The sequence below is a fragment of the Gobio gobio genome (genome assembly GCF_949357685.1).
Source record: "Gobio gobio genome assembly, chromosome: 24".
Lineage (NCBI taxonomy): Eukaryota > Metazoa > Chordata > Actinopteri > Cypriniformes > Gobionidae > Gobio > Gobio gobio.
The window spans coordinates 14,525,664-14,666,898 of record NC_137120.1 but is presented as its reverse complement, the minus strand read 5'-3'; the positions used below and the strand labels follow the sequence as shown (position 1 = coordinate 14,666,898).

Sequence of the window (141,235 nt, the reverse complement as noted above, 5' to 3'; positions counted from 1 at the left end):
GATACATGTGGTGGTGAACGAATATTGAATCTGTTCACGTCTTTCACGTTTTATCATTAAAGCTTTTTTTGCATTTGTCAAAATATATTATTTGTCTTAATATTAAATAATTATTAATTAATAAAACATTAATTTTGTTTTCAGGGATGAAAAAACTTTCATCTTTTCACGTCTTTCACGTTTTATCATTAAAACTTTTTTGCATTTGTCAAAAGATATTATTTGTCTTAATATTAAATAATTATTCATTAATAAAATGTATACATTTAGTTTTCAGAGATGAAAACACTTTCATCTTTTCAAGTATTTCTGCAGAAATGCCATGATATGGGCTTAAGAGTCACAAGTTTTTGTGTTTTAAGTTTTTTTGCATGTTTTTATTTTTTATTATGTGCCGTTTAAATTCGTTTTAAACCTATTATTTTAGAAATATTTTATATATGTCCTATTTGTTTTCATTCAGAGAAACACATGTTTCACTTTAAGGCCTTGTATTAAATGGTTATTTTTATTTGACATTTGAAAAATAGAAAGGTCACATTCTCTGCCTATTATTTTCAATCGAAATAATACGATTGAATATAGAGTCAAATGGGAAACACTTTATAACATGTTACAAATGTATTAGGCCTAATATATTTTTTAAATAAAAATAAAAAGTTGTAGTATTGTTAACCCTCAAATGGTCTTCATTTACTGTTTACAAATGTTGTCTTTGGGGTCAGTATGACCCCAAAATTGAAAGCTTAATTGTAAAAAATATATACGTTTTCAATAATACAAATAATATATCATTTTTTTTGTTTACTCCTCATCTATACATTAATGCTGTGTTTTGGGAGATTTGAAGTACTTTTGTACCAATTTACCACAAAAATATGCAACTACACCATTAGCTTGCATGAGAAATATAAATTTTTTATGAAAAAATCACTTAAATGATGATCTAAATTTAATTTAAATTGTTTCTGGATATTGATCTAGGTGTTGGGTGTAGAATTCTGCCATCTGGTGGTTGGATTTATTCCTATGGGTATAACAGTTTAAGCAATAACTTGTTTTGACCACCAGAGGGCCATTGAAACCCATTCATTTTACTGGATGTGGCCACCTTGTTTATAAAGGCCACAAAAGCCACACCTAAAGGTCAAAAGACTCAGAGTCAGATTATAGTTGCATATTATTGATTTTAAAAATAATAATTTAACTTTAGAATGTAGATAAAATAAATAATGTGTAAATAAAACCAACAGCATTATCCAGAAATAAACGGGCAAAAGGGATAGCAATCCTCTGGCTCAGAGTCCCCGGTCTTCCAGTTTTCAGCACATTTTTTGGAATTCAGCACATAGTCCAGGGTCTCAAGAAGTGTGTAGGCCTACCTCTTTGCCATACTGCCAGCACAGAATGATCCACGTGCAGGACACCAAAGGCACTCTTTTATTTATTTTGCGTGGGAACAACTATGTTTTCAAAACACATATGCAACTCTTACATCTCAACATAAACTTTCTCAAAGTGGAAAAGGTCAGTTGTTTTCATCTCCATTTGATCTCTCTCTTGCTCTCTCTGAGTGTGTGTGTGTGTGTGCGTGCGTGCACACGCTTGTGTGTGTGTGTGTGTGTGAGTGAGAGAGGGAGAGCAAGCAAGCGAGCATGTGTGCATGTGTCTCTGTGCGTGTGTGTCTGTGCGTGTGCGTGTGTGTGTGTGTGTGAACGTGCATGCGTGTGTGTGTGTGTGTGTGTGAGAGAGTGAGTGTATTTGTCTCAATGTTTCTTTATCATTTTTTACAGTCTATGGTCTTTATGCGTGTGTGTGTGTGTGTGTGTGTGTGAGAGAGAGAGAGTGTTTGCGTGTGTGTGTGTGTGTGTGTGCATGTTTGGGCATTAGGCCTCACCCTTTTATATCTTTTTTCTACATTTGTGGCTGATTTTATTTGCCAAATTCTATACAAATGCTCTCTGTGGCAGTCCTACATGTGTGTGTTTGTGTGTGCGCACGTGTGTGTGTGTGTGTGTGTGTGTGTGAGCATGTAATTTCTGCATTGCATTTGTGCTCAAGTACCAATCCTTCATTTCGGTGTAAAAATTTTCAGATTTATGCTGGGTTTATTTATTTATTTTTTTGGACAAATGGAAAAAAAAGTCTTTTTTTTGCATTTCCCATTCATTTTCAATTGGGGTCATATTGACCCCAAAGACAACATACCTTTTTTTACATACCTTCAGAACAACCGAATCAAGCCCAGTTTTTTTGTGTATGTATATATAGATAAAGTAGGAAAAGTCACAAAGTTTTATTCCTCAGAGATGAAGGGAACCATTTTTTTTAACTAATGAAAAGTCGATTGGGGTCATATTGACCCCAAGGACAGATTGAGGGTTAAAGTAACAATAAACTACAGTGTTTGTGCCCATTAACATTAAATCTTATAGGCTATTTTCTGTCAGTATTATTTGGAACAACATGAATGTGAACAAAATAATACTAATATATCTATAGTCAAATGAGAAACACTTTACAACATGTTATACATGTATTAATATTTTTAAAATAAAAACTGTGTATAGTTTTAGCCTGTTTTCATGAAGTATAAACTACTGTCTTTGTATTCATTGATTTAAGCATGATCAATAAGCTATGTTTTAAAATGTTGATCATTGTACATCATGACATGCATATTATATGAACAGAAAAGTTACTTTATTTAAAAGTATTGTTGTTAAATATTGTAGACATCGATCTGATCAAAATCCATGTGAAAACAGCTTATATTTATCAAAAGAAAATTACATATATGGATAGCGCAACTATGACTGTTTAAGCCCCGTCCCTCACTTCCGGTTCTGTGGATGGTGTTCTGAAACTGGTGTTCTGAAACTGGTGTTCTGAAACTGGTGTTCTGAAACTGGTGTGCTGCGGGGCTGCAGCTGGATACTATTGGGTGGGTTAGCAAAGAGAAGATGAGAGAAAATAAAGGCTTTTGCTTTTGTCAGCTACTTTGTACGTTTTTTTTTTTTTTTTACTTTTCAGGAGCAATGATCCCCATATACCCACCTACCCAGCTTCTGTGCGTTTGTACAATGTACACAACCATAACATCTTTGTTGCGGAGGCACTAAGGCACAGGGATGTGGGGGTCAAGGCAATTGAAACCCTGACTCAGTTGTTTGAGACTGGGCACAGCCCTACAACAGCTCTGGTAGTACTGAAAAGTGACCTGTTGGCTGAGCATGGCAACAAATATGTTTATGCCTCAGCTAACCGTGCCCTTTGCCCAGACCTTCAGTTTTGCTACAGGTATGTGAAAATGTACTTGGTCTAAATCAGTAGCTTTGACAGTCGTATGTAGTCAGAACAATCAATTCCATTTGCAGACTGTATCAGAAGGTGAATAAGCAGGAGTTTGGAGAGCAAAGTGGAGAGGGAATGCTAGCAGCTTTGGAAAGGCAGAAAGGTAGAATCCTACAATGCAGGATGTGATGACAGCTGTGCCAAGCTTAAAATGTCCTCAGCAGAAACACCACTTGTAGCCATTTGTTCCCCAATGATGAAACGAACACACAGTCTTTCCAATAGTGGAGAAATGTGTTTTATGGATTCATCTGGTAACATGGACCGGGAGAACTGCAGGGTGTTTCTTCTTCTCACACACACTTGTGCTGGTGGTCTTCCTCTTGGAATAGTGATAACCCAGTCGGAGGATGAGAGGACAATTAGTGAGGGATTGGAGCTCCTGAAGTCCTTATTGACGAAGGATGCCTTTGGAGTGCGAGGTGAGGCAGGCCCTTGTGTATTTCTTACAGATGACTCCAAGGCAGAAAAGGGAGCTATAGCCGAGGTCTTTCCTGAAGCCACACAGCTGCTCTGCATATTTCATCTTCTGCAAGCTGTGTGGAGGTGGTTGTGGAACAAAGAACACAACATTGAGATGAAGGACAGGCAGACACTGTTCAGCATAGTAAAATACATGCTTTATGCCAGGGAGATGAGTAGGCTACAGTTGCATTGCTTTACCAGCAAGCCCTGGACAACCCTTTGACCAACAGGTAGAGGAAATAGTAGACCGTTAGAGGTAGCATAAAGATTTTATTAGTACTTTTGGTATGTTCACCCTCCAGAGGCTTATTTTGATGGATTTATTTATTTTTATTTATTATTATTTTAACTCACTACAGATACAAGAAGTTCCTGACCTATTTACAGGGTCTTTACAGTCGACGTGAGAGTTGGGCTCTCAGTTATAGGAGAGACTTGCCAACACGGGGCAATCAAACAAACAACTACGTGGAGGCTGCAATGCGTGTTTTGAAAGACAAAATACTTCAAAGGACAAAAGTGTTCAACCTCCCTCAATTATTCAACATTTTTATCTCCCGACTAGAGATGTACTATGAGGCACGTGTGACATTGTGCTCCCTTGGTCATTGGGAGGCATTCCAGCGGTCAAGATTCCTTGCTACAGAAAGTGATAAAGCGTCTGATATTTCTCAGGTAAAGTATAATTTTTAAATAATCATTATACAATTCATTATAAGATCTTTATGCTGTCTGTATGTCACATCTTCATTGTTATTGTGTCATTGTTAGGTTGAGGAGAAGAAGTTTCAGGTGAAATCCTCCACATAAGGGCATACCTATACAGTGGACATGGAGTTGGAGCTCTGCACATGTCCAGTTGGCCATAGTGGGGCACCATGCAAACACCAGGCAGCAGTGGCGCAAAATTACAACATGACCTTCATCAACTTTCTGCCCACAACAGCTGAAATGAGGGCTGAGCTGCTGAAATTAACGAAAGGTAATTATTTCTTTGCAGCATCGGTTGTCACACATGTTCCGACACTGTTTTTAAATACCTTCTTTAGATATTTGAACATATATGTCCATTTCATATTCTTCACAGCCTCAGTTTCTCTTGACTTCCTGAATTTCATATTCTTCACAGCCTCATTTTCTCTTGACTTCCTGAACCCTTTACGGTCAAATTTGCCTAATCCGAGCACATTAGCACCAGGTAAGAAAACTCAAGTGGAACATAGAACATTCATTATACAAGCTTATTCTAAACTAGTCAGCAGGTTGACATTCATATAAACTTTTTGTAGACATGCCTCCAGGGCAAGAAACCTGCAATACTGGTGATCAGTACAATTTCAGTGCTCAAGATGATGGTCAGTATAAATGAAGGGTTGGTGCTGTTTTGTTTTTCATTTAATTCTTTTTTTCTTGTTTGTAATGGTGGCATAATGAACAGAAATTATCTTGCAAAATTTATATTCATTTTGTATATGTGCATATTATGAACAGTGGACATTCATCAGCTGGACCGGTGTTCTCCCAGCTCACCTACTCCAGAGGCCTCATACTCCAACCAACCCCGTATGCAGAGTAACTCAGAGGGTGGTGAGTTCATGAAGCTTAGAAGATTTAAAGTTATAGTTCACCCAAAAATGAAAATTATTCCATAATTATTTATTTAATAATTTACAAATTTACCCTCAAGTCATCCTAGGTGTATCTGCCGTTCTTCTTTCAGCCAAGCACAATCAGAGTTATAAATAATATCCTGGCTCTTCCCAGCTTTGTAATGGCATTGAAAAGTGCTTGAGTTTTTGAAGCTCCAAAAAGCACATGTATCCATCATAAAAGTAATCAAAACGACTCCAGTGGGTTAATAAAGGCCTTCTGAAGAAAAGCGATGTTTGTGTAAGACAAATATCCGGTTACACTTAGGGTCTAAATGTTTATTAGGGACAATTTATTTCTGTATAAAAAATAAAGCTATTAGAAAACACATTGTATCCCATTTCTCAAATGGTCAGAGCAGAAGCATTTAATAGAAAGAAGCAGATTAGTTTTGTTTCCTGGTCAAGTGTTTGTAGCTATTTCATTTTTATTGGTTGTTGCAATTTAATTGTTTTTATTGTTGTCTTGTTAATCAGAATCTCTACCTCAATCTCCTGTGAGGAGGATGCTTGGACTACTCTGTGAACTAGCTGAGAACTCCAACTACAGTGATGCTATGATGTCAAAGCAGCTTGAAAAGATTCAGCACAACCCGACCCAACTGATCTCTGCATTTTACTGTTTTGGTAAAGGGATGTTGGTGTCAAAACGTGCAGCAGCGTTAAGGCGAGCTGCTAGACGACCATGTCCCATTATTGGCTGTCAGCCAACAGCAGTGGCCCGAAGATCAACTAAGACTGGGTCCAGGCGGCGTCTGACAGCTGGACGTCCCAGAAAAAGTAGTTCTGGTTTAGAGCATGACTACAGTAAAAGGGGAAAGGGGGGTAAAAGGGTTGTCAGGGTACGACACAGATTGTCAGAATCTGTGGCAAGGAATTATTCACATCAACCTTAAAATGGCAGACGTTTGTATGATGTGTGTATGTGTTTGGGGGGTAGGGGGTGAGTCAATGCTGCCGGGCGTGGTTTTGGGTGTAAGGGGGTGTAAGGCGTGGTTTGCGCTTAACTGATTTGGGGGGAAAAATAGAAAAAAATCCCGCGAATCATTCACTCAACAGATTCGTTCCGGAAAGGGAGTATCCCTTCAATAGGTCTTTTTATGGAATCCCAAAGCTGCCAAAATGAAAATTAAATAAATACATAAATAAATATACAAAGAAATGTAAAAAAGCAAAAATAAATAAATATATAATTACATATACATAGAAAAGCAAAAAAAAAAATATATATATTATTTATACATTTATTTCCTTATTTATGTATATATTTATTTTTCCCATGTTTATTTATTTATTCTTTTATTTATTTATACATTTATTCATGTCTATTTTTTTATTTCCAAATTTATACATTTATTTATTTATTTATACATTTATTCATGTCTATTTTTTTATTTCCAAATTTATACATTTATTTATTTTGACATTTATGTATTTATCCATTTATGCATTTCTACATTTATTTATTTCTACATTTCTTTGTGCATAGGTTAATGAGAAGGGCGTGGTTTACCTCAGACATAGCAATCGAGCCCAGTGTAGGCAAGAGCGAATTGTTGAGGCCACAGTGACATCTTGTGGTGTGGTTGAAATACAATTAGTATAGCCTACTGATGTTGGTACTGTCTTGTGATGAATGACTTGGATAGGTATATGGCCAAAATCTTCAAAATCATGGCACGGGGTTAAAGGTAGGGTAGGTAAGATTTGGTTAAAAAACTTTTTTTCCAAATTTGTTTAAACTTTCTTTATATATCAATACATAATTAAAATGTAAGTACTCTGAAAAAGAAAGTATAAAAATTTAGTGTCTGTAGACCTCTCAAGACTGTTTTAAAGACAACTCATTATTTCCATTCACTCCACCTTCTCCCTTCTGGGCTCTTTCCAAAGCCATGCCCCCAAAACACATGAACGCGCTACGCCAACCGCAATCAGCTCAGCTGAAAGACGCATTATTTACCTGAGACGAGTGGAGAAGAAGTGCATGTAGTGACATCATGTCAGAATCACATGTAATAAAAAAATCTAACTTTATCATTATGAATATAAACAAATAAGATGTCTTTTAGTACTCACTATCAAGCTAGAATAACGATACTGGTAAAGTTTAAAATACACACACAACACAGTGTCTACGACACACACAGATACAAGATAAAAACATCAGTAAACATTGTTAGAGTATATAAAAACAAACCAGGGGCCGAAATAAACGTGCAGGTAAAGTTCCCGGTGAACATGGTAAAAGAGTTTAGACAGAGGGTAGTAGCTAAAGCTAACTTAGTTCTAAAAAAAGTTCCTGGATGCGGTGTACAAGCTTTTACACATGCATTTTGTACGGTGGCCGAGAGAGCTCAACGCGCTGCAAATGAAGAAAACACGCAAATAGAAAAAACACCAGCAAATAAAGAAAACATCTTCATCAGTTTTACAACACATGCGCTGCAAAAGTTCACAACATGCAAATAGAGAAACGCGCAGCAAGAAGTCCACAACACATGCAAATAGAGAAACGCGCTGCAAAAGTTCACAACACATGCAAATAGAGAAACGCGCTGCAAAAGTTCACAACACATGCAAATAGAGAAACGCGCTGCAAAAGTTCACAACACATGCAAATAGAGAAACGCGCTGCAAAAGTTCACAACACATGCAAATAGAGAAACGCGCTGCAAAAAGTCCACAACACATGCAAATAGAGAAACGCGCAGCAAGAAGTCCACAACACATGCAAATAGAGAAACGCTGCAAAAGTTCACAACACATGCAAATAGAGAAACGCTGCAAAAGTTCACAACACATGCAAATAGAGAAACGCTGCAAAAGTTCACAACACATGCAAATAGAGAAACGCGCTGCAAAAGTCCACAACACATGCAAATAGAGAAACGCGCTGCAAGAAGTCCACAACACATGCAAATAGAGAAACGCGCTGCAAGAAGTCCACAACACATGCAAATAGAGAAACGCGCTGCAAGAAGTCCACAACACATGCAAATAGAGAAACGCGCTGCAAGAAGTCCACAACACATGCAAATAGAGAAACGCGCTGCAAGAAGTCCACAACACATGCAAATAGAGAAACGCGCTGCAAAAGTCCACAACACATGCAAATAGAGAAACGCGCTGCAAAAGTTCACAACACATGCAAATAGAGAAACGCGCTGCAAAAAGTCCACAACACATGCAAATAGAGAAACGCTGCAAAAGTTCACAACACATGCAAATAGAGAAACGCGCAGCAAGAAGTCCACAACACATGCAAATAGAGAAACGCGCTGCAAAAGTTCACAACACATGCAAATAGAGAAACGCGCTGCAAAAGTTCACAACACATGCAAATGGAGAAACGCGCTGCAAAAGTTCACAACATGCAAATACAAAAACGCAGCTGCAAATAGGCCTGCTCATATAATGCACATACGATCAGAATGTTAAAATAAACAAACAAACACCTTTCAGGTGCATACCCCACCGAAGAGGTTCTTCAATTGTTGGTGTTCCCTTAACACTTTCGTTTTGGTATGCCAGTCCCGGCGCCAGGACAAACGATTTGGGGTATTATTTTGTGTTAAAAAATATTATTAATAAATTATTATTTATTAATAATATATATTTTTTATAATTTACTTGATTTTATGACTCAAATCCCAATTAATTATTCACTGCAGAAAGTGAAACTAAGTCAGCGATGCAAGCTCTTCTTCAACATGTTCTGATAACACTATTTAACCTAAATGTATTAATATTTCCCTTGTGGCCCGTAGTTAAAAGAAATGAGAACAGATAGGTGTTATACAAGTTTTTTTTTAATGAGGAGTTAGCTAATCTTATTACAGCACGTCAGTTATGTGATGCACTATAAATTATTGTAGTGCAAATTAAATTATTAATTTAACTCTAAAAGTAGCCTAATCATCATCATCATCATCATCATCATCATCATTCAGATCATTGCAGAAAGGGCCAGTTCGCCGGACCTGGAATGTGTTGCAGCGCGTATTTGCACGTGTTGTGGACTTCTTGCTGCGCGTTTCTCTATTTGCATGTGTTGTGGACTTCTTGCTGCGCGTTTCTCTATTTGCATGTGTTGTGGACTTTTTGCAGCGCGTTTCTCTATTTGCATGTGTTGTGGACTTTTTGCAGCGCGTTTCTCTATTTGCATGTGTTGTGGACTTTTGCAGCGCGTTTTTGTATTTGCATGTGTTGTGGACTTTTTGCAGCGCATTTCTGCAGGAAAGACTCGGGAGAATTATATCGGCAATAGTGCATTTAATAATAGCTCAGCAAGCTAATAATATACAAAGTCAATTTGGCGTAGGCCCCGTCCGTAGGCATAATCCGAGGGTATCGGATCTGCAATTCCTGCCTGAAGACAAGGGCAGGGGCACAGCCAACCCCCAAAAGTAGGTGGAGTATGAATACACCGGGACGGGGCCCGCCAACCCCCAAAAGTTGGTAACTGAGTATACCCACCGGTCTAGAATCCTGGGGTTCCTGAAAAATAGAGAAGAAAATTACTATGTGGTAGAATTAAGATGTGAAGAGATACGGCATGCCTATAGCTTAATGAAAAGAATTTATTTATTTGTCTTATATATATATATATATATATATATATATATATATATATATATATATATATATATATATATATTGCCAGTTCACTCCTAGGAAAACACATTGACAAGGCCTCATTGGACCATACAGGCAGCCGCCTTGGCAAAAATAATAAACAGGCCTCATTGGACCACACGGCCTCATTGGACCACACGGCCTCATTGGACCACACGGCCTCATTGGACCACACGGCCTCATTGGACCACACGGCCTCATTGGACCACACGGCCAGAGCCGCATTGGCTATAATAGAACGGTCACATTGGACCACATATAGCAGGCCACCTAGGGCCGTACATAAACCACACATATTCTGGCCTCATTGGACCACACGGCCTTTATAGACCACAGAGACAAGGCCTTGATGAGCCACCCGGCCTATACAGACCACAGAGACGAGGCTTCTAAGCCACAACGGCCGCTAATGCCACAAAGAGACAAGGTAAGACTGGACTGCACGTGAACGAAGCCACTTGGCTAGATTTTTTTTTTTTTTTTTTTACAAGAGTTATGCCCCAGGGGGCGACTGGCCACTATTGGCATCTTTTAAGGACAAGACCAAGCCACTAGTGCCACACAAATACAAACCACACGAGACTACGGCATCTCAGCCACATTAAACATATGCCCCAGGGGGGCCACTGGCCGATCAGGCATCTTTTTAAAGGACAAGGCAAACATATGCCACAAGGCGCCAAGCCCCACATGAACACAAGGCCCACGTGGCCACAAGGCCACTAATGCCACACATAGACAGACATACTTGAATACAAGGCCACTAGGCCACATTTAACCATGCCATGAAGGCCACAAGACCACGAGACAAGGCCACATTAGGCTACACGGTCACAGTAGACCACACAGAACATAGAATGTTTCCTAAACCATAATCCCACACTTAGACGAGACGTACAGACGATGGCCACTAAGCCACACGAAACGAAGCCATAAAGGCCGCACCCTTGAAGGCCGAACATGGAACAAGGCAACATTGTACCACAGAGACGAGGCCCGCCGGGCCACAAGGCTGCTAAGCCACACTGAACAAAAATATTGCATTAAATAAGACATTCAAGTTTTTTTTTTTATTTTTTTTTAATAATAATATTATTAACTTAAGATTATTTAAATAACGAACATGTAACAAAGGCACAACAGCTGCTACAGCCACATAGAGACGAGGCCACATTGAACAGAGCCGCTAGGCCACACATATTAGATGACTAGAAGTCGTTGAGGAGTGCTGGCTAGAATAATAACTGGATGAGGGAAATATGATTATGACACCACCACCAGTAGTTGCATAGGAATTTACCTTATGGTTACTGTAGAGCTTGCTGGGCTTGAAGAATGGTTTTAGAATCGGGTCTTTTGTATGATTTAAAGGCCGAGGAGACCATCTACCCAAACTTTGATGGCCGGCATGGGGATTACTCGTTCAGCTGCTGTAGTAGCTGCCCCGATTCTGAATGAGTGGCCGGTGTAGAGAGAGGGGGATAGACTGCAGCTTTTAACGACAGTTTAACTGGGTTCTGAACCAGCCTTTTGAAAGAGGTGCACCGTTAGGTAAGATAAAGAGAGGGGCATAATTAGAAGTTTTAGGGTGGTTTTTAAGGAATTTGACCATAGATGAATGGACAAAAATCATTTTTGATTTTAAGAAAGATAAGGTGACAGCGTAGCCTTGAGCGTGTTTTTTTTTTTTTTTTTTTTTTTTTTATGTTTAAGAATTAGAGTGGAGCGATTAGGTGAGAACGAATATCAGAAAAGGAAATACCAAAGGTAGGATCAAATGTATTAGTATCTGAGGAGAATTCGCCTGGACGCATGAACCGTAGAAAGCAACTAGAAACACTGCTTCTAGCAGAATATTGATGTAAAAGGAAAGAGACCGTTGCGGACGGAACTGATGAACCTATGCCGCTACGGGAGAGTAATGAGCAGACGTTTATCTATTTGTTTACTAGAGGATTTAGCGAAGCCTTTAAGGAGTAAACAAATGGAAGTTTCGGAGAAAAGACTTGGAAAATTAGGACTATAGATTTTTGCATAGGATTTGATGCCAGCGAGGAGTCGGCGGATGTAAGAGGTGTTTTTTATTTTTTTATTATAAGATGAGAAGGGAACAAATGGTCGAAATCAAAGTGCGAAATACTGACATTTGAGGCGAAACAGAACATAGAAAAAACTGACCATGCGGACGTGTACGTTTTGAAAGTTGAGGAAGCGACACTTTTAGGAATATATTTTCTAGCCGATATTAGCAGATAGTTTAATATAATATTAATGCTGCTAGGGGAGGACAGGGTGCTGGGTCCGGGTTGGCTTATGGCAGAGCCGTCTGAAAGTCTTGGACGATGTTCGCTCTAAGAGGGAACGCTGTAGCTGCGGATGGAGAGACAAAACGCCTACCGAAAGACTGAGCTGGGATTGCTGAAGAAAACCATCTTGACCATCATGGCATCCCGCATACTTAATAGCGGAGACCTTGGTAGAGGATGCCAACTCCACGCATTGAACTATGTTCGTAGCAACACTGACCTGAAAAAAGTTCCAATGCACGTGCGAGTTGGAGAACGTATTTCTTTCCATCTGCAATTAGGGGGATTCTAAACCCTTGCGTAACTCCCGCTCACGTCTTGATAGAACACCATCTGACCGTCAACCTGCTAAGAGAGCCCCTAAAGAAAATAAACCAGAGAGCATGACAAACATAACATGGGCATGTGATTGAGAACATCAGACGATGCCCTTGCAAAAGGATAAGAATGTTTTATATGTTTAAGCTTTACTAACTAATAAAACCATAGCTAGCTATATAGGAACCGGCACGGCTACTGAACCTATGAAAAAATTCATCATTTGATAACCTAAGCCAGGATAATACTGTGTGATTGTGGCCACATTTGGCAGTATGAGACGAATATCACAATCCTAAAAATTCATTTGACCCTGGAATAACATCTGAAGTCTATAATAGTTAGTTTGACATACTCACCAACGCCATGATAAAATTTTGGCCTGAATAATTTCACTAAGGTGAATGGGTTGATGTAAACTCCGGACAAGTCCTCGTGGATCTGATTAACGTACCTGGCATTAATGCACTGAAATCCCACAGTATGACATCAGATCGCAGTCTGAAAAGCAACGAATCACAAAGATTATAAGCGCACTGTGTGCCAGCTTTAGCGAAGAGAAAAGCTCACTGCGAGAGAGCTCGTCATTTGCGGTGCACCCGGAAATCAACACTTATGTGCAGACTGAGTCAACAGTCAACGCTATATTTACTCCCCTGTATATTGTGTTAGACTCAATAACTGAAAATGTTGCGTTAATGGTGCAGTGTAGCCGATTACAGACATGTCTTCCTGTAGCTCGAACAGTAGAGCGCAGCACCAGCAACGCCAAGCCACGGGAAAGTGGGAAAACAAGGGAAAGCAAGGCCGGACAGAATACCGAAAGTGCACCCCGAATTCAATGCAAGTCGCCCGGACAAAGCGTCTGCCAAATGCATAATGCAATGTAAGGTCTGTTGAGCGCTTGGATGCAGTGACGAATTGGAGGAGTTAACATGACAATACACGCGATCGCATTTGAATGGTTCAGCGCTTGTTCGCTGGCTAATTCTGCCTTCTAGTGCATACATTTGACCAACGAAGAATAGAGCATGCAATAGATCATGATTCGGTGTAGATTGACCGCAGCAGTTTCCACTAGTGTAGGAGTTTATCTGAACTAAAGCACTTCCGACGGTTCCGTGCATTTATAAAGGGAGCACACTCTGCTCGCTTACTGTTTTCATTAAAGATTTGAATAAGTGTTCCCGTGCTGCGATTTAGATGCAATCTTTATGTAATAGGGGTCGATTGAGTACGGAAATATATTAGTGCTGCAATCGAATATCGAAAACTTGTTTAGTATGCAAACCTTACCTGACCAATGGTGCTGTGAGTACAAGCGAGATACACGTTTGTTTTATACTAGTTGCAGCCATGGCGTCCTAGCACGGAAGGACCAAGTGAACCGTAATACTAAATTCTAAAGTTACTAAAATAGAAAGAGGTATACAGATATCAGCTGAATAAAACACAAGTAATTAACTGGAGTTAAGCGAAAACAAAGCATCAATTACTATACATAACGTGTTTATTTCAATTGACGAATATATAATATAGTGCATATTTATTATGCAATAAGACGACACCTTTATGGAACACAGAACGCTACAGTACTTCCTCATCAGAAAGGAAGCCATGTCAGATCACTAAGGGAAACCATTTCAACGCTGGGTGCCCCGTATGATTGAGCAGATGATGTACTCTGCTGGATGACAGCCCAAAAACACTTTTAAGCTTAAAACTTTGTGTCAGTTTTAATTGCATGTTGTATGTGACGAACTCACAGTGCTGCAAGAGAATAACACCATTGAATGAGAACGGATCAAAGCACTGATGTCGGTGCTGTAGCCTACTTAAAAACTATGCTGAGCAAATTAGCATATTTAATTCAATTGTATTGATTAATAACACAGAACCCATTGCGATTCCAGCTTAACTCTGTTAATCATGAGATTAACTGGGTGCATGTTGCTTTAAACTCATGTTGGTTTCCTTGCGTTCATAGGGAGAGTGATAGTATGCTGTGCCATCTGATTTGTTTCAGCTTTTCTAAACAATTTGCCATCAATACAGGCCGTTGTCATGCGAATCATTTACAGCACTATGGATTACGACACAAGTGAGCCCTAACGAGCGCTCACATTGCACGAGCAGACCGGCAGACACCTGTGCGCGTCTCATATGATGCTTGTGTCTGCACTGTACAGACTTGCGACAAAATTGAGAAAGAGTACAATACTACACCCAATCGGCATCGGAATGTATAATCATATACATATCGCTGTGGTGAATGCTGATGTAGAGATGACGCCAGAATGGTGATGAAGATCGCAGCCGTGTCTTTGATAACATGCCCAATAGTCCTCCGTGGAAGTGATTGTTCTGAATCTGAACGCGAGCTGTTGCCGCGACAGCCCGGTGAATAGAATGATGGCTGACATGGACTTAGAACGCCACTGTGTGCATATTATTAACTTATAATAGGACCAGCGATCGACCGCTACGGAACATCCAGAACGTTTACTGAATCGTCGCTTCAGATCTGCGTAATCGTCGCTTCAGATCTGCGTAATCGTCACTTCAGTAGCTGTGTCCCAATTCGGGGGCTGCATCCTTCAAAGGCCGCATTTGAAGGCCGATTGCGTCACCGCAGCGCGACGAAGGCTGTCTCAATTCGAAGGAGCCTTCAAATGCAGCCTGCCGTCCCTGTTGCCAAGTCCCCGTTTTTTCAGCCGAATTAGACCACTTTTAAGTTGTTGCCGCGGGTGAAAAATTATTTCCGCGGGTTTGTTTCTACCCCATAAGTACGATTTCGCCGCTCCAACACCCCCAAACGTACAACTGCAGTGGAGAATTCGGCCGCTCGATGGAGAAAATCGCATTGGGAGTTTTGGACTACTTTTGTTGCAGAGACCTGGCAACCCTACCCACCGTCTTTCTCCCCGGCCGCGAAGGATAGAACCAACCAGAACAAGTGGATCCTTCGCAGTGTATTCCTCTGCCCATCCCGCGGCCGAGGAACACTTATACATGTAAGTAGCCTGTTGTGTTTTAATTTACTAAAATAACCAACGAAACGTTTTAAAAGCCGGTGGTCTTTATTTCTGTGTTACCACGGCACAGCTTTATTCGTTAGGTGATCTGATGTAATATTTCGTTTTGTTATGGATCAAGTTACTTTTAGCAGCTTTATTAAAATGAGGCAGCAAATTAGTATTTATTTACCAGGCCGGAAAAATCGAGAATATAGAATTTGAGTATCTATAAATATGATTTCTGGAGTATTTTGTATGTTTGTAGGCTACTGATGCATCATATTTTTAATTTTTCTTAAGATTGCACCCCTGCCTTGCAGGTAAAAAAAGTAAACTTATTACAACTTAAAAAATAAATAAAAAGTATGCAAGTTAATAGACACATCTTTTCTGAAATGTATTGTGCTGTTGTGTTTGTTGTTGACAGACATGTTTGTTTTCTCTGCCTTAGGATTGAAAGTGTCCTGGGACAGGTGAGGGAGTGGGAAACTTGGCCATGGTTTGTCTTCATGATTGAGGTGTTGGGACAACCCCACTGTCCTCATTGCCTCCATCCCTGAGGACACACCAGGGCCAAGTTCAGCAGTGGATGACCAAGATGAGGAGCAACTCCAGCCAAGAGGAGACGAGACGAGAGGATGAGCTGATGGAGAGACTGAGGGAGGACAGGAAGTTTCAGCGAGAGACAGAGGACAGCAGGGAGAGAATGGACTGATTGTTTTCTCTTCTTGAGAGATTGTTGAGAACTAAAATTTTGGTTTTGTAAATTAAAATGTGTAAATGAAATATTACCGTTCTACACATTATTTTTGTTATGCAAGTTATAATTTGTTAATAAAATAAATAATTCTGTACATTTATTTTTGTCATGTCAATTAATTTGTAAATGAAAAAATAAATTGTTCTATACATTTTTATTTACAGTACTTTTTACAACTATTTACATAAGTTATGTTTAAGATTAGAAAAACTAAATACATTTTAAAATTAACTGTACATAACAGATGGAAGAAAATGTTTTTCTGTAGTCTTTTATTGAGCTGGGCTTTATTGACCCTGGTGAAGCCTCTGTCAGCGGGACATCATCTGGATCAGTGCATTTTCCACTGTCTACCAACAGGTTTGCAGTGCTGACTTATTCGACGGCTGCCATGTCGCTAAGATGTTTTCAGAAAGAGGGAAGAATAAATTAAATTAACTCACATCCTCAAAGCAAACAACAAAATATTTTAACATGCATAACTGTTCTATGAGCTGAACTCTGCAGGACAGCGGCCCTCCAAGACCAACGGTGCCTATCCCTGATCTATAAGACATATTTCTAGTGTATTTTATTTTTAGATTCTTTTTTAAACGATAACTTATATCAAAATGTAATATCCATGTGTTAAAAGTCAGTTTTTCATAAAACCACAATATTTGCCTCTGAGATGAAGTTGAATAAAAATCTGAGGTACTTCACAATTATACTCAAATACAGAGTAAATGTATTTCGTTACATTATTTGTAATATTTAGCAACTGTTGACAGCTGACGTTGAAGAGAACTGAAATGAACATTTATACTGGACTTTAAAGTTATATTCAACTGCCTAAAAACAAAACAGCTAAAGATGTTTACCTCGGCCCATTTATGTGCATAATAAAGAGTATAAACTATATAAAATCATATGTTGGTAACATATTAGTCAACGTTTTATTTTTATCAGTAGATACATTAGATTACTGGAGTAAATTGAAACCCAATACTTGCATTTAAAAGTGTAATCTGGCAATTTCTCTTAAAAAATCTGACGTCGCGGCGCGCAATGAATTCTGGGTTAGGCAAGGCTGCGAAGCATCCATCCAACTATCCTTCATTTCATGGGAAAAGAAGGACGCATTTGTAGGCCATATTTTGAAGGAGCCTTCGAAGGACCTACGAATTGGGACGGCCTTCGTCGCGCTGCGGTGACGCAATCCGCTATACCTTCCACTGTAAACGAGTCTCGGTGCGTCCTTTGAAGGCTGCGTCGGCCGCGCACTTCAAAGGACACGGCCTTCAAAGGACGCAGCCCTTGAATTGGGACACAGCTAGTATCTGCGAACTCAAACATGTGTAAGTACCGGGCTTTTATACGGTGAGCATGAGAATATAATTGGGTTAGAATGAAGGCAATAAGTGACGTAGTAATTGAGTCTCCCCAGCAGAACTTATGCTAGAGCTTTCATTTCTGATCTTTTTTTAAATCCAACGTTTTTTACATACATTTGTAAATATCGGTGTTCATATGGATTTTGTTTTAATGTGCAATAAATGCACAATTTCTGACAGGAAGGCTTTTCTGCTGATGACGAGGGTGATGTTTTTAGCACAGCTGATGAGAACTTTCCACAGACTCATGTGAGAATAAAGTTTAGAATATGTATCTAGTCTATAGCCTCATGTTTTTTTTTTTTTTTAAGCACAAACTTCTTTATGTGTCAGCTTGTAATTAGTGCAATATTTACTTTCTAGATTGTCAGAAACCACAGTGCAGTTTGTGAGGGAAGCACAGAAGAAAGAGAGGAGTGGAGTGCCAGTGAGGAAAAAATATATCCAAATGCCAAAATCACTAATGAAGAATCTCTGCTGAGTATACTTGCCTACAGCCTCAGGCATACAACATTCAAAGTGGCTTTGAGTGACTTGTTAGATCTTATCAATCTCCACTGTCCTGATTCAACCAATGGTGTTCCAGATAGCTTATACAAGTTCATGAAATCCTTTCACTGTGACACTTTTGAAGTCCAGTATATTTGCCCATCCTGCCAACATTTCTTTGGGAATGAAATCCCCACCCATTGTGCTTCATGCAATGATACCTCAGGGAACATGGAAAACCTAATCAAATCTGGCTCTGTCTTTATCAAGATCTATTTCAGATCAATTAAGAGGTAAATTTCAGGATACAGATTTTTGTCAGTCTTTGAATTACAAATGGTCACTGATGCACAGTGGTACAATGGTAGTGATGCACTAAATGACCCAGAATTGGCAAATATTTCAGTGTCATGGAATGTTGATGGTGTTCCAATTTTCAAATCTTCTCCTTTTCATATCTGGCTACTTCAAGTCACAATCAATGAGCTCCCCCCTAATCTGAGGGCAAAGCATGTCATTCTTGGCGGTTTGTGGTTTGGGCCAAGAAAGCCAGAAATGAACTCGTTTCTGCAAGCATTTGTTAATGAATTGCGTAGTCTTGAAAACCAAGGGTTACCTTGTCAGTGGAAAGGTGAAAAATCAGTAGTCCATGTATACAGTTTGCTTTGCATTTGTGATTCAGTGGCTCGTTGTGCTGTACAGAATGTCAAGCAATTTAATGGAGAGCATGGTTGTAACTGGTGTTATCAGAAGGGTGAAGTTGTAGAAAAGGGTAGTGGGTTTACAAGGGTGTATCCTTTGCAGTCAACAGAGCCAGAGCTGAGATCACACAAAAAACACACAAAAGAAGCTCAGCAAGCTGTTGATTCTGGAACATGCATAAATGGTGTAAAAGGTCCATCTCCTCTAATGCTGTTGATGTTTTTTAATATGGTTTCTGGATTTGCATATGATTACATGCATGGCATATTACTTGGTGTTTGTCTCCAGCTGACCACCCTATGGTTTGACTCCAAATACCATACAGAGCCTTGGTACATTGGAAGAGTAATTGAGCAAATTGAAAGAAGGTTACTTGCCATTAAACCACCTACAAGTATAACAAGACCACCCCGTTCAATTTCTTTGCGTAAATATTGGAAAGCTTCGGAATACAGACACTTTCTCTTATTTTACAGCCTTCCCTTTTTGTTCGGCATTTTACCCAGACAATATCTTGACCATTTACTATTTCTAGTACAGGCTACATACATTCTCCTTCAAGATTCAATTTCCCCCCACGACATTGGCAAAGCTGATGGCCTTTTAAAAGCATTTGTGGGCCGTTTTGAGTCTCTGTATGGAAAGTGTCATGTGTCTTATAATGTCCACATACTTGTACATGCAGCAACATCTGTGAAAAATTGGGGTCCTTTATGGAGTCACAGTGCATTCTTATATGAGTCCCAGAATGGACACCTTCAGAAACTCTTTCATGGCACACAAGCTGTACCAGAACAAATTGTTAACATGTTTAACCTTTACCAACATGTTCCACGGCTCATTGCTGCTGTATTCAATGATGAACAAACACAGCAAAGCAAAAGCTTTGTTGAAAAAATGTTGGGAGGCACCAAGATTGTGACAAAGTGTATTGGTAGTTCTAGCGTGATGTTTCTTGGATGCCCACATGTACGACAGCCAACCCCAAGAGAGTCTCATCTCCTTCAAGAGTCAGGTTTTAGTGCAAATAAAGCTTTCAGTTTTTATTCTAGGGCTGTGGTTAATGGCAAGCGAATTCATTCAAAAAGAGCAAAATCTTTATCCAAAAGAATCAACCATGCAGTTCAAACCAAACATGGGTCTATAGCATTAGTACGATCATTTATAGACGTAGGCAATGCGCAAGGAGAGGGTCATGCCTTCATTGATGTTATGAAAACAACAGGTAATGACATCAGCAAAGACAGAGAATCAGGGATAACAGCAACAGGCATTTTAAAAGAAAGAGGGATTGACTCAGTTGAACTTATCAAATGCACAGATATACATTCAACCTGTGTCTACCTCAAGGACCTACCAGGTCTTGCAAATAATCTTTTTTGCATCCAACCAAATAGATGGGAGTTGGATTAAAAACAAAATAGCTGGATTTGCATCTTCATGTTATAAAAGGTAAAAGTGTACATTATACAGACTCATATCTCTTGAATGTTGACATGTCTTGGATATTTTGAAATGATTTAGAGAAATGGTTTTTTTTTTTTTAATATAATTTCCTATCTATTCTAACTCTTAATTTTATTCATTTACTTGTTAAGACTTATTGTTTTTTCTCATTGCTGCCAACAGCCAGAACATGATATTATCAAAAATGGTTTCATGAAATGTACTTGAATCTAATTAAATAAAAAATTGTATGAATAAAACTACAGCAACTATATCAGAGTTTTTTTCTTTAGTCTAGACATTATATAGCCTATCCTGAATCCAAAACCTGTAGGGTTTTTTATATTTATTTTTCATTTTTAATTAATTTATTTTTCATTTACAGGGAAAACTCCTGTAAGCAAACATTGTTTCTGTCTGAGGTGCATGGCAGTCCTGCAGGATTTTTTTTTTTTTTTTAAACTGTACAGCGCAGTATGTGCAGCACTATGTGCAGGACATTCCTACATGTTTTAGAATGAACCCTTCAGTACAACATGCAGGAACATTCAACACAAGTGAAAAATCCTGCAGGATTGTAAAATTCCTGCAGGACTGCTGTGCAGTACAAGTGAAAAACCCTGCAGGATTTTATAATTCCTGCTGGATACCTGCAGAAAAAATGAAAATTGGACTGCTGTGCAGTACAAGTGAAAATCCCTGCAGGATTTTATAATTCCTGCTGGATACCTGCAAAAAAAATGAAAATCCTGCAGGATTCCTGTAGGTTATTTTTGTAAGGGTTATGAGGTCACCTACAGGACAACCGGCAGATTACACCTTTAACTTTATTCAAGTGCATTGTGATAATACTATAAGGTTTTGATTGTACTTTATTGTACACTTTTTTATTATTTATTTTATTTTAATATTCTCATTATTATCAATGTTGATAAAAAAACAGTTCTGCTGCTTAATATTTTTGTGGAAACTGACTTTATGATCACTGGATTTTATGATTAATTTTTTTTTATGAGGGCAGGTAACAAACAAAAAAAATTATAAATACACATCTGAATTAAATGAGGATATTTATTTCGTCTTTTTGAAAGGTATCTTTTCTTGTTTTTGTTTTTTTTGTTCAGCCTTTTGTCAGTGCCTCAGCCTGTAGGTAGTTGCTTTGTATAGACGTGTTTTGATTGCTAATCCACATCAGATGACAATTATTAGGTGAAACGTTCAGAGGAAACGATTCCATATAAGGTTATATTTCAGAACTTCGCAAATGGACAGCGACTCTTAAGTAGCACTTAGAGCGCGTTCTCGCGCGTTCATGTTAAGTACATTTTTGGGAAACGCACGTGGAATTGCTGCGAGCGATCGTAACTTCGCTCGTAGAACACGCTCTTTAGAGCTAAGATAGCCTACATCATTATTGGGAAACCCAGCCCTGACAGGTGGTAATGAATTGTTAATTCGTTATGCAATCATGGAAATCAAATTCTGACCTAATAGTTAATTTACTTTTAAAACTTGTATGTATATTTTTGTTTATATCATTTTTATTTATATTATTAGGCCCATTTATTCGTTTAATTTTACAGGACTTTTTGCGACTAGCCTAATTTGTAATTTGAAATAAAACATTTCTATTTGAAAAATGTTGTTGCTCAGTTCTTTAGGAGGTAAGGCTGTTGTCTAAGCTAAAAGTGATATAAATGTAGATTTTTTCCTTTTTTGGAGCGATTTGAGCGGAGCGCGAAGCAAACTGCGTTGAGCGCTGAGCGATAATGAGCGGAGCGGCCTGATGTAGCTTTGAGCGGGGGAGCGGAGGGGTGAACAGTTCCGTGAGCGATGCGCAGAGATTCTCACCGCTCCACTCCGCTCATATGCTCTGAACACAATATGTATTGGTATTGGTGTATTTCATATAGGCTATGTATTTTGAACATCCAATAGTATACATGTATATGCGAGTAATTTATAGGTGTAGGCCTATGTGTGTTATGTAGGCTATGTATTGATAAGTTTGATTTAAATCCTACGTGGCGCCTCATACATTTCAGTTTATTCTTTATTCAAACTTATGTTGCCTCACGTAACTAACGCTAAAAATATGTTCCCATTAAATATGATAATTGAATAGAATAGCATAGCCTAAGTGTTTATATGCTGATAATTTCAGAAACAATATTTATTTAATACAGCTTGCAAATATATTTATTTGACAAGTAGGCCTATATTTATTTGACAAGCACAACACAGAATGATGGACTGATGCACACAGTGGCACATTGTTTAGGACGGGTTTGTGTGAGCTTCTAGTGATTGAGGGTTTTGAGAGCGATTTCGGATTCCATTTTTCAAGATCTGTAGATCAAGATTTGTAATCGACGCATCGAGAAAACGAGTGAATCATTAAACCCCTACTGCCAACACTTTATTTTAATGCTTCTCACACATTCTACTGACTAGAAGTAACTTTGCAACTACATGCCAACTTATTTTAACCCATCTACTAGCTACAATCTACTACTCTATCAGAGTTAGTTGACATGTAGTTGGAAAGTTACTTATAGTTAATAGAATGTCTAAAGTAGTACAATAGTAATTAATGGCACAAAAAAAAATTTCCCACTGAAAGTTTAATTTTGTCCTACCAATTTTGTTATTTTGACAGTAACAACACACAATGTGAAAAACTACTAAATAAATAACTACTACTAAATAACTGTAATAATAACATTAGCATAGAACAATAATAATATTCAGGTACAAAATTTTAGACAATCATTTGTATAAAATGTTTTACAAATATTGTTATTCGGTGTACAATCTATTTAGATCCCACACACCTTCTACCTAGTTTTAACTTATATTCTCAGGCTAGGTAAAGCAGGTCAAATCCTTAACTAGATCATAAATGTAAATTCATACTCACTCTCTAGAAGAACAGACCCCCTCCGTGTCTGGTTCAGTTCGACTCGTTTTAGAAAGCAGAGACGTGGCAAAAGGTTTTCATAAATCAATTATAAGTAGATTTATTTTTCCATTAACATAAGTTTTACATACAACCAACAGTGGTTACAAAAAAAGAAAAGTTCTAAGTTTCAAAAAGTCGGTTCACAAGAGTCACCAGCAGATGTCAGGCTCGGATCATCAAGCAATGGAGAAGCAGCATGTCGCTCTCAGCTTCTGATTTCCATACAGAGGTCAATGCCTTATATACCTCTTACAACATCACACCTCTTCATTACATATTCATTCACACATGAACAGGTTGTCCAATCCCAGATTTTGGAACATTGTCAACTCCCTAAATTCCTTCAACATTTTAGTATATAATGCCCTGTATTCTTTCATTCTTCTTCTTCTGGCTTGGATCCTTGACTTTTTCCTTCGTCTCGTCTGCAAGACATCATCCTGGGGTAAAACTTGCTTCGTTCAATACTTTTCTACATGCATACATGCTAATACAGAGTACATTTCATTTGTTTGTCTTTTACATGAATAAATGACTTTCGCACATATGGCTCAGTGTCTTTCTTCATCTTTTTAATAAAGCAGATTGCCTAAAACATGTCTCAACGTGTTCATTTCAATTATTCAATAAAACATTTTTACAAAGTCTTTGTCTCTGTGTCTTTACTATAAAACCAAATAAAACATTTTTACCAAACCATGTGTCTGTATTCTTGCTATGAACCAAAGTAAAACATTTTTACAATATCATGTTGTCATGTTTTTCCATGCTTACAAAGTCATTTATGAAAGTTGTATAAGAAAAACCTCCTTTAGGCTTTTCGGCCTTATAAACAGCTTATACATAAAAGTTGTAAAAATAAAAACTTCTTATAAAAGTTTCTCGGCCATATAAACAACTCTTCACTTCACTTTGCTATTTCTATCCTACTGGTGGCTCTTTATAAAGTCAAGCATAAAGGTTCTCTATAAAACCTCCACTACATTTTTCTATAAGACTCTTATAAAGTCAAACATAAAGGTTCTCTATAAAACCTCCACTACATCTTTCTATATAGTTTCAACATCATAAAACCATACATGACATACTTGTGTGATTAACATAGGCCTCTTTACATTTGGCATTCCTCTCGGTTACATACTGGGAGCAAGGCCTCCCTATATTAGGCCTCATCCCTGGTTACATATTGGGAATAAAGGAATGAATTTCATCATTACTCTAACAATATAAAACTGCATAGTCTTCACAGTATGAATGCAATATACATTGATCCTTATTAAAACTACTAAAGTGATTAATTCAGGCAAGAGCAGTGAGTAATTTTCTTGTTTTCTTTTGTTTGATTAAAATAAATGACACAGAAAGCAGTAGGGACTGGTTTATGTCACATTCCCTTAAACATAATGATCTTTACACAAAAAAATGCAATCCAAGGAGCTTTGACTCTCTTCCATCTCACTATACTGTTGTCCTTTCAGCCAGAGCATTTGTCAGGAATGATTTACTGTTTTGATTATTTACATGTAATATATTCTCTTAACCCTAAAGATAACCATTGGCAACCCTCTTGAAAATTTTAACCTATTTTTTTTTTTTTTTCAATATATGTGCCCCTGTATTCTGGGTTTAAATTCAGGTTTCTTGGAAAGAAATACCTTATTTTTCAATGCTGAAGTAAGCTATTTCTGTTTCAATTGCCGTTTCATAAGTAGAAGAATAACACTGCTCAATAAATGGTAAAACTATTTGCACTAAGAATTAAATTTGACGATTGCAATTAGAAACATTTTAATCACTTCATTATGGATGAGTTTAATCCCAACATCATCATAATGTAGGTTTTATACTGAGGACTCAGATATATATTCCTGCTAATCCAGCTCAGCTGAGCTCTGATCAGACTCTTCTCCCATCTTTGTTTCACCTGTAAAAAAAACAAAATAATTTGTATAAATATTAAATCAACAATAACCAGTCAACCTTACTCATGTGTATGTTTCTATTTACGCTGCATTATTTGATTCGAAAGTCTGAATCTCGTCATTCTGTATTAGTAATCATTTTAAATAGTAATACACAAGAGCTAGTATGATGAACGTCTCGGTTACGTATGTAACCCTCGTTCCCTGAGGAGGGAACGGAGACGTACGTTAGTGAATAACGAATGGGGGTTTCGCTTAGAAGCCAATCATCTTCGAGTATTCAACAGCGCCCAATGGCAGTGCCAATGCCATGAGCATGCGGAATTTGCATGCGTAACTCCGCCCCACCTCGTGGGTATATCAGGAAGTATGCTGGCAACATCGCATTATGTTACTGCTGCAGGAGCCAAGACTGAACTCCGAGTTCCAGGCAGCACAGCTGACGTGGCAAAGGAAACGTACGTCTCCGTTCCCTCCTCAGGAGGGACGTTCCCTTTCGTTCAGTCACTACGACGTACGTTAGTGACTAACAAATGGGGGTTCCAATATAACAACGCCACTCAGCTGTCGTCCAGTGCCCTGCGTAAGTGTGAGTACCCTGTCGTAAGACTAGTACGGACGAAGGACTCCCACTTATCACAGGATTACCAAGGTACACTGGGAAGCATATCCCAGTGAGGGAATGCCAAGATGCCTACCGTAGGGAGTAGGGGTGGCACGGTTCACAAAACCCACGGTTCGGTTCGTATCACGGTTTTAGGGTCACGGTTTTCGGTTCTGTACGGTTCTTTTTGTTGTTGTTTTTTATCGTTAACACTCCAGAAATTTACTTCAGCATATGATATATATGGCTTAATCATCCACAATTAGGATACAGTATTAAAAATTGTTATATCAAGTTGTTTTCTAACTGGCTGTCAACCGAGTCCGACACATTGCCGTACATTTTTCATGTTAATCATATCAATTTTGATCAGAACAATGCACTGTGGCTTTAATTCAGCTGACCTGATTAACACATTTCACCAAGTGTCCCGTGTGTTTCACAATCACCATATGACATCCAGCGCTGGGAAAAAATAACATAAAATACACGAAAACACAACACTGCCAGAAGTTTTTGCCCAAACTTCAAAGGCATGTTTAAATTATTAGAACTAGAAGCATATCTTAACTTTTAAATGTTACATTTATCATGTGAACTACTTATATACAGCATGTTATATGAATGTGTGTATGAGACAGAGGGGAACACGGTCGCATTTGCAGCAGATATGTTGCCCTTCATAAATCAAAGCACGAGACAGACAGGGCTCGGAGGAGAACACTGGAAAATGTGACAGACTATATTTGCCTGTCCCACAGATTCACACTCTCACAGACACACACACACACACACACACACACACACACACACACACACACACACACACACACACACACACACACACACACACACACACACACACACACACACACACACACACACACACACACACACACACACACACACACACACACACACACAGACACACACACACACACAATCTCCCACAGACTCACACACACACTCAATCTCCCACAGACTCACACACACACACACACACACATACACACCAGACACACTCTCTCTCACACCAGCCGCGGTTCAGTGCGAGAGCGGGTGCCGCGCCGCGCGTGCCCGCTGCGCATACACACACTGGCAGTTTGTCTCGCGAGTCGCGCAGCACCCGCTCTAGCACTGCATCTTCCCTGCTATACGATGCTAGCGCATCCTCCAACTCCGGCAGCCTTCCTTATCTCTCCCACTTTCATTTCTACATGTGACGTGACCTGCAGCACTCCACTTTTACTTTACTGTATGTCCACACAAACCTCTTATTTCGCGCGAAAAGGACACCAGCTGTCTGAGGTAACATGCGGGCACGAGGATACATTGCGCAGGCGCGAACCGTGCGACACACACACACCGAACCGCCACAAGCGAACCGAACGGTTCGGTTTTTTTCCATGTACCGTGCCACCCCTAGTAGGGAGGGCTTAGAGAATACACATATGACCCGCTGAGGGCTGCATATGGAAGATCACTAGGGTACCAGCCGAAGGTGGATTTTTAACCCTAGGGGTGGCAGGGACTTGCCAAGGGAAAGACACCTGCTCACTGAGGAGGCTTACGGTGGAAATACTCGTGTGGGGGTCGCCGGAGGGAACCATGCACACGGAGCACCTAGCCGGACATGAGGGTCTGGGCTCGAAAGGGCAGACTGAACTGATGTCGGCGTAAGCAGTGCTGGAGGAGCTCAGGGCTCTCGGGGAGCTCACCTGAGGAAAATATCGCACGTATCCAGTCCTTGGAGTGGAATGGCGAGCAAGCGAAGACACCTGAGCCTGGCCCATTACCGGCCACCCGTAGGGGCGAGTACATAGTCGGACACTGGCTCCACTCTGAGATTGTAGAATCTGGCGAATGTGTTGGGTGTCGCCCAGCCTGCAGCTCTGCAGATGTCTGTTAGCGAGGCGCCATGCGCTAGAGCCCAAGAGGAGGCCACACTCCGGCCTCACACCAAGGGGACATGGTCGGCCTTGCTGCTGGTACGCCAAAACAATGGTGTCCACTATCCAGTGAGACAACCTCTGCTTTGAGAGAGCACTTCCCTTCCGCTCTCCACCATAACAGACAAAGAGCTGGTCTGAGGTCCTGAAACACTGCGTCATGTCTACGTAGGCGCGGAGAGCGCGTACTGGACAGAGCAATGCCAAGGCTGGGTCTGCCTCCTCCAAAGGCAGCGCTTGCAGGTTCACCCCCGTGATCTCGGAACGGAGTGGTAGGAACCTTGGGCACATATCCGGGCCGGGGTCTCAGGATCACGTGAGAGTTAGCCGGCCCGAACTCAAGGCACGCTTCGTCAACCGAAAATGCTTGCAGGTCCCCGACCCTCTTAAGCGAGGCCAATGCGGTCAGCAGAGCCGTCTTCATAGACAAGAACTTAATCTCAGCCGACCGCAAAGGCTCAAAGGGAGGCCTCTGCAGAGCACTTAAGACTACTGAGAGGTCCCAAGAGGGAACGAGAGGAGAGCGAGGAGGATTCAGTCTCCTCGCCCCCCTCAGGAACCTGATGATCAGGTCGTGCTGACTTACCTTTTTGTCCCCCAGGAGATCGTGGTAGGCAGATATTGCGGCCACATATACTTTAAGGGTGGAGGGAGACAGCCTTCGCTCCACCCCCTCCTGGAGAAACGATAGCACGGACCCGATCGGGCATTTCCAGGGGTCTTCTTGGCGGGAAGAACACCATGTGACGAAGAGGTTCCACTTCAACGCATAGAGGCGTCGCGTAGACTCAGCTCTAGCGGAAGTGATGGTAGCGACCACCGCAGGTGGAAGGCTACTCAAACCTGCCGCGTCCCGTCCAGAAGCCACACGTGGAGCTTCCAGAGCGCTGGACGCGGGTGCCAAAAGGTGCCTCATCTCTGAGTGAGGAGGTCCGGTCTCAGAGGAATAGGCCAGGGAGGGGCTGTCGCAAGGAGTAAAAGTTCTGAGAACCAGGTCTGGCCGTGCCAATACGGGGCGACCAACATGACCTGCTCCTTGTCCTCCCTGATCTTGCACAGTACCCGTGCAAGAAGGCTCACTGGGGGAAACGCATACTTGCGTAGCCCTGACGGCCAGCTGTGCGCCAGTGCATCCGTGCCAAGGGTGCCCTTGGTCAGGGAATAATACAGGGAGCAATGGGAAGAGTCCTGGGAGGCAAACAGATCTACCTGTGCGTCGCCGAACCGTTCCCATATCAGCTGGACCGTCTGGGGGTGGAGTCTCCACTCTCCGGGGAGAGGCTGAATCCATGAGAGCTCGTCGGCTGCACGGTTCAGGTCTCCCGGGATGTGGACAGCACGAAGGGACCTCAGGCGCTTCTGACTCCACAAAACGAGATGGCGGGCGAGTTGAGACATACGGTGGGAGCGTAGACCGCCCTGGTGGTTGATGTACGCTACTACGGCCGTGTTGTCTGTCCTGACTAGTACATGTTGACCCCTCAGCAACGCTCGGAAGCAGTGCAGGGCGAACCGTACTGCCAGTAACTCGAGGCAATTGACATGCAGAAGGCGCTGGGGTCCTGTCCAGGAGCCCGCGGCTGCTTGTCCATTGCACATGGCACCCCAGCCCGTGGATGATGCATCTGTTGTCACAACAACATGCCTGGAAACTCGTTCTAAGGACACTCCGGTCCGTAGAAAACTGAGGTTCGACCACGGGGTGAGTGTCTGTAAGCAGGCCCGAGTCACTTGTACCCGGAGCGTGCCAGACCGCCATGCCCATCTCAGGACTCGATCGCGTAGCCAGTGCTGAAGCGGTCTCATATGAAGCAATCCGAGCGGCGTTACCGCGGCTGCAGATGCCATATGCCCCAGGAGCCTCTGAAACAGTTTCAGTGGAACCGCACTCTTGCCCTCGATTTGACGAAGGGAAGTCAGCAGAGACTGCGCGCACGCGCTCGAAAGCTGCGCGCACATGGCGACCGAGTCGATATCCATACCGAGAAAAGAGATCCTCTGCGCGGGGCAAAGTTTGCTCTTCTCCCATTTGACCCGAAGGCCCAGACGGGCTAGGTGATGGAGCACCAAATCTCTGTGTCCGCAAACCTGCTCTCGAGAGTGACCCAGTATGAGCCAGTCGTCGAGGTAATTCAGGATGCGGACCCCGTGCTGCCGAAGGGGCGCAAGGGCTGCCTCGGCAATCTTCGTAAAGACGCGAGGGGACAGAGATAGCCCGAATGGTAGAACTGCGTACTGATATGCCCGCCCCTCGAAAGCAAACCGTAGGAACGGTCTGTGTCGAGGTAAAATGGAGACATGGAAGTAGGCGTCCTTCAGGTCGATCGCTGCAAACCAATCGTCTGGACGAACACATTCGAAAAGGCGTTTCGCTGTCAACATCTTGAACGGAAACCGGTGAAGGTAACGGTTCAAGACGCGCAGGTCCAGGATTGGCCGTAGCCCACCGGTCTTTTTGGGTACAATGAAGTACGGGCTGTAGAACCCGTAATTCATCTCGGCTGGAGGGACAGGTTCGATCGCACCCTTCGCCAGTAGGGTGGCAATCTCCGCTCGCATGACGGGGGCGTTGGCCCCGATCATGGTGGAACGGACTCCCCGGAAGCAGGGAGGAACCTGCGCGAACTGAATCGCGTAGCCGTGCCTGACGGTCCGCGCGACCCAGCGGGACAGCCCTGGAAGCTGAAGCCAGACATCCAGAAACTGCACCAGCGGGGTCATACGGAGTACAGACGTACCCGGTGTGGGCTTGCAGCGATGCAGCGTCACCGGCCCGGACATGGGAGGCTGTGGGGCGTCCCGGTGTGGGGGCACGGTTGACAGCTGCGTCCTGACAGAGGAGACCAGGGAAGGACGCACGTTCCACTGGGGTCTGCTCTGCCAGGAGGCTGGCGACAGAGTGGGATGCGAGTGGCGGGACCCGTGGGTGGCGCGCACCGTCATCACCGGACTCTGTGGGCTCAGGGATGGGAGTGTTAATTCTTTCTTTGACCAAAATAGGGTGCTGCTGACCCGGGGGCCAGCAGCTGAACAAAGGATTCTCCCCCGGCCCTCCACCGGGGGAAGGAGTGGTCCTGCTACCATCTCCTCGAAAGAATTTCCCATCCCTGAGCCGTCCGTCTCAGGAGCGCCGCTTGGCCTGGCGTTTAGCGGGGCGCGGGGCGGCCTGAGGGGACTTGGACGCCTTCCTACGGCTTCCTCCGCGACCCGGCCCGGGTGAAGGCTGCTGCTTGGACCGGGTGGGAGGGGCGGGAGCCTTAGGAGGGCGTCCTCGGCGTGGAGCAGACTGAGGCGACTGTGCCGGCGGCTCTGTGCGATTTCGACACCAAGGTTGATGTGAATCGACAGGCTTTGGAGGGGTGCTTAGGATCACCACGCCAGGTTGAAGCGCTCTGAGGACACAGTTGCATCGCAACAGAACGTTCAACTGGAGGGACCCCAGTGTACCCTTTAGTTGCCGCCCCATCGAGGACGGAGAAGGCGGAGGAAGTCGCCGAACGGTCACGGGAAGACAACGGGGACTTCCAGGACCGCGCGAGTTCCTCATGCAGCTCGGGAAAGAAAGGTATTGGGGGCGGGGACTGACTGTTGTCAGCGCGGGCTCCCAAAAACCAATCGTCGAGCCTTGAGCGTTCGGGACAGGGTGGAGGGTTCCACTCTATCCCTAGGCTCGCGGCTGCCCGAGACAACATGGCTGTCAGCTCTGGGTCCGACTCGGGCAATGCTGGCGCGCCCGAAGGCGGCAGCACAGCCGAGTCATCATCCTCAGAGGACTCGAGCCCACCTTGTGATGCGGTGATCGACATCGCATCTTCCTCTGGAGCGCCAAACGAGACACGCGGGGGGGCCGGAGCCGGCCCCGCGATCTGCGTCTGAACGCTCGTGGGTTGCAGTGTGCAAGACGGGGGTGTGGCCCGAAGCATGAGCGTCGGGGCTTTGTTCCACACCGTAACCGTCAGGTCACCCTGACCACCAGCCGAAGTACTGGGCCTCTGGGACTCAGCAGATCGGGGTGTGGTAGAGGGGACTCTCACTTCATTACGAAGGTCATGGAGTCTTGACCGCAACACCGTGATGGTCATGTTCCCGCAGTGGGAACATGACTCATCCACAAACGCTGCCTGGGCATGTTGAAAGCCCAAACATACCAGGCAGTGTGTGTGCCCATCAGAGGGAGATAACGACCGACCACACCCAGAAGTACACGGACGAGACATCCTGAAAAGGACGCGTCACGTGTAAGCTCTTTTAGGAGAGGAAGCCTCGCAGAGAACGCCGAAGCGCCCAGGGACCACACACCAGCTGTCTAGCGGACCACTGCGCAGATCAGCAGGCAGGCAGTATGATGATCACTGGAACGCGCCGTAACACCAACGCCTCTGGAAAGCTGTTCGTCTCGAAAAGCTGTCGAAGACTCAGATCAGGCTTGAAGGAGTGAAGAGATCCTCTTGGCTCCAAAGCAGAAACATAATGCGATGTTGCCAGCGTACTTCCTGATATACCCACGAGGTGGGGCGGAGTTACGCATGCAAATTCCGCATGCCCATGGCATTGGCACTGCCATTGGGCGCTGTTGAATACTCGAAGATGATTGGCTTCTAAGCGAAACCCCCATTCGTTAGTCACTAACGTACGTCGTAGTGACTGAACGAAAGGGAACTGTAGATTTGTTAAAGCAATGCTATTTGAAGTGGTTTAAATTAACTTTAAAATGCATGTGTAAACAAATTGAATTCATAACAGCTGTAGGTTTTGCAGTGTATTTATGAATTGAATAGCAGCATCTCACCAAAATTACTATCACACATATTCATTTGTTACAGTATTATATTGAGAACCTTCTGAGGATCTTTAATCTGATGGTGGCTTTGCTTGTGCTGTTGATTTCACAGGTTCCTCCTGAGCTTTAGATGCAAACCATCCACCAATGTTACTTATGCTACTAATGAGGCTTGCACCAGTGTTCCAGCTAAGCCAGCTGTCTTCCTCTAGGCTGTAAGGAGGAAGTAGAAGAGAACATAATTAGTGTTCAGTGAAACAATTGCAAATTAGTTGCTATATTACAATTACTTTGAGTACAAAAGTGTAATAGATGGTAACCAACATTAAATTCCTCTAATCAGATTAGTTACTGATTTTACATTATTTAATGTACACATTTCTAATAGGGGTGGGTGATATGGCAAAAATATATTTAAAAGCATTTCAGCCAGGATCACAATCCACAACCTTATCACAATTCTTTTCCATGTTTGTTTTTAAGAATATTCTGCTAGTCACTGAGCAGGGCAGCCAAACCTATTTAAAAATGTAGCCGTACAAGGTAACAAAATATAAGAAAAAAGTAGGGGTGGACAATATGACCAAAATCTTATTTCACTTTATTTTATTTTATTATTTTATTTGTTATTGATTTATTTGTTAAAAATAAGATCAAACATTACAAATAATAGGACAAAAACAAAATACAAATTAAATAAACAGTACTTTAATTTTCAGCTAAAGGTGTATTTAACAGTATTCAAGTAAGAAATTGAATAAACAAATGTCAAATTAAAACAGCATATTCACTGTAATTAAATATAGACTGCTTCAAATTAAAGCTACAGAAGTTATTCAGTGAAGAGCATTGAGTGATTTTCTCTTAGTGTTTTGTTGTTTAATTAACATTAATTGCTAAACATGTGATGTGAATGTCCTGTTGTACAGTATATGTTGGGACGGAGGCGCCAGAATTGCAACTGAAATGTGCACTGTAGCATATACCTCCATCTCTCTTCAAAAGCAGATTGTGAAGACACTTTAATCATTCATAATCTAATATTGTGATATCACACACCCCTAATTTATTAACAATATTTTTGTTTTGAATATAATACATCGAAACTAAAAATCATGTTTGTTTGTGTTAGTGTAAATGCAACAGAAGGATGTGTACTCACCTCAGTTTACATTCTGAGTTTTGTAGAACATCAACGAGCTGCTGCTTAGAGGATCTGATTGTATTTTTACTCAGATCAAGCTCTTTTAAAAACTGCAGTGCTTTTGTCTTAGCCAAAGACTGAGCCAAACAAGAAGCATCTGTAATCCCACAGTCATTTAAACTAGAAAAAGACAAACAGACAGAAGAGAAATATTTTTTACTTTCACTCAGAGTGTGATATCAAACCAGAGGGCGCTGTCATGTTTGATATTTCTCAGCAAAATTTGCTTCTCCATGTGATGAGAGGCTTCCAGTGGAAGAGAAATTCGAACGAACCACCCCTAACTGCCAAAGGTCCAGAATTTAAGTCAGTTTTTTTGTAATAAACAGGTGTTATTTTAAGTAATGACGGCCAATAATTTGAATCCGGACCTCTGTATTTCTCCGATGTGTAGGCTATAAATGTTGTGAAATAATTGCCTATAGTATTACTTTAATGCAGCAGATATTGCACAGCACCAGATCTTCTCATCTGAGCAAAACAAAGTAGGCGGGCTTTATGTTCACTAAAGGTGCTGAGCACAAATTCGAGCGCAACGCTTCAGTAAATGCTCATAAAGTGCGAGATAAGATGTAAGTATCTAAACTAAACATTTCATATTTGGCAGCTGTTTTAGGAATGAAATGTTAAACTACAGACAAAAAAATAATCAGGCAAACTAATAAACCTTTTTTAATATTGCCATTTTTAATATAGGTATATAAATACGTATATAATTACGTACATAATTTACGTGATTTAAGGTAATAATTAGCAACTGTCAATGTGAGAGGACAAGAAACATTAACGAATCAATTTTCTTCATATAATGCATATGATTAATAATGAATGTGTACATATTGTGAATTAATTAAAAAAAAATCTTAGAAAGTGATAAATAAAATATATTCTAAATATAAATAGACCCTTTGTTTTGTTGACTGCTTTAGGAGGGGAAGAGAGGGCAAGATAAGGAGAATGAGAGAAAAAGAAAGAGTGATGGAGATGAGGAGAGAGCGGGAATTGTCAAATAATTTTCTGCCCACTGACTTAGTTTTAAAGCTATTTCTCATAATTTTTTTGGCCTTCAAACGTATTAAAATGCACATATGTAGATCAGAGAAATAAAATTTTTCTCGGGGGAGCATACTCCCGAACCCCCCTAACTACCTACAGTGTGTGTGTTTGCAGCAAAGTATAGGCCACATTATTAAAGCACCTTTGTTTCCTGACCAATTATACGTTATGTACAAATGTACATTTAGTGACTTCTTCAACAAATTCTAATTCCATTAAAAAAAAGACATTTCCGCAAATATTTAATGGAAACACAGCTGGTACGGTGACGAATTGCTGCCACAAAGGGCCTAAATATTATTTTTGTTCCACTCAATGATGTCATTATAATGAGATGTTATGTGTTTTAATACAACATAACATCTTTTAATTTAAAACAACATATATTTTCTCCTAATAAGGACAGTGGCGTAACTTTAACCTAGTAATGACAGACCCCAGTGCAGCCACAAATATCATAACTATCTATAGGCCTATTGTTCTGGATCATCTATTTATTGTTTGCTATTGATTCCAATGCCTAGTCATGTAGCTTTCTTTAAAAAACGGTTGCCATAGTAACATTCCAAAACAGTTAAATTCAGTTAATTGCATCAGTTAAAGTTAGTTCAACACAGCAGAAACTTGAAGCAGCCATTCATCTTATGATCCTCTGTAGAAAGCATTGTCTGTAAGGTTATGATTAATTTGTATTCTTTTTACTATTTATAAAGCTGTGTAGTGCAGAATTTTAGACATTTAAGAACTATATCGGCTACAATAAATTTTTAATAGTGTTATGTTGTTGGAGATAACGAAGCAGCTCCATTATTTACATCTCCTTTCTGTAGTTACACTGTTTCAACATATTTGACGTGGTGTGGAATAAAGCTAGACAGGATAAACCCAGCCTGATCTGCCGGTGATTTGATTTTGCCCTGCAACTCAGTCTGGAAACCCGTACATTCATTTCTACTGCTTCTGCCACACTTTTGCGGGAACCAATCACAGACTGGCTTATCCACCTGGCACGCTATTGGTGAGTTTAATACAATGACGGATAGAGGAGCGATGGGTCTTTGGCCATTGATCACACCTCTTGTGGTCTGATTGGTTGAAGGACTATACAATTGCATACAGAGTCATTTAATTTATGCTCGTTTATCATGCCTCTTGTGCAGTAGAAAATACATAGCAGACTCCCCAGACCAACGTTCAATCTTAAATTGAGCTTGGTCTGGTGATAGCCAGACAAGAATAAAGCAGCATTCTCCCACAAGCCTACGTGTTGAAGGAGTTTATCCATCTAACTTTGGGAAGAGAGACGCCAATGTGAGGGCAGAATACCTATTGTAATTAAGACATACAGTATATTCAAGAAATGTATTAAAAACAGAAAGATGCTATAGTTTCAGCCTTTTATATTTTATATTTGAAAATCAACAAACAACAAATAAATTAATTTTATTAATTTTTTAATAATTTTAATCTTTAATCTATTTAATCTAGCACTTTTTAAGCTAGATTCTATTCTGTGGGATTTCCTTCCTTATAATGGCCGTCGTCAATAGCAACGCATAGCGCATAAATAATAATAATTTGGTGTAAATATAATCTCTAATATTATCTCTGTAAATATATTCTCAAACAATATTCTCATCAGTGTTATATCAGCTATGACACATTTAAATCTAGCATATTTTGTGTAATAGCCCAACAGTATCCTAGTGAAATAATGCATATCCATATTTTCATATGACCACGATATAACTAACCGTCAGTACATTTTATTGTGGTTTATCGTGAAACCAGTATTCATTCCATCCCTACTCACAATAACAACAAAGGCCGTGGACTCAGGGAACAGATTATTTTGCATGCACTCCACTCCAAACACTGTCTTCATTTCAAAAATGTATTTTGTTTATTAAACGCAAGGTTTTTAATTTCAAAAGCATTTCTAAATTCAGTTCATATTTCCAACAAACTAAATTCCAAGCCAAAATAACAAAGTGGTAAAAAAACCCTTTGAATTACCACCATCAAATATTGCAAAAGTTTTGCGCAAATCTGTAATGGAAACACGGCTACTGTGTGTTTATCTATTGCGCCGCGCACCGTTACGGACTAGTCCATTTCATTGTGAAAGTAGGGGTGTATGTGTGTAGGCACAGATATCCATGAACTGAACATTTTAACTACTACTTCAACGTTTCAACATATTTCTTAAGAATATTAATAAAATGTACCATGCTTTTAAAGCATTCAAGAGGAAAAGTATTTTTCTTTTCTTTTGGAGGTTGTTTGGGGGCTCCCCTACTACGACCGCTGGTAGGGGGCCCCAAGCAGCCTCCTACCTATGCCTCTATGTTAAGACTGCCATTGAATGTTATAATCCAATTAATTGCCCATTTTTGTAATTTTTTGCGCTCCTTCCTTTGTTTAAACTCTGTCTGGTTTGATGAGTGTGCTTGCAGTTTTTCCGTTGCTGTTTGCTCTGTGGCCGAAAGCATCTTATACTTACACATTTTTACATACTTTACAAATGTTCCTTGTGCCACAGAGCACATATAAAGCTAACTGATTATGAAATGATCCCCCACCAAATGGTCTGTGACACTATGGCCAAAATTGACCTACGCATCAGATGTTAATTTCAGACCCCGCTTTCATCAGATCATAAAACCCATCACTAAGAGGAATTATTTTCCACAAATATTAAGTGAACTCAGGCTTTGTTTAATGTCAAAGTGTTTTTAAGCATTTTGATTCTTGTAGGTAAATGTTCCTCACCTCAATCTCTCCAGTTTACAGCCTGAATCCTTCAGTATGTCACACACAATATCCACTCCTTTGTTTTCTATTTGATTCCTACTCAGCTCCAGCTCTCTTAGGCGTGAAAGATTTAAACACAGTGCTGGAGTCAGGATGAGACACTGTTTCTCTGTAATACTGCATCCACACAGGCTGAAGACAAAGAGAAAGAACAACAGCTCATGAGTGAGTTAAAGGGTTAGTTCACTACAGTGGTTCTACAATAACAAAAACTTTATGAAGCGACGATAATAGTTCCCTTTCGTTCAGTCACTACGACGTACGTTAGTGACTAACGAATGGGGGTTTCGCTTAGAAGCCAATCATCTTCATCGTATTCAACAGCGCCCAATGGCAGTGCCAATGCCATGGGCATGCGGAATTTGCATGCGTAACTCCGCCCCACCTCGTGGGTATATAAGGAAGTACGCTGCGAACATCGCATTATGTTTCTGCTTTGGAGCCAAGAGGATCTCTTCACTCCTACAAGCCTGATCTGAGTCATCGACAGCTTTCGAGACGAGCAGCTTTCCAGAGGCGTTGGTGTTACGGCGCGTTCCAGTGATCATCATACTGCCTGCCTGCTGATCTGCGCAGTGGTCCGCTAGACAGCTGGTGTGTGGTCCCTGGGCGCTTCGGCGTTCTCTGCGAGGCTTTCCTCTCATAAAAGAGCTTACACGTGACGCGTCCTTTTCAGGATGTCTCGTCCGTGTACTTCTGGGTGTGGTCGGTTGCTTTCCTCCTCTGATGGGCACGAACACTGTCTGGTATGTTTGGGCTTTCAGCATGCTCAGACAGCGTTCGCGGATGAGTCATGTTCTCACTGCGGGAACATGACCATCGCAATGTTGCGGTCAAGACTCCATGACCTTCGTACTGAAGTGAGAGTCCCCTCTACCACACCCCGATCTACTGAGTCCCAGAGGCCCAGTACTTCGGCTGGTGGTCAGGGTGACTTGACGGTTACGGTGTGGAACAAAGCCCCGACGCTCATGCCTCGGGCCACACCCCCGTCTTGCACATTGCAACCCGCGAGCGTTCAGATGCAGATCGCGGGGCCGGCTCCGGCCCCCCCGCGCATCTCATTTGGCGCTCCGGAGGAGGATGCAATGTCGATCACCGCATCACAAGGTGGGCTCGAGTCCTCTGGAGATGATGACTCGGCTGTGCTGCCGCCCTCGGGCATGCCAGCATTGCCCGAGTCAGATCCAGAGCTGACAGCCATGTTGTCTCGGGCAGCCGCGAGTTTAGGGATCGAGTGGAACCCTCCACCCTGTCCCGAACGCTCAAGGCTCGATGATTGGTTTTTGGGGGCTCGCGCTGACACCCGTCAGTCCTTGCCCTCAATACCTTTCTTTCCCGAGCTGCATGAGGAACTCACGCGGTCCTGGAAGTCCCCGTTGTCTTCCCGTGACCGTTCGGTGACTTCCTCCGCCTTCTCCGTCCTCGATGGGGCGGCAGCTAAAGGGTACACTGGGGTCCCTCCAGTTGAACGTTCTGTTGCGATGCAACTGTGTCCTCAGAGCGCTTCAACCTGGCGTGGTGATCCTAAGCACCCCTCCAAAGCCTGTCGATTCACATCAACCTTGGTGTCGAAATCGCACAGAGCCGCGGGGCAGGCTGCCGCTTCGCTGCATGCCATGGCGATCCTTCAGGTCTACCAGGCCAGGATCCTCAAGGACATGCACGAGGGTGGAGTTGATCCGGGGCTCTTAAATGAGCTGCGTGCCGCCACCGACCTCGCTCTCCGGGCGACGAAGGTGACCGCACGTTCCCGGGCACAAGTGATGTCCACAAATGTGGTCCAGGAGCGTCACCTGTGGCTGAACCTGGCCGATATGCGGGACACCGAGCGGACCCGGTTCCTCGATGCCCCCATATCCCAGGCCGGCCTCTTCGGCGGGGCGGTTGAGGACTTCGCCCAACAGTTCTCAATCGCCCAGAAGCAGACTGAGGCAATCAAACATGTACTGCCCCGGCGGCCAGCTGCTGCCTCCACCCAGCCGCCGGCACAGTCGCCTCAGTCTGCTCCACGCCGAGGACGCCCTCCTAAGGCTCCCGCCCCTCCCACCCGGTCCAAGCAGCAGCCTTCACCCGGGCCGGGTCGCGGAGGAAGCCGTAGGAAGGCGTCCAAGTCCCCTCAGGCCGCCCCGCGCCCCGCTAAACGCCAGGCCAAGCGGCGCTCCTGAGACGGACGGCTCAGGGATGGGAAATTCTTTCGAGGAGATGGTAGCAGGACCACTCCTTCCCCCGGTGGAGGGCCGGGGGAGAATCCTTTGTTCAGCTGCTGGCCCCCGGGTCAGCAGCACCCTATGTTGGTCAAAGAAAGAATTAACACTCCCATCCCTGAGCCCACAGAGTCCGGTGATGACGGTGCGCGCCACCCACGGGTCCCGCCACTCGCATCCCACTCTGTCGCCAGCCTCCTGGCAGAGCAGACCCCAGTGGAACGCGCGTCCTTCCCTGGTCTCCTCTGTCAGGACGCAGCTGTCAACCGTGCCCCCGCACCGGGACGCCCCACAGCCTCCCATGTCCGGGCCGGTGACGCTGCATCGCTGCAAGCCCACACCGGGTACGTCTGTACACCGTATGACCCCGCTGGTGCAGTTTCTGGATGTCTGGCTTCAGCTTCCAGGGCTGTCCCGCTGGGTCGAGCGGACCGTCAGGCGCGGCTACGCGATTCAGTTCGCGCAGGTTCCTCCCTGCTTCCGGGGAGTCCGTTCCACCATGATCGGGGCCAACGCCCCCGTCATGCGAGCGGAGATTGCCACCCTACTGGCGAAGGGTGCGATCGAACCTGTCCCTCCAGCCGAGATGAATTGCGGGTTTTACAGCCCGTACTTCATTGTACCCAAAAAGACCGGTGGGCTACGGCCAATCCTGGACCTGCGCGTCTTGAACCGTTACCTTCACCGGTTTCCGTTCAAGATGTTGACAGCGAAACGCCTTTTCGAATGCGTTCGTCCACACGATTGGTTTGCAGCGATCGACCTGAAGGACGCCTACTTCCATGTCTCCATTTTGCCTCGACACAGACCGTTCCTACGGTTTGCTTTCGAGGGGCGGGCATATCAGTACGCGGTTCTACCATTCGGGCTATCTCTGTCCCCTCGCGTCTTTACGAAGATTGCCGAGGCAGCCCTTGCGCCCCTTTGGCAGCACGGGGTCCGCATCCTGAACTACCTCGACGACTGGCTCATACTGGGTCCCTCTCGAGAGCAGGTTTGCGGACACAGAGATCTGGTGCTCCATCACCTAGCCCGTCTGGGCCTTCGGGTCAACTGGGAGAAGAGCAAACTTTGCCCCGCGCAGAGGATCTCTTTTCTCGGTATGGATATCGACTCGGTCGCCATGTGCGCGCAGCTTTCGAGCGAGCGCGCGCAGTCTCTGCTGACTTCCCTTCGACAACTCGAGGGCAAGAGTGCGGTTCCACTGAAACACTTTCAGAGGCTCCTGGGGCATATGGCATCTGCAGCCGCGGTAATGCCGCTCGGATTGCTTCATATGAGACCGCTTCAGCACTGGCTACGCGATCGAGTCCCGAGATGGGCATGGCGGTCTGGCACGCTCCGGGTCCCAGTGACCCGGGCCTGCTTACAGACACTCACCCCGTGGTCGAACCTCAAGTTTCTACGGACCGGAGTGTCCTTAGAACGAGCTTCCCGGCATGTTGTTGTGACAACAGATGCATCATCCACGGGCTGGGGTGCCATGTGCAATGGACAAGCAGCCGCGGGCTCCTGGACAGGACCCCAGCGCCTTCTGCATGTCAATTGCCTCGAGTTACTGGCTGTACGGTTCGCCCTGCACCGCTTCCGAGCGTTGCTGAAGGGTCAACATGTGCTAGTCAGGACAGACAACACGGCCGTAGTAGCGTACATCAACCACCAGGGCGGTCTACGCTCCCACCGTATGTCTCAACTCGCCCGCCATCTCGTTTTGTGGAGTCAGAAGCGCCTGAGGTCCCTTCGTGCTGTCCACATCCCTGGAGACCTGAACTGTGCAGCCGACGAGCTCTCACGGTTTCAGCCTCTCCCCGGAGAGTGGAGACTCCACCCCCAGACGATCCAGCTGATATGGGAATGGTTCGGCGACGCACAGGTAGTTCTGTTTGCCTCCCAGGACTCTTCCCATTGCTCCCTGTATTATTCCCTGACCGAGGACACCCTCGGCACGGATGCACTGGCGCACAGCTGGCCGTCAGGGCTACGCAAGTATGCGTTTCCCCCAGTGAGCCTTCTTGCACGGGTACTGTGCAAGATCAGGGAGGACAAGGAGCAGGTCGTCTTGGTCGCCCCGCTTTGGCACGGCCAGACCTGGTTCCCAGAACTCTTACTCCTTGCGACAGCCCCTCCCTGGCCTATTCCTCTGAGACCGGACCTCCTTACTCAGAGACGGGGCACCTTTTGGCACCCGCGTCCAGCGTTCTGGAAGCTCCACGTGTGGCTTCTGGACGGGACACGGTAGGTTTGAGTAGCCTTCCACCTGCGGTGGTCGCTACCATCACTTCCGCTAGAGCTGAGTCTACATGACGTCTCTACGCGTTGAAGTGGAACCTCTTCGTCACATGGTGCTCTTCCCGCCAAGAAGACCCCTGGAAATGCCCGATCGGGTCCGTGCTATCGTTTCTCCAGGAGGGGGTGGAGCGAAGGCTGTCTCCCTCCACCCTTAAAGTGTACGTGGCCGCAATATCTGCCTACCACGATCTCCTGGGAGACAAAAAGGTAAGTCAGCATGACCTGATCATCAGGTTCCTGAGGGGGGCGAGGAGACTGAATCCTCCTCGCTCTCCTCTCGTTCCCTCTTGGGACCTCTCAGTAGTCTTAAGTGCTCTGCAGAGGCCTCCCTTTGAGCCTTTGCGGTCGGCCGAGATTAAGTTCTTGTCTATGAAGACGGCTCTGCTGACCGCATTGGCCTCGCTTAAGAGGGTCGGGGACCTGCAAGCATTTTCGGTTGACGAAGCGTGCCTTGAGTTCGGGCCGGCTAACTCTCACGTGATCCTGAGACCCCGGCCCGGATATGTGCCCAAGGTTCCTACCACTCCGTTCCGAGATCAGGTGGTGAACCTGCAAGCGCTGCCTTTGGAGGAGGCAGACCCAGCCTTGGCATTGCTCTGTCCAGTACGCGCTCTCCGCGCCTACGTAGACATGACGCAGTGTTTCAGGACCTCAGACCAGCTCTTTGTCTGTTATGGTGGAGAGCGGAAGGGAAGCGCTCTCTCAAAGCAGAGGTTGTCTCACTGGATAGTGGACACCATTGTTTTGGCATACCAGCAGCAAGGCCGACCATGTCCCCTTGGTGTGAGGGCACACTCCACCCGGAGTGTGGCCTCCTCTTGGGCTCTAGCGCATGGCGCCTCGCTAACAGACATCTGCAGAGCTGCAGGCTGGGCGACACCCAACACATTCGCCAGATTCTACAATCTCCGAGTGGAGCCAGTGTCCGACTATGTACTCGCCCCTACGGGTGGCCGGTAATGGGCCAGGCTCAGGTGTCTTCGCTTGCTCGCCATTCCACTCCAAGGACTGGATACGTGCGATATTTTCCTCAGGTGAGCTCCCCGAGAGCCCTGAGCTCCTCTAGCACTGCTTACGCCGACATCAGTTCAGTCTGCCCTTTCGAGCCCAGACCCTCATGTCCGGCCAGGTGCTCCGTGTGCATGGTTCCCCTCCGGCGACCCCCACACGAGTATTCCCACCGTAAGCCTCCTCAGTGAGCAGGTGTCTTTCCCTTGGCAAGTCCCTGCCACCCCTAGGGTTAAAAATCCACCTTCGGCTGGTACCCTAGAGATCTTCCATATGCAACCCTCAGCGGGTCATATGTGTATTCTCTAAGTCCTCCCTACGGTAGGCATCTTGGCATTCCCTCACTGGGATATGCTTCCCAGTGTACCTTGGTATTCCTGTGATAAGTGGGAGTCCTAGGGCCTTAAGTGGCGGGATCTCACACTTACGCACGGCACTGGATGACAGCTGAGTGGCGTTGTTGAATAGGATCCCCCATTCGTTAGTCACTAACGTACGTCGTAGTGACTGAACGAAAGGGAACGTCTCGGTTACGTATGTAACCCTCGTTCCCTGAGGAGGGAACGGAGACGTACGTTTCCTTAGCCACGTCAGCTGTGCTGCCTGGAACGCGGAGTTCAGTCTTGGCTCCTGCAGCAGTAACATAATGCGATGTTCGCAGCGTACTTCCTTATATACCCACGAGGTGGGGCGGAGTTACGCATGCAAATTCCGCATGCCCATGGCATTGGCACTGCCATTGGGCGCTGTTGAATACGATGAAGATGATTGGCTTCTAAGCGAAACCCCCATTCGTTAGTCACTAACGTACGTCTCCGTTCCCTCCTCAGGGAACGAGGGTTACATACGTAACCGAGACGTTTTTGTGCGCAAAAAAACCCTAAATAACGACATATATTATGATGAACGATTACAAACCACAGCATCATGAAGCTTCGAAGCGTATTGAATCAGTGAGTTAATTTAGCGGTTTGGGTCGCCAGAGTCACGTGATTTCAGCACTTTGACAAGCGATCCGAATCATGATTCGACTCGCTGATTCATAACGCTTCGAAGCTTCATGATGCTGTGTTTTGAAATCGGTCATCACTATAAGTCGTTATTTAGGTTTTTTTTGTGCACAAAAACTATTCTCGTCGCTTCATAAAGTTATTGTAGAACCACTGTAGTGAGATGGACTTTGTAACGACGTCTTTAGTACCTTTTATGGGTCTTGAGAGTGTACAGTGCATTTCGCCAATGGAGGCCTTTTTGAGCCATCGGATTCTAACTAAAATATCTTCATTTGTGTTCCGAAGATGAACGGAGGTCTTACGGGTGTTGAACGACATGAGGGTAAGTAATGACAGAATTTTCATTTTTGGGTGAACTAACCCTTTAAATGCATCATGAATGCATCAGAACAGTCATACTATATATATATATATATATATATATATATATATATATATATATATATATATATATATATATATATATATTATATATAGTATAGTCATACTAAGTATAATACAAAAAAATACAAAAACTTGGAAACGTAATTATGGAACCATAAACCTAGCATAAATAGGATTGGAGGAAACTATAGTTTAGAGCTGCAACTAACGATTTTTTTTTTCTGTCGACTAATCTAACGATTTTTTTTTTTCGATTAGCCTAATCTAACTAATCTAACAATTATTTTTCCAGATTAATCTGATGATTCTTTTTTACTGATTATTGTATTTCAAAGAGGGTAGTGAATTTGTATATTATTTTAACATGAAATCAATGAATGATGACAATATTAATTGTATTTCAGCAAGGGTAGTGTACTTATACCATTTTATAATGAAATATATGAACACAAGAAGCATTTTAAACATTATGTATAACTAATGATACTATTCATCATAAAATTTATACAGAGTAGGCCTAATTAGGAAATGTTGTTTACTATAATAGTTGACTATGATTTACTTATTGATTTGTGTCAATAGTAAACGAAAATGCACTTGTATTTATCTGCAAAAGTTTAACATACAGGAGCTTTCAGCATAGTGTTAATGTATAACTAGTCATCTATTTTGAAGATATACACTCACCTAAAGGATTATTAGGAACACCATACTAATACTGTGTTTGACCCCTTTCGCCTTCAGAAATGAAAGCTCTAGCATAAGTTCTGCTGGGAAGACTCAACTACTACGTCACTTATTGCCTTCATTCTAACCCAATTATATTCTCATGCTCACCGTATAAAAGCCCGGTACTTACACATGTTTGAGTTTGCAGATACTGAAGTGACGATTACGCAGATCTGAAGCGACGATTACCCCCATCCTCCCCACCACCACCAGGATGGTCCTGTCCATACCTCCCGGGGGGTCGGCTGCGCCCCTGCCCTCGTCTTCAGGCAGGAATTGCAGATCCGATACCCTCGGATTATGCCTACGGACGGGGTCTACGCCAAATTGACTTTATATATTATTAGCTTGCTGAGCTATTATTAAATGCACTATTGTCGATATAATTCTCCCGAGTCTTTCCTGCAGAACTGCCTTAATTCTACGTGGCATTGATTCACCAAGGTGCTGAAAGCATTCTTTCGAAATGTTGACCCATATTGACAGGATAGCATCTTGCAGTTAATGGAGATTTGTGGGATTCACATACATTTACATTTATGCATTTTGACAGACGCTTTTATCCAAAGCGACTTACAGTGCCCTTATTACAGGGACAATCCCCCTGGAGCAACGTGGAGTAAAGTGCCTTGCTCAAGGACACACTGGTGGTGATCGAACTAGCAACCTTCTGCGTATCAGTTCCATGGTTTAACCCACTGGACCACCATCTCACGCCACCATCTCACATCCAGGACACGAAGCTCCCGTTCCACCACATCCCAAAGATGCTCTATTGGGTTGAGATCTGGTGACTGTGGGGGCCATTTTAGTACAGTGAACTCATTGTCATGTTCAAGAAACCAATTTGAAATGATTCGAGCTTTGTGACATGGTACATTATCCTGCTGGAAGTAGCCATCAGAGGATAGGTACATGGTGGTCATAAAGGGATGGACATGGTCAGAAACAATGCTCAGGTAGGCAGTGGCATTTAAACAATGCCCAATTGGCACTAAGGGGCCTAAAGTGTGCCAAGAAATCATCCCCCACACCATTACACCACCACCACCAGTCTGCACAGTGGTTACAAGGCATGATGGATCCATGTTCTCATTCTGTTTACGCCAAATTCTGACTCTACCATCTGAATGTCTCAACAGAAATCAAGACTCATCAGACCAGGCAACATTTTTCCAGTCTTCAACTGTCCAATTTTAGTGAGCTTGTGCAAATTTTAGCCGCTTTTTCCTATTTGTAGTGGAGATGAGTGGTACCTGGTGGGGTCTTCTGCTGTTGTAGCCCATCCGCCTCAAGGGTTGTGTGTGTTGTGGCTTCACAAATGCTTTGCTGCATACCTCGGTTGTAATGAGTGGTTATTTCAGTCAAAGTTGCTCTTTTATCAGCTTGAATCAGTCGGCCCATTCTCCTCTGACCTCTAGCATCAACAAGGCATTTTCGCCCACAGGACTGCCGCAGCATACGGGATGTTTTTCCCTTTTCACACCATTCTTTGTAAACCCTAGAAATGGTTGTGCATGAAAATTCCAGTAACTGAGCAGATTGTGAAATACTCAGACCGGCCCGCCTGGCACCAACAACCATGCCACGCTCAAAATTGCTTAAAATCACCTTTCTTTCCCATTCTGACATTCAGTTTGGAGTTCAGGAGATTGTCTTGACCAGGACCACACCTCTAAATGCATTGAAGCAACTGCCATGTGATTAGTGGATTAGATAATTGCATTAATGAGAAATTGAACAGGTGTAATCCTAATAATCCTTTAGGTGAGTGTACATGTGCATAAACAATGACTAAAGCTGCCAGAAGTTTTTGCCCAAACTTCAAAGACACATTTAAATGATTAAAACTAGAGGCCTATCTTAGCCAGCTGTATTCAAAAACGACACTTCAAGTGAGTATAAATAGAGTAGTACCCCGCTCATTCACATCTCAGTCTCACGGCCCTAACTGAAACCTGGATCAAACCAGAGGCTACTGCCACTCCTGCGGCCCTCTCTACTCATTTCACTTTTTCACACAACCCTCCCCCGATTGGGAGGGGTGGAGGTACTGGTTTGCTCATCTCAAATAATTGGAAATTTGAGCCCATTCCTTCTCTATCTGCCAACAGTTCATTTAAATCACACTCAATCACTATCACTCACCCGGCTAAAATCCATGTTGTAGTTATTTATCGCCCTCCAGGTCAACTAGGTAACTTCTTGGAGGAGTTATGTTACTCTCTCACTTCCCTGGGGATGGCACTTCTCTGGTTATGCTCGGTGACTTCAACATTCACCTTGATAAACCGCAGGCTGCAGACTTCACCACTCTTCTGACCTCATTTGACCTTAAGCGAGTATCTACTACAGTTACTCACAAATCAGGTAACCATCTGGACCTTATCTACACACGCTACTGCTCCACAGACAACACTTTAGTTACTCCATTGCACACCTCAGACCACTTTCTCATCACTCTTAACATCATACTGACTCATGATACAACACACAGATCACCTTTCGGCGTAATCTACGCTCGCTTCTCTCCCTCTCATCTATACACTATGGTTTCATCCTCCCTCCCTCCACCTGCTCAGTTCTCAGCACTAGACACTAACAGTGCTACTGACACTCTTTGCTCCACTCTAACATCTTGCTTAGACAACTTCTGTCCCGTTTCATCCAGACCAGCCCGCACCACCCCCTCTGCCCCCTGGCTGTCTGATGTTCTCCGTGAACATCGTTCTGGACTCCGGGCGGCAGAGAGAAAGTGGGGCAAAAGTAATAATGCTACTGACCTTACCCTTTATCAGTCTCTTCTCGCTTCGTTCTCTGCAAATGTCTCCATTGCTAAAACTACATACTATCATAACAAAATCAACAATTCCTCTGACTCTCGTGCACTTTTCAAAACATTCTCTCTGCTCCTTTGTCCTCCTCCTTCATCAGCTCTTACAGCTGACTACTTTGCATCATTCTTCACAAACAAAACCTCCTCCATCAGCAGCCAATTCTCCACAACACAAACCGTCACGCACATCTCAACAACCATCACACACACGCTACCCTCTTTCTCTCTGCTCTCTGAAGTCTCCAAACTCATCCTCTCCAATCACCCCACTACCTGTCTGCTTGCTCCTATCCCCACACACCTCCTTCAGGCCATTTCTTCTTCAGTTACTCCTGCACTCACTCACATTGTCAACACCTCTCTTCACAACGGGACCTTCCCCAAAGCATTTAAGCAGGCTCGGGTACTTAAGCCACTGCTTAAAGGGATAGTTCACCCAAAAATGAAAATTCTAGGGCTGGTCCGAATACCATTTTTTGAGCTTCGAAGCTTTGGTAGTAATCAACAACGAATATTCGAAGCTTCGGAGGGAAGGAGCTGAATATATCCTTCTCTCTAATAAAGGCTGGAATCTCGAGATGTGGCGCGCCTCGCTTATATGCTCCGCGAACGGGCAATGAACTAGTACAAAACACACAGGTCTGTTATGTCCCAGTTTTGATATATTATAGTAGCTAGTAAAAATAATTCTGTTCAGTTATAGAACAGACTAACTAGAGCCCTACATTTCTGCCCCTGGGGCTGGGCTTCGGGACTATTTTCACGTGATACCTCAAACGCGGGCTTTTTCCTTCATTTTATATTTTAGACATTCATTAATTAAAAGAAACAATGAGGTGTGCTGCGCTGGTGGAAACAACATGAGACCATGACACCACGACTGTCAAGACGGCTCACACAGTGTTTAGAGTATCGCCGCAAATGAGTAAAGCAAGCCAACACGCAAACTGCCGAACGTCTTAGATGCTCAAAAACCCAATCATCTTCATTAAAACGAATGAGACTAAATGCTCTTACAGTGCTTAGGTCACTTGTTCTCTTGAAATGAGCTGATGAATATAATGCAGCTCATATCGTTGACGTGAACTCCGTTAAATGTGCAAATAGCGCAAGAATTGAAGATTGGATTTATATTAATTTTGCGGAGAGGTGTAACTAAGACAACCTGCCTGTTTTTTATTTATTTATTTTTGAACACATTTACTCAAAAAAAGGTTCTATATGGCACTAAAAGTGGTTCAAAAAAGTGATAGTATAGGCTAAACGTTTAAACTAACATTGTAATGCTTGAAGTGTTTTAAATCTATGGATTTTATTATAAGCAAGACAAGTCAAGTGTTGATTTAAGAGGATAAATGGATCAAACATGTGGTTAACTCACTGTCGGCCGCTTGGTCGTTACTTTAAAAAACAAAAAACTTGAATTTAACAAACAAAAAAATGCTTAAACATTTTTCTAAATTAACTTAATAAAGAAACGAAACGAAATATAACTACTTTGACATTAAAAACAAAACTCAACTATTTTAATGGCTGCAACGATGTGTAATAGGGAGGAATGTTTACTAAAAAAAAGGTTCTATATGGCACTAAAAAAATAAAAAATAATAATAAATTAATAAAAAACAAACAAAAAAAAAAACACTTCACTTTATTTGTTTCGTTTGCGTCATTGCAAGCAGCATCAGCCTGCCTCAGCTTGTCAAAAATGCCTTTTTACTGTGGTGGTGGTGGTGGTGGTGGTGGTGATAGGCTAAACATTTAAACTAACATTGTGATACTTGAAGTGTTTTATATCTATATATATTTTGTTATAAGCAAGACAAGTCAAGTGTTGATTTGAGAGGCTAAATTGATCAAATATGCGGTTAAAGGATTAGTTCACTTTCAAATAAACTTTTGCTTATAATTTACTCACCCCCTTGTCATCCAAGATATCCATGTCTTTCTGTCTTCAGTCGAAAAGAAATGAAGATTTTTGATGAAAAATTTCAGGATCTTTGTCCATATAATGGAAGTCAACGGGCTCCATACGGTTCAAGGTCCAAATGAGAGGTTCAGTACAGCTTCAAAAGGGCTTTAAACCACATCAAACGGTACCAGACGATCAATAAGGGTCTTATCTAGCGAAACGATCGGTCATTTTTTTTTAAATAAATAAAGTTTAAGTTTTATAAGCACAAATGCTCGCCTTGCTCTGTTCAGAGATGCGCGCTCGTGACGTCACGTAAAACGCAATTACGTTGAAACGGTCACGCTAGACGCAGGCGGAAGTACAGAGTCAGTGTTTACAAATGAGCGGAAGGAGGACCGTGTAGCGCGGCCACATAATAGGGGAATATTTATACTGCTGTGAATTATTTTCATTATTAATTTAATACATCTGTTTTTGTATATTGTTTTCCCCTTTTGGCCCCGATATGTGTTTGTGTTCCCGTTTTACTCACGCGAGACTTGTGTCGGGAAGATCCAGGGAATCCCTGTGACTTCATGGGGTCAGACAGCTGATTGTCACATCCGATAAAAGTGAGAGAGAGGACGCTCTCAATTCACTGTGGATTACGCGATCGATCGCTTTACAATACCGGTTGTCACCGTCTGTTAAGGATTATCTCGTTGAGGAAATAACAAGTTGGAGTATTTCACCTTTGAGAGACTGAACAGGACAGCGCTGTATTTCATCGTGCTCCCGGACTAAAAGCCTTAACGTTACCGGAGAGGCCGATCCAACACACACACACACACATTGGACTGAAACTATTGGACTATTCCACCGCATTTACCTACATTTTTGTTTCTATATTGTATATACTGTTTTTGGCGTTTCTTATTGTTTAATACACTTTGGGTTATCATTTATTCTGTGTTTATTGGTTAAGCAATTTATTCTAACACCTTTAAAAGAGAAGTTAAGAATTTTTTTAATTGTGTAAACTGCGTGAGTGTTACAGCCGTATCCACATATTCAAACGTCTTTGCGCCTATGTCTAGCGTGACCTTTTCAACGTAATTGCGTTTTACGTGACGTCACGAGCGCGCATCTCTGAACAGAGCAAGGCGAGCATTTGTGCTTATAAAACTTAAACTTTACTTATTCCGATCGTTTCGCTAGATAAGACCCTTATTGATCGTCTGGTACCGTTTGATGTGGTTTAAAGCCCTTTTGAAGCTGTACTGAACCTCTCATTTGGACTTTGAACCATGTGGTTAACTCACTGTCGGCCGCTTGGTCGTTACTTTAAAAAACAAAAAACTTTAATTTAACAAACCAAAAAATGCTTTAAACATTTTTCTAAATTAACTTAATAAAGAAACGAAAAATAACTACTTTGACATTAAAAACAAAACTGAACTATTTTAATGGCTGCAACGATGTGTAGGCCTAATAGGGAGGATAAAAATAAAATAAAATAAAAAATTCACAGGACTTGGGCCGATAGATTTGGTAAGCTGTCAGACACGGCCAGGCTATAGGGCCTAGATTTGAGGCCCGTGCAGGGCTCTAAGACTAACTACAATTAAAAAACTGAACGTGCCACTTGAGCCAAACTAACGGGTGTCTCAGCACATCAGCAGCAGCAGTCAGATCATATTCTTCACGAGAGCGAGGAGCTAAATTACAAGATGATCGCGTACTATTTGGTTTCAAAGCGATGTAAAAGCGCCTATTTAAGGGAGTTTGTCATTGTACTGTTGCTATGTTGTTGCTATGTTTTTCATTAAGAATAATAGCTAATGAACCCACAATTCAAGCAACCCGCCCCTGAATTGGCAAACCGAAAGTAAACGGCGCACAGCTACATGCGTTCAGCCGCTCAGTGCACAAGCACAGCAATGAGGGAAACGGTGAGGGAAACTTTTTTCACCGTCACATCCCTAACGTGTAAAAATGATAATACATTTTGATTCTATTATTCTATTTTCCACAATGTCAAACGAATGCAGTTTAACCCAAAATGCAAGCTCAGACATGGCTTCTGCCATATAAGCTTGTGCAGTTCTGCGCTCTGGTGCAGGGAACACTAAGAAGAAGCAAATGTATTTATTAAGTATAACAAGGCTATTAAAATGGCTTGGCTATAAGATAATTGAATTTTTTTTTGTATTTTATAGTGATTTTATGGTGTAAACCAGGGGTGTCCAAACTCGGTCCTGGAGGGCCACTGTCCTGCAGGGTTTAGCTCCAACTTGCCTCAACACACCTGTCTGGATGTTTCTATTATGCCTAATAAGACCTTGATTAGCTGGTTCAGGTGTGTTTAATTTGGGTTGGAGCTAAACTCTGCAGGACAGTGGCCCTCCAGGAGCAGGATTGGACACCCCTGGTGTAAACATATGCAAGCGCTAATGAGAGCCGCTTCGAGTGGGATGCCAGGTGTTCGCGAAACAAAACAATGAATATTTGAATCACAAATTTGAAAATCGAATACCAACCCATCGAACGAATATTCGAATAATCTGGTCCAGTCCTAAAAAATTCTGTCATCATTTACTCACCCTCAAGTTGTTCCAAACCTGTATGAGTTTCTTTGTTCTGCTGAACACAAAAGAAAATATTTTGAAGAATGTTGGGAACCAAGCAGAGAGAGCAACCATTGATTACCATAGTAAGGACAAAAATACTATGGTAGTCAATGGTTGCTCTATCTGCCTTGTTACAAATATTCTTCTAAATATCTTCTTATGTGTTCAGCAGAACAAAGAAACTCATACAGGTTTGGAACAACTTGAGGGTGAGTAAATGATGACAGAATTTAAACTTTTGGGTGAACTATCCCTTTAAGAAACCCTCTCTGAACCCAGCACTTTTAGAAAACTACAGACCGGTATCCCTTCTGCCTTTTATTGCAAAGACACTTGAGTGAGTTGTGTTCAACCAGCTCTCTATGTTTCTTGAACAGAACAACCTCCTGGACAACAGCCAATCTGGCTTCAAAAGCAGCCACTCAATTGAGATTTCTCTGCTCTCGGTTACGAAGGCACTGAGACAGGCAAGAGCAGCTTCCAAATCCACAGTACTTATCTTACTGGATTTGTCTGCTGCTTTTGAAACAGTTAACCACCAGATCCTCCTGTCAACTCTCATGAAGATGGGCATCTCAGGAACTGCTCTCCAGTGGTTCAAGTCTTACCTCTCAGGTAGGTCCTTCAGGGTGTCATGGAGAGGTGAAGTGTCTAAGTCACATCATCTAGCTACTGGAGTTTCCCAGGGCTCAGTGCTTGGACTACTTCTCTTCTCCATCTACATGTCATCACTAGGATCTGTCATTCAGAAACATGGCTTTTTCTATCACTGCTATGCTGACGACACTCAACTCTACATCTCATTTTAACCAGATGATCCTATGGTTGGTGTTTGTATCGCTGCCTGCCTAACAGACATTTCTGCCTGGATGAAAGAACATCACCTGCAACTCAACCTTGCAAAGACAGAACTGCTTGTGGTCTCATCCAACCCAGCACTTCACCACAATCTCTCCATTCAGCTAGGTTCATCAACCATTACTTTGTCCAGGACAGCCAGGAACCTTGGAGTTGTGATTGATGATCACCTAAAATTCACTGACCACATTACTGCAACAACCCGGTCCTGCAGATTTGCGTTATACAACATTAGGAAGATTAGACCCTTCCTATCAGAGCAGGCCACACAACTCCTGGTCCAAGCTCTTGTTCTCTCCAGACTAGACTACTGTAATGCTCTTCTAGGGGGCCTTCCGGCATGCACTATCAAACCCTTGCAACTGATCCAGAATGCTGCGGCAAGGGTGGTCTTTAATGAGCCGAAATGAGCGCACATCACCCCTCTCTTCATCAGTCTGCTACCAATAGCCGCTCGCATCAAATTCAAGGCACTGGTGCTCGCCTACAAAACAACCACTGGCTCTGCACCAATATACCTAAACTCGCTTGTTCAGACTTGTTCAGACCCTCCAGGAGCTTACGTTCTGTAAATGAACGACGCCTTGTGGTGCCATCCCAAAGAGGCATGAAATCACTCACAGACCTTTTCCTGGACCGTTCCCACCTGGTGGAATGACCTGCCTATCTCAATTTGAGCAGCCGAGTCTGTAGCCATTTTCAAGAAACATCTAAAAACACATCTTTTCCAGCAGCACCTGACCAATCAAGAATAGCACTTATTACGCTATTCATTTTCTGTTTGTCTATTTAATAATATATATATATATATATATATATATATATATATATATATATATATATATATATATATATATATATATATATATATATATAAATCCTATGTGTTCTGTTCTAGATTAATTGAGACTTGTTACAGCACTTGCATATTGTTGCCCTTGACTGTCCTAGTTGCTTCTATTGCACTCATTTGTAAGTCGCTTTGGATAAAAGCGTCTGCTAAATGACTAAATGTAAATGCCTAGATATAGAGCATTACAATAATCCAACCGTGTGGATCCAAAGCCATGCCGAACAGTCTCCAAGTCCTAGGATACCTGACAAATACATTTTTTTATTTTTATTTATTGTGTATTCTTCTGAAATCATTATTAACAGTAGATTAGGTGGAGTCTAGTGTTTCCGCCAATCTGCGTCAGCATAGATCAAACTAAAGGCCCAATAAAAGGAGAATGTGGCACATCATCTGGGACCTTTTGATCACTGACTTGTCAAACTGCAGCATAATGACTAAGAGAACTACGTTTTTATATGAACAAGCATGGAGCGGATTGACTCATATGTATTAGTATTGGATCCCAATGTTAGGCCGACGGGTCGTCCTAACAAAATTTTGGTTAAAGCTGCAGTACAGATGACTTTTTGGTTAAAAACAAACAGAAACAAATGATTGAGCATGAAAAAAAATCAGTGTTCTAATATGTCTCCATGCATTACCCCAATCATTTCAGTTTGATGCTATTCGTCTTTTGACTTTATGCTCGTAAACAGAGAAGAAGCTTTAGTTATTACAGCATTTGTTTGGTGTGGCAGGAAGCATTGATAGATCTAACACCTTGTGGTCATAACAAATGAGCAACATTAGATGTTGACAAAGACCATCCAACATCCACAAAGGCAATGCTGCTAAGTAAATGTATCTATAACCTTTAAGTGTGCTTGTAATAAACATCAAGCCATTAAGAGACCAAGAGCCAGATTTACTAAACAGGGCAAATTATTGTGAGAGCGCAATTCCAAAAGAGCGCTGATGAGAATGGAAAGTTCTGTGCTTGACCTACTGATAATGCGCAAGTTAAAGGATAAATTCCATAATGACCAACACAATCTACCATGAGCAGCAAAAATTAGCGTCTGGTTTAAGACATGCTTTTTTGGGGGGTGGTAAATAATGGGGCAAACACCAGTAAATTGACAAGCGTAAACCTTAGTAAATCATTATATATATATATATATATATATATATATATATATATATATATATATATATATATATACTCCCTGTTCTGTTCAGTCCTTCGTCGGTTATTGTTCATATACACATGTTTGTGTGAACGTGTTCTGTAACTTCTCTGCTTGTTACTCGGATTAAAGACTTTTTGTAATCATCATCATCTCCTTCGCTGTGCGCTTTCTACAGCCTCAACACGTTACACTTATGCTGCGTCCCAATTGGCATACTATCCATCCTAAATAGTATTCGAAAATAGAATTAGTATGTCCCAAATTGTAGTATGTTGAAAAGAGTATTCCAAAGATACCCGGATGGCCTATATTTCTGATCAGAATTCGAAGTGCAGATCGGCGCACACTCTAACGGCTGATATTGCCACACAACCCATTGCGAGTTGGACGAGGATTTGATTAGAACTACAACAAACGCGGATAAAAAATGTTAAAAAACTACAAACATGACGGATGTGCGATTCCAACGGTTAAGTAGAGAGGTTTAGATAAAGGGGTTTGAGTGATCAATTATGAGTACTTAACTTGATGAAAAAATATTTATTCAATGTTATCCACATTATATTTAATCTGCAGCAGTATTGTGAACTTTTGTAATGATACGTTTGGCCGTTAACCTTTAAATGCATTATTATATTTAAACTGCAAACACATGAGGGGAGTCTCTCCAAAGACCCACGAATGGAATGGCAGATCAACGTGCGTCTACATTTCTCTCTGATACGGTAGGAAATTAATTTGAATGTGGAGGATTTTAACTCTGATGATGATTGACAGGGCTAAAACTGTTAAAACAGTGACAGGATGTGCGTAACTAAGCGACTGAGTCCGTTAAAGATGACGAAGTAGTATGTCCAAAAGCTTGCATACTCTTCTGCTACACACTCAAAAGTATGTACTTTTTCTTCACAAAAAGAGTACATACTTTTAGGTCGTAGTATAAGTAGGCGAATTGGGGCGCAGCATTAGTAAATCACCTTGATTCAAATACTCTCCTCCCATTACTTTTGCATATGAAAGGGAAACTCCTACAAATGAGTAATTTCAGCTGCAAAAATAACCCTGTCCACGCTTTTCAGCTCTATTTTTCCACTGCATGTATTTAGTAAATACATAAAGGAAATTTGATTTGATTTTCATGATTTAAATATTAATATAGTGTGTGAAGAACGCATAGTCAAGCTGAATTTTTGCTATTATACTATTATACTGCACTTTGGTCTAAATTTGTTGTCAGATTTCAGCATTTGAAACTTTCTACCGATAAACATCCTGGACCATCAGTCCATTAACTTTGTAGTACTTTGTTTTTTAGACAAGGAAATGCCAGAAGATGCACTGCTATAAAGCAATGTGACTTTGGCCCTGTTATCTTAAAATAAAAACAAAAAACAAAAAAAAGAGTAATCTTTAATCACATAGTCAATGCTGTACAGTATAATGTTACAAACCTTAGTTTTTCCAGCTTGCATTGTGAATTGCTCAGAATAACACCAAGGTCTTTCACTCCAGAGTCTCCTAGTTCATTCCCGCTCAGGTCCAGCTCTCTCAGGTGTGATGATGGGTTTGATACCAGAGCTGAAGTCAGGAAGCCACACTGTTTCTCTGTAATACTGCATTTACACAATCTGAAAGGGAGAAAAAACAAACATGGGGCTGATAACCATAGATATGTATACGTAGATGCCCCATTCGACCTCTCCAGTTACGTCGACGCGCCACCATTTTAGAATGGTCAACACACGTCAACACTTCAGAGGCAGTCAATCATCACTCACATAAAAAATAAAAAAAACACTGTGCAGCCTCTGTAAAGCCCAACGCGATTTAAATTCCCGAAGAAATTGGATAACCTTTCGATAATTTTATAAAAGTTTTTTTTATAAAAACGATTGCAAAACAGGATGATTTTTGAGAATTTAAGCTTTCAGATAATACCTATGATGATTCCTTAAAACATGGGTTGAATAAATAGGCTATATTGATGTTTATTAAACACATTCCTAGCTAATTTATTACTATTTTTATAATTTATTTACTTTGATGGCTGATTGGTTGATGGTTTATGATTTCTTTCCAATTAACTTGTTTATAATGAGTTCACTACGTTCATTAAAAGCTGAGCAATGTGTCTATAGGGTTCTCTGATGGTCAATAATATTAATGATATTAAGAAAATATAAAGATCTTTAACCAATATTTTTAGAATATGCAGAATTATCTACCATTAATGATAAACTAATCCTAACTAATCAGCTTCAGAATATTGATATATATACGGTTGCAGATGCATAGGCAACACTTGAATATTCACAAAGCGTGTTCACGACCGGCATTGACCATTCGAAAATGGCGGAAGGCTAACGTATAGCGGCCCATAGAAACAGTCGCTAATGGGGCATCTACGTATGCGTCAGTCGTTGCCTTGGTAACACACCGGTTTACTGATGAAATGAGATGTAAATAACGACTGCATTATGGAGGATCAAATAATAATTATTTTAATTTTATTATTAAATTGTGTTTAATAGAGCGCTTAGCCAGCTACAGAGAAACTGGGAGTAAAGCAACAGACAAGTGTTTTTTCACATGGATGGTTGGCGTATTAAATTGTTTTCAATGGGAGCGCCGCATTTTTAGAACGCCATGAGCGTAACGAGGCGCTGAGTGAGTATTTCACGCTCAAGCGCTGAGCGTTCAGCGTTTTTAACTGGTCGCCGAGAGTTGAAGAATGTTCAACATTGAATAAAACGCAGCACTCATCACTGTCACTTTTCACCCAGCCGTCCAATCAAAGTGGAGGAGGGGCGGGGAAAATACAACACCAACCAACCGCCACATTCATTCTGCTTGTACAATGTCAACAGATGATAACAAGCATCATAATAACAGAACAAAATCATTTAGAACAAGAGCCAGAGCAAATACTTTACATTGTATTAGCACTTTTATATAGAATCAATACAGAAACAAACTATCTGTGAAATGAGATACTAGTAACACTTCCGCGGATATTTCGTATCATAACAAGCAAAAGAGTCTCAACTGAAAAAAACGTTGTCCTGCCAAAACGCTCTCAAGCGCCCACAGCGAGGCGTTTTAAGCAGAGCACCTTGGGTTTTCGGCTTATCTTAAAATAAATCACACAATAACTGCTGTACAGTATAATGATACTAACTCTAGTTTTTTCAGCTTGAATTGTGGGTCCTTCAGTAGATCACTGAGGTTTTTAAATACAGAGTCTCCTAGTTTATTCCCGCTCAGGTCCAGATCTCTCAGGTGTGATGGGTTTGATTTCAGAGCTGAAGTCACAGCAGAACAACCTTCATCTGTCATATCACAATCTCTTAACCTACAATGAGAAAGAGAGAGCAGAAAATAAGACAGAAGAAAAGAAAATAGCCCTTTATTTTGTAAAGTCACATCACCTTCATGAACACACAAAACAAAAATACTTTTTTTTCACTATATCACAAAAGTGTTTTAATTTAACCCCTTTCCATGCAACCCGCATTTTGGCAAATGAGGCATAAATGTCATAACCAAAATAAAAAGGCTGCTGCTCATAAGTCATTCTGGATAGACACATAACCATCATATACTTAGAAAGACATCACCTGATACAGTAATTTACAGTTCAAGCATCAATTACTCAAGTCTGCTCATGCTTCATTTTAAAACTGAGGATGTTATCTCTAAAACTGATTATCTCTCGAAAAAAAATTATTAAATATTTTCTAAGACCATGTCATGTGAGTTTTTAGAGAAGGCTGATAATATGCTAATAAAATATGTTATTGCCCTGTAAACACCGACTTGCACTCTATTGTCTAAGTCTGGAGTGTCAAACTGCCCCATTCATTTTTCTATTGTTCTCACTAGGGGTGACCCCGAATAGTCGAAGATTCGATGCATCGATATGCGGAGCCTGATTCGACCACCGATCTCACAGTCGAATCTTCGTGGGTGTTATGAAACGAGGATCATACCATTTTGGCAATATGGGGGTGCGTAATGTCTAATTTCACACAGAACTACTGGTTCCCTTTCAGTCGGTCACTACGACGTACGTCGGTAATACCGACGAATTGGGATCACTTCAGAGAGCCCCTATCAGCTTCGAGAACTTAAGAACAGGCCAATGAACAATTGGCGTGCAAGATTTGCATCTCGCGCTCCGCCCCGCGCCGCGGGTATAAACAGGAAGCGAGAGCCACGCACTGACGTCATTCACTTCGGAGCCGAACCGGCGTTTGAAGTTGCAGACTGCTTTCCTGTGTATTCAGCGAAAGAGACTACAAGGACAGAGAGAAGAGGATCGTGTGTTGGTGTGACGGCACTTTCCAGCGGGACCGCGAACTCAAAGCTGCGAGGAACAACTGCTGTTGTCACAGCCAAACCTGTTGGTATCAGTGGGCGTTCCTTTTCTGAGTGCAAACACAGGCTGCACTATCCCCTGTGTGTTGCCGCGGTTTCCCTGGGTGCTTCAGCACTCTCTTAAAAGAGCGTTTCCTCACAAAAAGAGCAACACGGGTGTGACTGCGTCTTTTTCAAGATGTCATTCCACCCGTGCGTTTCTGGATGCGGTCGTTCCCTCTCGCCCGCTGACGGCCACACTCACTGCATCACGTGCCTGGGCTTACAGCACGCTGAGGCAGCGTTTGTGAATAGCTCTTGTTCTCACTGCGGGAACATGACTATTGCGGTGCTTAGATCAAGACTCACCTACCTCCGGGAAGGCGGAGTCCCCCTCCCCATACCTCGATCTAGAGCTATCCCTAACCAGGATAGACCTACTTCGACGGATGACCGGGGTGATCTGAGGATAACATTCAGGACAAACCCGCCTAGTGTCCCTACGCAGGTCCCTGAACCCTCACAAGCACCGTTGCCGGTGGCGCCACCGGAAGAGATCGCTGGTCCCGCCCACGGGCGCCCAGTCATTTCTTTCGGAGCGCCCGCGGATGAGCAGATGTCGATCGCAGCATCGGAGGGGGAGTTCCAGTCCTCGGAGGATGAGGACTCAGCTGTACTGCCTCCCTCTGGGAGAGTGGCAACGGTTGAGTCGGACCCCGAGTTGACGGCTATGCTTTCCCGGGCCGCCTAAAAGGTCAGGCTTGTGTGGAACCCTCCACCACGTCCCGAACCTTCTAGGTTGGATGATTGGTTTCTGGGGGGGGGGGGTCGCGCTGGTTCTCAGCGTCCCGCCCCAGTGCCATTCTTCCCGGAGGTGCATGAGGAGCTTTCCAGGTCGTGGACGACACCCTTCAGTGCCAGAAACAGACCTGGAGGCTCCTCCCTCCTCACTACCCTTGACGGTGGACAGGCCAAGGGTTACGAGAAGATCCCGCCAGTCGAACGAGCCGTCGCGATGCAGCTGCGTCCGGCGACCGCCTCCGAGTGGCGTGGTGATCCTCGTCTCCCGTCCAAAGCTTGTAGGCTTTCGTCCAGTCTGACTGCGAAGGCCTACAGGTCCTGCGGACAGGCCGCGTCTGCCTTGCATGCCATGGCGTTGCTCCAGGTGCACCAGGCCCAGGCACTCATGGACATGCACGAGGGTAGGTCTGACCCAGAGCTCCTCCAGGAGCTCCGGGCGGCGACGGACCTCGCCCTCCGGGCGACGAAAGTTACCGCCCGTTCCGTAGGTCAGGCGATGTCCACCTTAGTGGTCCAGGAACGGCATCTCTGGCTCAACCTGGCTGACATGAGGGAGACTGATAAGAACCGGTTCCTGGACTCCCCCATATCGTCGGTCGGGTTGTTCGGTGACGCGGTCGAGAATTTCGCCCAGCAATTCTCGGCCGCCCAGAAGCAGACGGAGGCCATCAAACATATCCTGCACCGGCGGCCCGCTGCTGCCTCCACCCAGCCGCCGGCTGCAGCACCTCCGCCTGCCCGTCGCCGAGGACGTCCTCCTGCGGCCGCCCCCGCCCCCGCTCCCGCCCCAGCCCAGCAGCAGCCTTCCACCGGCCGTGGGCGGACCACTCCCATGTAATCCTGGGGCCCCTGCGTTCCGCTGCGCTGCCCCGCTCCGGGTACGTCCGTGGTGCCGATGATCCCGCTTGCTCGGTCTCTGGGGGCCTGGCTAGCGCTCCCCAGCCCGTCTCGCTGGATCATCCGCACCATCAGACTCGGCTATGCGATTCAGTTCGCCTGGCGTCCCCCGAAGTTCAGGGGTGTCCACTTCACATCTATACCGAAGGAGGGCGCCCCGGTGCTTCAGGCGGAGATCGCTGTCCTATTGGCGAAGGACGCGATAGAGCCGGTCCCTCCAGCCGATGTGAAGTCCGGGTTCTACAGCCCGTACTTCATTGTACCCAAGAAAGGTGGCGGGTTACGACCGATCCTGGACCTGCGTTACCTGAACCGCTCCCTCCACAGGATGCCGTTCCGAATGTTAACCCAGAAACGCATCTTCAGATGCATCCGTCCCCAGGATTGGTCCCTGTCGGTCCCTGTCGCCCCGTGTCTTCACGAAAGTCGCGGAGGTGGCCATTGCTCCCATGAGAGAGCGTGGTGTTCGCATCCTCAACTATCTCGACGACTGGCTGATTCTTGCCCAGTCGCGGGAGCAGTTGTGCGAACACAGGGACATGGTGCTCCGGCACCTCAGCCAGTTGGGTCTTCGGGTCAACTGGGAGAAGAGCAAACTCTGTCCCGTACAGAGGATCTCTTTTCTCGGGATGGAGATCGACTCGGTCGTCTCACAGAGGAGCGCGTCCAGTCGGTGCTGAGCTGCTTGAGTACGCTCAAACGCAGTACAGCGGTTCCACTGAAACATTTTCAGAGGCTCCTGGGGCATATGGCAGCAGCAGCCGCAGTAACGCCGCTAGGGCTGCTCCATATGAGACCGCTTCAGCACTGGCTACACGACCGAGTCCCGAGATGGGCGTGGCACAGCGGGTCCCTCCGTGTCCAAGTGACGGCGAGATGCCGCCAAACCCTCACCCCGTGGTCGGACCCTTCATTTCTACGGGCAGGAGTGCCTCTAGAACAAGTGTCCAGGCATCATGTTGTCTCCACGGATGCCTCACCCACGGGTTGGGGTGCCACGTACAACGGGCTTGCAGTATCGGGTCTGTGGACGGGGCCCCAACTGCAATGGCATATCAATTGCCTAGAGTTGCTGGCAGTTCGTCTTGCTCTCAGCCGCCTCAAAGGGTCGCTCAAAGACAAGCACGTTCTGGTCCGGACGGACAGCACGACGGCCGTTGCGTACATCAACAAACAAGGTGGTCTACGCTCCCGCCGTTTGTCCCAACTCGCCCGCCATCTCCTCCTGTGGAGTCAGAAGCATCTGAGGTCCCTTCGTGCTATTCACATTCCGGGCCTGCTCAACCGTGCGGCCGACGAGCTGTCGCGGTTGCCAGTGCTTCCCGGAGAGTGGCGACTCCACCCCCAGGTGGTCCAGCTGATTTGGAGTCGCTTTGGGGCCGCACAGATCGATCTGTTTGCCGCCCACGACACGACCCACTGCCAGGTGTTTTATTCCCTGTCCGAGGGGACCCTCGGCACGGATGCACTGGCACACAGCTGGCCCCGGGCTCTGCGCAAATATGCGTTTCCCCCAGTGAGCCTTCTTGCACAGACACTGTGCAAGGTCAGGGAGGACGAGGAGCATCTCCTCTTGGTAGCTCCGTACTGGCCCAACAGGACGTGGTTCCCGGAACTAGTGCTCCTCGCGACAGCACCTCCTTGGCCCATTCCTCTGAGGCAGGACGGGGCACCCTATGGCACCCGCGTCCAGACCTCTGGAAACTCCATGTCTGGTCCCTGGACGGGACGCAGAGGTTCTAGGTGACCTACCGCAAGCGGTAGTCGACACCATCGCTTCCGCCCGAGCCCCCTCTACGAGGCGGCTATATGCGTCGAAGTGGAACCTGTTCGTCGACTGGTGCTCTTCTCGCTGAGAAGACCCCCGGAAATGTTCGATCGGATCTGTGCTATCTTTTCTTCAAGACCGGTTGGAGAGAAGGCTGTCTCCCTCCACCCTCAAGGTATATGTTGCCGCTATCGCCGCAAGCCATGACCTCGTTAATGGTGAGTCCTTAGGCAAGCATGATCTGATCGTCAGGTTCCTGAGGGGAGCGAGGAGACTAAATCCTCCTCGCCCTTCCTCTATACCCTCTTGGGACTTGACTCTGGTGCTGACCACACTGCAGAGGGCGCCCTTCGAGCCTTTACAGTCAGTAGAGCTTAAGATCTTGTCTCTAAAGACAATCCTCCTGATTGCATTGGCCTCAGTTAAGAGGGTAGGGGACCTGCAGGCATTTTCGGTCGACGAATCGTGCCTGGAGTTCGGGCCGGGTGATTCTCAGGTGACCCTGAGACCCCGGCCTGGATATGTGCCCAAGGTTCCCACTACTCCCTTCCGGGACCAAGTGGTGAGCCTGCAAGCGCTGCCTTCGGAGGAGGCAGACCCAGCCCTAGCTTTTCTCTGTCCCGTCCGTGCTCTCCGGACTAACGTGGACAGAACGCAAAGCTTCAGGACCTCAGAGCAGCTCTTCGTCTGTTACGGAGGACAGCAGAAGGGAAAGGCTGTCTCCAAGCAGAGGATGGCCCACTGGATAGTGGATGCCATCGTCTTGGCGTATGAATCCCAAGACGTGCCCTGCCCGCTCGGGGTTAGAGCTCACTCCACCAGGGGTGTAGCTTCTTCCTGGGCGCTGGCTCGTGGCGCCTCGCTGACAGACATTTGTAGAGCTGCGGGCTGGGCGACACCCAACACGTTCGCTAGGTTTTATAGCCTGCGTGTAGAGCCGGTGGCTTCTCGTGTGCTCGCTTCCCATAGTCAGCTTCACTGAAGTGCCCGTTCTAGTGTCGGCTTGCTGCGCCATTCCCTTCCCCTGGAACGGATACGTGCGCTTATTTTCTCCAGTCGAGTTCCCCAGGATTGGCGAACCCTGTTGAGTCCTCCGCACCCCTCGGCAGTCGGATGTTGCGGAGCGTCCGACGCCAGGTCTGGCACTCGTATGCATTGGTGGAACTTGTGTCAGGCTGGGTTCCGTATGTCGTGACTCCTACGGCGGTCCCATACGTGTATTCTCCACGGTTCAGCTCCCTACGGCGAGCTCGTGTCTTTCCCTTGGCAGAGTTCCTCTGCCCTCTCAGTTCGGTGTCGTCTCCCGCCTGCATTAGGCCGGGGCCACCCCTGGGACTTCGTATGTTGAGCTGCCCACGGCCAGCCCATACGTCTCTTTCCACATGGTAACTCCCTCTGGGCATGATGTGGCTTCCGCAGCGTCCTTCGGGCACGCTTTCCCAGCGTTATCCAATACAGTCTGCTGAATGGGTCTTGCGGAACAGCAGTATGACTCTCCTGGCGTGAATCTCCCCGCCGGCTTCAGAACGGGGTCTGAGGGGCTCTCGCTGGGCGCTGGTAGTGGTAGTAACTGTGGCGCTTTCCATAGGGATCCCAATTCGTCGGTATTACCGACGTACGTCGTAGTGACCGACTGAAAGGGAACGTCTCGGTTACGTATGGTAACCCTCGTTCCCTGAAGGAGGGAACGGAGACGTACGTCCCGTCGCCACAGTTCCTTCCATCACTGCAGGCCGAGTCACTGGTTCGGCTCCTCAGTGAAAAACGTCAGTGCGTGGCTCTCGCTTCCTGTTTATACCCGCGGCGCGGGGCGGAGCGCGAGATGCAAATCTCGCACGCCAATTGTTCATTGGCCTGTTCTTAAGTTCTCGAAGCTGATAGGGGCTCTCTGAAGTGATCCCAATTCATCGGTATTACCGACGTACGTCTCCGTTCCCTCCTTCAGGGAACGAGGGTTACCATACGTAACCGAGACGTTTTGTATGGTTATATTAAGTTATATACAGCCTTTAATTATGATCATGCTGTAAAAAAAAAACGTGAAAAGAAAGAAGCGTTCAATAAATATTTTTAACGTGTGTGTGTGTGAATAAATCCAACCACCCCTGTGACAGATTTAAGTTTCACTTTCCCTGATCAGTGACAGACGAGACGCATCTTGGCGGCAGGGATTACTTAATGTCTGGAATAAGAAACTCTAAAGTGTGGATGCACTTTGAAATAGTAAAAGATGATCCAAAAAAAGTAAAATGCAAGTTGTGCCAACAGCTCATGTCCTACCACTCATCAACAACAAACATGGCTTTCCACTTAAAACAGGCAAGTTTAAGAGCGCACTGCTGCCGGCCAACGTTAACAAGTTGGTTTTCCCCGCACACAATTCGAAAAGACTCAAACGCACACAAGCAGAGTGAAAGACTGGATTTTTTTTCGATCGGGTAGGGTACAAGTGTTTTCAAACATTTCAGCCGTTTCTAATTTTAATTTGCTGTGAACATGTTTAGCAAAAAAAACTGCCAGTTTAGCCTTTATTGTTGTTTCGGCAGCTAAAAAAAGAAATTTCACAATTCTGGCTAAACTTTCGTTGTTTTAATAATTTATTTATTTTTATATTTTATTTATTGGTCACTCAGGGTTACTTAATTTAACTGTGGCTTGTGTTTTTTTATATATGAAGAGTTCAGATGCTTCAGATGCACTGAGTGAATGCTCTCCGCATAGCCTATAGTATACGTTCATAAAATACTTTCACTTCAAACCCACTAAATCCCAGCCTCAGCCCATTCAGAAGTACCGGTACTTGGGTAGAAACCTATACATAGAAACCTGTCAAAAATGCTTATTTTAAAGAAAGATGTCAGACGGACTTAGAGGCTTTTGCATCTGAAGTCTTCATATGTTCCCCTGCACTTTGGCATTTTGCACACATTTATTATGCTCCCTGTGACTTGATTTCGTTTTTATCTATTTTTTTATTATTAGTAATGTATATTCTGTTCTAATTTAATTCTGTAAATTAATGCTTTTTATTGTTTTTCGTTGTCTCGATGTTGTGCTGCACTGAAAGCATGCTGGCACAGCAATTTTGCCGATTTAATTTAATTTCGCAAAATGTGAAATGCAAATCCTGTCTGCAGTCAGTGTGTTCTTTTCCTCTCTAGGCAGGTATTTTGTTTAGGTTTATTTATCAAAATGTTCTTTTATATATTTGTGTGATGTTCTGTATTTCGATCGCGGCTGTAAAATGTTACGAGAAAACGTTTTACGAATGTTTATCCACCACATTACCTTTTATTTAAACCTAAATAAGAAAGCCATTGTCAGTTCGTCTGTCAATTGGCAGGCAGTTTTGGTCGCTTTATTAAAAGTTGTTGCTGTGTGGAGTGTGTAAAATAAAATAAAAATAGTTTTACCCTCCTGCTGACTGTCGTGCCCCTCCCAGTCCCAAACCATTCACACACAAATAGATGATTCGACTATCGGTCGACTATAGAAAGATTCGACAATTTTGATTCGAATGTGTAAATCATTAGTCGGGGACACCCCTAGTTCTCACTCAACAAACCTTTCACACCTCTGCCATGAGACCTAATCTTTATTATACTTTTGTTTTTATTCAGTTTTTATTTTATTAGCCTTTATTCTGGCATTACATGGCTTGCCCATCTACACCACTTTGACCCCAGTATACATTAATCCACCTATTATCTTTCCTATAAGTCTTTCTAGAAACATAATGGTACCTTATGTGAATTATTTTAACAAATTAGATGTGAAATAGAAAATCTCCTGGTGGAACAGGTGCATTAGAGCTACAACTAGCACCAAGCTATATAACACAATTTACAGTGACTGTTGAACAACAATAATCTGGGGCCGCTGGCGATGCAGTGCAGGACGGGTTAACCAATTTAAATGCACAGATTGTAGATGGCCCCAGATTATTGTTGCTCAACATTCACTGCATGTTAAAACATCACACTCTTACTTGATCGGAACAAACTGAGATGACATTAGACAGATTAAAGACTTCAGCTTTGATAGTTGACCCCTGTTTATGAAAAAACTATGTTGCAGTGACATTAAATTCTTACATTTTTCAGGAGTAGGCATGTGACAGTATTACATTTTCATGTTGCAATAATTGCTGAAGCTTGTACCATGGTATACGGTATTCATTCACAACATGAGATTGCAAAAAAGTGTTTTCATACTATAACAGGTTTAATAACTTTTTTCTTATAACAAAAGATACTGAATATTTAATTACAATAAAACAATGCACAAAACATTTATAAAGTAAACAAATGTTTTAAACAGATTAAAATGCAAACAAATTATAAAGAACAATAGGTAACACTTTACAATATTACAGTTGTTAATGTTAGTTAATGCATTAACACATTAAAAGGATAGTTCACATAAAAAAATAAAATTGTCATTTATTCACCCTCAAGTTGTTCCAAACCTGTATGAATTTCTTTGTTTTGTTGAACACAAAGTAAGATATTTGGACGAATGTTTGTAATCTCGGCAGCCACTGACTTCCATAGTACCCCCCCCCCCCCCCACTATGGAAGTCAGTGGCTGCCGAGATCTGCTTGGAACAACTTGGATGACAGAATTTTTGGGTGAAATATCCCTTAAACTAATGAGACCATTGTTAACATTAAAAATGAGCAATAGCAACAGAACAGAGCCCTGAATTTAAGCAGGATTGACATTATCTAACAATATCTGCTGATGAAGATTTTGAACCATTAAAAAAAAAATACTTACTGGAGTGTGTTGAGTTTACAGTGTTTATCCTTCAGTAGATCAGAGATCTGATTCGCTCGTGTGTCTCCTAGTTCATGTCCACTCAGATTCAGCTCTCTCAGGAGTAACGGGTTTTTACCCACAATTCCAATCACATACTGACAGGCTTCATCTGCAGCAGGACTTTTCAAAAACCTGCAGAAGAGAAGATGAAAGTTTAAGGTGTTTCTGACTTTTAAGCAGGAGGAGGGTGAAACGTCAGCACAGAGAAAACTGGCTTGTGAAACTGCATGTTTGTGAAAAGCTGGAGACTCATAGACCTGCTGTAGAGAGATACAGTGAATCTGGGCTTAATGGACTACAGTGTGTTCAGAAACATTTATTACGATACTACTGGATACCATCAGTCATCACCAGCTGCAAAAAACTTGTGCGGCTTATTGCATTACAAAAAAAAATATTTGGAATGAATATTTATCCTGAAAATAATTTATGTATAATTTAATTGTCTCACCTCAGTGTCTTCAGTTGACAGTTTGGATCCTGTAGTAAATCATTGAGCTGCTTCACTCCTGATTGTCCAGGATCATTTCCAGTGAGGTCCAGCTCTATCAGGTGTGAAGGGTTTGATCTTAGAGCTGAAGCCAGAGCTTTATAACCTTCTTCAGTGATACTGCAGTCTAAAAGTCTACAGAAAAGACAATTCATAAAAATCAAAGTTATTATATGATTAATATATTTAAAACATATTTCTTATTGTTAAAACATAAACTGTATTATGAAAAAATCTCACCTGAGTTTCTGCAGTGTGCAGTTTGTATTCTCTAATCCGTTCTGGAGTTTCTTCACTCCTGAATCCTGCAGATAATTGTTGCTGATGTCAAGCTCTTTCAGACTGGAGTTTGATCTCAGGACTTTAGCGAGAGCTGAACAGCTGTCCTCTGTTAGACCACAATTACGCAGCCTAAAATGATGAACATGAGAGGGAGAATTTACAACCCCAGTTCCAAAAAAATGTCCCAAACATTTTGTAAAATGAAATAAAATCAAGGATCTGATTTGTAAATTCTCTTGAACCTTTATTTAATGGACACATGTACAAAGAAAATGTTTCCAATGTTTTCACTGACCAACTTAAATATATTTTGTAAATATAAAACTATATTGATTTTGATTGCTGCAACACTCCAAACAACGAATGGTACCTTCACTGCATAGAATTTATATGTAGATTTCTCTTTGCATAACAGAGATTCAAGTTGCATTTCTTGATGAAGCGGCAGACTGTGAAGTGACAACGTCTATTCAAAATTCTCCCGAGCCCATGTGGCTATAATTAACACAGTAGCATGATGGTTTCTCATGCAGTGCCGTCTGAGAGCTTGAAGGTCACGCACATTTAACAGAGATTTCTTGCCTTGCCCTACATGGAGATTTCTCTGGATTCCCTGAATCTTTTCACAATAATACGTATGGTAGATGATGAAAGAACTAAATTCTAGGGATGTATCAAAAAAAAAAACATTCTTGGCCAAAATAGAATTGAAAAATTCAGGATGCCCTGGGCCGAAACAATAATAAATTAATAGTCAATTAATTCAACTTATTTAATAATTTGAACTCAAATAGCTAAAACTGAATAGTAAAACAAATTTTTATTGCACTCAAGGCAGTTTTATATCAACTTTTTAATAACGGTGAAATGGATAGTTTAATGCAGGGGTGTCCAAATATTTTTTAAAAAGGGGGCCAGATTCGATGTTGTGGACACACCTGGGGGTCGGTTCCTTTTCTACTATATATATATTATATATTAGGGGTGTAACGGTACACAAAACTGGTGGTTTTGTGTACAAAGACAGAACAGAATCAGAATCAGAAAGAGCTTTATTGCCAAGTGTGCTTGCACACACAAGGATTTTTTCTTGGTGCTTAAGCTTCCAGTGCACATATACAATACAAACACAACAAGAACATAGTAATACAAATTCTAAGAATAAAAATATAAATATAGTATAAAAAATATAAGGTCACAGTTACGTTTAGTCAGACTAAAACATTTACAGATTATGAACATATTTACAGTATTTGAGTAGTATGAATATATAAATATAAATAATCTCCTGAGTTTAAAAGATTGCACTAAACAGTCAGAGTATTGCACTTTAGGGAAGGGGGTTGAACCAAACCAGACAGTGATGGAAGTGGATAACACAGACTCAATGACAGCCGAGTAGAACTGAATCAGCAGCTCCTGTGGGAGGTTGAACTTCCTCAGCTGACGAAAGAAGTACAGTCTCTGTTGGGCCTTTTTCACAATGGAGTCAATATGATTGTCCCACTTCAGGTCCTGAGAGATGGTAGTGCCCAGGAACCTGAATGACTCCACTGCTTCCACAGTGCTGTTCATGATGGTGAGTGGGGGAGAGCTGGGCTGTTCCTCCTGAAGTCCACTATCATCTCCACCGTTTTGAGCGTTTTGAGCTCAAGGTTGTTATAACTGCACCAGACAGCCAGCTGTTCAACCGCCAGTGCTGGTAGTGAGAGTCCTGGATGTGAGTTTCCCCAGTCTCACTCGCTGTTGTCGGTCTGTCAGGAAACTGGAGATCCACTGACAGATTGAGGGTGGCATGGAGAGCTGGGTCAGTTTAGCTGAGAGAAGATCAGGCATGATGGTATTGAAGGCCGAACTGAAGTCCACAAATAAGATCCTTGCATAAGTCCCAGGTCTGTCGAGATGTTGCAGGATATAATGCAGTCCCATGTTGACTGCATCATCCACAGACTTGTTTGCTCTGTAGGCAAATTGAAGAGGATCCAGCAAGGGTCCAGAGATGTCCTTCAGGTGGGCCAGAACCAGTTTTTCAAACGACTTCATGACCACAGACGTGAGAGCGACAGGTCTGTAGTCATTAAGTCCAGTGATTTTGGGTTTTTTGGGGACGGGAATGATAGTGGAGCGTTTGAAGCAGCAGGGAACTTCACACTGCTCCAATGATCTGTTGAAGATCTGCGTGAAGACTGGGGCCAGTTGGTCAGCGCAGGCTTTCAAACAGGCAGATGAGATGCCGTCTGGGCCTGAAGCTTTCCTAGTCTTCTGTTTTTTGAAGACTCGTCTCACATCCTCCACACAGACCTTAAGCTCGGGTTGGATGGCAGGAGGGTGGAGGAGAGGGGGTGCAGGAGGTGATGGGGTACGTGTGAATTGCAGATCAGAGCGGGTGTGTGGTGTGAGACTGGGCTTTTCAAATCTGCAGTAAAAAGCATTCAGCTCATCGGCCAGTTGTTGATTCTCAGCAGATCGGGGGGATGGTGACTTGTAATTGGGGATATTCTTCAAGCCTGTCCAGACTGAGGCAGGGTCGTTGGAAGAAAACTGGTTTCTCCGCTTTTCAGAGTAGCTTCTTTTAGCAACTCTGATGATCTCCTTTGTCAGTCTGTTTCTGGCCTGGTTATACAAGACTTTATCCCAACTTCTGTAAGCATCCTCTTTGGCATGACGAAGCTGTTTGAGTTTCCCAGTAAACCATGGTTTATCATTAGTGAATGATAAGAATGTCCTTGTAGGAATGCATGTACCCTCACAGAAACTGATGTATGATGTAACAGACTCTGTGAGCTCGTCCAGATCGGTGGTAGCAGCTTCAAAAACAGTCCAATCAGTGCAATCGAAGCAGGCTTGAAAGTCCAGCTTTGCTTCATTAGTCCATCTTTTTACAGTCTTTATTACAGGTTTAGCTGATTTCAGTTTCTGCCTGTATGTCGGTATAAGATGAACCACACAGTGATCAGAGAGCCCCAAAGCTGCCCGTGGGACGGAGTGATATGCATTCTTTATTGTGTTGTAACAGTGGTCCAGTATATTACTGTCTCTGGTGGGACATGTAATGTGCTGTCTGTATTTTGGCAGTTCACAGGAGAGATTTGCTTTAGTAAAATCCCCAAGAATGATTAAAAGAGAGTCTGGGTACCTTTGTTCAGTCTTGGCTATTTGCTCTTGACAACAATTGTGATGTCAAGACCTATGCTGCTTCTCTTTTAAATGAGACATTGCGGGAGTTTTATGCCTCTGTTTAGTCTACCGCTGGACGCGAATACAGTGTTGCAAGTTTGATGTGTATCAGAGCAGGTATTAACCGTCACATTACAAAATACAACATCATACGTGATAAAGACTTCAAGTCAAGCAATGTCTTCAAGTCTTTAAATCAGTTTTAAAGCGCTACAGGAAAAATGGAAAAGGGACCAGCTTTCATCATCCGTGTAGTACTGAGTCTGACTTGGAGAAAATTAGAAATGCACCTGCACTCTCCCCCTTTCACACCCACAGGACTTTTCTATATGAGATAATATTAAACAATTTTTCCGTGAGGCATTTTTGCTGTATGCAATTCAGAAGAGAGAGAGAGAGAGAGAGCACAACACGACAATCCCAGTTAAATGAGTGACGATGGCCAAGAGAACTAAACAAACGTTTAGTCTGGTTACACTTTACGGCTGTGATATTAATATAATTTTATCTTTGTCGGCCGTATTACTTAATGTTAGTAGTCCTTCCTGAAATTAAAGCACTGTTTATTTTAATTTGTGTCTTTGTTTTATTGTGTTTTTATTTAACATTTGTTTGCACTTTGTTTCTTTGTTCTTATATTGTATCTTATGCATATAAAACACAAAAAAATGCTGGCGCACTGGTCCATTTACAAATAGATGTTTTATATTTGTTTTGTTCAAACATTGCTGTTTCTTTTGCTATAGATAATTTACTTTTCAGATTATAAAGCAGTGTTATGTTCTTAATTAGGTTTTTTTAATAAAAAAAATATATAACAAAAAGAAGAGAAAAAGAAGATAAGAATACCGTTAGTTCCAGATCGATAAACAGAATTATTTAACAAAAAAATCCTGCAGGAAATCCTGAAGGAAAAATCCTGCAGGACCTGCACAATGCATTCCTGCAGGATCCCACAGGATTTTCGTGATCATTTTCCTGTGGGACTTTTGTAGAAATCCTACAAGAATCCTTCTGGACTCCTGCAAGAATCCTACTGGACTCCTGCAAGAATCCTACTGGACTCCTGCAAGAATCCTACTGGACTCCTACAAGAATCTTATAAGAATCCTGCAGGGCTCCTATACAGGAATAACACATGATTCTTACAGGACACCCAAAGAATAGTTAAGCTGCTATCCCAAAATAGATAACCATATAAGAAAAAAAAAAAAACCATATCGGAAATCGAATATATTGCATTATTTATTAAAACATTTTTTCACAAAAAGGCTCAGAAATAGCAAGATATAAACAATAACAAAACAAAGGCAAAGGACCAATAAAAACACTGCTGACAGTAGGCCTACTCCAAGAACACTGCACAAACGTTGTATTCTGTAGAAAGAGAGAACATGTTACAATATAGTCTAAGCCAGTTAACTGAACAAACAAAGCTAAGTTGGTGAATTTGTGTGCTCACTTTTATTCACATGTTGCAGTGTGTGTACCCTCCGTAACGTGCCTCTGCTCTTGCCTATGAGTAATATAACATACTAATGTAAATCATACATCACAAACTTAAAAGTTATCTATGTACTGTAAAAAAACTATTATGATATATACTGTGAAAATATGTACCTTAATAGCATTTTGTGTTCGTCGTTAAGCTTCTCCCGGAATGAAGCCCTTAGAAACTTACGTGGAGTATCTGGGAACCGACCCTGTACAGTGTCTGAAAAAATAAATAAATAAATAAATATATATATATATATATATATATATATATATATATATATATATATATATATATATATATATATATATATATATATATATATATATATATATATATATATATAGAGAGAGAGAGAGAGAGAGAGAGAGAGATATATATATAGAGATATATATATATATATATATATATATATATATATATATATATATATATATATATATATATATATATATATATATATATATATATATATATATATATATATATATATATATATATATATATATATATATATATATATATTGGGAAAAGAGATACTCAGGCATCAGGATTATTAAAATACATTTTAAATTTGTTTTAATAAATATAGATGCCATTCTTACCTAAAATAAGTTCCACTTTAACTCGATCCAAGAGTGGCTTGGGTTGTGTTCCTTTGTTGGCATTGCCAGGTTTGCCTGATAGGCCATGTGTGGCCAGTGTGCTCCTCCCAAAAACAGCCACTGCTAAATCTTTTATCATGGCTGACCATGAAGTCCCTCCTCTCCCACATGCCTGGAATGTCTCTTTTGTGATATTCAATTTTCTGTGGATTTCAACCTGTGCAATATATGTCAAACAAATGGCAAAAAACTCGCAACACATATTCATGTTCATTTGAAAACATGAGAGTGTGTAAATAATGATTTTTTCTTTATGAACTATTCCTATGATATCTAAAAATGAAGGTTCTTACATGAAGATGCGATTGATTAGCTGGATGAGGAGCATTTTTAGGAGATGTAGCTGGTAGACAGGTTGGTGCAACAGGTCTGGTTATATTGTTTTTTGGCATCAACTCCTCAAATCTGTTAATAATATCTAAATTTGGAACAACAATGACAACAAAAAGTTCACATGACATCTGTAATCGACACCAAAAGGAAGTGTTTAATTTTTATAAGAGAAACGTGTAACTACCTTTTTGCAGTTTAAAGTTCAGTGCCTTTAACTCCAGATTTTCAGTTTTCAAGGCCTTGACCTCTCTTCTAAGGTCATCCAGTTCGCTTTTTTCTTTGGCTTTCTCTTCTATTTTTTTGAACAAGAGTATGTCTGCATGTGGTTCTTCAACCTAAAAAAAAGATCAAAGCTTGATGCATTATAAAGCACATATTAATGCCTTAATCTACATGATCATATTATGCATCCCTTAATCAAACCCAATACCTTAACAACTACCTTACTAACTATTAATAAGCAGTACATTTTTGGAGTTTATTACAGTTTTTCTTAGTTAATTTGGTATATTTCTCGAATCATCTTCGATTTTCAAAACAGTCATTTCTCAAAACAATTCATAGAAATAGCAAAACACCAGGATTACCTGCAAAAGCCAGTCTCTTGCTTTAAATCCTTAGTTAATCTCTCAAAAGTAAATATCTGTGTCAATGAACATGTCAGTGCCATCAGAATGACAAGTTCTTGTGTCATTGTGAACAGATAACACAGTCAAATTGCTTAGTCATGTTGTCAATGTAACTGTGTACTCTGGAGGGAGGTTCTGATGTAAACTATGGCTAAAGTTTTGATGACAATAATTTTAAATTATAGGTTAGACCTTAGTGTTATGTGGGAGTTTGATTGCAAGAGACTGGACATTTACACTTTTACTGTTTGTACTGTAATTTGTTGACAGACCATGTCATTGCGATACAGAAACGAAAAGACAGCACTGCATATAGCACAAAGAAAAAAATATATATATAAATATGCTTGACATATTATGACAATTATTTGATCAATTATTTTGCATGTAGACTTATGCCTAAATGTTGTGGGGGGTGAGACTATTCAACAGAGACCCATTATAATACATTTTGATCAACATGACATAAGCAATTGATAATGTAGGAAACAGCAGAGAATTGGACATAATCATTTGCATGGATATACCAAAGCATTTGCAACTTCAAAGTCTAATTTTTTCAAAGAAATGAGAAACTGCTTTTTGATGAGAAACTGCTTTTTTGATGTGCACAAGTGACACAATGATGTGAAGATTGAACAGGTAGTTTTGAGAATTTCAATTCTGATCTGAGAAATGTACCAAAGCGACTGAGAAAAACTGTAAAGGAAGTCGTAGTTAATAGTGACAAATGGGCCCTAAACTAAAGTGTATATATAACGTATCAGGAAGAAAGATTTTACTCTTCTACGTCTCTTCTGTGGACTTGGTGATGGGCTGTTTTCTGGACTAAATATTTCTTTTCTTTTAATTGTTCTTTTTTCAGGTAGTTTGCCCTCCACTTTTTGCTTTCTCTCCGACTCCATTTGTTGAAGACGTTTCAGCAGCTTGTCCTTATTTTCTAAACAGGAATAAAAAAACATTTTTCTTGCCTTAATAAAATGCATAATGGAATTCATAGAAATATAAAAATAATTACATTCTGCAATGTTAACTGTTTACCATTCAGCTTCAAAAGAATTGCTGGAGAGCTTTCATCTTCATATTTGACATCAACGACATCTCCCTCAGTAATTACTTTTTGAAGTATGTCCTTCCTCTTTACAATATCAAGTGAAGCATCAATCTCTGTCCATTCAATTAAAGCCCACATTTTGTACTATAAAGAAACAATCTTTTAGATTACTTAACGAAGACAGAACAATAGACAGACAGACAGACAGACAGACAGACAGACAGACAGACAGACAGACAGACAGACAGACAGACAGATAGACAGACAGACAGACAGACAGACAGACAGACAGACAGACAGACAGACAGACAGACAGACAGACAGACAGACAGATAGATAGATAGATAGATAGATAGATAGATAGATAGATAGATAGATAGATAGATAGATAGATAGATAGAACAATAGACAGACAGACAGACAGACAGACAGATAGATAGATAGATAGATAGATAGATAGATAGATAGATAGATAGATAGATAGATAGATAGATAGATAGATAGATAGATAGATAGATAGATAGATAGATAGATAGATAGATAGATAGATAGATAGATAGATAGATAGATAGATGTAAACAGACAGTCGACAATTTTTTTTTATATAGATAGCAAGTAACGTTACCCAGCATGTCACATGTTAAAAATAAATATATTTAAAAAATAAGCTGTGTTTCTTATTGATGCTCACTATTACAATATACAACATATACATATGATATAATATAACATTTAAACAGTTTTCTACATTTTAAATGAGGGAAAAACATTCACTCACCTACTTCAGCGCTCGATCGACGGTCAACGGTTTCAGCGCGTGCACGTCTAGACAGCGCGTGCGACAAAATAACGGACACTTATCCCAGCGCTGCTACAAAGCAACGGAACGGACCCGTTTCCCTGTAAGTATCCTTTTCATAACTGCTCTAATAATAATCTATATTTCAGCAACCTAGCCAAAAAACGTTATTTATGACATTAGTCATGTTATGGATCATTATAGGTAACTTGTTTAAACCCTATAAGTGTGTCTGCGTGCAGTGAGTGTATATGTATGTGCGAGTGTTTATAGGTGTATATGCATGGAAGTTTATATGTATGTGCGAGTGTGTATAGGTGTGTCTGCGTGCAGTGAGTGTATATGTATGTGCGAGTGTTTATAGGTGTATATGCATGGAAGTTTATATGTATATGCGAGTATTTATAGGTCTATCGTGCGTCAAGTTTATATGTATATGCAAGTTATTCACGAGTGTGTATGCATTCATTACTAACATAATATGTGTGGATTTCATATTAGTGTGCACGTGTATTTCATATATGTATTTTGAACATCCAATAGTATACGCGAGTATATATGTATATATGTATATGCGAGTAATTTATAGGTGTATATGCACGTGTGTTATGTATTGATAAGCGAAGTTTGATTTAAATCCTACGTGGCGCCTCATACAATTGGCATTTTGCGAAATGTGCTTGCTTCGCCCACTATTATTATCAATTGCTAATTCAGTTGAATCGAATGTGTCGCCTTCTGCTCAACTGCAGTCAGAATCAGAAACTGAATTGCGCACTTTGTTTCGGCCATCGGCGCCTGCTGTACAAAGCATCAATAACGGCCAACATCATCTGCCGTAGGATATATCGCAGGGCTCTCAAGTCTCACACACGCATTTCAACATGCTCACACGCCACACCTTGTATTTCTCACGCAGAGAAATTTCCAGGATAATGCCCACCAAATTGCGCTGCTATTAGAGAGGAATCAAGTGAGTTCCACATAGAGTTCAGAAGTCCCTGCCACGCACCAGCCAATCAAATAGAAAATACAGCTACCGGACAGCCAATCAGAAAATAGCATTGCTGTATCCGGGTAAGATTTAGATATTCCCGCAACAACAACGTTTACATTCTGCCACCTACTGGTGGTTTAGTTTAGTGTTTTCTTTCCAACATTTCTTAATTGTATATTCAAAAATATTCTTAATTGTATATTCAAAAATATTTAAAACAATCTCATAACATTTTTCAGTGTTAATGATTTAATTTGATTGGCAACAGCCCTACAGTGTCTTATTTATAGATCAAATTTAAGAATATAAAAATGAAAGCTGAATCATAGGCTATATTTAATAAAATTATGGGAAAATGCACTTCATAAAAGGTAAAAATATCAAAGATATGCAGATTTAAATATCTCAAAGCTGATTGAACACTGGTGAGACTATTGCTTCAGAATAAATTATATTTACCACACAGTAAATTCTGAAAAGAAATATTCCAAATTATTATGGATTATTAATTTGCCTCTTCCCTGACATATTTCTTGGAAATAGAGAAATGCAAGAATTAATACTATGCACACACACACACACACACACACACACACACACACACACACACACACACACACACACACACACACACACACACACACACACACACACACACACACACACACACACACACACACACACACACACACACACACACACACACAGAAATGTTAAATTAAATTAAAAAAATATATAATTATTTAATTATTTATACAAATTAGTGTCATTTTTCAGATCAGAACCTCGTCCCCACCCAATCCCCTGCTGCCGTCGCCAAAATCTCACTCTGAACTCAGTTCAAAACTTAAGAGGCCTGATATCGTCTTCATTGCACCTTCAACAAGCAAATAAAACACTTCGTAACAGCTATTAAGGTCACTCTGAAAATCATGTCGATCTGCATGAGGAAGACCCCATTAATGACTTCCTTTTACACTGAAATGACTTCCTTTTACACTGAAATGACTTCCTTTTACACTGAAATGACTTCCTTTTACACTGAAATGCCTTCCGTTTGCACTGAAAAGTTCACGCACATCTACATATGAAATCACTGGCATATACATATATACACAACTTAAGCATGCATCCACGTTTTATTCTGTATGTGTGCGCAAGTGTTTTATGGATGTGTATGCACGCATCGAGTTTATATGTATGTGCGAGTGTTTATAGGTGTATATGCATGGAAGTTTATATGTATGTGCGAGTGTGTATAGGTGTGTCTGCGTGCAGTGAGTGTATATGTATGTGCGAGTGTTTATAGGTGTATATGCATAGAAGTTTATATGTATGTGCGAGTGGTGTGTCTGCGCGCATCGAGTTTATATGTATGTGCGAGTGTTTATAGGTGTATATGCATAGAAGTTTATATGTATGTGCGAGTGTGTATAGGTGTGTCTGCATAGAAGTTTATATGTATGTGCGAGTGTGTATAGGTGTGTCTGCGCGCATCGAGTTTATATGTATGTGCGAGTGTTTATAGGTGTATATGCATGGAAGTTTATATGTATGTGCGAGTGTGTATAGGTGTGTCTGCGCGCATCGAGTTTATATGCATGTGCCAGTGTTTATAGGTGTATGCATGGTTTATATGTATGTGCGAGTGTGTATAGGTGTGTCTGCATAGAAGTTTATATGTATGTGCGAGTGGTGTGTCTGCGCGCATCGAGTTTATATGTATGTGCGAGTGTTTATAGGTGTATATGCATAGAAGTTTATATGTATGTGCGAGTGTGTATAGGTGTGTCTGCATAGAAGTTTATATGTATGTGCGAGTGTGTATAGGTGTGTCTGCGCGCATCGAGTTTATATGTATGTGCGAGTGTTTATAGGTGTATATGCATGGAAGTTTATATGTATGTGCGAGTGTGTATAGGTGTGTCTGCGCGCATCGAGTTTATATGCATGTGCCAGTGTTTATAGGTGTATGCATGGAAGTTTATATGTATGTGCGAGTGTGTATAGGTGTGTCTGCGCGCATCGAGTTTATATGTATGTGCGAGTGTTTATAGGTGTATATGCATGGAAGTTTATATGTATGTGCGAGTGTGTATAGGTGTGTCTGCGCGCATCGAGTTTATATGTATGTGCGAGTGTTTATAGGTGTATATGCATGGAAGTTTATATGTATGTGCGAGTGTGTATAGGTGTGTCTGCGTGCAGTGAGTGTATATGTATGTGCGAGTGTTTATAGGTGTATATGCATGGAAGTTTATATGTATATGCGAGTATTTATAGGTCTATGCGTGCGTCAAGTTTATATAAGTTATTCACGAGTGTGTATGCATTCATTACTAACATAATATGTATTGGTGTGGATTTCATATTAGTGTGCACGTGTATTTCATTTATGTATTTTGAACATCCAATAGTATACATGTATATGCGAGTAATTTATAGGTGTATATGCACGTGTGTTATGTATGTATTGATAAGCGAAGTTTGATTTAAATCCTACGTGGCGCCTCATAAGCTTCAGTGTCATACGTAACATCACTACTTTGTGGACTCTTTGGACATTTGATTCCTTTATTGTTCCATGCTGCACGTGTTCTCCTCATTTGAGCACTATTTACCACACGATCTTCTATAAGCAACCTTGGGTTGTTGCTACAGATCTACAGTGCTTATCTCCATTCCATTCTCACTGGTCTCACTGGAATATAACATTTGCATCGTTATCAAATAACCACTTGGATCTTGATTGGCTCATCATCATCATCCTCATCATCTGATTCATCTAACATTGAACTATCATGATAAGTCTCATTTATTATTGACTTTCCTTAAATGCTCATAAAAATGCTCAGTTATTTATGTTGAATATCTATCGTGCACTTGGGAATAAAAACAAAAAGAGAAACGTATTTGTTTGGTGAAGTGGTTTTATTATTAGTACTAGTCGAATTCTGTTGAACCCCTCAGTTTGGATCATCTTACATTAAGGGAGGTGTTACAAGGTTAATTTGATTGGTCTATATAATAAGGCTGGCCTGGTCCCATACACTGAGCGCTGCAAAAACACATTGTAAATTTTTGCAAATATCTATTATAATTTCAACCGAGAGTGCTCTTGCTTTTCGTTTGTTAGCACCCCCATACAGAGACTATAATGTACAAAAACACAATGAAACGCTTTACCTTTATTTTTCTTAGCAGAACTGGGACAATACATTTGTGCAGACACATATAAAATAAATGTATTATGTTCTACACTGTAAAAAAAAAAAAGGTAAATGACTGGCAGCTACGGCTGCCAAACAAAAACAGTAAAATTAAAGTAAAATATCTTAATTCAAATAAAGTGCAAAAACAATAATTTTACAGAAATTTACATTAAAGGTTTTAGTGAAAAACACTTTTATATTACAGATTTTTTCCTTGTTTAAATTAAGATATTTTACTTTAATTTTATGGTTTTTGTTTGGCAGCCATAGCTGCCAGTCATTTACCTTTTTACAATTTTTTTTTTTACAGTGTATACATAAAATGTAAGAGATACATAATGTACATGTAAACTGAAATTATGGTATAAAGAATACAAAAGACATAGAGAGCATGTAAGAAACAATGATTTAACTATCACATTTTAGTCTTTTGCGGTCATCGTATTATCTAAAATGTGTGGTAAATTTTGATTTGCTAAATCAGCATCATTATGTTTGTAAGCTTTATACTGAAGAGCCAGATTCCTGTTGATTGGACACATCTGGACTGTGACCAGCCTCTTCTTCCTCCTTTATTCCACCTGTAAAACACAAATTATCACTTGAATGTCTCTATTAATGCTGCTTTAGTAAATGTGAATATCTAAGCCCACAAGAAAAGCACCACAAGAAAATTCTCTCAGCACATGCAGGCATCATAAAGTAATTATGCTTAGGGCACCACAACGGCCAGCGGCGGGACTGAACACTCTTCTGAGGATTCTTCACCTGATGGATCTGGTTCCTTTTTAGACCAAGGATTCAAATATCCACCAATGCATTTTATACCAGCTTTAAGCCTGTTTTCTTTGTCAAGGCTATAAGGAGAAATCAGAAGAGGAGAAAATTAGTGCTGGGTGGATCAAATTGCAAATTACACACTAAATGAACGAGTGCCCAAGGTTACACTAAATGAATGCGTGCCCAAGGTTAGTAAAACACTCCCAAACCACCTGCATTTAAGGGCTTTCCTAACAACCTTTCCTGAACAACAAACATTAATGGCCCTATTTTAACGATCTGAGCATGAATACATTTTTTAAAACATATAAAAATAGAAAACATCTATTTGAAATTTTACTGTATTTTTGATCAAATACAGTTAAAAAACATAAAATAATAATAAAAACCCTAATTATGAAACCTTTCCAAAGTTTTGACCGATAGTCTATACACAGACACAAATTATAAAATATATTTAAAGGGTCATGAAACCCCAAAACACTTTTTTTGAGATGTAAACAGATATGTATAGGCTGCACATCATTGAAAACTCTAAAAGGTACTCATTAATGTTATTCATATGTGAAAAATAGTTATTTTTGCATTTTTCAGAGCGATTTCTGTCTTCCGGTTTGAAAAGCTGAGTCGAAGCAACGTCACAGAAGTTGACGTCAGCGTGTACCATAGGCCCAAGTATGGGGCTGCTCGAACATGCTGACGTGGACCGTTTCGAGCGATTCTCGACATATATTCATAACATAAAGCTCATTCAATCCAACCACTGCACTGTAGTATGCATACTTCTGTCAGATTCGTCTTCCATCATTATTGTTGAGACATGGTGGGGAAGTTTTGGAAGCTGCGTGCGGAAAAGTCAAGGAGGAAAGTGAGGTGCTGTTTTCAGCGTGTCATGAAGGTGCTCCCTGGATTACTTTTGTGTGGGTAAAGACCGCTAATCCACAGTGGAACAGCTGAGGCGGATGGTCGTGCTGATACGAAGTAAGGCTGCTGAGCGAGCTGTAACCAGGACGCCGTCTGTGGAAGCCATTGCTAAAGTTTCGGTAAAGTCAAATTAACTTGAGGAATCGCACGGGGAACCTGCAAGCATTGACATTAATTTCTTAATTTATGTCAGGAGTGCAAAATAACCGATCTCTAGGTAATTTCATTTTGAATTAAATATCAACAAGAATCAAGAGCCACGTCTTCTCCATTTTATTTGTGGTCACAGACATGCACTAATCCGCATGTGTTCGGGCTCTTAGTGTCCCTTCGCTTATACCCCGATCTAGTTTCTTTTCTGGTGCACCAGAAAAGGGGCTAATTTGGCTGATAAGCCTGGGTGACCTGAGGATTACAGTGGGGCTTCCCTGCAGAGTACATCTCCGTCGGCTTCCCACTCCTCTATCGCATCGCAAGCATGTAGAGACTGTGTTCGTGGGTGGCTCATGAGAGCATAACCACGTCGGTGCGTTGTTCATCTTGCCAAACAGTGTGCATATTTGGACAAATATAGATTTATTATCACATTGGCAACATGTGAAACAAGAACATGTCTCAGAACCGCTGTAACTGCTGCTGTCGGTATCACCTGTGCTGTGTCTGTGCATTGCCGGTTTGCAAATTAGCTCATTTTAATGCACCTAATGACACTCCCCTATTTATGCAAACCATTCCCTCTTTCCACACAATACCCATCCCACCTTTTCGCAGTCGACCATGCCCCTTTTTGGAAGCCTTTTCAAATCGAAGGTGTGTAAAAACCCCGCTACAGCAGGGGGGTTTCATGACCCTTTAAGATTCTGAATAGCTTAACACGTTTATATGGCCATCCAGAGTATATGATTTTTGCATATATGTGGTTTTAGTTGTTCCTACATTTTTTATCAATTTAAAATAAATTGTACAAGTTGTACAAAGTCATGATTCATATTTATATGCAGATGTCATGCTCATTAGGCAGAAGGTTAGTGTGACTGCAGAAGGGCCTTTGACTCCTAATCCGTGTAGACTAGATACATATGTGATAAACCATTACATATACAGACATTATTTAGGATAACATTTTATATAATTTTAATATGAATTAAAGCGGTTTGAAAGTGTTTGTAGGGGATTTATAAAGAAAATGAATGTAATATTATGCAGAATTCTGCTACAGTCTGTCTAAATTTACAATTATCTGTCCATTTTCCGCATCGAATTTTAGTGATTTTCTACTAAAAGCAATTAATGAAGTTTCTTCCATAAAATTGTGGTATCACAGGTAAATGAAGCTATCTTTAATATCACAAAGAGACGTTTACTCACCTCAGGTTACAGTTTGAATCTCGTATCACATCACTGAGCTGCTTCACAGAGTCTCCTATCTTATTTTTAGTCAGATTAAGCTCTTTTAAAAATGGCAACGCTTTGGTTTTAGCCAATGACTGAGCCAAACAAGCAACATCTGTAATGCCGCAGTCATTTAGACTAAAAAATTAAAGGAAGAGAGATATTATTTTCACAAGATTACAAACCAAATCACTATAGTGAAAAATGTGTATCCTTTATGAGATATTGAGTATAAAGAGCATTTTCATTCCTGTATGTGAATGTTCCTCACCTCAAGCTCTCCAGATTACAGTGTGAATCCTTCAGTACGTCACATAAGTGCTTCACTCCTGTGTTTTCTAGTTTATTCTCACTGAGGTCCAGCTCTCTCAGGTGTGATAGGTTTGATTTCAGAGCTGAAGCCAGGAAGCCACACTGCTTATCTTTAATACTGCATTTACACAGCCTGAAGACAGAAACAACAATTACTCAGTTCCATGTAAAGTATTGTACATGTGAATTAAATTCATCATTAAACCCACACATGTACAACAAATGGATAAAAGAAGTGACTTTCACCAAAAGTACGAAAGAAAATAATTTATAATTTTAACTCAAGCTTTTAAGTGTAGTTTAAACAAATGCAAATTCTGTTTAATGTTGGCATAAAACAGAATGTGTTACTGACTTTACAGTCATTTCATGGAGTATTTCAGAGTAATTCATCAAACAAGGAAAAAAAATTGCAGGGCAGGACTAATCCGTCGGATGTTGACTGGATTAAGGAAAGTAAGCGCTGTATAGAATGGAGGCAGATCTGAATTCAATTGGAATGCAATTGGCAGCACACTTTACACACCCGAGAAGCCGATTCACTCAGATACATGATAGGATGCTTCAGATATGTCACAATAGGGAATCATGGGAATAGGGAATAAGATGATCACACTGACTGCCGTACAGTATAATGATATACTAACTGTAATTTTTCCAGCTTGCATTGTGGGTTCATCAATAGATCACAGATGTTTTTCACTCCAGAGTGTCCTAGTTTATTATCGCTCAGCTCCAGTTCTCTCAGGTGTGATGGGTTTGATTTCAGAGCTGACGTCACAGCAGAACAACCTTCATCTGTCATATCACAGCTGCTTAATCTACATTGGAAAAATGAGAGTAACTCTTTATGATGTCACATTCAAATAACAAAACAATTTCTCTCAGGTTTTGGTGTGAAATATTTGTTAATGTTCCTCACCTTAATCTCTCCAGTTTACAGTGTGAATCTCTTAGTACATCACTTAAGATCTTCACTCCAGTGTCTCCTAGTTTATCTTTGCTCAGGTCCAGCTCTCTCAGGTGTGATGGGTTTGATTTCAGAGCTGAAGTCAGGATTAGACACTGTTTCTCTGTAATACTGCACCCATACAGACTGAAGACAGAAAGAGAAAAGAAACGTATTACCACCTTATTGAATAGCTATAGCAGGGATTTTGATTATAATGTCTGTTTTAAATCTAGTTTTGTATGCTGGACGATTTGGTTTCTTTTCATTTTGTCTCTCTTCTTTATTCCTTATTGTAAAAGAAGATTTCTGCAAATACTCAATCAGTACATGGTGTCAAATGCTTGAAATTAATTACAAAAAAAAAACGAAACAAAAAACACGCATACACACAAAGTGTGGCCAATAGTCAAAGCCTAGAAAGTGAAAACAAAAAAAAAAAACTTAGCTTGGATCCTAATTTCCTAAACTAAAACTTTAAATCACACTGTAATGGCTGTACTGTATAATGTTACTAACTTTAATTTTTCCAGCTTGCATTGTGGGTTCATCAATAGATCACAGATGTTTTTCACTCCAGAGTCTCCTAGTTTATTATCGCTCAGCTCCAGTTCTCTCAGGTGTGATGGGTTTGATGTCAGAGCTGAAGTCAGGATGAGACACTGTTTCTCTGTAATACTGCATTTATTCAGCCTGAAGACAGAAAGAGAAAAGACTCAGATCCATGATCCATGATGACCCAAGGATGTCTAGATGATCTAAGGATTCTTAATTGCAACCTCGGTGTGGGGCCTAAAGAGATCTGTGTTGTACTTAATTTATGTAGTTTATCTTGTTAATATAACTTTCTGCATATTCAATCATTTTATTTTTGTTTATTTTATAAAATCACAAAAAAGAAACATCCTCTCACTTTCAACTGCTTTTTCCCACAGAAAATGTCTTATGATGTATAAATACAAGGTCAGGACAAATGTCCTGATCATTTGTCTGCCTGTAACAGCCTTTGGCATCTTAGATTACAAATGTTGCAGTGTATTGCTCTGTTCACATCAGCAGCCCTCATGCCTCCCTGCAGCAGGTCAATGACATGCACGCAGGTGGTCAGGGACCCATAGCATCTTTATTTAAACTCTAATTTGTCAATTGAAAACACTATACATATAAATAATAATAATTAAAAAAAGCATTAATCTGTAACCAAACAAATGAGCTTGACTATATCGTGGTTCAGTAAATGTTTGAGTTAAAAGCAAAATTCAGCATCATAAGTAAATGTACAGTATATTACTATGTCAGAATAATCATTGTAATTACAAAATATCTTATATTCTACAGTAACCTAAATAATTATTGGCTTAACTTAAAGAATTTCCATGGAGTTCTGGGTATAAGCTTGTTTTATCTTAATACTTGACATTATTGTGGCAAACAATAACATGTGAAAGAGAAATCTTTTAGATTCCCTTAACAGACAAATTGTGAAACAGTATTATAAACTAATCTATTTTAAACCATGTAAAATACTCACTGAATTATCTTCAATTTGCAGTGTTTATCCTGCAGTAGATCAGCGATCTGATTCACTCGTTTGTCTCCTAGTTTACGATCACTCAGATTCAGCTCTCTCACAAGTAATGGGTTTTTACCCACATCTTTAATTACATACTGACAGGCTTCATTTGCAGCAGGACTCAAAAACCTGGAGAAGGGAAGATGAAACAGGATATAATTCAGTTCCCACACATTTATGGTGTAATGTAAACCCTCTGTAGTCAGTGGTTGTAATCTTGAAACCACTTTAACTTTATTGCTAGAGCATACTATATTACTGAAATAATATTTTCTATAAAAATAATTAGCCTGCCCTGTATATTGTTTATTTTATCAAGTCTCACCTCAGTGTCTTCAGTTTACATTGTCGATCCTGCAGTAAATCAATGAGCAGCTGCACTCCTGATTGTCCAGGATCATTTCCTGTGAGATCCAGCTCTATCAGGTGTGAAGAAGGGTTTGATCTCAGAGCTGAAGCCAGAGCTTTATAACCTTCTTCAGTGATTCTGCAGTCTGAAAGTCTACAAAAAAGAGATTTGAAGTAATATTAGAAATTATACAATTAATATCAATGAAAATGTGTATTATATTTAAAAAAAATGTCAAAACAATTGTAATATTTTAAATTTGACAAAAGAGGAAGTTATTCAAATCAAACAGTGGTTAGTTGATCTCACCTGAGTTTCTGCAGTGTGCAGTTTGTATTTTCTAATCCTTCCTGGAGTTTCTTTACTCCTGAATCCTGCAGATTATTGTTGCTGATGTCAAGCTCTTTCAGACTGGAGTTTGATCTCAGGACTGTAGCAAAAGCTGAACAGTTTCCCTCTGTTAGACCACAATTACGCAGCCTAAAATGATGAACAGAGGGAGTATTTACAAACATGAAGTACTTAATGCCAGTATTCTGTGATCACTGAGAATTAATGTGCTTTGGTCACTGTACGGTTAACCTAATTTTATTAATATACTTAAAAATGTACAATAGTCAAGTCACCTTTATTTTAATAGCACTTTATACAGTAAAGACTGTGTCAAAGCACAGTCGCAAACAAAACATGAACAAAATACTCACTGGAGTGTGTTGAGTTTACAGTGTTTATCCTGAAGTAGAGCAGTGATCTGATTCACTCGTGTGTCTCCTAGTTCAGGATCACTCAGATTCAGCTGTCTCACAAGTAATGGGTTTTCACCCACAACTTTACTCAGATACTGACAGGCTTCATCTGCAGGACTTTGTAGAAACCTGGAGACAAAGGAAATAAAGTGAGCTAAAGTTAGAGATGCACATTTTAGAAACAAACGTGTTAAACGCTTGATCAAAATGACAAGGCAAAGGCAAAATGTTTCTTTAAGCAAGTAGCTTTACTGGCTGAAATTTAAAACCCTGAATGTATTATTAAAAATGCTTTACTATGCATAATGCATAAATAATATGCTCCTTTCTATACAAAGTAAAAATAATTAGTTTAGTCATTAGTATTGAAATCATGTAACACTTATGTCCCTCAACAAGAATACACAGACAATTTTGTTCTCCATACTCACTTGTCAGTCATCCATGATTTCAGGTTTAGTTTTTTGCTTTTTTGTTTTGTTTTTTGATAATATGTATTGTTTTGCCAACTCAAGGTCAATGTATTGCTAAACATTGTTAAACATTAGGGAGGACATTTTTCTGCAAATACTGTGAGTGAAACAGAGAAACAAAACTTCATCCTCTCCAGATAAACACTTTTTAAATAATTAAATGTTATTATTATTTGAACATTACACTAATTAAAGTAGCATTTTAAATGTGTAATTACCCAATGGCATTATTCAATAAAAAAAAAAAGTTGGTTAATTGATTAATCATCAACATCCCCAACAAATAGTATTTTTTCCCAACCTGTAGTCATTTTAAAGTTCTTATACATGTCTTTAGTGGAAAGAGAATTATATCATCATAAAGTTTTAAAACATTTACAATGTATTATTTCAAAAACTCTCACCTAAGCATTTTCAGTTTAAATGATCGACTCTGTACATCAAGGAGCTCCTTCACTCCTGATTGTCCAGGATCATTTCCTGTGAGATCCAGCTCTATCAGGTGTGAAGGGTTTGATTTCAGAGCTGAAGCCAGAGCTTTATAACCTTCTCCAGTGATACTGCAGTTTGAAAGTCTACAAAAAACAATCTAATTTAAAATTAACATTGTGGATCAAATTATATTCTGAATCACTAAATATGACTAAATCACACTTCAGCTGAATCTCTTATCATAGTGCAGATAAACAACTTGTTTTATTCTCTCATTAATGTTCAAGCTGATTAATTATATTTCAAGTTCACCAGGAGTCTGATTTTTGTGTGTGAGTTTGTTCTGAAATTAATCCTGGATGTAGGAGGGGGAAAAAATGTATGGTTAACCAGAATTAAATTGTGAACTGCTTAAACCAAGTAAAATAAAAACAATGTTTTTGCAATACCAATACATACAAAATTCAGAAAATTTAAAATGATCAAGCAACCAAATTTTTGGATGACATGAGATGGAATGACCCTATTCTATTTAGAGATAACCGGGTGAAGTTATAAATGATTTCTGTCTGTAAATACACAAATGTATCTATGCAGTCAGTAAATGAAAAGCACAGCATAAAAATGTAGTGTTCAAAAGTATTCTTACATTTCCCCCTTCTGGAGGTGAGCAAAACCCTTACATATATAATATTGCTGTTGTTTAGCTGATTATAGCTGATTGCTGAGTGTAGCAGATGGTGAAATGTACTAACTTCAGAATGTTCAGCTTAGATTTCTTCAGTCCCTCACAGATCTCTTTGACTCCTGAGTACAACATATGGCTGTTGTTCAGGTTCAGCTCTTTCAGGTTGTTATTTTTGGAGAGAACATTAGCTAGAACGGAACAGCTTTTCTGTGTCATCTCATAATTATTCAGCCTATACAGAAAAACAACATAATTTATTCAAAATATCCGACCATCAGGTCCCCATACATACTCACACATGTGCCTCACAATGGAGTACTATTTTCTACAGCACTTTAGATACTGTTGCAGATACAGCATTGTAAAATTTAGTTTCCAACATTGTCTCCAATAATATTTGCAGTCCTTTACTGCTAAAACACAGAAAGAGCTAACAAAACTTGTCACTTCATCAAAACAAACTACATTTGAACTGCATCCCAGTCCCATTAATGTTCTCTAATTATGTACATATTTATGCACAGGCATTAACACAAGTCTAACACATCTAACTCAAGTATGGATTGCCACAAGGACCTGTCTTTTTTTGGCTTCCATTACACATGCTGTCCATTGTAAAAAATTATTAGAAAACATTTCACTGTTATGCTTATAACACCCTGTTTCCAAAAATGTTTAAACAGATAACATTTCTGTGATCTAAGTTAACAGAATGTATTAAAGATATTAAAGGCTGAATGACCAGTAATTCAGAAATGTATTTCTCTTAAACTAATCTACAATTAAAGACCTGGGTGTTATGCTTGACAGCAACTTGACTACCATTTACCGTAACTGTTTATGTGTATATAAAACGTATAAAACCATGTTTACTCACTTTATTTTCTCCACTTTGCAATGAGAGTCCACCAAAAGAGCAGAGATTTTCTCCCAATTCAGGTCTACTGGTTTAATTCTGCTTAGATCCATTTCTTGCATTAATAATGGATTTGTACCTAGAACGTCAGTGAGATACTTACATGCTTCTTCTGCAGCAGCATTTCTCAAAATGCTACAGAAAGAAGAGAATTTTAGATTAGATTTGTAATCTTGTTAGTTTTATACCTTTTTCAGCTCCTATCCTCTTTATGTATGCAGTGTATATGAAAGTAAAGAAGTAGTAAAGTGCAGTGTGTAGCCTGGTTAAAATCATACTTACAATTACTACAGTTTCACTAAGAAAAGTTGTATTATACAAATCAGGGAACAAGCAAGCATAATGTCATAATCGTGAATTGTGTTTTTATATTATTTTTGTCATAAGAATTTTGTGAAGGGTTTTGAATTCTGTGAATGTCTTTCCAATGCTCATTTGTCTCATCATTATGGTTCAACACAGCTGACTCCATATCTGTGGATTATTTTGAACTATTTGAAGGCTTTTATCACCTGATGCTCTTCAATTTAGACCATCCACTCTGCAGGAAATCCATGATAAGCTGCACTCCTGAATTTCCAGGATCATTTCCTCTGAGATCCAACTCTATTAGGTGTGAGTTTGATTTCAGAGTGGATGTCAAAATTTCATAGCTTTCCTCAGTGATACTGCAGTCTGAAAGTCTGTATATGAAAAAGCTTATGTTATGTTAAGTACTGAAAGTTCTTCACAAAATATACAAAATACACATGTATAAGTTGTCATTATTTAAATTATAGAAAAAAACAATCAAAGCCTAATTATAAAAAAATGTGTGTAAAATGTGCCTTTTGACTTATTTTAGTATTTGCACAAATCTAATGCTATACATAAGGGACAAATGCCTAAATGACAACTGCTTCAAATTAACTTCTAAATATTTCACGCAATAAGGATAATGCAAGTATAAAAAAAATAAATAAAAAAAATAAGTTGAATTGAAAATGTAATTTTAGCCTTAATAGTATTCATTCGTTTCAGTTAATCTAATCAAATTGACATTTATAATGTACATTCACATGTATATAAATGAAAATACATACTTCAGTTTCTCCAATCTGCATTGTGGATTTTTTAATAAACAACAAATATTATTGACTCCTAGACTTGATTTTCCTAGTTTATTTCCACTCAGATCCAGCTCTATCAGGTTTGAAGGGTTTGATTTAAACGCTGAAGTCAGAGCAGCACAACCTTCTGCTGTAATACGGTTATTATTCAGCCTGAAGAGAAAGAAAAAGACAGGAAACATTATTCAGTTTATCTCAAAACCTTCTTTAATCAACAGAAAAGAGAGCCTTAATTGCTTCTGCTCGTATTATTGTCAATAGTAAGTTTCTCTGGATAAAACCATTTAATACATGATCACATGTAGATGAATACATGTACTAAAAGTGTTAATCCTAACCAGCAATTGAAAATAAATAAAAAATAAATGTTACATTTTAAAGATATTTTAATGCAAAGTACAAATATGAAAACCCATGTAAAATACTCACTGAATTATATTCAGTTTACAGTGTTTATCCTGCAGTAGAGCAGTGATCTGATTCACTCGTGTGTCTCCTAGTTTACGATCACTCAGATTCAGCTCTCTCAGGAGTAACGGGTTTTCACCCACAATTCCACTCACAAACTGACAGGCTTCTTCAGCAGCAGGGCTCAAGAACCTGCAGAAGAGAAGAGGAAGCAGGATACAATTTGGTTATCAAAGTTTGTGTAAAGAAGAATTCCATTTGAGCCAAAAAAAAAAAAAAGTGTCAAATGGTTTCTCTTGAATATACTTTGATGTAATGCATAAAAAAAAAAAAAAATATATATATATATATATATATATATATATATCCCATCTTACCTCAGTTTTAGTTTGCAGTTTGGATCCTGTAGTAAATCATTGAGCTCCTTCACTCCTGACTGTCCAGGATCATTTCCTATGAGATCCAGCTCTATCAGGTGTGAAGGGTTTGATCTCAGAGCTGAAGCCAGAGCTTTATATCCTTCTTCAGTGATACTGCAGTCTGAAAGTCTACAGAGGAGATTTCAATGTATTGATGACTGAATATGTAGAAAAAGGGCCTAGACACCTTTAATATGTTAGTATCATCAACTTAATTATCAACTCACCTGAGTTTCTCTAGTTTACACTTTTCCTTCAGCCCATTCGAGAGCAACTCCACTCCTGAATCCTGTAGAACATTGTTGCTCAGGTCAAGATCCTTTAGACTGCTGGAGTCTGAACTGAGAACTGAAGCCAGAGCTGAACAGCTTTCCTCTTTTAGATTACACTCACTGAGCCTGAATAATAAAGCATCAATGAAGACAAATGATGGAACTTTTGCACATTATCAAATATTACTGTGATTGCTGTGTTGTTGAGAGTAGCTGATGGTGAAATGTACTCACTTCAGTATCTTCAGCTCACACACAGGATTCTTCAGTCCCTCACAGATCACTTTGACTCCTGAGTCCATCAGACGGCTGTTGTTCAGGTTCATCTCTTTCAGGATGGTTTTGGAGGAGAGAACAGTAGCTAGAACTGAACAGCTTTTCTCTGTCAGTTCACAATTATTCAGCCTGAACACAAAACAGCATTGTTTATTATTCAGCACACATCAGATCAAGCAGCTCCTCATATCTGCTCACATATGTTACTTACAGTCTTTTAAAATAAATAAACAGAGAAGTTATATAAAATCATGTTCACTCACTTCATTTTCTCCAGTTTGTTATGAGAGTCCATCAAAAGAGCAGAGAGCTTCTCTCCATCCAGATCTCCTAGTTTATCTTCACTCAGATCCAGTTCTGTCAGAAGTAATGGACTTTTACCAAGAACTCCAGTGAGATGGTCACACGCTTCCTGTGCAGCAGGACTTTTCAAAAATCTAAACAAAGTAGATTTAAATTTTATATCACAATCTTAAAATTGAATCCCTTTTGCAGACCCTTACCTCTTTAATGGGCAGTTCCTCAGTTAATGTACATAGTGTGTGGTTAGTGTATTAAAGGGTTAGTTCACCCAAAAATGAAAATTAGCCCATCATTTATTCACCCTCAAGTCATCCTAGGTGTATATGACATTCTTCTTTCAGACAAATACAATATGAGTTCAATTTAAAAAGTCCTGGCTCTTCAAAGCTTTATAATGGCAGTGACTGTTGCAAAAAGTGTTGCAGTTCAAAATGCTTACACTACGTCTGACGACATTGCACACCAGTCACTCTTTTTCTGATATGGTGGAAGCTAGATATTTTACTTTATAAAGTTTTAAATATGGATATTTTTCTTACACAAACGCGCCACTTCGCTTTAGAAGGCCTTTATTAACCCCCCGGAGCCATGTGGAGCAGTTATAAGATGGATAGAAACACTTTTTCGGACTTCTAAAACAGAGCAACAATTCACTGCCATTATAAAGCTTGGAAGAGCCAGGACATTTTTAATATAACTCTGATTGTGTTCGTCTGAAAGAAGAATGTCATATACACCTAGGATGACCTGAAGATGAGTAAATCAAGGGCTAATTAAAATACTTGGGTGAACTAACCCTTTAATAAGATTCTCATTTCAGTTATTTTTGAGAACATTTTTTTAATTCTAGCAATCAAGTATTAGTAAATGTGGAAATTAATATTAACAAAGATAAATAAATGCTTTATAAGTGCAGTTCATTATTACTTAATGTCAACAAATGTAGTTAACTAATGAACCTTATTGTAAAGTGTTACCATGTTCTTTTTAGTTTGTATTTTTATAACCAGAAACTAACATTCACATTCAAAGACTAGAATTAATTTTTTGTGTTAGTTTTTAAAAGTTAACAGACATTACAAATTTATTTATTGAATAATTGTTGATAGATGTAAGGTTAAATATATAATGTTTATTTTATTTTTTATAAAAACATTTGCTTTTATGCAGTTTCAAAGAAACAGACAGTGTTCACGGTAAAAGGAAATAGTTTGTACACAAATTTTATTAGTGCACTTAAAGTCTGGTAACTGATTAAACACTTCTGCTAAAAATAAAAAATAAAAAGTCCCTGTCGAGTTTCATTTTTTCATATTGTATGTGATGGAAAGGTTATTTTAAATTAACAATTTTAATAAATATTTAAAGATTTTAATCAGCTGATGGTCTTAAAATTACCAATTGCAGTAGTTTGAATGAACTCTATCAATTAAAGACACTCACCTCAGTGTTAGTTTACAGTCTGTTTTTTGTACATCAAGAAGCTGCTTCACTCCTGATTGTCCAGGATCATTTCCTCTGAGATCCAGCTCTATCAGGTGTGAAGAAGGGTTTGATCTCAGAGCTGAAGCCAGAGCTTTATAACCTTCTTCTGTGATACTGCAGTCTGAGAGTCTGTAAACAAAAATAAGCTGTTTATTCTTTGTTTGGACAGCGATAAGATGTGGGCTTATAAATACATTATGACAAAGTACTTGGAACAGCATGAAATAAACCACATTTACATAATTTATTCAGTTACATAATTTATTATGATATTCAAAAAGTCCAAATAGCAGTGGTGGGCTGTCAGGGCCAGCAAGGCCTTCTCTGCTGGCCTAATCACTACACTCTAAAAAAAAAAAGGTTCTATATGGCACCAAAAATGGTTCTTCGTCGTAATCATAGAGGAACCACTTTTGGTGCTATATAGCACCATATCTTAACATGTTCTGTATATCGTTAGCCTCATAGCATAATTGCCCAGATCAGATTGGCCAAACAATGACTTAGGCAATTATGCTATGAGGCTAACGATATGGTAGCGGTGCTATATAGCACCTTAGTCAAAGAACCGGTGAAGAACCTCTGAAGAACCGCTGAAGAACCACCGAAGCACCAAAATTGGTGCTATATAGCACTTAAAAAGGTTCCCCTATGATTACAAGCCAAGAACCATTTTTGGTGCCATATAGAACCTTTTTTTTTTAGAGTATATCACAATCACAGACTTAAATTTTAATATTTAAAAATTAATTTTTTTTTCCATGAATGTGTGTTAAATTCTTTCCAATAGTCTATTTTATTAACTTCATCACTTTTCTCTTGGTTGCGCTGCTTCCACTAGTACTTATGTTAGAACTTTTATCCAATCATATTTCAATCATCATGTGTTGCCAGGTCAAAGAAATCTGCCTTGAGGACTTCAGAATCAATATTCCGCTGCTAGTTTAAAATTAATGGCAATGAAACGGTGTGCTTTAACCAATCAGATAATCACTCCGATTTAATCAGCCAATCAGATTTTGAGTTGGCTACAGGGGCCATCTAGCTGGCGTACAATAATGTCTGCATTTTCACGTCCTTTGATTGGATGATCAGAGAGCGTACTAGTAGCCTAGTCAGAATAACCAGCAAACTGCACAAGATAAAACATCTGTAGTTTTAAAAGCGCTGTTTCAAGCCAAAATGGCTGACAGAGGAGAAGAAATTAATGTAGGCTATTAATTAACATAGTACAAAGCCATTTTCAAAATTCCTGCATACAGCCTTCTCTTTGCACAGTCACGGAAAGCTATTTGATCTGTCACAGCTAAAAATGAACTAACTGCCATTACTGATTTTAATGTCCAGCGGATCTCCTGGATTTATTTGAGAGCATGGGTCAGCTGCACATAATGGTATGTTTTGTGTACAAATAATCATAGCCTATTTTGGTGAGTAAGCTATAATGCATTTTATTTAAATTTTTATATCCTACAGTCAACCCTGGGCTGGCTAATCCGTGCCCCATTTTTTCTGTGATGAATGTGATTTATTTTTTTCTTGAAAATGTATGATTGATTTTTTTAATTATTATTATTTTCGTTATTAATAAATTATTTACAACATTTCCATACTATTCAAATATAGTTTTTTTAAATTATTATCTTTGAACCTCACCTGAAATAAATTTGTCATACTGTTGGTAAGATTTTTCAAGAACCATTTATGCTGTTATACGTTTTCTTTCGTGTAAAATATGCACAAAAAAAACGCACAATTTGCTTTCCATGGTCGGAGAACTCAAAAGGTAGCCTACTACAAGAATGCACGGAAAACCCGGAGCGGATCGATGCTTCGGTTAGATATGATGTATGTAGCGCAGCTGTGGCTGCAGTGAAAGGAGACTTGTTGAATTGTGTCAATTAGGTTTCCTGCGTTAATAACTCTTAAATTATTTAATAATTTAATCATTCATTCTCGCTCCATGAGAGACGCAACGCCCTGTTATACTGCGTTTCTGTATAATATTAATGGTTTCTATAGCCGTGGCGTCATGATGATTTTATTAAGCGGTGAATTAATTCAGGTAGGATACCACTGAAGGCCTAGGTGTGAAATGCATGGCCCGCCACTGCCAAATAGTGAATCCGATGTGAAAAGAATAAAACTTAATTTTTAGCCACCGCAGTTTTCATTTTCAGTTATTCTGATAAAAGGAACATTTACAAAGCATATTAACATTCAGACATATTGATAAATAAAAATACACACTTGAGTTTCTCCAATCGGCATTGTGTATTTTTCAATAGAGGACAGATCTTCATTATTCCTGAGTTTCCTAGTTTATTTCCACTCAGATCCAGCTCTATCAGGTTTGAAGGGTTTGAATTAAATGCTGAAGTCAGAGCAGCACAACCTTCTGCTGTAATACTGTTATTATTCAGCCTGAAGAGAAAGAAAACAGAGACAGGAAGATTCTTCAGCTTGTTTTAGCCCCAACAACTACAATAACAGAGAGATAAATCTAAATGATGGTTAATTTAATAGCCCTCAAACACTTTAAAGAACAGCAATAACAGCATTTGATAAGACTCTGAAAATGATTAGATACTTTGCAGAGTATATAACAATAGAAAATTCTCACTGGAGTGTGTTGAGTTTACAGTGTTTATCCTGCAGTAGAGCAGCGATCTGATTCACTCGTGCGTCTCCTAGTTTACGATCACTCAGATTCAGCTCTCTCTCAAGTAATGGGTTGTTACCCACAATTCCACTCACAAACTGACAGGCTTCATCTGCAGCAGGACTCAAAAACCTGCAGAAGAGAAGATGAAACAAAAAACATCATCTGATTATAATGGAAACAAAGTGTAAAATCTTTTTCTTGAATTTATTTTGACAGTCAGTATTAGTTAAATAATATTTCTATAAACAAATCACCTGCATATACTTTTTGTATTTCATGACGTCTCACCTCAGTGTCTTCAGTTGATATTTTCGATCCTGTAGTAAATCATCGAGCTCCTTCACTCCTGATTGTCCAGGATCATTTCCTGTGAGATCCAGCTCTATCAGGTGTGATGGGTTTGATCTCAGAGCTGAAGCCAGAGCTTTATATCCTTCTTCAGTGATACTGCAGTCTGAAAGTCTGTAATCAATTAATAATTTAATAAAAAACAAACTTAAAAAAAATTAAATAATTATCAGCATTACATCATTAAGATATTTATAATGTCCAGCACCTCGAAAAGATAAATGTTTTTCAATAGTTTAATAATATGTCTATGCATATTGTGCACCAATGCATTCTCTGCTGACTACAGTATCTGCCAAACAGTACTTTTACCAATATTTGAAGCTTTACAGGCCAGCTTTGGGCTTCAACCTTATTTATTCATGTTTACATTAACTAAAGCCAAACCTGAGTATCTGCAGTGTACACTTTGTATTTCCCAGTAGAGTGGAGATTTCTGTTACTCCAGAGTCTCTTAGTTCATTTCCACTCAGATCCAGCTCTCTGAGGTTTGAAGGGTTTGAATTAAAAGCTGACGCCAGAGCAGCACAACCTCCTTCAGTAATACAGATGTGATTAAACCTGTAGAAACAAAGTGAAAAGAAAGAGAACAAAGTGATAATATCCAAATCTAAGCTATGCATATAATTATATAATAGTTTGGCTATTGCTTTTATACGTCAATATGACATTTGAATATATATTGCAATATTGTGCCTTTGTATTACACATTTAGATTTACTTACTTCAGCTTTATCAGTTTGCAATCTACATTTGAAAACAGAGATGAGATGATCTCCATTCCTGAGTCTTTCAGAATACTCTCACTTAGATCCAACTCTTTCAGATTTGAAGGATTTAAATTTAAAGCCTCAGTTAAAGCATGGCAATCTTCTTCTGTGATATCAGATCCGTTCAGACTGTATAAATAGAAAACTACATTTCAGTATTACCCAAGTGAAGGTCTGTTAGATAATACTTTACTTTTACTACACATACTACTCTAAGTGACAATTGATGATAATGATGATGCCAGTACAAAAGCATTATATGGTAATCCGTTCAGCACTCTTTTCACATGATATTTAAAATGCAGGTTTAAAAGCACTTAAAGTTGTCATCATAACAACAACACAACTTACATCAGTCTGTTGAGTTTACAGTGTTTATCCTGAAGGACAGGAACAAGTTTCTTCAATCCGGAGTGTCCCAGTTTACATTCATTCAGATTCAGCTCTCTCAGGAGTAACAGGTTTTCACCCAGAACATTAGTCAGATTCTGACAGACTTCCTCTGCTTCAGGACTCAAAAACCTACAGAAGGGAAATTTAACCTAATTGAATTCAATTCTCAACTAAGCTTGTTGTAGCATTTTATTCGAATGGGAAAGTGTGAAATGGTTAATCTTGAATTTACTTTTAATATAATATTTTAGAGCCACAGTACTTTCATCAAGTAATTTGCCTGCATATCATTCATTTTGTATTATTTCATCACAGGTCACCTTATTTTTAATTTACAGTCTGGTTCTTGTACATCAAGGAGCTCCTTCACTCCTGATTGTCCAGGATCATTTCCTGTGAGATCCAGCTCTATCAGGTGTGAAGGGTTTGATCTCAGAGCTGAAGCCAGAGCTTTATAACCTTCTTCAGTGATACTGCAGTTAGAGAGTCTACATAAAATAGATTTCAGTCAAAAATTGATCACTGAATATAGAAACAAACAAAATGCCCAGTGTTAAGACAGTAGAGTTAGAGTATAACATTATTATGTTAGACATTAACTCACCTGAGTTTCTCTAGTTTACAGTTCTCCTTCAGCAGCTTCCCTACTGAATCCTGCAGATTATTATTGCTCATGTCAAGATCCTTCAGACAGCTGGAGTCTAAACTGAGAACTGAAGCAAGATCTGAACAACTTTCCTCTGTTACTGCACACTGATTGAGTCTGGAAAAAAAAATGTTTGTCAATGCATTTGATTCGAACCAGCTTCACCAGCATGGGAGGCATATAGCTAAAGAAAACAGTGGCCAATGGAGGCCAAGGGAGTGAGATTTACTGTGCAGCTCTTACTATCTGGCCTACAATATAGAAAAAGCATAGTAGATAGATCTATAACTAGTAAATCAAAAATGTAATTTTGTAGGTTTCATGAATTAATTATGGTGAACTACCATTAACTCCCCTCATCCATCAAACTGAAGGAGATGTAAATTAAAGGTGCCCTAGAATGAGTTGAAACAATATTTTAAATTGTTCTCTGATATCTACATAGAGGGTATGTGGCTTAACCCTAGAAGGTCCATTTACAACCCTAGAAATTGTCCCTAGAATGAAATGGTCTGTGTTTGCCTTATTTGGAAGGGTCATGAATAGTAATGTGGAGTTCTGCTCTGATTGGCTGTTTCACTGTGCGTCAGCAGCCACTCACGCAATGTTGTCAACCGGTACACAACATTCACTTTAGAGCTTAGATCGGGCTCAAAAAAAATCAAGCCCGACCCTAACCGAGCCCGTGCACGTTGTGTCCGGGCCCAGCCCGACACATTAACTGTAATTAGCCCGAGCCCGATTTAAACCCGACCATTTTTTTTTAAACGTGGCCGTTCTGAGAACAAGCATGTAATGAGCCAAGCGGACGGGTGTGACACTCAGCTCAGTAATACGCTTTATGCAGGCGCGCTCATGAACCGTTCACTGGTAAATCAGCGCTCGCTCAAATCCCGCTCAGATTTGACATGCATCTGTACTAAAGGCCTACTTATTGTAGCCATTAAACGATGTATTTTGTTTAATAGTTATGTTTAAATATTATGATGTTATTTTTAAATTTCATCTGATTATGAAAAGTGCAAAGATGCGAGTGGGTCAGAAATGATTTTGGTGGTTATATTTTGTTTGATATTAAGTTTCGTTTTGTATGAAGCCCTTTAAAATGAATTTCGTTTTGTATAAATTGTATCTTAATTTTAATCCAGGTTTCGTCAGCAAATAGAGTAATAGCAGATTATAAGGGTGAGATGAAGTCCACCGATCACATGCATTGCACATGAGCTGGAGTGCGTCTCATAAATAAACGAAACTCAGCAGCTACTGCCTCACAGACATGAGAAATATGTGTATAGAAAGCTTGAAATGTCTACTTTTCTTTAACTTCTAGTTAAGAAAAGAAATAGACTAGTTAAGCAATGCGCAGTGTTAACGCGAGCAGCTCTTGACTGGCGTCGCAGAGCATTTCAGAATGTTGCGCTTCATCACTGCGTGTTCTGAGAGTTTAATACGAATTTTTAGAATAATCCTGACTTTTCCTGACATTTGTTTCTTAGTTGTAGTATTACTTTGCTAAAAAAAATATATATTTCTGATTATGGCATAGCTTTCTGCCCACCCAATTAGGCTAATAAAGTAATAAAAAAACCACAAACGATCAAGGGCCTGGCCCGACCCGGTCTGAGGATAGTGCCAGGAAATCTCGGCCGGGTCAGTTCGGGTCAAGTTCGGGCTCGGGCTCGGGCAGAGAATCTAAACTCGAATTCACTTCAGGTGGTTACTATTATTAGTATTATTTCTTATCATATACCTTATAGAAAAGACGAGAGTCACGTTTGTTTCTATTGAGCCTGATTTTGTGTGTGCTTATCCTGGGTACCATGACAACAGTGTGAGTTATAGTAAGCATAAGCACCTGCTGACGACTAGCACACACTCACAGGAACACTAACGACCGAGCTCAGTGTTTTAACTGAATAATTAAAAAAAAAGATTCTTTCTCGCAAAAACGTATAGTATATCTCCTGAACACTTTCCATATATAGCGCACATCTCACTGTATCATTGCGTGATACTTTTGTATCATTTTTGTAACGTTTTAGCCTGGTCGCTCTTCACTGCCATTATAGGAAGGAGCATGTGCAGGACTATTTTTTTAATTTCTGCTTTTGAGGTCCTGAAAAAACTGTCCGTGGTAAAATGGATAGAGCAAAGAAACAACTTTGAATTAAATTGTTGCTGTATCCGGTTATAGATAAACATCAACCATGTCTGTTGACAGTTTTGTTCTTTGGGAAGGGTATGAAAAGTCCTCACGTCCCCTGCACAGCCTGGAACATAACATTTATTTCCATGATCTGACATTTTCGCTATCCTCGCTTGATGCTTGTTTCTTCATAATACCTGCAGAACTCCCTATGATTCGGCTGTGCAGTTCCGCCTGGACTAGAACATGTTCTGGCATATGCAAATGTTGGGGGCTTACATATTAATGATCCCCACTGTTGCTTAACAGTCGGTGTTATGTTGAGATTCACCTTTTTTTCCCGTGATGTTTTTCACACACAAGATTTACATATGAAGGAGGACACAACAGTGTTTGAGACTCACAGTATGTGATTTCCATGTACTAAACTCTTGTTATTCAACTATGCCAAGGTTAATTCAATTTTTCATTCTAGGGCACCTCTAAGTATATTTGTTTCAAAACAAAGTACAGTGGTAAACTAATTATTAGTCATTATAATTAACTGATGGTATTTAAATCCATTATTTATACACTTTGCAAAGGATATCTAAGTCACACCTTGTGTCTGTTGTCACACAACTTACCTCATTATCTCCAATTTACACTTTACACTCTTTAGTCCAGTGCAGAGCAGCTTCACTCCTGAGCTCTGTAGATTATTATTGTTCATATTCAGCTCCTCCAGGTTGTTATCTGATTCAAGAGCTTTAGCCAGACATGAACAGCTTCTGTCTGTCAAGTCACAATCGTTTAACCTACAAGAAATAATTTAGAATTTTAAGTAAAATTGAATACAAACAATGGATTTGCTATATATATATATATATAAAATATTGTAAGGAGGGCTAACATTTTATCTCCTTTATACCAAGTGGCCAGATTACTAATCCACACGCACACCTTTTACACTGTCTGACTCAGTTTACATTGTATTAAGGAAATCAATGTATAATTAATGTAATTTATTTTTAAAGACTTTATTAAATATAAAACGTGCAATTATGCTAATACAAATCAGAAACTAATGTTGACAGTTGACAAGCAATATTAGCCTACCTCAAGCAAATATAAACATCTCAATTTCATTGTCTGTAAATTAGCATTTTTAAATGTACATTTGTTCAATTTTGATTACGAGCCTAGAGAATAACTCAACCTCAGAGAACAATTAAAAAGTGCTAATTCAAAAAAAGAGTTGTTCCAAATGGTATTATCACAATCCACATATTACCATGAATAGAATTACTATTAATATTAATAAATAATATTTTTTATAAGAACATACTTAAGTGTATATATTTCTTTCATTTTGGCAAAAAGGTTTTCCACTGTGGGGCTGATTACAGGGCTCTTTGGAATTTAATACAAATGAGTCAGTCGTTGGCTTGGTAACGCAAGAGTTTGCAATGTAAATTGTGACTGCGTTATGGAGATAATTATATTTTTTTAAATTGTATTATAAATATGTGTTTACATTGCTCAAATAGCACTTTTAGCAAGCCACAGAGAAACTGGCAACCAGGCAACAGACAAGAGACCAAACCTGAGGGGCGCCGTCACTACACGCTTTCTAGCAGCGGCACAGTTGGCTAATTCCGGGCAGAGAACAGTTTGTAACATCGTAATCGTACCGTGCTGTGCCAGGCTCAAATGGAAATACAACTGGAACCGTAAATTACCATTGACCATTCGGCCCGACGGTGGAAAAGTGGCTTTTGTGAACAGTGCAATTTACATCAAAATCTTTCATTACAGATTTTGTTTCCAAACAAACCAAACATACTGGTGACCCCTTGAACATGGTAAAAAGATAATCCTTACCTTCTTGACTGGAAAACATGATTTTCATTGTCAATTTTTAGTTTATTTTTGATAATTTTCATACACTTTTAATCACATTCTACGCTGTAATTATTATGGGAATCGGCTGGAAATAGCGACCTCTCTTGGTTTGATTTACTATTAACATCACAATCTGAATGTAATCTTATCAAATGGATTATCCGAGTGGTCCAGCGGGCCATATTTAAAAGACATTTAAAGCAGACATTTAAAAGACATTTAAATATGTCTGTGAAATGTATGTTTTATTTTGCACCAGTATTCATAGGGTTAAATTATAGGGCTCCAAAGTCCAGAAAAGGAACTAGAGAGTGAGTTCGGCTGCTGCATCTGTGTTACATTTGTTCTGTGTTCTTATTAAAAGTTGAATAACAGAGCCTCCTTTGTTGATCATTCTTCAGACATAACAATATACTTATATCTGGTATATGATTAATAATTACTTATGGGGGGTTTTGATAAATGTATTTTTCTTTTGAATTACTTTAAATCATATGCCTTCAACCTGGCTCCTGGAGGCCCAGTGTCCTGCAGAGTTTAGCTCCAACCCTAATTAACAACCCTGACTACCTGAACCAGCTAATCAAGTTCTTCAGGATTACTTGAATCCTGTTGGATTGCAGGCAGTGGGCCTTGAGGAGCCGGGTTGAAGACCTCTGCTTGAAATGACTTACAGAGCTCTTTTGGAGATCTTCACAACTTCCAATAGTCTAAAGAGACACTCGTCTGATTTCTTGAACTTCCGAAGATCAAACTCCTCCATCTCTTCCTCTGATGTCAACAACACAAAGGCCACAGCAGACCACTGGGCAGGTGAAAGGTCAGTAGATGAGAGACTTCCTTTGCTAAGTTGAGTCTGAATCTCTTTCACCAGAGTTTGGTCATTCAGTTCATTCAGACAGTAGAACAGATTGATGGATCTCTCTGGAGACAAATCATCTTCTAATTTCAGCTTGATGTACTGAACTATCTCCTTGTAGTCCTGGTCGTTGCTGTTGAGCTGTGTCAACAGACCTCGTAAAAGTTTACGATTGGTCTGGAGTGACAGACCAAGGAGGAAGCGAAGGCAAAGGTCCAGGTGTCCAGTTTCACTCTTGAGTGCCTTGTCCACTGCAGCCTTGAGCAAATCAATCATGGCTTGATTTTTCTTGTTCTGTTCTGTAGACTCATGAACAAACACACTTTTCTTGTTGATGTCTAGAAACAGATGTGCATAAAGAGCTGCAATAAACTCTTGAATGCTCAAGTGAACAAAGGAGAAAGTGGTACCAAGAATGATCCCTTTATCCTCCTTAAACATCTGGGTACACATGCCTGAATACACTGATGCTTTAGAGACGTCAATACCACTGTCTTCCAGGTCTGTGTCATAGAAAAGCAGGTTGTTTCTTTCCAATTGATAAAATGCCAGTTTTCCCAGTGAAAGGATGGCGTCTTTATCCCAAGAAACATCTGGTGTATATTTTCCCTCATACTTTCGGCTGCTCTGAAGGATCTGAAAGCGGAGAAAGTGTGTGTACATTTGTGTCAGAGTCTTGGGAGGGTCTTCAGTCTTTGATTTCTGTGATTTAGATGCGTCAGCCTGTTTTTGTTTCTCATCATCATTATTTCTTTTCTCTTGCAAAATGTTCTGGAGAACAGTGGCTGAAATCCAGCAGAAGACTGGGATGTAGCACATGATAAAGAGACTCTTTGATTGTTTAACATTATCAATGATTTCGTTGGCCAGATCAACATCCATGAATCTTTTTCTGAAGTACTTTTCCTTTTTTTGTGCGTCATTGAATCCTTGAACTTCTGTCACGCGGTCGATACAGTCAGGAGGAATCTTACTGGCAGCTGCTGGTCTGGTGGTGATCCAGATGAGAGCAGAAGGAAGCAAATTTCCCTTCATGAGGTTCGTCAGGAGAACATCCAGAGAGGCTGGAGATGATACATCACGCAACATCTCATTACCATCAAAGTCTAGAGGAAGGCGACATTCATCCAATCCATCAAGGATGAATAGGACTTTGACTTTATCATTTCTTGCAAGGTTAAGTCCTTTTATCTCTGGGAAAAACTGTCTTATAAGACTTGTCAAGCTTTGTTTTTCTTTCTCCTTTAAGTTCATCTCTCGAAATGCAAGAGGAAATATGAAAGTAATATCCTTATTTTCTTTTCCTTCAGCCCAATCCACAATAAACTTTTGCACAGAGATGGATTTTCCGATGCCAGCAACTCCTTTTGTCAGTACAGTTCTGATCTCCTCCTCTTGATCAAATGCTTCAAACAAATCTTTGCATTCGACTGGCATCTCTTGTGATTCATGTCGCCTGGCAGCAGCCTGAACTTGTGCCGTTTCATTTTGGCTATCAACTTCTTTACTAGCACCCAGAGTCATATAGAGATCTGTGTAGACTTTATTCAGAAGCTTGGAGTCACCGTGCTTTGCAATTCCTTCAGATACAGATTGATGCTTCTTCTTCAGGTTTGATTTAAGCGGTCGCTGATGAATGAGGACTAGCTCATCTAACACACAAACAAGAACAAAAAAACAAAGATATGCATCATTTTCTATTGTACATTTAATAAGTGGCAGTGACAGATAGTTATACCTTGTAAAGCATCTGCAGCCTCAACTTGTTTCAAATCTCTCAGAAAGTAGAGTGTGATATCAAGAGCTGCTTCTTTGATATCACGCATTTCCTCTATAAAGTCCTGCACAAAGTATTGTGTGTTCTCCTTTTTTAATATTTTCTTAAACTTGTCCAGCTCATTCTTCAGAAATACAATCATTTTGTTCTCAAGAGCCTGAAAACAAAGCAAGAAAAAAATAAGGGGCAGAACAAAAAAGTAACTAAATCCTACATATACATTGAAAACATGTTTAAACTATAAACAATTTTATTGTAGTACAAATTACAGGCAAACAAGTAAAATGCACTCATTTATTTTGACAATATTGACCATACGTAAGGTAAAGTGGTGGTGAATACAAAAACACTAACAGAGATAACAAAATACCAAGAAACGGAGACGCCAAGAACCGGGTGTGGATCAAATCCAATAATCAACATGATTTCTTGGTATCTCGGTTTATGTGTTTTTGTATTCACTGCCATTAATGTGTCCTGCTAATAGTCATATTAACATGAGTATGAAACATGAGTACAATTTTATTAAGTTTTATTATTAAATTAGTATTTTATTTTTGATTTAAGATTTGAAAAATTAGGGATTGTTATAGCATCAGTTCTACAGTCTATTTATATTTTAAGTTTTAAATCTATTTATGTTTTAAGTATAAATTAAATACAATTTTACTTTTGTTCAATAACATATTTGTTTGTTATAAAATCAATCTAAAGCATTTGTGTTTTTTACTTACCTTGAAGATCCCGAAGAGATTTTCTCTGAAATTCCTGCGTGAGTGGTAAATCTTGACGCCTGAGTCAGATTTCTCATATTGAACCCTGGAAGCCAAATAAAGGATTTTTTAAAAAAAATTTGGCAATTCAATCCATCTCAGAGAGAGCTGAGTTTTGTCGGGGCACTGTCCTCTTGGTTGTAATAATATACTTAATTGCATATGTATTCCACTTGAACCTAATGACTGAAATTTATAATCTTAATGCAAGGTGCTAAATTTAACTTTCAAAAATTGTCAATGTGATTTATATTTTCATTGTTATATGGATCACTGCACACTGTCAATTTGCTTCAAAGGGAACATGTACATTACACATGGGCGTCGCAAGCAAAAAAAAAATGTGGGTGGATCCTCTCACAGAAAATTTTTACTGGTGTAGATGCCACTTACATTAAGTAGCCTACAAATATATTGCGTTGTTTACTAAATGTCTGGTTGGGGCAGACTAAAGTACGGAAAACAGAATTAATTGCAGCAGTGATAGTGTAGGGGTAAGATGCATGGCATCAAGTTGACGCAAATCGACCAGAGGTTAAAATCCGTCTTTGCCAAACTCGCTGTACCACCTTTCCCATCACATATTAGATCGGAAAGGCATTTATTTTCAATAAAAATAAAGAAAATGTTAGAAAGATAAAAATAAAACATCTAGCGTGTTTAATCAGTGAGGGGTAGGTAAACAGACATGCTCAATTACAGATGATACAATCTAATATGTAATATCTAATACATTATATACACATTTATTTATCATATAGCATCAATTGTACATTGGATCTCTATTTGTGAATAATATTGTATACTGTACATTGTATATTATTATTATAGCTTAATGTATATTGTCTAATGTATGTTTAGTGTATATTGTTTAAAGTATATGTATATTGTAAGTATGTGTATATTGTTTAAAGCTGTGAGAACTACACTCACATTGTGTAAATTATTTATTGTTTATTGTAGAGTATACTGTGCTGTGAGTAATTGTGTGCGCATCAGATGTGTAATCTGATGTTGCTTTAAATGTTGTACATGTCATGTCATGACTGCTATGTTGCTCGGAACTGCACCTAAGAATTTCACCTACTGTTGCACTTGTGTATATGGTTGAGTGACAATAAAAGTGATTTGATTTGATTTGATAAAAGAGCAATATTGAATATCAAAAGTGGGCGGGTCTTTTCCCACCCACATACAATGGTTCCGATGATGGTGCCCATGACATTACATTTCAAACCATGGTACATGTTATGGCTTATTAAGTGTCTGGAAAAACAAATTATACATTTTAATAAAGTAAATCCATTTAAGTTTATGGTAATAAATTGTAAAAGGTAAACTGTGGTATGTTGTTTCCCCACCTGTTAAGAAGAAAAGATGCCAGTTCCACATCACTCTTCAATTTCTTTTGTGTTTTTAGAGCTTCCCACCGTGTAAATTCGGCACCGATATTTACTGTCGTCTGTCCTTTGTTACTAAATCACACACAAAAAGAAGAAAATCGCATACAAATTAACACACTGTAAAAAAAAAAAATTGGGGGAAAAATTGAAAATTGCATATTGGCCCAATAAATGACTTCCAAATAATTATTCCCATGCAAAAAGATGCATTGTACTAATCATAGCTTAAGGTCTTCACTCAAAATTAAAATTGTATATTCACAGAACATATTTAATTGTGCTCAGTCAATCTATGAAGTCGAAGTGAAAAATCCATGTTGGCTGAACAAGTCCTACGTCCGAAAAACTGTATACGTATGCGCCAAATGCGCTTGAAGAAAACCATTCTGAGATTTCAAATGCGGAGCGCGGGAGTGGCAGCGCAAGCGGAGCTGAACCAGCTGGTGCTGAAGACCGAAACAGACATTCCCAAGAGAATAGAGATATTCATCTCACAAAGACGTTGGTGAGTATTTAGCACTGAAATTATTCTCCAAAATTTTGCTTTATGACCCGGTATGAAGTTTAAAAGAACTTTTGTAGAATCACGAGTTCATGTATTCATTGGTTTCATGCGTGTGTTCTCATTTACCTCGTTTACTCTAATGGTAGCCTGTAGCCAATAGTTTTATTTTCCTCATGTGTTATATGTCTAAAACAATAGGTAATAAGTAAATTAAGTAATTTGTGTGATATGTGTGCCATGCGACCCGGTGCCGTTAGATTGCATTTGGAGTCGGCCTCTTTCAGGGCTTGAGTTATTGCCTTTTAATATTAAACACGTCAAGCTCGTGATTTTCTTATTAATCCATTCATTCGTCTCATCCTCATTATATAATGAAGTAACTTCTGTTCTGTCATTTGCCAGATGTGATGCAGGGGAACTTTGTCATTAATGTTATAGGTTTTTATATAGTGCCGCGTTTTCTTCACCACATCAAGACATCCTGTTATGCAGAAGACTTATTGAATGTATTCAGAGTTTTTCCTTATTGAAAATAAGGTATTTTTACCAAATATCCTGTGTTGGAATGTACTTAATAAAGTAATGTGATAAAATGTCAACCCTGTTGTCTGTGTTCTGTATTTTGCTTAATATATTTAGGCTATGTTTTTAGTCATTTTTGTATTTTGGGCAGTGCGAAATAAACAATTGTGACTACAATTTAAAACATTTAATTGGACCAATCTCACAGTTGCACTGTAAAACATTTCTCCAATTTAAAATTTTCTAGTGACCGATCACATCTACATCTTTTAGTTAGCCAAATTGAATTTCTATTAATTAAATTGTATCAATTCACAGAAATTCAATTTGGCCAACTGAAAAATTTAGATGTGATCGGTCACTAGAAAATTTTAAATTGGAGAGGCCTGAAATTTTTTACAATGTTGGTAAATTACATTTTTCCAATGGCTCAACATATTTCTAATTGAGCCCATGTTAACAGACTGTTGCCACAATGGATAAAATTCAATTCACAGAAATTTAATTTGGCCAACTGAAAAATTTAGATGTGATCGCTCACTAGAAAATTTTGAATTGGAGAGGCCTTACATTTTTTACAGTGCAGGGTTCCAGTTGTAAATTTAATTTGGTCAAACCATTGTCAGACAAAAAGCTTACTGCTATACCTACTTCCTCAATACAGAAAGGTGCTTGATGGGAAATGCAGTTTTATGATGAAAAAAAGAACAGAAGAATACCTTTTGGTAGGTGATGGTGTTTCCTCACTGAAGTTCGGTCCATCACCTTTTGAATTGTCACTCTTCATAGACACAACGCTGGATACATGCAATCTTTCACTAATGAAGCAAAGAGCAGGAAAAAACACTATTACAGGAGATACTACAGTCTCATTTAAAGAGGTTTTACGTTGCAAATGGTATTGTTGCAATTTAGCAGGAATGTATTTATGATTGCCTGTTCTGTATTTTCATTGTGAATGTACAAGCCCTACTGGCTACCAGTGTAATTGGATGACCATGTTCATTAACAAGTAAAGCTATTTAGCTATTTACTTTCTTTCGAAAATATTTGATTTATTCTTATATTACTCAAGCTCTAGCACATACACCAAGTGAGCATCATTGTACTGCAAAACAAATGAAACACATTTTGTTAGATGTTTTGATGATATTGAAGTACAATGATAAATAAATATTTCAGCAAATCTTACATGTTAATTTAATCCTTGCAAACCTAGGGCCCGTTCTTCGTACCTCGCTAACTCAGTTAGCTGGATTTGATTGTTGACGATTTGACATGATCTTGGATTGTTTGGTTCTTCGAAGCTCATCCTGGACTTGCTGTCATAGTAACAGGTCCGTAAGCTTAAACCTGCTCGGGAGCTTATTTCATGTAAACAGGATTAGATTGCATCTTGAGGTGATACTTAAAATCTGTCCCAGCCACTGCTACTTTATTACAAGAGTACATTACTGAACCAGGGGCAATAATAATAATTTTAAATAATAATATAAAAATGTTATATTGTATATGTATATGAGAATGTATAATGTTGTGTATAATACTATAGACACAGCCACTTGATTGAGCAATTTATTTGTGATGGAATAATTACTTTATATAATTTTGTTTTTATTGGTTTACACACATGTTGTACAGTTACTCTGAGCCGTGCATTAAGTGATTACGGATATTATGGGAGTGGCTTGATGCAGCGCAATAGAGGATAATTTGATCTTGACCCATAAGAAACTTAAATACTGTCACGTTACAAATCTGCTTCAAATTTAATTAAAAATTAAATTACAACATTGAAATAAAAATGTAAAGGGTGTACAAATACTGTATAAAATCGTGAATATAAATAATTGGTAATTATGTAAAAAAAAAAAAAAAACATTTATAATTTATCTATTATAACTTATGTTGGTTTGGTCGTTTGGCTGTTTCCTTATAAAAGGTTAAGAAATTCGTGGGGTTTTTTTTGTTTAAATTGTCAAGTTTTTATTTATTATTTGTCAAGTTTTTTGCCAGGTGGCTTTTTAATTATATGATGTCATTACGTTGCTGTCTTGACGCCAGCCAATCGCTGCATTGCTGATCGTGGTTTCGAGTATCGATGCATCTGCCCTCTTCAGGGAAAAAAAGAACGCTCAGTAATCTTAGATCATTTAATCCAGATATTTTAATCCAATCCGCAAATTCGTTTGAAGAACCAAATTAGCCAGAGATCAGTTATCACGATTAAAAGATCTGGGAACTGTCAAATCATCTTAGATGTATTAAGCGAGGTACGAAGAACGGGCCCCTAATCACAACCTTGTATGTTGTTGTTTCCTGATCTATTTCCTCCTGCCTACAACTTGGATGTTAGACAGACATTTTATTCAGCAATTGATTCTTGTATTTAGTCGAGTTCTATCACATTTACCACAGTGAGGAACAGTAGCAGCTACTGGCCATACATTTAGGTACGGCATATTCTGGGTCTCAGCGCTAGTTTACGATAACCATTGTCACAGGGTGATTTGGTGTTTCATGTTCATGTTTTTAGGTTATCAAGTTCACTGTCATGTTCTTAGTTTGCCATGTTCACTGCCATGCACTTCCTGGTCTTTTCATGTGATTCCCATGCCCTCATGTGTTCTTGGCTGCGCCTGAAAACCTAGGCAGCTCACTCGTTGCCTTATCAGACAATGGCTTGTAAGGCAGAGTTTGTGCATGAAGGCACCTCACGAAACTAATTTCGGACAGACTTCTTAGGCAGTGTAACCATTTAATGATCTACAGCAAAATAGAGAGAGCTTTGGTAAGAACTAATATAATATTGAATTACTACATTAGTAATTTCTCGCTAGAAATGACATCAGAAATGGAAAATGTTGGTATAAAACGTACATTTACACACAAACTGACCAGCGAACGCAACTTTCGGACTCCATTTTTCCCAGCTCAACTGTCACAGAATGGAAAGCACAGGATTGTGGGATATCAAAAAGGCAGCGAAGGATACAAATATGCTGCCTTCAAAACTCGATCAGATGAAGGTATCTCAGAAGACAGGAAGTGAAGCTAACATTAGATTCGGAAGTGCCTTGATGCCTTCCTGCCTTGAAATGCATCCTCCGAAGGCAGCATTTTGCAGGTTTCGGACACAGCCCTTGTGTCATGTTGTCATGGTCTAATCATTGTTCACAGGTGTCCCTTGTCTTGTCATTAGTCTCAGTGTATTTAAGCCCTCATGTTTGTCATGAGCTGTGTCCCAAAGTGAAGGGTGCGCACTTCGAAGGCCAGGCCAGGCCACGCCACGCCACGCCGTCGAAGTACAAGAAGTGCACGAAGGGCGAACCTAAGGGCCGGGTTGCCAGTTCTGCACAACAAAATCCCTCCAATTGCTAATCAAAAGTAGTGGAATCACGGCCAAAATTTGACCAATTCAGCCCCACAAACCTGCGGACAGTGGAAATCCCAGATGAAGATGATGTCCCGCTGGCACAGGCCTTACCAGGGCCCGTATTTATCAAGCTTCTCAAAGTGCCATTTTAGTCTTAAGTGCCGAGAATTCAAGAATGAGAATCACTCTTACGCCGCATTCACACGGGGCTTCGGCGTCAACGCTTGATGGAGGGAGTGGCTGAAGCTTGGTGCCTGACGTGACCGTCATAGTGACAACAGCTAATCACATTACTTGCCGCTTGGACCACAACACAACACAAAAAAAGCGCCTTTTTTGACAGCTAGTCTGTGAGACTATTTTGTGTATGAAAACTGATCACTTTAATATTTGATTCCTCATTTGGCTGGGGGATAGCTCTATTTGAACCACACATGATATGATATGCTGCTGTCATTCAATGATAAACAGAGTAACGTTACACGGACGGAATACAAGCATGATACATTCCAGATTCTCCAACCGTCTCTGCCACCTCCTTCCAGGCCTGGTCTCTCCAGTTTGTGTCCCGGTATGTAAATAATGATTGGTAGTAAAGGACCGGGTGATTATCCACCGCAATTATTAGCTTTTCCTCCATTTTAGATCGTTCTTTACTCTTCATTCACTCTTCATTCACCGGTGTTTTAAACGAACGCGATTGGCTAGCGTCTGCTCTAGGATATTTGCATAGGGTGATCTGATTGGATGACGCCTGCGTTGGCGCTTGAAAAGTTGAGAAATCTTCAACTTTTGCCGCTTGCAACGCGAGTGAAGCGCCGCGACGGAACCCACAATTCAGTTCGGCAACGCATGACGTCACCCATTCAAAGTAAACGAGAAGCGTTGACGCCGACGCCCCGTGTGAATGCGGCGTTACTCTCCCAGTTATTTAAGAAAGCTCGAGAGGTCGCTCAAGTGTTTAGGAGTTGCCATAGGGGCTTGTGATGGCACTGAGGAGATAGAGACGTGCACAAATCTTTTTAGAAGAGGATGTTTTTGAAATGTTTGATAATGAGCAGTTAATCAAACGTTATCGTTTGGACAGAGCAGACATCATCTTTGTCAGTGCAGGATAATGTTGGACTGAACTTGCCTTTTATAACATCCCACTGTTCAACTAATTCAGCAAGTAGTAGCGCTTCTTCCTCCAGCCAGTTCGGTTTTCTTTTAGAATCCATGGTGACTGATTATATAAAAAAATCTACGCTATATATAGGCAGGTCAGTTAACAGCACGCCAGTTTAAAATTTTTAATGAAGACATGATGGAAAACGTGTTTATCTTTCATTTCAAATGTGTATATTATAATGTATTGTTGTCACATGCCTGTCCTGTCTTGTGGAGCACATGTGGTGTGTTGTTGTTTTGGGCTATGTGCTCATGTCTTTGTCTGATCCCTCCCCCTTGTTATCTGATTAGTGTTTGATTTCTTCCACCTGTTCCCTCCTGATTTCTTCCCCTTTATATAGTTCCCATGTGTTCACAGTCTTTGTCGGTACGTTGTGATGTCTATGTCTCCCTTCTGTGATCTGCTCCTTCCCCTTTTGGTATGTTTGTATTCCAGTTATTGTGTTGTTTGAGTTATGTTATGTTTTCCCCGTTGTGGATTTTTGTTTTGTGTTTATGTTTGTTTCTTAATAAATACCTTTCCCTACACTTGAGTCCTCGCACCAGTTTCATTTGTTTGGGTATCGTGACAATTGTCTTAAATTCTTTATTGTCAAATGGGTGATGGATGTAAACTCCTCTAAGGAATTTCACCATTCAATGTGAATTTATCTGAGTATATTCTTTAAAAAGGACATCTATTCAGTGATTGGTTCATGCCTATGACCTCATCCAAAATCCTGTTTGTGGTAAAGTGTCGTGAATCAACTCTAAGACTGACACTTAAGATTTAGTCATACACTTCACTTAAAGTATGATTGAGATGCTTGATAACTAACTTAAGCGCAGCTTTGAGCCAAGAATTTTTTTTTTACTCAAGTCAATTCTATGCTTGATAAATACAGGCCCAGGTCTCTATTATGCATTACCATCCCGGTCCAGCTCCACCAGAGACTCCCGCTCAGCTCAATGAACGTGTACATACAAATGTTTTTTTTTCTGTTTTAGCTGTTAAGTTTAACATCAGAAACAACAGAAACTTAAACTAAGTTATATTGTAGGCCTATGAATAGTTGTAAAAAGTACTTTAATGTATAGACCAATTTATTTTCATTTACACATTTTAATTTGCATGACAAGAAAATATATGTATGAATTTGTTTAATGTAGGCCTACGAATTATTACTTGCATTAGGCTACAAAAATAAACAATATACAGAACAACCACTTATTTGGCCTACACATTTCAAGTTAACGAAAATGAACAATAGACAGCAATTACTTTGTTTCATTTACAAATAACTTGCATAACTTTTACAACTTTAATGACTTTACATTCAGCCTTTGGAGGAGACTTTCGGTATAATGGATAATTAATTCATTCATAAAATACTTTATTTTGCAGTACAGCTAGTAAAGTCAGCAGTTTTCGTTTATTTGCATTTTGACTAATAGTTTTGAGTGACAGATTTCGCATTTGATTTAGCCTATTTTTGTCTGTGACTTTTTTAGCTACGGTGTTGACAGTAGGATAAGGGAAATAAAATGATTGCATGGCCAACATAGCCTATTACTTTTTGTTATCCCCAGTCTCTTTCTGTAGGGGAAATTTAAAAGAGATTCTGGAAACGAAATCTAAATTTTATTAGGAATAAAATAATTTATAGCGGTTGAGCACGGAGTGAATTTTAAGCAAGAGCAGGAGGGTGCGGTGCAGAATAGATCCTATTGCGGGAGTGGGACGAAAAAACAGCTCCGTGCAGATCTAATTTGTATTTAAAGAAAGTGCAGAAAAAAGAGAGCGAAAAGGGAGAGAATGGACTGATTCCTCTTCTTGAGAGAATGGTTGAGAAATAAAAAACATTTATGCAAGTTGAAATTGGGAAATTAAAGTTTATCTTGCCAGGTTGCTCAGGGCAGGGAACTGGGGACTGCACTAAACGTTTTGTTTACTTCAAGTTCATGCGGTTGCGCTGTTGTGTTCAATAGTATCCAGGCTACACCAGAGTTACCGACCTCTACCGTCTTTCACTGGGAAATTTAATCCTGCGCCGCAAGAAATCTGATCGAGTGCCGCAGAAATAATTTTTGTATAGCCACTGGGTTCAGCAACTTGCCTTCAGTGGACATTTGTTACAACCATTTTGAAAGCTTTATATTCTAATCACTGAACATCAGACACACTTTCTACAGAATTCTAATTTCCTTGCATTATTCAGCCTGAGGATGGCGCTCTAATGATGATTGACAGACTTTATTTCACATGACAAACTGAATGTCATCTTAGAATTGCCTTGTGGCAAGCAGTCGAGGCAGAGGGACTGTGAGAATGGGGGACCCTCGGGCCTCAACTGCTTGCCACATGACTTAACCCTTAAAGACAGAGTCAGCCGCCCACGGCTAAAAATAACTATCGTTCTAAAATGTTTAATAACTTTTAAACCGCTAATCCAATCTGTATGCTGTAAAGAGGAGAATCTCAGCTTTTCAGAAGCATCACATTTCTCGCAATTGATTATTCAGAGGCTCCGTGGTGAGCGTGGATGCGTCATCAAAATCTGCAGTATTGATTCGTCAAGGAAACGCATGTGGGTTGTTCCCCTGAGCCAAACAGAAATGATCGTTGATCATTAGTCTCAAGAGTTTTGCTCTCTGTCAAGCGATTTGTACTATTTCAGTTTATCTCAATGGATGTGTAGCATACCTGTATTTGACGTACCGTTAACTCTAGTGTGAAGGAGCACGTTTCTCACACATGCAGAAAGAGAGAGAGAGAGAGACCGAGCAAGAGTCTAATATACCACACAGAATTGATGATGATATACATGAGAATGATATACCTTGTTGTATTTTGCAGTCAAAATAAAATTTGTTCATTTGGAATTATTCAGCTCTTAAGAACAAGCAGATATTCCGGTTTCTCCGGTAATGGGCAGAATTAACAGCAATCTCATTGGCTGGGACTCATCTATTAAGCCCCGTTTCCACCGAAATTACCCGGAACAATTTGTACCAGGAAGTTATTTTTTATAGGAACTTTTTTTCCCCCAGACCTACTGTCTGCGTTTCCACTGCGGTCTAAAGTACCGTGAAAATTAGGCTAATTAGTCCAGTGATGTAGGACTGCGCGCGACTGTTCCTCCCAGTCAGCAACAGACAGTAATCTTTTTTGCGCGACACTGTCTGCAACAATAACAAGTATGGAGGAGATTCAAGCAGCGCTCCTTTTGTTGGTTATGTATTTGTTTACTAAAGAGGCCATTAACAAACGGCGGAAAAGAGACGAGCACTGATACTAAAGCGTATTCTGAAAGCTTGTAAAGCTAGATTTAAAATATGACAAAGTTTGTTATTATCAGCTATTACGGACATTGACCGTGAGATGGCTGAGACGAACGCAAGCCATTGCACAGAAAGAGCAAGACTGATATTTACTGAACGCAGAACGAACCTCGCAAAAGACTTTAAAAATGCTGGTTGAAATAAAATGCTACGCGAGTTCAACCAATCAGCATGTTCAGCGCCCAAGTTCCACCCCCAAAAGTTCCTAAACTTCGAAAAAGTACCACCTCGGGAGCAAAGCCGTTCGGAGGGGGAAATATTTACCCGGAACTTCATTTAGACCCTGGTTCCTGCGGTCGAAACCCAAAGTTCCTAGTTCCTGGGGAAAGTTCCTGCGGTGGAAACGCGGCTTTACTGTCCCTGTTTCAGTTCAGGCGAATGCTAACAACTTTATTAATATTCATGAACCCAGCAGATCATCAATTCTTAGTGCATACATTGTTATTAGTAGTTGAATTTGTAGTATTATCATCTTTTAATAACAATTACAATTATCTATTACTATTATCTTTATATACAGAAACACTGAATGACCAACAATATTTTAAGCACCACAACCTGTCCTTCAGTTAAAATAACAAATATGAATTCATACATGGTTACCAATTTTTAGTTCTAATTACTAAAGTTCTACCATTAAATAGTGCTTGACTATCATATGTAAGGAATAATTGACGACGGGCCGTTCAATTATTAGAATAATAATGCACACCCGAGGTGGTGATGCGGTCACGACGCGAAGCGGAGTGTGCATTATTTCCTCTAATAATTATTACCTCGGGTGTGCATTATTTTTCTAATAATTGAACGCCCTGGAGTCAATTATTCTGCTTATACTACGGTTACCACACCTCAAGACATCGATCCGAAGATATATTTAAAGGGATTCGTCCGGTTTTTGTACTTAAATCGCTATTGTGAGTAGGACTATTTCTTCCGCGTCTCATCCAACGCGTCTCAACCGAAACGTCATTTTAAAGCTGATAATAAGAGGCTACCTCTGTGCGTCTCTAAACAGCGCTGTTATTACCTCGCTAGTGAAAAAATGTCACGTGTAGCCTTTAAGTTGCTCCACTATATAGGCTAACTGATCAAATCGTCAGGGCAGCGCTGACACGCATGTGTGATTTCAGTAATGAGACAGAAAAGCTTGCCTTTGATGTCCGCTTCCGTTTGTTGGTTTTCATCTGGACTGTCTAATAGTGCTGCCGCCCAGTTGTTGAACGTTTTATATTCACCGTAATTAATAATTTCCATTATTACAGTTAACTATGCGAAGTGATATGGAACTGTAATGCGGTCAAGAGAGCTGCCTGGAACTACGTTCGCTGTGCGTCTCCCAGAAAATAATTGCACACCTCAGAACGAATCAGATTCAAGCATTCAACGGCCCCGTAGTATAATATCCCATACGGAAATGTAATATATGACATATATGTCCCTATATCGCAAATGACGCCGTCATATATGCTAAATATAAGACAATATATTGCCATCACATATATACATATCTCTAGATATATGTTGATATAAGTTTATAACATATATAAATTTTCCATATTAAATTAGTATAGTGACATATATTAATACGATATATGACTATTGTTTATATAATATTGTATGTTATGACCATATATGTCACCGATATGTTTAATTTATATATGCCCATTTATTTAAACAACATACATACATTTTATATGCCTATGGTTTCCTTATTTATTCATTTCTTGTTTTCCTTATTTGAACAGCTTGAACTTTTAACAAGTCTACACAATACACATTTCATTAAACAAGTTTTTTTTAATTTTGCGCAGCTTAATTTTTCTTTTTAAATTAAAATTGTTTTAATAAAGTTTTAATGTTTTAGATGTTTTACTGTCATTTATATATTCCATATACATTTATCAAAAATATATTTTATATATATATATATTTCATTTTAAACATAAAATATATAATAAGACTATATAAAACATATATTAGGGACATATATGTAACATGTATGCAAGCAATATGCTATGCATATATGTGTAGTTTGTATATTGAACATATATACAAAGAAATATATGTAATGTATATTGATAATTATATATATGTGACATTTATATAAAATATTGTATTATACATACATAAAATATATGGGCTAGTTTTATATGTCAATATATGAAATTGTTCCATTTTCTAATAGGTTTTATATATGGGCAGATATATATGTACATATATGTTTTCACTTTCTATGTGGATATATTTAATATATGTATATTTCATATGCATACATATATTACATTTCCGTATGGGATAGCCTAATGCTTGAGCCTAATGTTAAGAGTGTACGTTAAGATACTTAAGAAGCTGTACCATTTTACAAATTTATATATATATATATATATATATATATATATATATATATATATATATATATATATATATATATATATATATATATATATATATATATATATATATATATATATATATATATATATATATATATATATATAAAATATTTAAAAAGAAAAGAAAAGCTGAACACATTTATAATTTATTATTAATTCAGTGTATATAGAGGTCTATTTTGGTGCCTGCCCATACAGACGAGCCTTGGCTGGTGAAGAGATTAGTTAACACCACTGTAATGCAAAACATATGACATACCTTTTGTCAGTTTTTTTGTCCTCCCTGAAGTTTGGTCCATCACCTTTTGAATTGTTAGTCTTTGCAGACACAGAGCTGGACACATATGAGCCTGATCTTACACTAATGACACAAGGAGCAGAGAGAAAAACACTTGACTACAGGAAATTCTTCCAGATACGTTGTCAAACATCCACACAAACTCTTTTGTTAGATGTTACCTTTTGTTAGATGGTGTATTCTCCCTGAAGTTTGGTCCATCACCTTTTGAATTGTCAGTCTTTGCAGACACAGAGCTGGACACACATGAGCCTGATCTTACACTAATGACACAAGGAGCAGAGAGAAAAACACTTGACTACAGGAAATTCTTCCAGATACGTTGTCAAACATCCACACAAACTCTTTTGTTAGATGTTACCTTTTGTTAGATGGTGTATTCTCCCTGAAGTTTGGTCCATCACCTTTTGAATTGTCAGTCTTTGCAGACACAGAGCTGGACACACATGAGCCTGATCTTACACTAATGACACAAGGAGCAGAGAGAAAAACACTTGACTACAGGAAATTCTTCCAGATACGTTGTCAAACATCCACACAAACTCTTTTGTTAGATGTTACCTTTTGTTAGATGGTGTATTCTCCCTGAAGTTTGGTCCATCACCTTTTGAATTGTCAGTCTTTGCAGACACAGAGCTGGACACACATGAGCCTGATCTTACACTAATGACACAAGGAGCAGAGAGAAAAACACTTGACTACAGGAAATTCTTCCAGATACGTTGTCAAACATCCACACAAACTCTTTTGTTAGATGTTACCTTTTGTTAGATGGTGTATTCTCCCTGAAGTTTGGTCCATCACCTTTTGAATTGTCAGTCTTTGCAGACACAGAGCTGGACACACATGAGCCTGATCTTACACTAATGACAAAAAAAAAAAAAAAAAAACGTGTTGAAATTCTCTCTTACAACCTATGTTTGACCAACTATAAGAAACCCATTAAATACCTTTTGGTAGACAATGATTTTTTCTCGCTGAAGTTTGGTCCATCTCCTTTTGACAGGTCACTCTTCACACACACAGAGCTGGACACAAGTGAGTCTGATCCTTCACTAATGAAAAAAACAAAAACAAAAACACATTACTACAGGACGTTCCTCAGTTTGGTACTATAATAAAAACCATTAATTATTATTCTTCACTCAACTGCAAAAGGAGAAATTAGCTAACAATGCATTCAACATCACTGCAAGACTCACATCTTACATTTCAGCAACCATTTTAGTATATCTTCTCATAATACTATAGAATTATAGAAATGACAATACTATAGAAATTAAACTTTCATATATTTTAGAGTAGTCAGCTGCTTGTATAGCAGTATAGATTTACTGTCCTCTGAAAATAACTATAAAAGTAATAATAATAAAAACACAACAAAAGTGAGTACACCCTAACAGCAGTACGTCGTTTAACCATGCAAAGCCACATTTCCTATTCATCACGTTCCTGTTTTTGTCTGCTTGACAGGACCATACAAATGTGTGTATCTTGTATTAGAAAATTGTCAGAGACAATTTTCCCATAACACCTGATGTTCAAGAATGGCATCTACGCTAATGTTAGTCTCTCGGTTTTATCCCGAGGTTTACTGCAGTCAGCCGGATTCGGGCCGTATCCAAATCAGATGGTGAACCTGGAGAATTGATGCACTACATGAGAATGATATAGCTTGTTGTATTTTGCAGTCAAAATAACATTTGTTCATTTGGAATTATTCAGCTATTATTCATCTCTTAAGAACAAGCAGATATTCCGGTTTCTCCGGTATTGGGCAGAACTAATACGCAAACAGCAATCTCAGTTACATGTTTAGTCCGTTTTGGTTGCATTTTGATTCGGTCCCATGTTCCTTTCTCTTAGTTTCCCGCCACTTGTCTGTTTCCTTGGTTACCCTCATTAGTGTAGTTCTGTTCAGCTGTGTTTAGTTAGTCATCACCTGTATCACCTGTGCTTCATTTATTCAATCTGTGTTTGCTACTCAAGTTCTTCCATGTTCACTGACTCTTTGGGTGCGTTCCATTTGACCATAAGTGGACTGCGAAGTAGACTTCAGAGGGTATTCCGCCATCTCAAGTGAAATTCCAATCCAAAGGGAGGGAACATGTTCAGTTCGAAGACTACTGCGAACGGCGTAGGGGGAGAAGGGAACATTGATACATCACTTCACAGAAAGTGGAGAGTGAAAAACACCCAACTGTCATTGCGTGTCGGTGTCGCATCACCTGTCTCAACGGAGCAGAGCTGTTGGATGGAAGAGTTTTTAAACAGCTCTGCGATGGAGGCGTTTATAGCTTTTGAATATTCATAGTTATTATACAAACTAGAGTATTTATGGACTATTATTCTGTCTTTTTTTTACAGAAACACTCAATGACCAACAATATTTTAAACACCACAACCTGTCCTAACTTCAGTTAAAATAACAATAAAAAAATAGTCTAGAAAATCAAAAAAATATTTGCGGAAAGCTGAACACATTTATAATTTATTATTAATTCATTGTATATAGAGGTCTATTTTGGTGCTTGCCCATACAGACGAGCCTTGGCTGGTGAAGAGATAAGTTAACGCCACTGTAATGCAAAACATATGAAATACCTTTTGTCAGTTTTTTTGTCCTCACTGAAGTTTGGTCCATCACCTTTTGAATTGTCACTCTTTGCAGACACAGAGCTGGACACATGTGAGCCTGATCTTACACTAATGACAAAAAAACGTGTTGAAGAGAAGTTGCAAATAGTAATTAAATAAAGAATAGCCATGCTGCATTATTGTATAATTCATTCAAGTTCTGGTTTCAATATACTTTATTGTCCACATTGTGAAAAATTTTCTCTGACTTCACCATACAATACATAGCAGAATTTCAAAATAAAATACACAATTTAAACAATGTACCGTAAAGCATGTGATGGATTTTCGTCACTGAAGGATACACGTGAGCCTGATCTTTTACTAATAACACAAAGTGTAGAGAGTAAAGAACATTTTTACTACAGTCTCAGATTTAGTTTTGCAATTAAGTTGATAAATACAATTTACTATGACAAACAACAGTTTACATGCAATTTTAATATTATTATTTTCTAAAATGTGACACTAGAAATTAATTAACACAATGCTTTAAGAAACAAAATCTGAATGTTTTATGAAAAATATTTATTGAAATTCTCTCTTACAACCTATGTGTGACCAACTATAAGAAACCCATTAAATACCTTTCGGTAGATGATGTTTTTTTCTCGCTGAAGTTTGGTCCATCTCCTTTTGACAGGTCACTCTTCACACACACAGAGCTGGACACAAGTGAGCCTGATCCTTCACTAACGAAAAAAGAACAAAAAACACATTACTACAGGACGTTCCTCAGTTTGGTACTATAATAAAACCATTAATTATTATTCTTCACTCGACTGCAAAAGGAGAAATTAGCTAACAATGCATTCAACATCACTGCAAGACTCCACAACATGACTGGCTTTTCCATATCTACAGTATCTCACAAAAGTGACTACACCCCTCACATTTCAGCAACCATTTTAGTATATCTTCTCACAATACTATAGAATTATAGAAATGACAATACAATAGAAATGAAACGTTTATTTATTTTAGAGTAGTCAGCTGCTTGTATAGCAGTATAGATTTACTGTCCTCTGAAAATAACTTAACATACAGCCATTATTGTCAAAATAGCTGGCAACAAAAGTGAGTAGACCCTAAGAGATAACGTCTTGGTTACGCATGTAACCCTCGTTCCCTGAGAAGGGAACGGAGACGTAACGTTAGTGACTAACGAATGGGGGTTTCACTTAGAAGCCAATTACCTTCGAGGAATTTACCAGCGCCCAATGGCAGTGCCAATGCCATGGGCATGCGAAATTTGCATGCGTAACTCCGCCCCATATCGTGGGTATGTAAGGAAGTACGCTGGCAACGTCGCATTATGTTACTGCTGCGGAACCAAGACTGAACTCCGTGTTCCAGCAGCACAGCGGAAGTGGCAAAGGGACGTTACGTCTCCGTTCCCTCCTCAGGGAACGAGGGTTACATACGTAACCAAGACGTTCCCTTTCATTCAGTCACTATGACGTAACGTTAGTGACTAACGAATGGGGGTCCCAATTAGGGTTGGGAACCGAGAACCGGTTCTTATTCAGAACCGAAACTGATTTTTGAAAAATACCAGAACCGCGCGAAATTCCTAAGTTTCGGTTCCGAAAACGGTTCTGGTGCAATGTGTGTGCGAAGCGCTGGAAGCGTATCCTTTCATAGCGAGTGACAGCCAGTGTTGCCAAGTCCGTGGTTTACCCGCTTTCCCGTTTTCCACTGTTGCCGCGGGCTGTGTTTCATGTCCGCGGGTTGAAGCGATTGTGCAATTGTGCGGGTTTTGTTGTGAAAACCTGGCAACTCTGGCTCACCTCATCATGAATATTAATTACGTTGCCTGCCGCTTCCAGGAGTGCAGTTCAGCACTGAAAGCCCTCGCGCTACACATTTATGGTTTTGCGTCAGATATTTTCTCGTTGACCACCAGCATGGCGAAGAGAAAGTCACAAGTATGGATTAATTTCCAAAGAATGAATGATAATGAAGCAAAATGTGAAAAGTTAATAACATGCAAAGGAGGCTGCACTAGCAATTTGACAAAACATTTGCTACAGCACAGAGTGCCTCAGGGCTTATACCAGATTTATAATTTAAGGCCTATATATATATATATATATATATATATATATATGTATGTCAACCGTTGAGTCACCATGGTTTAGGTAAGCGTTTAGGCACAATTACCTTTGTAATGCTGAATTGCAATTTATCTGTTCACTGAATAACTGAATTACTATTAAATGAATATACAACTAATTAATAAATATAACTAATAAATATAATTTATAACTTGGTTTTATTCAGAGACAGAGAGATAAAATGTAATAAGACAATTTCAGAGGTGTTCATTTGAAAAACAATGTGTTGCAAGAATGGCTTAATTAATACTGTAATATATGTACAGTACAGGACTTTTTTGACATTGCCAACCTGTAAATTAATTTTAGAGCAAGTAATAAACACAAAATGGATTGTTTGAGTTGCGTATTGTGCCTTTTTCCTTTACCGCTATTTGTGTAATAATTTTAATGGAACCGGAATCGGAACCGGAATCGTTAGGCGGAACCGAAACCGGAACCGGAAAATTTCTCACGATTCCCAACCCAAGTCCCAATACAACAACGCCACTCGCCTGTCTTCAAGTGCCCTGCATAAGTGTGAGTACCCTGTCGTAAGACTAGTACGGACGAAGGACTCCCACTTATCACAGGATTACCAAGGTACACTGGGATGCACACTCCAGTGGAGATATGCCAAAAATGCCTATCCGTAGGGAGGACTTAGAGAGTACACATATGACCCGCTGAGGGCTGCATATGGAAGAACTCTGGGGTACCAGCCAGAGGGTGGATTTTTAACCCCAGGGATGGCAGGGACTTGCCAAGGGAAAGACACCTGCTCACTGAGGAGGCTTACGGTGGAAATACATGTGTGGAGGTCGCCGGAGGGGAACTATGCACACGGGGCACCTGGCCGGACATGAGGGTCTGGGCTCGAAAAGGCAGACTGAACTGATGTCGGCGTCGACAGTGCTGGAGGAACTCAGGGCTCTTGGGGAAGCTCACCTGAGGAAAATAATCGCATGTATCCAGTCCGTGGAGTGGAATGGCAAGCAAGCGAAGACACCTGAGCCTGGTCCATTACCGGCCACTAGTAGAGGCGAGTACATAGTCAGACACTGGCTCCACTCGGAGATTGTAGAATCTGGTGAATGTGTTAGGTGTCGCCCAGCCTGCAGCTCTGCAGATGTCTGTTAGCGAGGCGCCATGCGCTAAAGCCCAAGAGGAGGCCACACTCCGGGTGGAGTGGGCCCTAACCCCAAGGGGACATGGTCGATCTTGCTGCTGGTAAGCCAAAACAATGGTGTCCACAATCCAGTGAGACAACCTCTGCTTTGAGAGAGCACTTCCCTTCCGCTCTCCACCATAACAGACAAAGAGCTGGTCTAAGGTCGTGAACACTGCGTCCTGTCTACGTAAGTGCGGAGAGCACGTACTGGACAGAGCAATGCCAAGGCTGGGTCTGCCTCCTCCAAAGGCAGCGCTTGCAGGTTCACCACCTGGTCTCGGAACAGAGTGGTGGGAACCTTGGGCATATATCCGGGCCGGGGTCTCAGGATCACGTGAGAGTTAGCCGGTCCGAATTCCAGGCACGCTTCGTCAACCGAAAATGCCTGCAGGTCCCCTACCCTCTTAAGAGAGGCCAATGCGGTCAGCAGTGCCGTCTTCAACGACAGGAACTTAATATCAACCGACCGCAAAGGCTCAAAGGGGAGGCCTCTGCAGAGCACTTAAAACTACTGAGAGGTCCCAAGAGGGTACGAGAGGAGAGCGAGGAGGATTCAGTCTCCTTGCTTCCCTCAGGAACCTGACGATCAGGTCGTGCTGACTTACCTTTTTGTCCCCCAAGAGATCATGGTGGGCAGATATTGCGGCCACATAAACTTTAAGGGTGGAGGGAGACAACCTTCACCTTGGAGGAATGAGAGCACGGACCGGATCGGGCATTTCCAGGGGTCTTCTTAGCGGGAAGAACACCAGGTGACGAAGAGGTTCCACTTCAATGCATAGGCATGTCGCGTGGACTCTGCCCTAGCGGAAGTGATGGTAACCACCACCGCAGGTGGTAGGGTACTCAAACCTGACACGTCCCGTCCAGGAGCCACATGTGTAGCTCCAAAATCCGGGAAGCGGGTGCTAAAGGGTGCCCCGTCTCTGAGTGAGGAAGTTCTTCCTCAGAGGGATAGGCCAGGGAGGGGCTGTTGCAAGGAGTAGCAGTTCTGAGAACCAGGTCTGGCCGTGCCAATACGGGGCGACCAACATGACCTGCTCCTTGTCCTGCCTGATCTTGCACAGTACTCGTGCGAGAAGGCTCACTGGGGGGAATGCATATTTGCATAGGCCCCGCGGCCAGCTGTGCGCCAGTGCATCCGTGCCGAGCGTGCCCTCGATCAGGGAATAGAACAGGTTGCAATGGGAAGAGTTGTGGGAGGCAAACAGATCTACCTGTGTGTCACCGAACTGTTCCCAAATCAGCTGGACCGTCTGGGGATGGAGTCTCCATTCTCCAGGAAGTGGCTGAAACTGTGAGAGCTCATCAGCTGCGTCTCGGGACTCGATCGCGAAGCCAGTGCTGAAGCGGTCTCATATGTAGCAATCTGAGCGGCGTCACTGCGGCTGCAGATGCCATATGCCCCAGGAGCCTCTGAAATTGTTTCAGTGGAACCATACTCTTGCTCACGATTCGACGGAGGCAAGTCAGCAGAGACTGCGCGAGCTTGCTCGTAAGCTGCGCGCACATGGCGACCGTGTCGATATCCATACCGAGAAAAGAGATCCTCTGCACGGGGCAAAGTTTGCTCTTCTCCCAGCTGACCAGAAGGCCCAGACGGGCTAAGTGCTGGAGCACTAGGTCTCTGTGTTCGCAAACCTGCGCTCGAGAGTGACTCATTATGAGCCAGTCATCAAGGAAGTTCAGGATGCAAACCCGAGCTGCCTGAGCGGCGCAAGGGCTGCCATGACAATCTTCGTGAAGACGCGAGGGGACAGAATTAGCTCGAATGGGAGGACCGCGTACTGATATGTACTGATAGGCGGACTCCCCAAAAGCAGGGAGGAGCCTGCGCAAACCGAATCGCGTAGCCGAGCCTGATGGTCTTCGTGACCCAGTGGACAGTCCCGGAAGCTGTAGCCGGGCTCCCAGGAACTGACCAGCAGGGTCACTTGAACCACAGACGTACCCTGGGTGGGGCAGCGAGGCAGCGTGACTGGCCCAGACGTGGCCCGGGGGCCAGCAGCGGAAGGATTTTCCCCCTGACACGCCCGAAGGCGGAGCGCAGCCTAATCGTCATCCCCAAAGGACTCTAGGCCACCTTGAGATGCGGCGATCGACATCTCGTTGCTATCTGGAGTGTAAACAAAACGAATGGGGCATCAGAAAACACACAAAGCTGTTGCAGATCACTGCACAGATCAGCAGGCAGGCAATGTGAGATCGCTGGAACGCGTCTTCACACCACTTCCTTATATACCCACGATGTGGGGCGGAGTTACGCATGCAAATTCCGCATGCCCATGGCATTGGCACTGCCATTGGGCGCTGTTAAATTCCTCGAAGGTAATTGGCTTCTAAGCGAAACCCCCATTCGTTAGTCACTAACGTTACGTCGTAGTGACTGAACGAAAGGGAACAACGGTATGTTGTTTAACCATGCAAAGCCACATGTCCTATTTGTCACATTCCAGTTTTTGTCTGCTTGACAGGACTATACAAATGTGTGTATCTTGTATTAAACAGGTAAAATCTGGTGCTTTGAGTACAATTTTCTCATACTGACCACTGGATTTTCAACATGGCACTTCATGGCTAAAAACTCTGAGGATTTGAGAATTAGAATTGTTGCTCTCCACAAAGTTGGCCTAGGCTATAAGAAGATAGGTAACACCCTGAATCTGAGTTATAGTACATTGGCTAGGGTCACACAGAGGTTTTCCAAGATGGGTTCCTCTCGGAAAACCTTGTGCTGTGCGTCAGGTGCAGAAGCTGGCTTCAAAAAACAGAAGCATGAGTGCTGCCAGCATTGCTTTAGATGTTGCAGAAGCGGAAGGTCCGCTTGTCAGTGCTCAGACCATACGCTGCACACTGCAACAATTCGGTTTGCATGGCCATCGTCCCAGAAGGAAGCCTCTTCTGAAGCTGGCTCACAAGAAAGCCCGCAAACAATTTGCTGTAGACATCCTGTCCAAGAACATGAATTGCTGGTACCATGCCCAGTGGCCTGATGCGACCAAGATAAACTTGTTTGGCTCAGATAGTGTCTAGCATGTGTGGTGATGCCCTGGTGAGGAGTACAAAGAAAATTGTGTCTTGCCTACAGTCAAGCGAGGTGGTGGTAGCATGCATGAGTCTGAGGCTGCATGAGTGCTGCTGGTACTGGGGAGCTGCACTTTATTGAGGGAAACATGAATTCCAACATGTACTGTGATATTCTGAAGCACAAGATAATGGCCTCTCTTCAGATAAGCAGTTTTCCAACATGATAACGACCCCAAACACACCGCCAAGATGACAACTGCCTTGCTGAGGAAGCTGAAGATGAAGGTGATAGAGTGGCCAAGTACTGTACGTCTCCAGACCTGAACCCTATTGAGCACCTGTTGGGCATCCTCAAGCGGAAGGTGGAGAAGCGCCATGTGTCTAACATTCAGCAGCTCCGTGATGTTTTGACACTGTACTCACTTTTGTTGCCAGCTATTTTGACAATAATGGCTGTATGTTAAGTTATTTTCAGAGGACAGTAAATATGTCAAACTGCTATACAAACTGCTATACAAGCAGCACACCGACTACTCTAAAATATATACGTTTAATTTCTATAGTATTGTCCCATGACTAAAATGATTGCTGAAATGTAAGGGGTGTACTCAGTGGTTAAAGTGGGATTTGGCAGGTGGGGGAACCCTCAAATTTTGTGTAGGTGCAACAGGGAAAAATTATTCAGCGTAGGAAAACATATTGAGTATCGTGGCATAGCAATACTCTGCGGGATAAGATTGTCACTGTGGCACCAAGTATCACAATACTTATTTACTTGATATTTTAATGGTTTTATTTTGGTCTATCTACATCTACACTGATATGATGACGATACATTTACATTTTACATTTACATTTAGTCATTTAGCAGACGCTTTTATCCAAAGAAACTTACAAATGAGAGCAATAGAAGCAACTAGAACAGTCAAGGGCAACAGTATGCAAGTGCTGTAATAAGTCTCAGTTAATCTAGCACAGAACACACAGGACAGAACTTTTATTTTAATTTTATTATTATTATTATTTTAAATAAATTAGACAGACAGAAAATGAATAGAATGTTAAGTGCTATTCTTGATTGGTCAGGTGCTGCTGGAAGAGATGTGTCTTTAGCTGTTTTTTGAAAATGGCTACAGACTCGGCTGCTCGAATTGAGATAGGCAGGTCATTTCACCAGGGGGGGGGGCGGTCCAGGAAAAGGTCCGTGAGAGTGATTTCATGCCTCTTTGGTATGGCACCACAAGGCATCGTTTACTGGCAGAACGTAAGCTCCTGGAGGGTGTATAAGTCTGAAAAAGCGAGTTTAGGTATATTGGTGCAGAGCCAGTGGTTGCTTTGAAGGCAGTGTCTTGAATTTGATGCGAGTGGCTATTGGCAGCCAGTGGAGACTGATGAAGAGAGGCGTGACGTGCGCTCTCTTCGGCTTGTTAAAGACCACCCTCGCCACGATACGATGTTAAAATTGCTGACCACCAAATTATGGGACAGAAATGGCTGGACACAACTACAACAGAAGTAAATCAAAACCTAAATAGACCTGTCAAATATCAAAATGCAGAATCAAAGGTTTTGTGTATCATAAAATAAAAGAAACAACAACGGTCCAAATATTGTGGCTATTCTCACATCCAGTCAAAGTAGCTCCCATATTGACTGGTACTGTGACTTGATTTATCCTTTTAACTCCACAGGTCCGTATTAAGTAGGGCCCTGGGGCCCCATAGTAGCTGATCTTGGTGCCACAATGTTTTCTACCACAGAAATATATATATTCTCCTTTTTTTTAATAAATCGTCAAAGTACAGAGATACAATAAGTATATACTGTCGGAATATTACATTTTAATATTAAGTACAATGAATATATACTGTCTGAATATTCAAATGTAATATTAAGTACTATATATTAATATGCCAGGCTGCAACAGATTAACTCCAGGGGCCTATACCATGAAGCCGGTTTAGCTGGCTAGCCAGATATGTTTAAGCTTAGTTTGTGCCAATTCTGGGTTTTAAAGTGGTTTGGCTTTTAGTAGTGTTCATCTCCATAGTAACTTATGCTCCAAGGCTAACCTGCTCCAGGGCAGGTTATGTTCTGGATAAGAGATCTCAAACTGAAATTGGACCAATCAGCTGTAATTAAAGTGTCTACTCAAAATTAAAGGTCACTACAGAGCAAATGGTTTTTAAAGACTGAAGCCTCTGGCTTTTTACAATGATTATTTATAATAATAATAATAATAATTTTGGATGATTTAGATATCATTTATGTAATTATTATACACTTAATCAATTACACATGTATCATTTTAGTTAATCAATCACTGATAGGCACTTAGTTAAAATGAATATAAATAGCCTATATACAGGTCATAAACAAATATGCTTTATAATCATTAAATAAAGCTATAAAAATTACTATGTGAGCTTAAATGTTAAATTCTCGAAGCAGGTCAAAGCAAACAGGTTTCCAGAAACAGCTACAACTTTCAAGAATATACAACTGCCTTAAGGAGTTAAAACCAGTGAGATCCCAAATTTGAGCTATTTAGGGGAGGTCGGGGGTCATGGTCCCCCAAGAAAATTTTGATTTCTCTGATCTATATATGTGCATTTTAAGATAAAAAAAATTAATAGTAGTTTTTAAAAACATGTTAGTCGGCTGTAGATTATCTGTCACAGCGACATCATAGCGACATCCGACAACTACGGCCATGTCATAGGCTACAGTCGTGTAGGCAGTTTACCTCAACACTTACTTCCTTGTTCAGCTAGTTTTGCCACAGAGCTTTTATGATGTTGCGCTTGTATTCAAATGGATAAAGTGACTGCCTGGTGCTCGTTATCACTTTAATAGAGCGGCGAAAGCACCGAACCAGTTTGTCAGTGCTGTGCATGAGACGATCCAGCTCCTCTCACGCTACGACCGCTGAATCTATTTATTTATTCATTTATCTGAGGCGCTGGAACGTAGTTCCGGACCGTTCCGGCCCACTTTAACCCCTGGGTGTACTTACTTTTGTGAGATACTGTATACCGTCACATTCAGTGTTGGTTTTATTTTCATGGACTTTTTTTTTCTCTTCTCAATTTTTCTTGTGTTTCCTTGGTTATCCCGGTTACCAAGTATGTTTTCATTGGTTGTCATGGTTTCATTGATTTTACACCCCTGTTTCTTATTTTAATCATAAGCTTGCTCTGTATATGTAACCCTCAGTTTGTGCTGTTCTTTGTCTGGCATTGCTTGTGCATTTTGTGTTCTTTATTTGTATCTTTATTTGCACTTGTATCTTTATTTTGATTTGTTTATTAAAGTATATTGATATAAAATATATAGATTTTTTTTGCTTTGCATCGTCTCATCTCATCTTTGTTTGATCAACCAAGTTTTCTTTTTAATATTACTTGTACTTTAACACCGCAACTACCAGCAGTGGCATGTCTTATCCATCTTAAAAGTGTTTTTTTCTGCCACAATATGAACTACCAATAAAAGCTAACTATATCCTGCATCCCTTTTTGGACTTTAGACTCTGGAAAATCTCATTTCTGCCTTCTAATAACACTTGCAGTGTATATACAGTGTACAGGTAAGTATTAATACCCTTTCAGTCAGTCACGTTCGGTGTAAGTGGGACCTATCCAACAAATTGGGGTCACTTCTGAGAGCCCCTATCAGTTCTAAGTGTATAGAGAACAGGCCAATGGCCATTGGCGTGCGAGATTTGCATCTTGCGCTCCACCCCACAGTGCAGGTATAAATCCGGAAGCGGATGCAGCACACACTTGTCATTCACTTCGGAGCCGTTGTTTGTGTTGCTGAAGAGTGTTCAAGAATAAACAAAGAGAAAGTAAGTGCTGGATTTTAACATATATAATCGCTGCCGTTATAATGGCCCATTTCGAATGTTTTCGTGCTTTTTTTTTTGAGCGGTGATTAAATATTTTGCTCTTGTAAATACTTGCCAGCATTTCAGTAATAAAAGTCTAGATCTTTAAAATGCATCCAAATTACAGCAAAGCGCAACCACAAGGTGCTCTGCAGTGGCCAAAAAGGATATAAACAGTGAATTTTTGAGTGGTATATTCTTGAAAACTGTGGAATCGGACGGTAATTCAATTACCACACAACCTTGTTGTTTGTCTAAAAACAGGAGCTAATTCTGTGGTGGTGGGAGAAAAACACTGATATTCTGGATTAAGATGAGAATAAAATCACTGACTACTAGCCCCTGTAAATTATGAAAACACCTTACGACCGCAGGACAAACAGACCCCTGTCTGTTGTGCCATTGGTCCTGCTTGCACGGTTGCTGGATGCCTGGCTGGCGCTTCCCAGCCCGTCTCGCTGGCTCATCCGTACTATGAGACTCGGCTATGCAATTCAGTTCCCCCGGCGGCCCCCCAAGTCCACTTCACCTCCGTGCTGAAGGAGGCTGCCCCTGTATTACGGGCGGAGGTCGCAGTCCTACTGGCGAATGACGCGATAGAGCCGGTCCCTCCAGCCGATATGAAGAAAGGCTTCTACAGGCCGTACTTCATTGTACCCAAGATAGGCAGTGGCTTACGGCCAATCTTGGACCTGCGATACTTGAATCAGTCCCTGCACAGGCTGCCGTTTAAGATTCTAATGCAGAAATGCATCTTCAGGTGCATCCGTTCCCAAGATTGGTTTGCAACGATCGACCTGAAGGATGCGTACTTTCATGTCTTGATTCTCCCTTGACACAGACTGTTCCTGCGCTTTGCGTTCGAGGGACGCGCATATCAGTACAAAGTCTTACCCTTCAGGCTGTCCCTGTCGCCCTGTGTCTTCACGAAAGTCGCGGAGGCGGCCATTGCTCCCATGAGAGAGCATGGTGTTCGCATCCTCAACTACCTCAACGACGACTGGCTAATATTAGCCCAGTCCAGAGATCAGTTGTGCGAACACAGGAGCATGGTGCTCAGTCACCTCAGCCAGTTGGGGCTTCGGGTCAACTGGGTGAAGAGCAAACTCTGCCCCGTGCAAAGGATCTCTTTTCTCGGTATGGAGTTGGATTCGGTCAACCTGATAGCGCGCTTCATCAGTGGGGATGAGCGCCAGCTGCGCGCTGCAGCGATCTCGGGTCTCACGGAGGAGTGAGGGAGTATAAAGGAGAAGCGACGACAGTGAAGGAAGAGAGAGGACCAGGCCTGGATTTTGTGTTGTTTTGAGTTACGTTTTGTTATGTGTGTGTGCTGCAGTCGTCCGTGAGGGGCTGCAGCTTTTATTTTCATTTTGTGTTTATTTGTTTTTGTATGTAGGCGGCAGTCGACCGTGAGGGGCTGCCGCCGCCATTTTATTTTGTGTTTATTTTTGATTGAACTTGTTGAGTGTTCGCCGTTTCCCGCTTCCTTCTTCCCGTACGAACAAACTTTACTACAGTGGTGCCGAAGCCCGGGAGGAAGGAGGGACATGCTGTCGAAGAGCCCTCGCTGCTGAGGGGGATCGCGGTGCTGAGGAGTTCGGGCAGCGCGGATGAGAGAAGACCGCGAGGGGCTGCCCCAGGTGGTGGTGCTGGAGCGGATGAAGGTCGGTGGGACGGAGAGCTCGCTGCCGTGCCCCTGGGTCGAGGTGGGGTGGCTGCCGTCCTAGAGGGAGCACGGAGGAGTCATTGGCGTTCGCCGTGGGCCAGAGCCTGTATCCCACCGCCGTGTAGGGGAGGGGCAGGGAGTGCACGGGTCTCGCTGCCGGCTGCCCTCAACAGGAGGAGCCACCGCCGGCCGCCAGGGGGTGGAGGAGGATCGAGCCGTAAACCGAGCGTCCAGTACCACCGCTTGGCACCGCGAGGAAGAACCTCTCGGCTGGCTGAGGACCGAGCGGCAGTGTGTCTCTCAGAACTGGTGCTCCTCGCAACAGCCACTCCCTGGCCCATTTCTCTGAGGAAGGACCTTCTGACTCAGGGACGGGGCACCCGCGTCCGGACCTCTAAAAAAAAACTCCATGTCTGGTCCGTGTTCAGGACGCAGAGGTTCTAGGTGGCCTACCACAGGCTGTGGTAGACACCATCACTTGCTCTAGAGCCCCCTATACGAGGCGCCTCTATGCTCCGAAGTGGAACCTGTTCGTCAAATGGTCTTCTTCCCACCGGGAAGACCCCCAAAGATGTTCGATCAGTTCAGTGCTTTCCTTCCTGCAAGATGGGTAGGAGTGAAGGCTGTCTCCTTCCACCCTTAAAGTGTATGTTGCTGCTATCGCCACACATCACAACATGGATGATGGCAAGGCCTTACAGAAGCATGATCTCATCGTCAGGTTCCTGAGGGGAGTGAGGAGAATGAATCTGCCTCGCTCTCACTCTATACCCTCTTGGGACTTATTACTGGTGCTGACCGCACTCCAGAGACCACCATTTGAGCCCTTGCAGTCAGCTGAGTTAAAGATCTTGTCTTGGAATACACTGCTCCTGACTGCATTGGCCTCCATCAAGAGGGAGGGGACCTACAGGCATTTTTAGCCAACGAATCATGCCTGGAATTCATTGACCGGATACGTGCCCAAGGTTCCCACTACTCCCTTCCGGCCAGCAGAAGGGAAAGGCTGTCTCCAAGCAGAGGATTTGAAGGCCCACTCCACTAGGAGTGTTGCCTCTTCCTGGGCACTGGCGCACTGCGCCTCGCTGAGAGATATACGTAGAGCTGCGGGCTGGGCGTCACCTAACATGTTCGCTAGATTCTATAGCCTCTGTGTAGAACCGGTATCTACCCGTGTGCTCGCTTCAACCAGCCAGTAACACCGAAGTGCCCGTTCTTGTGTCGGCTTGCTGCGCCATTCCCCTCCTCATGTACCGGATAAGTCAGCTTTTTTACTCCAGTCGAGTTCCCCAGCTAGGTGTACCCTGTGAGTTCCTCCACCACCATACGGCGCTCAGATGTGGCGAAGCATCTGGCACCAGGCTCAGTAGGGCAAGTGGGCATGCTTTCCCAGCGTTATCCAATACCTGCTGAATGGGTCTTGCGGAAGAGCAGCAGTGACTCTCCTTGCGTGACTTCCCTGCCCAGAAAAAGGTGAGGGTCCAGAGGGACTCAGGCAGGGGTGCTGGAAGTGGCACAGCCGTGGCTGTGTCCAACGGACATCTCGGTTACGTATGTAACCCTCATTTCCTGAAGAAGGAAACGGAGACGTTCTTCCCGTCGCCACGGTTGATCACTACAGGACCGAGTCACTAGTTCGACTCCTCAGTGAAAAACAAGTGTGCTGCTTCCGGATTTTTACCAGCTCTGCGGGGCGGAGCGCCAGATGCAAATCTCGCACGCCAATGGCCATTTGCCTATTCTGTATACACTCGAAGCTGATAGGGGCTCTCAGAAGTGATCCCAATTCGTCGGATACGTCCCACGTATGTCTCCATTCCCTTCTCCAGGCAACGAGGGTTACATACGTAACCGAGACGTTCTCTATTGACTCTATTGAGTATGACTGAGTTACTCTCTTCCCCTAGTTTCTTCTAATGCTTTTGGCTTGATAACTTCATATTTATGATCTCGGTCAATTCTCTTAGTGACAAGTACAATACGTTATAATGAACTGAACACTTGGACAAATATTTGACAAACCAACTGTCTAATTTTTGGCTGTAAATTTGAGAAACACAACTCTTCACATTTTTTGAGACAGTTTGTGTGACCAACAACAAGAACATTAAATACCTTTTGGTAGGTGATGGTGTTTTCTCACTGAAGTTTGGTCCGTCACCTTTTGAATTATCACTCTTCATAGACAAAGAACTGAATACAGGTGAATCTGATCTTTCACTAAAGACACAAGGTGATGAAAAAAAACATTTTTAAGTTTTTATGATAAATACTGAAATACTTTAACATACTCTATGTGTGACCAACAGCGAGAAACACATGAAATACCTTTTGGTAGATGTTTCTTCAGTGAAATATGGTACATCCCCTTTCGACTGGTCACTCTTCACAGACTCAGAGCTGGAAACCTCTGAGTCTGATCTTTCCCTAATAACACGAGAGAAAGAGAGAAAGAGAGAAAGAGAGAAAGAAAGAAAGAAAGAAAGAAAGAAAGAAAGAAAGAAAGAAAGAAAGAAAGAATGAAAGAAAGAAAGATTTTACTGAAATGGTACTTAGTCTTATTTGAAGAGGTTTACTGGTGTAAACAGTTTAACACAAACTATAACTGTGCATTAATATATATATATATATATATATATATATATATATATATATATATATATATATATATATATATATATATATATATATATATATATATATATATATATATATATATATATATTATAGGGAGTGCAGAATTATTAGGCACGTTGATTTTCTGATCATATTTTTTTTCCAGGCACATTTGACCAATTCCAAACCACAGTAATCCTAATAACTACTATTAATTTAGTATTTAATAATGTATAAGTGATATATAATTGTTCATGAAGGCTGGAAATGAAAAACACCTTATTTTCAGGTGTGCAGAATTATTAGGCATGTTTTCTTTTACAGATAAATTGAGCCAAAAAAGAGATTTAACTCAGACTGAAAAGTCAAAAATTATTAAATACCCATGAGAAGGATGCAATACTAATGCAATACTAGACATTGCAGTTAAGGCATGACCATTGGACAGTGAAATGCTCGTTGGGTCAGCAGGGTCAGACAAAAACATGTGGTGAAGAAAAGACACCTGTTAACTGCAAAAGAATTAAGAATTAAGGTGAAGAATTAAGGGTGAAACCATCAGGAACCCTTTAGTCTCCAGCGCCACCATTTTCCAGAGCTGCAACCTACCTGGAGTCTCCAGAAGTGCAAGGTGTCAGGATCTCAGAGACTTCAGTTAGGTAAAGAATCCTAAAAAATGACCCCCACTAAATAAGAATCATAAGCTGAAGTGTTGTAAAATACATGAAGCCTGCTTTTTTATAGGCTTTATAGGTTTTATATGTTGAGAGTGACTCTTGAAGGACCAGCACCACATCCTCTAGTAGCACTGTTTGAAGAATTCATCTTCCAGAATCTGGCAGTACGTTTTGGGAGTTCCTTTTAGTCCATCCTGAAGTCCGTTTTGCAGAGATGGACTAAAAATGAACTCCCAAAACGTACTGCCAGATTCTGGAAGATGAATTCTTCAAACAGTGGTACTAGAGGATGTGGTGCTGGTCACATGTGGTGTTTTACTCACAAGAATTCATCTTCCAGAATCTGGCAGTACGTTTTGGGAGTTCATTTTTAGTCCATCTCTGCAAAACGGACTTCAGGATGGACTAAAATGAACTCCCAAAACGTACTGCCAGATTCTGGAAGATGAATTCTTCAAACAGTGGTACTAGAGGATGTGGTGCTGGTCCTTCAAGAGTCACTCTCAACCTATCTGTCCATAAAGCCTATAAAAAAACCTTCTTCGTGTATTTTACAACACTTCAGCTTGTGATTCTTATCTAGTGGGGGTCATTTTTTAGGATTCTTTACCTAAATGAAGTCTCTGAGATCCTGACACCTTGCACTTCTGGAGACTCCAGGTAGGTTGCAGCTTTGGAAAATGGTGGCGCTGGAGACTAAAGGGTTCCTGATGGTTTCACCCTTAATTCTTCAACTTAATTCTTAATTCTTTTGCGGTTAATATGTGTCTTTTCTTCACCACCTGTTTTTGTCTGACCCTGCTGACCCAACGAGCATTTCACTGTCCAATGGTCATGCCTTAACTGCAATGTCTAGTATTGCATTAGTATTGCATCCTTCTCATGGGCATTTAATACTTTTTGACTTTTCAGTCTGAGTTAAATCTCTTTTTTGGCTCAATTTATCTGTAAAAGAAAACATGCCTAATAATTCTGCACACCTGAATATAAGGTGTTTTTCATTTCCAGCCTTCATGAACAATTATATATCACTTATACATTATTAAATACTAAATAAATAGTAGTTATTAGGATTACTGTGGTTTGGAATTGGTCAAATGTGCCTGGAAAAAAAATATGATCAGAAAATCAACGTGCCTAATAATTCTGCACTCCCTGTATATATATATATATATATATATATATATATATATATATATTTATATATATATTTATATATATATATATATATATATATTTATATATATATTTATATATATATATATATATATATATATATATATATATATATATATATATATATATATATATATACATATACATACTATATATATATATATATATATATATATATATATATATATATATATATATATATATATATATATATATATATATATATATATCATAAAACTTGATATATACTCTACAACTAAAATTAACTACAATTTTGCCACTTCAGTAAGATTGTGATTTTTTTTTTACAGTCTATGGTGAAAACAGACTTACCTCTGCTTCTCTGAGAGACTCATCTCAGAGAGAGAGTCCTTTCCTCGCTCCTCTGACATACAGCAGCTAAACTGCCATTGAAAACAGATCAGCACTGGATCTTTGTGTTAAAGGATTCAGCTGCTCAGCATGACCTGGACATGACAATAATGTTATGAGGTGAATATAATTATGTGTTGAGTTGGTAACAAACAAGCTGCATAAACATAACATGGGCTCTGAAACAAATATTTTCATTTGGTGTAACCAAACTGTGTCGTGTTTAGGTGCATTTCAAATAGGAAAAACTGAATATGTAGGCTATTGCAGTTTTATATGATTTTACACTCATATTTCCTTATCCACCAAAGAACCATAGTTCTTCAGCACATCATTTTGAATTACGTCAGTCTCAGAATTTATTGTAGACTATTTATTATAAATACTACCACAATATTTGAATGTTTGAAAAAATATAGGTTATCGTGCTAAGGGAACTGAAACATTTTATTTCATGATAGGCCTACTTCTCTTTTGATACAAACCAAAAGACATCGACCGCGTGCGTGGGTTTACCCGCCTGTAAGGGTCTGATTTCCCGTTAGAATGCTTTCGATTTCGCATCATCACAAAACATCAGCTTTAAATCAAAGGAAGGCCATTTTTAAAAAGCATCGTAATACATTCATTGAAAAAAAAAAGAAACATTACCTGCTCATTAACGTACTTGTAATCGAGGACGTTTTAAAACTTACTTGCAGCAGTTCGACGGTCTGGAGCAAACGAGGTGCAGAATGGTTTCTTTTTCTCCCCGTTACTGCTCATCACGTGGTACGATTCCACAGACCTTTGGTAACAGCCAGACTGTGTTGCTGATTTACGACCTTTTATGCCTGTAAACGGTTAAACGTTGACTGGCTGTTCTAACATCCTCATTTTTATGCCTTAAAGCTTAAGAATGCGTAATTTCTGTGCCTTGAATAATTTGTGTTGGTCAGGTCTTTAGCTATCAAGTGCAATCATGCCGCCGGCAAAGATAATGAGATGTGTTCATATGAGAATTGACAGACTATCCTACTTCCTCACCAAACTGTATTTTTTTAATAGCCTATGCAAGAACATCTGCCTAGGAGATGTTTGGGTGCCTCCGAATTGGAAGTAATTTAACTTCATTCCATCTTTATTAGCCTGAACCCTAAAGTAGGCTAACATGAAGTCTTGTTTTATTTTTTATTTTATTTTTTCATTACTTCTGGACGGTGAATATTCTGCGTTTATCTACAAAACACTTTCAGTTAATACAAACATAAACAAAGTAGGCTATATAGCCTATTGACATTAGTTTAATAGCAGGCACTTTGTGAATAATAGCTACACATAAATTACAAAAACTTTTGTTAAAAACTTGTTTCTGTATTTTTAATTTAAAAAAAAGGACAGGTTTAAAACGTGG

General features: G+C 40.6%; 1 protein-coding gene across 1 annotated transcript; it reads right to left on the bottom strand.

Moving 5' to 3' along the window:
• Positions 1–81,160: 81,160 nt before the first annotated feature.
• LOC307120412 (uncharacterized protein) lies at positions 81,161–140,858 on the bottom strand. Its single transcript, XM_079807432.1, has 49 exons — positions 140,538–140,858; positions 139,804–139,937; positions 137,330–137,428; positions 137,117–137,221; positions 123,740–123,844; positions 123,420–123,476; positions 123,120–123,221; positions 121,466–121,570; positions 121,277–121,378; positions 121,077–121,178; positions 120,877–120,978; positions 120,677–120,778; positions 120,477–120,578; positions 110,674–110,772; positions 108,886–108,999; positions 107,486–107,570; positions 106,713–106,908; positions 104,790–106,626; positions 102,858–103,028; positions 100,044–100,202; positions 99,760–99,927; positions 99,398–99,568; positions 99,002–99,175; positions 98,664–98,837; positions 98,217–98,390; positions 97,887–98,057; positions 97,514–97,687; positions 95,222–95,392; positions 93,739–93,912; positions 93,434–93,604; positions 93,155–93,325; positions 92,886–93,056; positions 92,530–92,700; positions 92,074–92,253; positions 91,504–91,674; positions 90,953–91,126; positions 90,143–90,307; positions 89,360–89,530; positions 88,441–88,611; positions 88,046–88,216; positions 87,713–87,889; positions 87,346–87,516; positions 86,334–86,507; positions 85,788–85,961; positions 85,513–85,686; positions 84,825–84,998; positions 84,530–84,691; positions 82,226–82,314; positions 81,161–82,038 (listed from the first exon to the last, which is right to left on the bottom strand). The coding sequence occupies exons 2-49, from the start codon at positions 139,860–139,862 to the stop codon at positions 81,962–81,964; spliced, it is 8,613 nt and encodes a 2,870-aa protein (XP_079663558.1). The 5' UTR covers positions 139,863–139,937; positions 140,538–140,858; the 3' UTR covers positions 81,161–81,961.
• Between the last annotated feature and the right edge of the window lie 377 nt (positions 140,859–141,235).

What these genes read in the sequence shown, in the direction of transcription:
- LOC307120412 (XM_079807432.1), bottom strand. Translation starts at nt 139,862, where the DNA reads ATGTCAGAGGAGCGAGGAAAGGACTCTCTCTCTGAGATGAGTCTCTCA. An exon ending in GCATCTTTTCTTCTTAACAG is followed by an intron (nt 107,571 to 108,885) that starts GTGGGGAAACAA and finishes TTTGGCTTCCAG; the next exon opens with GGTTCAATATGAGAAATCTG. An exon ending in AAGATCTCCAAAAGAGCTCT is followed by an intron (nt 103,029 to 104,789) that starts GTAAGTCATTTC and finishes TATTTCTTGTAG; the next exon opens with GTTAAACGATTGTGACTTGA.